The 101,838-nt window shown below is 41.4% G+C and overlaps 2 protein-coding genes across 9 annotated transcripts in view; one reads left to right on the top strand and one right to left on the bottom strand.

Annotated features, from left to right (window-relative positions):
* Window positions 1–5,409: 5,409 nt before the first annotated feature.
* On the bottom strand, window positions 5,410–71,471 carry TAF4 (TATA-box binding protein associated factor 4). 3 transcript variants are annotated; one of them, XM_073309179.2, is made up of 16 exons: window positions 71,114–71,471; window positions 67,994–69,082; window positions 42,117–42,283; window positions 41,421–41,540; window positions 39,336–39,452; window positions 38,129–38,251; window positions 36,925–37,014; window positions 33,654–33,896; window positions 29,900–30,047; window positions 28,087–28,201; window positions 25,727–25,896; window positions 24,917–25,047; window positions 21,832–21,957; window positions 20,447–20,503; window positions 20,229–20,348; window positions 5,410–6,854 (listed from the first exon to the last, which is right to left on the bottom strand). In XM_073309179.2, the coding sequence occupies exons 1-16, from the start codon at window positions 71,430–71,432 to the stop codon at window positions 6,687–6,689; spliced, it is 3,303 nt and encodes a 1,100-aa protein (XP_073165280.1). In that variant the 5' UTR covers window positions 71,433–71,471; the 3' UTR covers window positions 5,410–6,686. The 3 variants fall into 3 exon arrangements, with proteins under 3 accessions (XP_073165280.1, XP_073165281.1, XP_073165282.2); XM_073309180.2 differs by lacking the exon at window positions 39,336–39,452; XM_073309181.2 differs by lacking the exons at window positions 5,410–6,854; window positions 20,229–20,348; window positions 20,447–20,503; window positions 21,832–21,957 and adding an exon at window positions 23,925–24,711.
* A 24,017-nt stretch (window positions 71,472–95,488) lies between these two features.
* Window positions 95,489–101,838, top strand: part of LSM14B (LSM family member 14B) — a 16,300-nt gene continuing 9,950 nt past the window's right edge. For 2 of the 6 annotated variants that reach the window (XM_073309163.2, XM_073309159.2), the window contains exon 1: window positions 95,490–95,828. In XM_073309163.2, the coding sequence (XP_073165264.1) occupies window positions 95,708–95,828 (121 nt within the window). In that variant the 5' untranslated portion in view covers window positions 95,490–95,707. Of the gene's footprint in view, window positions 95,829–101,838 lie in introns of all 6 variants that reach the window. The other 4 variants (XM_073309164.2, XM_073309162.2, XM_073309160.2 and 1 more) reach the window with 3 other exon arrangements.

The following is a 101,838-nucleotide window of genomic DNA, read 5'->3' as shown; positions in this document are numbered from 1 at the left end:
CCCTCCCCTCCCCTCCCACAAATGAGACAGCAGATATCAGCTACTGGCCACAGGGTCACAAAATCATAGAAGATTAGGGTTAGAAGAGACCTCAGAAGGTCATCTAGTCCAATCCCCTGCTCAAAGCAGGACCAAACCCAACTAAATCATCCCAGCTTGGGCTTTGTCAAGCTGGGCCTTAAAAACCCCTAAGGGGGGAGATTCCACTACTTCCCTAGTTAACTATTTCACTAGAGGGTGGGTAATTTCAATGCTTCACCACCCTCCTAGTGAAAAAGTTTTTTCTAATATCCAACCTAGACCTCCCCCACTGCAATTTGAGACCATTGCTCCTTGTTCGGTCATCTGCCACCACTGAGAACAGCCTAGCTCCATCGTCTTTAAAACCCCCTTCAGGTAGTTGGAAGCTACTATCAAATCCCCCCTCATTCTTCTCTTCTGCAGACTAAACAAGTCCAGTTCCCTCAGCCTCTCCTCATAAGTCATGTGTTTCAGCCTCCTAATCATTTTCATTGCCCTCCGCTGGACTCTCTCCAATTTGTCCACAGCGTTTCTGTAGTGGGGGGCCCAAAACTGGATGCAATACTCCAGATATGGCCTCACCCGTGCCGAATACAGGGGAATAATCACTTCCCTCCATCTGCTGGCAGTGCTCCTACTAATGCAGCCCAATATGTCATTAGCCTTCCGAGCAACAAGGACACACTGTTGATTCATATCCAGCTTCTCATCCACTGTAATCTCCAGGTCCTTTTCTGCAGAACTGCTGCTTGGTCAGTCAGTCCCCAGCCTGTAGCAGTGCATGGGATTCTTCCATCCTAACTGCAATTGTCCTTGTTAAACCTCATCAGATTTCTTTTGGCCCAATCCTCCCTATCCCTACCCTCCAGCCTACATACCTCTTTGTTTAACAAAACTGGCCCCAGGACTAACCCCTGGAGCGCTCCACTTGATACTGGCTGCCAACTAGACATTGAGCCACTGATCACTACCCATTGAGCCTGACATTCTAGCCAACTTTCTATCCACTTTATAGTCCATTCATCCAATCCATACTTTTGCTGACATGAACACTCTGGGAGATCATATCAAAAGCTTTCCTAAAGTCAAGGTCCACTGCTTTCCCGCTATTCACAGAGCCAGTTATATCATAGAAGGCAATCAGGTTAGTCAGGCATGACTTGTCCTTGGTGAATCTAATTTTTTTTTTTTTTGGCACAGAATGCCCTCAGGAGTATTATATGCACATTACAGCCTCTTTGCCATGCCAAGGTGGTGTAAAATGTCCTTAGAGTAAAAGAATCAGGTGGTGTGTGTGGGGATGATGACATGTTATTTTGAAAACCATGTTCTCCCATAAAGACAGGGGCCAAACTTCTAATTGTTGTGGAGTGTTGGTCTCCTTGAAATATTGAAGGTATTTGTTCTCAGCAGCTTAGCCTACAAGCCAAGGGCAATGTTTCGGTTTGTCCTAGAAATCACACTGCTCCGTGCATGCTGAAATAAGTTAGAGAAAATTTACTAAGGTTGCTCTCAATAGCTTAATTTTGCTATTGGATGGAATAGCACATAGACCAAATGCTGTGAAAATAAATTTTACTGTCTAATTGCTCACTTCCTCCTACAGAGTACAGTGCATATAGGGGTGTCAACGAGTAGACTCAGTGCTGGAGCATCCCCTTGTCACTAGGCATGGCGTTGCAGGCACTTCTCCTCTAGCAACAAGTGGTCCACCTCTTCTTTTGACTCAGCCCTCCAGCCAGGTCACATTTAGTGCCACCCCTTCTAGGTAAATAAGGAGTCCAATAAACTAAACGCAAACATAACTTGACCCCATACCTAGGCTCACTCACTGCTCCACAGACTCTCCACCCCATCCCAGGCTCTGCAGGGTCATCCTGCCATTTTTGGGTAGAGCTATGCCCCTCAGGGCTTTCTCCCTAGAGGCCTAGCTCCAAACTCAATAGTCCTTCTCCCTCTTGCATGAGAAGGTTTCTGCATTCCCTTTTCCAGTTAACCAGAGAGCCCAGGCCCTCCCTCTCTTCTAGGTTCCACACCAGTGTTCTATCAATGCAACCACACTGCCTCCCTTAACTGAAAAACAAGATACTCACAAAAATGTAGGTCTGTGCTATATTTTCAAAAGTCAGAGGGATTAGGTTGAACTCTTTTCCATTTAAAATTTGTTCTGCACCTTATAACTAATTTTAATATTGAAGCTTGGCACATAGTTGCCTCCATCTTCACATTAAAAAACCCATGCTTGATTGTGCTGAACTTTGGGCCTTTATATATACTGGAACTTGAATAGCAAATAACCAAGTCATAGTACCTTATACCACACACCCCAGAAAAGTAGGGCTTTACTCTCTGGGCAGATATTTGAATATGGAAACAGTCATATTACAATCATTGTATTACTCAGTAGCTCAGCCAAGTGTCTAACTTAGGGTATGTCTACACTACCCGCCAGATCAGCAGGCAGCGATCGATCCACTGGGGATCGATTTATTGCAACTAGTCTAGACGTGATAAATCAACCCCCAAGCGCTCTCCCTTCGACTCCACCACCCTGAGAGGCGCAGGCGGAGTCGATGGGGGAGCAGCAGCAGTCGACTCACCACAGTGAAGACACCACGGTAAGTCCATCTAAGTATGTCAATTTCAGCTACGTTATTCATGTAGCTGAATTTGCTTAACTTAGATCAATCCTCCCCCCCTCCTCCCCTGTGTAGAGCAGGGCTTAGACACAAACTTTCTGGATCATATTAAAAAGCCTAATAAAATGATTACTGCAAATTTTATGGACATTATCAAAGTTTCACACGTCTCATTCTGAGAGGTTTGTTCATGGGACCCTTATTTTATTATACAGGTGCAAAATAGAAAAACAGGTTGAATTCAGAGCACCTTATTATATTCTAATTGTTTTGCTGACTTTTCATGCCAGATGAATAATATCAATAGTTCAGGTCCATTACAGCTACATACTGCCTTCTGAAACATAATCACAGAGTATCAGAGTGCTGCTTGGGCTAACAAAATAAAGTCAGTCATTCTATAATTTCTTTATTGCATTACAGATCTCTCTATAGCAGTTACTTGAACTCAAACTTCCCTAGTTTATTTTTTCCTACATCTCCATCACATGACACCTAGAGACCTAAGGAGGAATTGCAAAATATTTATTTGCATCATTCCTTTGTTAAGATTGTAGAGGCCATCCATAGGGGCAAAGATGACTTATCTTTATTTAGATTGTGTCTGGAATCCCTACGCAGGAGCAGAAAATCTTCTAAAAAGACATTCAACCAAGTGATCCCCAAAATATGCATATGCACGCACACATGTGCCACATACATGGGGCAATAGCCATATGCTAAATTGTGGGTCCCTGAGCTAAAGTCACATTCATTAGGCAACTCGGACAACTTTGTCTGCTTGCTTCTCCATTAATCCCTCTCAAGCAGGACTTTTCCCCTAATATTCCAAATTTCTGAGCAACTTCATACAGTTGCCACTTATTTAAATAAAGTAATCAACATACTAAAAAACATTTCCTCCCAATTCTGAAAACCCCCGCAACCCCTCTTCTTCCTATTCCCCCCCCCCCCAAAAAAAAAAAAAGACTAATAACCCAACATCCTGATTAGGTAGTGTTCAGTTCTGCACTCGTGACAGGCTTAAGGTCCGGTACCTCAGTTACAAGAGTTCACAGATCCCAGGGCTAGCTTTGCACTATTGGAAAGGGGAGATTGTGCCATTTATCCCGCTGGCATTTACTAGCCCTGAGAAGTCCTAAGATATTTACTTTTGATATATAGAAAAAGGATTTTTGTTATTTCAAAAGATGGTTTTAAAATTTCTTTTCAGAAGTCTGTATAAGTGGACTTATGCTACTTAGGGAGCAAAATGGATGGAGAGAGATAAAGTAACTTCTTTTCCCTCCCCAATACAATTTAAGTCTCTCCAGAATATTTCTACAACACTTTCTCTGCTAAATATGGCATATAAAAATAAGCTACGGCATTGGTATAGGCACGTTTGTGATGACTTTCATTACTCAAATATGGATTTGCCACTTGCCACATGGCCATGTCAGACCCCTACCAGTAAAACTTTGGGCCAAGTCTTACCATCCCATACTGTGTTTTAAGAATTAAACATGGAAACTAACTTTTAAATATCACTTCTCCACTTACCTGCCAAGACGTAAATTCCAGCTTCTATGTTTTTCCTTGCTACTCTGAATGGCATCTAACATTTAGAAGAAGCGTTTTTATGTGTAAAGGAATGTTTCAATAATGCTTTGGCTCTAAAACCAAGTTTCAAAGCTTTTAAAAACTAATTTAAAAAAATTGCAATGAAAGCAGATGTCTGGATTGGTTTGATTTCCCACCAGTATTTGTGAACTCAGCATTACAACAGAGCACAAGAACCAAGAGGTACCGCGTTAGCCCCAATCCGACAGACACTTGCTCAGGGGAGAAATTTACTCCTGGGAGTCATCCCATCGAGTTCAATGGCACTACACTCATGCGCAAATAGTTTCTCACAGGCTTAAGTTACTGCAGGGTTGTGTCCTAATTTGATATTAGCCAATAGTGAGTTTGGGACAGTAGCCAGCAATCCTATCTGCACTGGCAGTTCCATCCACCTGCAAGGATACCTGCTGAAATGAACAGGACTCTGTATGGGTCTGATGGCAGAACTTGGGCCTCACTAATGGAAACAAAAGGGAATGTGTGAGCAATCTTTTTGCAGTCCAATCTGAATAAAATCCAAAAAGTGAATGGACAGCATTAATAGTGAAAAATACAATAGATTTTAATGACCTACAGCACAGAAAAACACTTAAAGAAACTGAGCTATTTAAAAAAAATTCCCTGACACTGTCCCTTTACAATTTAGCACCAAATTCTCTTTTGAGATACACACATGCCTCTTATTGATGTCAAAGACAGTAGCACATGTGCATTTGAGGGCAGAGTCTGGCCCTCAGTGTGAACACAGTATTTTATGAAGAATTTTATTAAGTCAAAATAAAATGTCACACACTCTATAGGAGACGTCCCTGCTACAGATATTCTACCCTTGATCTTTATACAGAACGCCTTAGGCGGACAGTGAAATTTCTGTATTCATAGCAAGGGTAGCTGTATGCCTTCAAAATATTGGTTAAAGCAAGCAAGCTTAAAAGAAATAAAGTGCATCATTGGAAGGTAGCATCCCCTCACAGAGAAGGATCTTATTACTGTGCTAAGAAAAATAAATCCAGGAGGAGGAAAGATGTAGAGAGTGAAAATGCATTAGCAAATACAGATAAATTTGTTTTTAATAAAGGAGTTAATTTTCTTTCAATCCTATATAAAACAATAGCAATTAAAAACTTCATTTTTGAAAGTAAAATATTTACATATGAACAAGTAACTGTGCAAAATTTACATGAAAAAAATGGAAAGACAGGATTTCCTAAAAGACAAAATAAAAGGTGTAACAGTTGTCAGGTGTTGATAAAAAATACTGATCAGCATTCAGTTTACACGCAAGAGAGTTAAATTCTAACATGAGAGTTCACACGAAGAAAGCCAAAGTATTTACAGTCATAAAAGTACTATCAATAGACAATTTAATACAATAACCTCTGAAAATATAAAGAACCAATTAGTATATTTGTAATAAAAAAATAGGTACAAAGAAGGGACTTTGCTCTGGACATCTTTAAAGTAGGCCCACAGCTTGCATACAGTCTTTTAGCAAAATAATTATAGTTTACATAGCCATTTTTTATGTTATGTGCCAAAAATTATGTACAATTACTGACAAAATACACCAACCATTTTTCAACACTTGATTCACACTGAGAAAGAGTCTTTTTGATGATTCCTCTCAACTTTGATTTTATTTAATCTAAGCTTTCACTTTAGCTAAAAACACAGTGCAAGTAAAATATATTTATGCTGAAAAGGTTTCTCTTTCTTTTTTTTCCTTTTTTCTTTTTTCAAACTTTACAGCTTTACAAACTATAGCAAATAAAATGCATTTTTACAGATGCTGATAAAAACATTCAGAAGTAACCCTCCTTTATGGGATTTCAGGGCCTCTAATAAGCAATAATGTGATTAAAAATTGAGGTTATGTTTCAATTAATTGTATATCCCTCTAGAATTTGAACATGTTGGGGAAAGATAAATATTCTTAAAAATCAGTTTGCTTTGCTAACTGACTGTTTAAAAAAAGCTAAAATGAAATGAGGTCATCTGCTGTAGACATATACCTATATAATCAATTTAGTTAAGTAAAACTGAACTAAAATGCACAATTAATGTTGAAACTGCTACAGGTATGACAAAGGGTAGCTAGTTATTTGCTAAACGATTCCATCAGTCTTTATATATGGCTTGTTTGGCAAGAAGGCCACTCAATCAAGAGATGAGTTAAGTTTAATTGTCCATTTATAGTATCCACAGGCCTTGTAAGTATCCTCACTGTTACAGAAATGTATTTCTCTTGTACTGAAGAGTTTGTTTTTTTTATAAACAAGAATAAAAAACTGTTCCATGTAAAGAGGTGGTTGTTTTTGAAACAATATCCCATTTGCTTGTTACAAAAAGGCGTAATCTGCAAATCTATAAAAAAATGTCCTCAGGCGTCTCTCTGTCAAAAATACCTTGATCTTTTCCATTTTACTTAAGGAATGCTTTGTATAGCAATAGTGAATGGCTTGTCTCTCGCTCATTTTCTAAACAAAATATGAGGTCCCTGAGGTTCACCCGCGTTATCCTTTGTCGCGTAAATGGTCTGGTTGTTCCAACTCCAGAGCTGCCTGGGACTGGTGTATTTGTACTGGACCCCTGGAGGTGAGAAGAAAAGCTAGAGTCAGAATGTTTAAACATCCACAGAGAATATTTGTGACAAGAACTTGTGACAGTTCTACAAACAGGTGTAATATAAAACAAGGGACTTCTCATAGAAAGTACTGTATGCTATGTCACCCAAGGTTTTCAGAACCTAAAGCAGTGGTAACTTTACTGTTTCTCTCCAGGCGTCATCAGGAATAAATTAATGGGGGCACAGCTCATCCATCTGACAGATAATTGATACAAGCCAGAGTGTTTTTACCTAAAACTGCTTTATTAGATATTAAGCACACACACACACACAGTTGCAGTAGGTATAGAGAATTTCAAAACATCTGTATTTATCTAAAGTTCGATGATTTTGAGGGATCAGCAGCCAGGCTTCAGGGGGCCCTCCTTCCATTTAACTGCTGGGGAACTTAGTTGTCAGATCCTTGCCCAAAGAAAGCTTCTTCAGATTGCTCCAAAGCAAATTCTTTCATCTAATCTTTTATAGCTAACTTCAAACAAAGCATATAGGAGTCACTATAGGTTAATTTCAGCAAAGCTATTCATCGCTTATCAAAAACAATAAAAAAAACCTTATGTATCAGAAGTGTCAGAGGTGCCTAAGACGAACGTTGGCCACCCAAACATTCCTTCTATTCTCACAATACATTCACTTTTTATCCCATACTCCCATTCTGATAGCAAAACTGCAAACATGCAGCTATTTGGCCTGGCCTCTCAGGGCCTAAGATTTTCCCAACTATGTGATGTTTGGTTTTCAGCTGGTAGCTGGCTAAACATACAAAGTTGCTGACTGCAGTACTTTCAAATTCTGGGGTACATGTAGGAATGTCAAATTTGGGATAACAATTAGACATGGGAGATATTTTATTTTCAAACAGCAGCATCGCTCAGTTAGACTGAAGCACCCATTGTTCTACTATACAACCTGCAAAAATCTAGTTTTTATTGTCCACATCATCTGTTGGGAAAAACTGTTCAAATCATGTCCCTTAACACTCTTTAGTGGATACTGGTACTGCACAGAGGTAGCTCTAAAGTAAAGTTTTCAGAAGTGCCTGAGGGACTTAGGCTCCTCAGTCCCAATTTAAAAATTGACTTAGGATGAGATCCTGACCCCCACTCCAACACCTTTACACAGAGTAAAAGGACTTTTATGGTAAAGGGTCCCTAAAGACTTGTGTCTGGCAGGGGGAGAATTCCCCCAATGCAGGGACTGTGGAAGTTTGCCATAAAAGCTGCCTTCTGAGGACCCCTTCACAAGCCTTGGTGAAGGCAGGGTGTGTCAGGGGCAGGCCCTGGCCCACAACTGCCATAACTTAGAAATGTCCCCAGGGACACGAGAACAGCCCATGATCAGGAAGGCACAAATGTGCTTTAAAACCACCTTAGCCCACTGCTGCTGCCACCCTCCTCCCCTGAGGTGCAGCACAGAATCTCACCCGTAGGACATTAATTCCTACTGAATTTCAATGGGATTTAGGCTCGAATCACGCAGGTGCTTTTGGTTTTTAGATCAACTTTTCTTGAAAGTGCACTGTCAGGTTAGCTTCGACTCTTCCCACCAAATAGCACAACCTGTTTGGTCTCCTGTGTGCAGATTAGTCAGGTGGAATTTACTTAAAACACAAAAGTGGGGAACAGAAGACAGAATTAACTCAAGAACAGTTACTTACCTCACAGCACCTGTGGTTCGTCAAGATGCGGTAGTCAGTAGGGCTCCCCCTGCTGGAGTGCATGTATCACAGGTGCATGAGATTGGATTTTTTTTTTTTTTTAAACATGATCCAGCAGGGCACCCATGCATCTGGTGCTATCCCTACTCCCATGTGAGGACATAAAGAGCAAAGTGACCATGACCCTACCCCAGTTCCCTTTCAGTTAGATGCCCATGGTAGCCAAGGACTCCAAGAAGTGGGGATGGAGGGCAGGTTGTAGGATCCACACTGACTACAAACATCTCAAAGAACCACAGTTACTGTAGGGTAACAGTTCGAGTATGTGTCAGTGTGGATCCCACTGAAAGTGGGTGATATGAGAGCATTACGTATGCCCTCAGGATGGTGGTAGTGAGGAGCTCCAGCTGCATCAGTTGAACAATGAGTGTAGTACTGTTCTCCCAATGTTGGCATCTGACCTACAAGTCCAAGGCACAGTATTTGACAAACTGTCAGTGAGTTACTCCATGTTGCTGCTTTACAGATCTCCAATACTGGCACATTCCAGAAGCAAGCAGACAGTGTTGCTGGTGCTCTGGTGGAGTGGTCTTGTACTTTTCCTACTAAACGTCACCAGCCAGCTGCTAACAGTGAGATACATTGTGATATCCCCGGTGAAGAGATGGCTTGACCTTTAGAATGTCTGGCTACATCCTGGCAGTTTATTGCCCCCAGTCTAAATGATCTGGTCCTGTTAATATAATAAAGTGAAGTCCTGGAAACATCAAGTGCATGTAGTTTTTCCTCCTGGTGTCAAGTGTGGTTTCAGGTAGAAGGCAAATAAACTTACCTGACTGGTTTAGATCAGGTTTCAAGACCACCTTCCAAATAAATTTTGGAGAAGGTCTCAGCACTACTTTGTCCCTACGGAACATGTTATAGCGGTGGGTTCAGCCATAAGTACCTGAACCTCACTCACTCTCCTGCCTGAAACAATATCCAGCAGGAATCAGACATGTAGAACCCAAAGGGATCTTGAGAGGTCATTAAGTCCATCCCCCAGCACTGAGGCTGGACCAAGTAAACTAGACTATCCCTGACAGGTGTTTTGTCCCTCTTATTCTTTAACACCTCTAGCCTTTTATACTGCCTTCTTCTCCCAGCTACCCAGGTGGTGAGCTAATTACCTCACAAGCTTATCAGGTTCTCTACAGGTGCAAATGATCACTTCTGTTCTTCCAATCCTGCTCAAACTACTTAACTCCCTCCCACTCTAACCACATCTGATGCCTTTAATGAGCTAAGTGACCTGGGTGCTGGCTTCCAAATGGCTCTATTTGTAGTTGCTAATCACCCCGTCACACACACACAATTTCCCACAAGGTCCAGGCCACTTTCCCAATGGCTAATGTGGCGAGGGGGGGGGGGGGACGCGGAAGAGGACCCAGGCTCACCAACTACTCCAGGTCCCAGCCCAAGGGCCCTCTACATAGCAGTCGTCTACCACAACCCTTTAACTAAACTGCATAGTGGCTACACTTCCCTGGGCCACTTCCCCACGGCCCCAGCACATTCTTCACCCTTACTTCAGAGCCTTGTTCTGGATGAGTCCCAGCAGCCAGCCTGGAGGTCCTTCTCGCTTCCTGGATCCCTGCCAGCACCATGCTGTCCAAGGTCCTGTAGCTTCCTCAGCCAGCCAGGCACACCATCTACACTCCTCCAGCTCCAGCCAGGAACTGACTGACTGACCCTACAGCTCCTTTTATATGAGGCTGCTGGACCCTGATTGGCTGCTCCCTGTGGCCTCCCTCATTGGCTGCTTCCCCACAACCACTCTAGGCCACTTGGAGGACTTCTTTTCTCTTCCTCTCTGGGACATGGTATGGCAGGACCACAGGGCCTTCAAGGGTCTGGTACACCCCATTACATGGCTCTATGAGGGATCTGTGTAGGGACCATTTGTGGTTGGTCAAAGATTGTCTGCTCAGGAAGTCCGCCAGATCGTTGCTGACTCCTGGGATAAGAAAGATCACGGGTCAACCCACTCTGATGAACCTGATAGCCTCCAGACACAAAAGGCAGGTGTCCTTTTGTTTGCTTATGTAGTGCATAATTAATTATTGTGTTGTCTGAAGATCAGCACGAACAAATTTCAGAAGACTGGTAGGAGCACCCTATGCAGGCCAGTCCAATAGCTCTGAGCTCCAGGATGTTCATATGCAACTTCACATTGTTCACTGGTGCAGCTGCAGCTGGTCAGCCCAACGTCATTTGTCTTGTTTGTGGCCGTGCTAGGAGAGGATCTCTAGTACCTGGTCTAGAGTTGCTCTCAGACTGTAATGGGGAGACATCCCAGCTCAACAATGGGGAGAAAGGGCAGTCTGGTGATGAGAAATGGTATTCCTCAAATAGCTGTGCTGAGGAGTGATATCCAGCTTCAGTTGTGAGCTCGACACCGCACTGATACCATCGATGTCTCGGGGGGGGGGATCTTGAAGGGTAGTACCTCAATCCATAATCCTTGCAGCTGCTGGTGCTTTCATCAGTGCTGATGCCTACAGTGCCAGCTTACTCACTGCCACTCCCTTGGCAGATTACTTAGGTGCCTTTATCTCAGAGAGGAAATGATGCATCACTCCTTAATGTTTGGCATAGTGTGTGGTCTCCACTCAGCCCTTCCTTTCGGTCTCATCCTTATACTGAGCACCAGTGCCAGATCCGATGAGGTCGTGAGTCCCAGAAGGGCCAATGCCAACTCTGACGGTACTAGTGTGGAAGTGATAGCCTGCTTCGGTATTGAAACAGCAGTGCCTGATGCTGACAGCCCTGGTACTAGTGTGATCGTCATGGATGCGGCTGGTATCAGTTTTGCCAGAATTGTCCTGCCTACCTTCCTTTCATCGCTAGATCATGCAGTGGTGTGTGTCTGCTTGCAGGAGCACTTGCTGAGTATAACCCTTTGGGTTCCTTGAAACTGGGTCTAAGGTGACGTCCATCAATTGATCAAGCAAGTGTAGTTTCAGCCACGTGTCCCTTGACAAGAAAGATTTACACACCAAGCTCTTCAAGCAGGTGGTTCTCTCCCAGACAGAAAAGGCATTGGCTACACGCTTTAATCAGAGGAATGAGTCCACTGTATGTCAGATAGGGCTTAAATCCTGATGGTTTAGAGACTACCTTGGCAGTTGGCATGAGATGCCTTACCCCACTGTCCAGGGAAGTAAATTTTTGTGTGTGTGTGGAAAACATCCAAATTAGTGAATAAATCAAAGAGGATGGTCAAGTAGTATTTCCTCAACCTCATTTCCTAGATTCCGTTTGAAGCTAAGAAAGGTAGCAGGTTGGACACTCACCAGATACCGCCTGTGGCAGTGCAATGGGAAAAGGGAAACGCAGGAGGGTTGTGGCTGCTCTGTCCCTTAAGCCCTTGAATCGACACAGAGGGCTGCACTGGATGCGTATCAGGCTCCAATTGACACTGCTATTCAAAAAAAATACAATCTCACATGCATGACGCGCACGCACACCTACCCTGGGATCCATATAACACATATTCAAAGAAGAACATCAGTTTATTTTACAGACAAGTCTCCAGAGAGGAGAGAGAGGCTGTTGCACTAACTCTCTGCAAGAGAGTTTCTGTGTGATTAAATACTGGTTTGGCTGCAGTGGGAAGAGCATGCTTCTTAGACCTAAGACAACATGAAGACATATACATATATAGTAATAAGAATAGGAAAAAGGGGCAAGAAGAAGTAAGGTAAAAATTAAGGACCCCATTGGAGAAAGCCTGGGAATGGCAGAGAAAGTGCCAATGCTACAATGTAAAGAGGCTTTAAAGGCAAAATTACATTAACTACAGAAGTAGAGAAGAAATTAGGGGGAAACGTTATGCTATAATTAAATATAATACTGAGACCAGAGTAGTCACGTGTTTAAAATGTTACAGCAAGCCACAGTAAAATGCAATACATCATTTTAAAGCTCACTGATTTACATTATGCTGACAGCATAAATATGAACAGCAAAAGCAAACAATTTTCCATAAAATGCCTTATTAAGAAATTTGTCAAATTAATTTAATATTACCAGTTTTATAGAAATAAAATACTGGAGCTTGTTTGAATAACTAGACTGGAAAAACAGGCTGGTGCACATGGATGGCTGTCAAGTGTTTCCTTGTTACAGGCTAATTCAGATATATGTAGAGAAGTGCTATGACCAGCAGATGGCATTCACAGGCCAAGAAGTCTGCTTGTGCCTTAATTTTAAAAAGGCTTTATTGTCTTGACTGGTACTGCTGCTTTATAATAAATGCTTTTAAAAGACGTCAAAATAACCTTGCAGGTGGGATGGAAATGCACTCCACTTTTAGACGTCTGTTTTGCTAAGAATTTTAAAAAAACGCAGAGAGCTGATTTTCATTTTCTATGTTGTTACCATTTCATTTTACTTTATTTGAAAGGCAGCACTGTTTTATTGGAATACTGCAAACAGCACATTCTGTTTAGAACATGCTCATAGGTAAATAGTCATATTTTTCCATATCACTTTAACACCAAATGACACATCACAAAGGTCTCAAGTATTTCCACTGGTGAGCTCAAACATCAGCTATACCTTTTTTTAAAAAAATGAAACTATAGGGTATGTTCTGGAGAAAAAGTAGTACAATAAAGATTCAAGAAAAATTACAGTAATTTAACGCCATGTGAATGAGATACTGAGAAATGGACTGTAATACAATCCTCTAGACTGCAAAGCAATATATTCATGCTCAGACTACATTATTGATTAAGAAAGTAATGTGGTTGAGATTAGTGTTCCCTAGCAGGTACTTTATACTGTTCAGTGCAGCTCTTCCCAGTTCCATACAGTTCTAATCATGAAATCAGACTTGTGCTTTTCAAGCAGGTTAAGCATGTTCATTGGCTCACCAGATAAATAATTATCCTAATTACAGGACTAAAGGGTCGGATTTTCAGAGGTGTTTAGGAGCCTTAAGATGCAGATAGGCACCTAGTGCAGGTTGGACACTTCTGAAGTTCCTAGTAGGTGCCTACCTGCATCTTTAGACTCTTAAATACTTAGGACCACATTTTAAAAGGTAAGGAAAGTGACACCTGTATTACATAATATATAGAGATTAACACTGTAAAAGGTGTGGCCACAAATGTTTGAGTTGTGGCATACAAGGCATTAAGAGCATTTTTTGCTAACTTTTAATTAAATGAACTAGTCAGGTATGAAATACCTAAACCGACTGCAATCTGTATTATTGAATTCTGAACCACCACAGTTACTACATAGAGATGACTTTACATGTAATTAAGATTCAGAAGTCCTTTGACATCAAAAGCTCACATTTACAAATCTGTGTCTAAGTAGTGACAAACCTTATTTTCCACACTTCTTGTAATATGCCTTAACTACAAATTGTATAAAAATGGTGACAAGTGGAACTCAATTTAAAAATGTCAAGTGAAACACAGCAAAGGCACAGCTGGGAATCTATCACATAAAAAGCAGCTGGTTCTTAATTAATCAGACAAAAGATTAGATTTCTAAGGGAACCTGTTTCTAATTGGTTAACCAGTAACTGATTAATCTGAGACAACTAAATTAGCCAGATTTAGTCAGAATACATCAGGCATTCCCAGTGAATGTAAAATAGATCCCATAGCCTAGATGGCACTAAGAGAATAAGGTTGCACAGTCAAGCATGTAGAAATAGGTAGTGCCTATATTGTAACCTGCATGTGCCAGTGACTCTTTTCCTGCATATCATGACAATCAGGCTTTAATTCCATATTTCTCAGAGCACATGAATTTTTATAGTCTTAGATAAGAATGTAGCATCTTGCAATTTTTACTGTTGTGTTTATACTGTTATAATTGACCCATATCTCTTTACCGGCTTCGATTTTTTATATAAATTCTTTTCTCCCTCATGTATTTTAATAATCCTGAACACTAATATACTTCTGTCAACAGGCTAGACAGGCAACTTTTATTTGTACGCTTTCATGGGTCAAAATGTCATTTACTACTATCATATATTTGTTGCATAACCAATTCCATGTTATAACATAGCATGTCATAGAATTATTACTTCAAGAGCTGAATAAAATACATAAGATGAACTATTCTGAAACAAAAGATCTCATGCAAATTATCTTACCAATAAAGAATACACGATGCTTAATACAGAAAGTGATATACAGGAAGAACTATTTAACTCTTTCTATGCTGCTATCAGTTTTGCATGAACAGTTAGCGAGCAACCTCTGCCATCCACAAGTCAAAAATTACAGACTAAACCCTTAAAACTCTGCCAACTCCAAGAAGTTGTAATACTTAAAAGAATTACAGAAATTGTACTTTCAACAGGAAACACTGACTCCATTTCCTGTTTATTAACAAGTCTGCAAATGCACCAGAGCATAAAGCACACAGTTACCAAAAATGGAGTACACTGCTGACAAAGTCAAATGTAATTCTCCCCAGCAACTTCTTCCCCCTCCCGCCCCCAAACCTAGTAACTGTGCCTGGCAGAAAATGCAATTGAACAGTTAAAGTTTTAACTAAAAAAAAATCTCCACCACTGAATCGATTGTCCTTAAATGTCAGCAAAAACTAGCGTTAGTCCAAAATTGTAAAACTGGCTAGTACATGTTTAGAAACCATACCGATTTTATAGATGTTCCTGCTGCCTAATTCAGTGATGATTTCAAACTACCTTGCTTCAGCATTTTTGCATAGCAGTGGTTCCCAATGCATTAACTGCTCCAAGAGGTAGTTACTCACCTTATAGTAACTGGAGGTTCTTCAAGATGTGTAGTCCCCTAGCTGTACGCATGCACCCCATGCACACACAGCTGGAGAATTTTGAAAGCAGTGTATGTTGGTCTCACCTCATGCCTGACTCAGTAGATGAAGGTGTGGGGTGGGCCAGCCACCACTCCAGTTCCTTCTCTACCACAAACCAGAGAAGATCCAAAACAGATGGGAAAGACAGCAGGTAGTGGAATACAAATCGGGATCGCATATCTCAAAGAACCTCCAGTTACTATAAAGGTAAATAACTTTCTCTTCAAGTTCTAGTCCCTGCATGTATTCCACTGTGGATGACTGACCAGCAGTACTCAAACAGGAGGAGGGTGTGAGGTTGTAAATGGCAGAGTACAAAGGACTGCCATACCTAAAGATATAATCAGCAGAGCAGTCCTGTACTAAGGCACAGTGTCTCAACAAAGGTGCCGATGGAGCACCATGTAGCTGCCTTGCAAATGTCAAGTAGACACACCTCTTGAAACAATGCCACAGAGGTCGCTTTCACTCTTGTGGAATGAGCTCTTACCCCAAGAGGAGGTGGAAGATTAGAGACAGTCGATAGAGCAAAATACAGCTTGCGATGCATTTTAAGATTCCTTGAGAGCATCTAGCCTGACCCTTTCCACTACAGCAACAAATAGTCTAGGAGACTTCCTTATCAATTTTGTTCTCTCCACGTAAAAGGCTAAGGCTTGCTGAACATTGAGGGAACGGAGCCTCCTTTCTTCTGAGGAAGAGAGAGGTCTTTGAAAGAACACAAGTGTGAACTAATGGGTTCACAGACTGCTTTGTGGGTGAATTTAGAGTGTAAAAACAGTATGAGACTTTATCCTTATGGAACGTAGCATAAGGAGAATCTGCCATTAACACTCCAAGCTAATCAATCCCTGTGGCTGAGGTGACAGCTACCAGGAATGAGACCTTCATGGACAGGAGAGACATGGAGCAAAAAGCTGGTTCAAAAGGAAGATAATTGAGGACTGAGAGAATAAGATTCAAGTCCCATTGAGGAACAGGCTTTTTATAGGCAGAAAGGTTCTGATTAGGCCTTTCCACCATGTGAAAGTAGGTATTCCTCATGTTGAGAGCTGTAAACTACAGGTCCTTTTTCAGGGATGAAATTACAGATGCCAGTGTGACCATGCAAAACTTGAGTTTGCAAATAAAAGGGCTGAGATGGCAGAGGTTGAAATGGGCCTCCAGCTACCACCCTTCTTTTTGAGTAATAGGAAGTAAGTTGAGTAAAAACTACTCCCTTAGTACTGAAGAGGAACCCACTCTATCACTCCTTGCTATAAGAGAGAGATTCCACTTCTTGTCTGATAATGTTCTTGTGAGAGCAGCCCCTGAGAGGGGGTGGAGATGAGGGCTTTGGAGGGGGATGATTACTCTATCATATAGCAAAAATGGATGACATTCAACATTGGGAGTGCAATAACAATGGATAGGTGCTGTAAGAGTATTAGATTACCCCCAAAGGGTACATTGGAATCAGGAGGTGTTGTACTTACTGGTTTGCATCTCAAGCTACTGTCAAAAACATTTAGCTGAGAGCTGGGATTGGGATAAGGAACCTGCTGCAGGTGGTGTGGGGAAGGGAGTCTTTTGAACCCTTTGCCTCTTATGGGTTCTCATAAGGTCTCTGATGGAAGAACTGTTAAACCATTAGTCTAGGCTTGTATGATTGCTGGTGGAATTCTCTTTGGGGCAAGTGTAATATTCCTAGGGAGCCAAGAAGTGGTCCTGGAGTCCTTAAAGGTGTGTAAGGACTCATCTGTCTTCTGATTAAATAGATAAGTCTCATTGAAGGGTAGGTCATCAGCAGTGTTCTGGACCTCCCTGCGAAACCCCAAGATATGGAGCCATGACTCCCTGAGCATTACAATGGCAGAAGCTATTGTCCTGGAAGATACATCAGCCATATCTACTGTGATTGTACAGTGGTCCTGGCAACCATTTTGACTTCCTCTTTGAGAGCCTGAAAATGAGCTCTGTCCTGCTGTGGGGGAGTGTCAGTAAAGTACATGAATTTGGAATAGTTAAGGAACTCATACGTAGTTATAAGTGCCTCATAGTCAGTTATCATGAACTGGAGGCTAGAACAAGAAAAGACTTTTCTTCCCAACAAGTCAAGGCACTTGCCCTCCTTGTCAGTCACGGTAGATCAGGGCAATCTTGCCTAGATCTCTCCACTGCAGCCTGGATGACTAAAGAGTTAGGAGCAGTGAGAGAACAGCAATTCCATCCCTTTGGCTGGGACACAATACTGTTTCCCTGCCCTCTTGGAATAGGAGAGCAGTAGCTGAAGTATGCCAGGTCACTCTAGCTAGCTCTATGATGGCTTTGTTAACAGGGAGCGCTATTTGACTGGAGCCGGAGGACTGAAGGACTTCCAGGAGCTTGTGTTGAGGATTCTCAATCTCCTCAAGAGGAACGTGCAGCTCCCCTGCAATTCTGCAAAGTTTTTCCTGGAATTGCTTATAGTGACTCCCTACCAGACCAACTCTGAGGGATGGTACTGATCCCACAACCCCCAGTATGGCCAAAAAAATGGATCAAATGGGCAATGAGGAAATCCCCATGCTATGGGGTACCAATGGCTATGAGGCAGGTGATGAGATGGAGGCTGGTCCCAAACTGGGCTAGGTCTTCTGACTGGGAAGGTGTGTCTTGGAGGAGGGAATAACGGTTCATCAGGCAAGACAATCTCCCAGTGAGGTGACAACCAATTCTGGTTCCAACAGTGGTACTGGCGGGAAATCATAGCTCAAAGATGGAATGGGAGGCAAACTCCTCCCAAAGGCCAGCTCCCCTGGTGGAGTTATAGCCTCTCTCAACAGGGAGAGACCCAGTGGCGCGGGAAACTACAGGTCTGGGAAAGCAAAGACATCCTCAGGAAGAGTGTAGGTCTCCGCTCTTTCCAGAGTGAGAGGGGCCCTGTTCGCCTGAACCACTGGAGATGCAGTAGAGAGAGTCTCTGACACAGCCATTAAAATCAAAGATAGTACCACAAATAAAGGAGGCTCTTGGTGATCAGTCTTCACTGGTGCCCACAGATCCCAGGGTTTGCAGTGTACCGGAGGCTGCCGCTGGATTGTGATCAGGTGTTGATGGTGCCCTAGATATGTGAGCTTTCTTATCATGCCTCTGAGACTTAGTACATCCTAAATTTCCTTGAGCCTGAATTTAAAAGACTTGCTTGATTCAGGCAGGGCTTAATCCAACTTCTTCAAAGTGGATCTGCGGGAAGACTTAGCCTTGTGCTTGTGAGAATACTCCTTGCTCTCCTGGTAAAACTTCATTGAGGAATCTGTGGGGGTAGAATCCCTCACTCCTGAGTTGGACCTGGCGGCAGGAGATGCACTCTTTACTGACTCAAGCTGATGGGCGGGGGTTTTAAGGGTAGCCCAGCCTGGGTCTAAGTGCTTCCTACAGCAAAGTTTCCATCCTTTCCAAGTGGGCAACAAAGGGCAGATATTGCACCTTGCTGCAACGTGGGCTTCCCCAAGGCAGTACGAGCAGCACTGATAGTTGTCAGTGACTGAGAAGGATCATGGACCGGACGCAAAAATTTTGAAGCCTGGAGTTAGGGGCATAGTCTGATACCCAATGGGTACCAGATCAGGGAGACTGACTAACCGTAAAACACAAACTATCAGATTAAAAAAAACCTTTAAAACTTTAGTACTATAAACACTATTTACAGATATCTAAATAGTCACAGATAAAGGAGAAAGCTGAAGCTTTGGACACTGGGGGTTCTGACCCGGATCCTATGGTGGTGAGAAGGAAATGGAGAGGTGGTCGGTCTGCCCGCTTGGTTCCTTTATCTCTTCAGTCAGACGCATGAGGTGAGCCAGGGTGCATGTGTGGACCAACGGACACTGCTTTCAAAATTCTCCAGCTCCAGACACACGGAGCATATGCATACCCACAGTGGAATACACATAGGGACTCAAAGAAGCAGGGTACATCTACACTGTAGCTGAGAGCATATTTTCCTATGTGGATAGGCAGACACACTCTAGCTCTGCTCCAACTAGCACCCTGAGAGGAACAGTGTAGACAGGACTGGAATGGATGGCACCTTGGGCTAGCCATCCGAATACAAATTCTGGACTGCACTGGTATTTTTAGCATGATAATTCGAGCAGAGCTAACACTCCTGCCTACCTGCACCGGGAAGCACACTTCCAGCTTATGTGTAGACATACCCAAAGAGCTGAGCAGTAAAGAAAGTCTACAGTTTGGCTACTGTTGCAGTTATCTATAGGCTTAAAGACAGCTTCCTATATGGATTACCAAGGTAACTGACTGCATTGTCTCCCCTGGTCTCTTCTCTGCATCATTGGAACATGTATCCTCCTAGAGACTGAACCTCATAGACTTCACTTCTGGAAGATTCCCTTCCCAAATCCCTTTCAGGGGATTCCATCCTACTATGGGAGAGACAAAGTTACAGGATTTTATTTGTTTATTTAACATGCACATGCCTCTTGGTAAAGAGAGAAATGACCACAAAGAAAGGAACCACTACCTCCTCTTCTTGCCAGTTTGCCTCCTCCAACGCTGTGGAGGCTGAACATAGCTGGGATTGGGAGGGAAGCATGCTGCAAGGCCAGCAGTTCCAAAGTTTCCTTTCTTGGGCCTGATCCATTGTGTTCTATTATGTTCTGCTCATGGAAGCAGTGCTAACATTAGCCCTAGTCTTTGGATCAAATGAGTCTCACTGCACTTTAAAATAATTTCTGCTGCTCAGGAAACTTTCAGCAACAAGGGAAGAAAATAATAAAAGGGAAAGTGTTGCAGAGGACAGGGTAACAAAACCATAGCATATTTGCATACAAGAGTTATAATTATACTTTACCTCTGTCCCTGATCCAGATCCTGGAGAATCCACTTTTCTTTTCTTTCTAGGACCAATCGCAGCTAATGCGGTTAAGTTAGCATCCCTCTGTCTCATTTGTGCTAGCTCTTGTTGCTGCATCTATGTTTTTCAGAACAAAAGTTACAATTATTTTTCCCCCCTTCTGATTTTCTGAGAATATTTAGATTGTTTAAGGACATGCTCATCTGAACACATACCTCCTTGGCCTTCTGTTTCAACCTTAGCTGTTCTGGGTCTTCTTGTCTAGACCGAGACTGTATATTGGTAAAGGGTATAGGAGAAAGTAGTACATAAATTAATAAAATCGCAAAAGAAGTGGACACTAAACTATATGTAGTTTCTTGAAATTATTTCGTTGGGTTCAATGGGAGTAGAGGGTGCTCAGCACTTCTGAAAAATCAGACCACTTTGTAGATACCTAAAAATAGCTTTACGTGTCTAACTTAGGGTACCCAAGTTTGGAATTTCTTCTCTTAATGCAAGTCTCTATAAGACTTTATGAATCATTACACACATGGCACCCAGATTCTATGGATTTCTAAGGTACCCATCACAGAAGGTACAGTTATTGATAATATACATTCATTCAGTATTTCACTTAGTAATCCAAAAATCATTGCTACATTCACTGTTCCAGTATTTTACTTTGATACCTGAAAAATCACTGTTCTTTAATTTCTTTATTCAGAGTCAGCATCCAATGAATGCAAAACAGTTCATATTTTGCATTTGACTTAAGTATATAGGTTGCTTCCATAAAAATTCTACTTCACTGTAACCATGCAGCAAGGAAAAAGAGCATCCCTCTTCTAGTGGAAACAAATGGCACCCAAGCATCTGAATATTCATGTCTCTGGCTATCTGTGTAGGGGTCCAAACCACACACACTAGAGCTTGTGATTTATTGTATTCACAAACACGGATTAAATCTATGCATGCAAAAAGGAACTAGACCTTGACCTTTGTGAAATGTTACCCCTTTGGCATACAATTGCCCACCTAATTATGAACATAGGTACCACAACTGCCCATGCAAATCAGGTAACTGCTTGAACAAATGACCAGTTAAATGGCTAACTGCACATTTGCACTAGCAGTTACTATAGTTGCCTACACAAATTGGGGAATTGCTCGGTTAAAGAAACAGAAAAACCAGGTTCTAAGAGTCAGCAAATCCCTTCCTCTATCCACTAACTATAAATATTCATTTTCCAATTCAAATATTGCCTCATGCAGATTTATTCTCTTGGTTTCTTCTTTTCTCAAAGCAAGTGTGGAGATTAGTCCACAATGGAGGACCAATGACTATAAAAATATTGTAGAAGTCTCTCTTGCTCAGAGGAGTGCAAAAAAAAAATTAGATTTTTTTTTTTTTTATTTATGGGAATGAAATGGGGCAGGGAGGGGGCTACATTACGTGATTTACAGTGGAAAACAGAGCTCTAGCTAAAGTATGTGCTCTCCAAGCTGAGATTAGAAACAGAGTCCTCTCTTTCACTGTATGTCGTATAGAATGAAAGGCACCCTGTCCTTTTGACGTCAAAAGTGACTTTGTAAATCTAAGTAAAATCGAAGCACTTGCCTTTGCTGCACGCATTAAAATTTCCCTTTCTTGTTCATCTTTTCTCTGTTTTTCTATTTGATCAAGTTGTTCAAAGAACTTGAGCTGTGCCCGAACATCACTTGCTTGCTCATATCTTTCATCATCCTGAAAATGCAGTAAAAATGCTTTTCATTACAAATCTTAAAAACAAAGCTAGTAGCTTGTCCTGTACAGTTTAAGGAGATCCCATACTTTTAAGTTCAAATGCTCACTTAGTCTTTTTCAAACACCAAGTTTATCTTTAAACCAGTCAAACCAGCTAAAACCCATTTTAAAAAACCAAAACAAGCACTCTGTACTGTTCTGTGATTTCATCAGGGTTTGACTTAAGTAATATCATCGCGTAACTTTGGCCTTTTAAACATGTTTCACAGAGGTGTTTTTTTAAATTGTGCTCTGTGAGGCACAGTGTTCTATCAGTGCTTACATGAATCATATATGGAATTCACATTTATCTGATAGTCTCTTATGGAGAATTACAGACTGACTGCTATCTCCACTCCCAACCCCATCGCAGCAGTGACAGATGAAGGATGTTGATCAGACCAGCAGGGGATGATCACTTGCTTGGAAGGACGATGATGATCATTCAGCCTTCAAGCACCTTCCCACCCAGAATGCATCTGGAGCACAAACATGGGTAGGGGTAGAGGTGGGAGGGAACAAACAGGAATATTCACCTCCCTTGGCTGCTCAGAGTCCAACTGGAGTAAAGCAAAGGAACAGAATGGCTCCATCACAGTCCTTCCAGAGTAGGCCCACCATATTTAGTGCCCCAAGATGCTGCCCCATCTGACTTGCCCTACAGGAAGTTGTAGATGCAAGCGCTAGGCTTCCAGGTTTGCTGGGTATATGTCCAGACAGCTACGTTTTTTTATTTGGAGGGAGGGGAGACGACAATGGGAGGAGAGGAAGTAGTTTTCCCTCCTGGGCAAAATTAGAAAGGTGTCCAGTGTGGTTTTTCCCCCCATACTCTGCACAGCATCTTGGGGGCCTGGCTGGTTAGAAGAGCAAGGATAAAGGATCATAATTTGAAAAGAAGGGGTAAAAGTTGATAAACTCAGCTATTTTTGCAACATGCAACTAGCATCCAGTGTGGAGAAGAGACTTCTAGAGCACGGGTGGGCAAACTTTTTGGCCTGAGGGCCACATCGGGTTTCCAAAATTATAGGGAGGGCCTGTTAGGGGAGGCTGTGTTCCCCCAAACAGCCAGGCGTGGCCCGGCCCCTGCCTCCTATCCAATGACCTCCCGCTTCTCGCACCCTGAAGGCTCCCCTGGGATTCCTGCCCCATCCAACCCCTCCTTGTTCCCTGATGCGCCCCCTGGAACTCCTACCCCATCCACCACCCCCTGCTCCCTGTCCCCTGATAACCCCCGGGTCCCCACCCCTGACTGCCCCCTGACGCCTCATCCAACCCCTCTCTCATTCCTGACTTGCCCACCAGGACCCCTACCCCATCCAACCCCCCTATTCCCCACCCTCTGATGGCCCCGCCCCTATCCACATCCCTGCCCCCTGACCACCACCCCCAACTCCCCTGCCCTCTATCCAACCCCCCCTGCTCCCTGCCCCCTTACTGCACTGCCTGGAGCACTGGTGGCTGGCAGCGCTAGTTAGAATAGCGAGGATGAAGGATCGTAATTTGAAAGGAAGAGGCAGAAGTTGATAAACTCAGCTATTTTTGGCACCAATGGAGCACTGGTGGCTGGCGGCAATACAGCTGCGCGGGCCAGAGCACCGGGTCAGGCCACCGTTCTGCAACTGCGCTGCCTGGCCACCCAGAGCTGAGGCTGCGGGGGAGGAAGGACAGCGGGGGAGGGGCTCGCAAGCCATAGATGGCCCACCGCTGCTCTAAAGGCTAGCTCCTGGAGTTAACCTGAGCATGGGACCTTGGAGATGACCGGCACAGACCCTGTTAGCCTGTGAGGTGGTGGTGGTGAGATCTTAAATCTTGTACAGATTAGAGCACCTCACCAGCACCATAATTCCCCCTTGTGTTGGGAGGTTCTTGGGATTCAGCAGCTAGACTGAATCTCATGTCCAGGTATGGAGGGTGAGGCTGAGGGAAGGCTTCCCTCCTTTCCTTGTGGCTGTATGGTTTTCGGCCACTTAATCCCATGCTGGACCCTATTAATGTGTGACAGGTGGGAAGGGGACAGTTTCCTCTCATCAGTTCATTTAAAAAGTTTATAAAATTGAAGCCTGCTGCTTTAAAACCACCCACATATATCTTGTTTGGGTCTTCATTCTCCTTTGTTGATGATCTTAAATTTATAAGATCTCTTCATATTAAAAAAAGAAAATATCACTATGTGCATACTCTAGTCCAGTTTATTTAGATTCTCATGAGGAAATCTCAACTCTGACAGGCTTCATATTATACCTCCTACTTTAAAAAAAAATCATAAAGACACAGAACATTCTTTTTAAATTCTATAGAAAGACTATTGCATAGAATAAGTATTTTTGATTGTTTTGAATGGGTACATTAACCAGGGTCTACACAGGGAACACTCAAACTTTATTTTTTTCTAAACTAGTCTAGGTCTAATTAAACTTTTTGTACACTAAAATATATATGATTCTTTCAAAAGGAACTGCAATAAATAACCTTTCTGTAATAAATTTCAGCCACCCAACAGAGCTTTCTATCTTGTCCACTCAAATGATCCATGGCATACGGCCAAGAGAGAACCTCAAATTCTCAAGGCAGTGTCCTCAAAAAACATGGAAGCCTAAGCAAGCTAGTTTGCAATATCACCACCCTGCAGCCTTCCTCCCGACTGTCCTCCGTTCTGTCCTCTTTGTATATTGGGAGCTGCCATCTTACCGCCTCTGATATCAGTTTCCACAAAAGCTGTAATAGTAGACAAGGTTGGGCACTCAAAAATAATATTACTTAGAGCTTTTGTCTAGACCCATTCTTGTTCTAGAGGTTGGAAATGCTCCTTATAAGCAGCCCCAAGTTTCAGTGCAGTCCATGATCAGATCTGAATGCATTTGCCCGGGGCGAAAGCACAATTTGTGGAACACTATCATTTGCACAATTAAAATTTAATTACCTTATAAGAAACATTCTTTTGTTGGGCAGTCTCCGATACTTTTTCTACAAGGTTTTGTAACCTTTGTTGTGTTGCATGTGATACATAGCTAACTACATCAGGATGGATTTCCGTTATTCCATGTTTTTTACCTGTGGTTAAAATTGAAATGAAGTTTTTAGTAACCACTCGGTTGCAAAGACATTTTACAATACAGCTGACTTTTGCTAACCCAACTTCACAAATTTGTAAGTAATTCATGAAGAAAAAATAGAGGCTGTTATGTATTTCTCAGCCAAGATTTAACGTGATGTTGTAGAGAAAGTCTCACTTTACTAAATTTTCATAGACACTGCAAAATATTCCATAGAAGATTTACCAGTATGCTATGAAGTATTAGAGATAAATAAAATTAATGAAGTTTTATGATGTTGTATCATTGCTCTATTTACTCACTAATTTACAAAAGTAAGCAATTTATAATTAGTGTGAATTATTATACAGCTGGTCAAAATGTTTTTCCAGTTCCCCCTCCCCCCAATATTTGTTGCTGGTTATTGATCGGCTTATAGTATAAAAAAATTCAGCAAAAGGGTTTCAATCAGATCTAGCGATATATTTATCTTAATATATAAAATAAGCAACACTTACCCTGGAGCCAGAGTTTTAGGAACTTTTCAAACACGTGTTATTTTTTCTAACATCAAGGTTATAGCAGTTGCAAATGAATATCAGAAAGTGCATAAAACTATTCTGGCATATTTAATTATTTTTAAACCCATTTACTGAAACTAGTGTTTAGAACAATTAAATTAGCAGGTGTCAACATACCTATTTCTAGTATCCTTCTTTGCAAAGATGCTGGAAGTAGGAAGGTTTCATCTTTACAGGACCTTGTTAATGTGCCCACTAACTCAGAATTTGTTGCCAATATCCGTGCACTCTCTTCTGATAGGTTGACTCCAGCCATTGATGCAACATCATTAATATCATCATCATCCCTTGGGAAGAGAAAAATGGTTACAACATACTTAGGGCATGTGTAGACATGCTGCTCAATACAATTGTGTATAACACAAGTTCAACAACTCTGCTGCATAAGAGACTGACTTAAAAGCTCTTCAGTTGTCAATACCTATGCCTAATCAATTCTACTACCTCACAAAATAAAATTAGAATTTTAGAAGACTTCATTTTCTTGCTGCTTAATGAAGTCAAACTTAGAATTAATATATCCTTCAGAATTACTCTCTACCTATCCATCTCACCATACATGTCATGATTCCCCTAGCCTACTACACATCGGTACTACACACCACAGGAAAAACTGCTGTTTCAAAGAAAGGTGGGACACAGAAATGGGTGCTCGTAGGGAAAAATGAGAAGAGAAATTGATTTGTGACAGCACAATATAAATGTACATGCCCTATTGGGCAGTATGATTAGTTTTAGCTTAATTTTTTATCTGTATTAAAAAAAACTTTAAAAAGCTATTAGGAATCTAAAGTGCTCTGTAAGTTCATTAGAAACCTGAGAGCCACTGAGCTCCTGCAGCTTTGCAAAACCTTACTAATCTAAGGAGAATGTGTGTGTGAAGTTGTGGATGCCAAAAGCTAGTGTTGTTGATTCCGCGGACAGAGCTTTGTGTGCGCACTCATATTAACCACACACCCTGTGACCGACAGGGCAATTTCCTGCAATATTCTGGACAAACCTTATTGAATTAAGTTAAATCTTACTGAATTAAGTTCAATTATTTTAGGAGTTCATTGTATTAAAAATGCAAATGTTTATGTAACATCTCAAGGGAGAAGACTTGACTAATGTAAACAGTTTACAGGGAAGTGTTATGAGTTTCAAAAGATTATTTACAATCACGTGAACTTTTAAAGTGGGTTTCCCAGGAAATCTCTAGGGGGAGGTATATGTAAATATAACTCCTTTGGATAGGCAAAAACCCAGCCTTTTGAAGCTATGCCCTGAGGAAAGACCCACTGTCTATGAATTACCTATTCCCAGATCAAAAACCCAAACTGTATAAAGCAGTAACTCTCAAATCCATGGGTATGCTTATTCTGGGCCAAGGCGGTTATGAACTTGTAACCGCAGAAAAACCCCTCGGTGGCATCTGAAGGACTGATCACCTGGCAGAGCCCCTTCTGGATTTGAGGCATGATCACTGGTAAGATTAGCATGCGTGTAGTCTCTTATTGTTTTTAAAATGTTTTCTCCGTAATGCATTCGCTTTAAGAATAAAGGTGCTTGCTTAAGAAAAGCAAGTGTGGTAACTTATACCTATGGGCAACTATGCTGTTTATAGCCTCTGAGGGGCTATAAAAGCAGGTTTCAGCAGTCTGACTGGCTTGGGAATACAGTGTAGGCAGGGAACTGTGCAACCTGGAAAAACCCCAGTCAAGAGGGAGAGAGGCATACATCTCTGCCCAAGACAGGTATTGCTGGGGAGCCTGGGTGTCCTCAGGACCACAGACTCGAGAAATACAGGTGCAGTTGGCCTGAACTGTGACACTGTAGCAACAACTTTCAAAACATATAGAAATAGGTCAAAAGTTATAGCAGTCTTTTCCCCGTGAGTACATACAATGATACACACCACGTTTACTGAAGTAAGAACATTGCAAATGTTCAGTCAATAAAGTAAACCTGTACATTTGTCTTGATCATACAAAAACGAAGTACGCAAAAAAAATTTTTGTTCCTTAAACACTCATTCAGCTTAGCCTTGCCCTGCCCGGCTGCTCTCACAAGTCCTCTCTTCCATCATCCTGGAGGTTTTCACATCTTGTAGAAACCCAGATTACATTGCTTCCACAAGACAGCAACAGAATGAGGTTACTACTATGGAAAAGGCTGGATGGCAGATGTGTTCAGCATAAAGTGGAGTGGAGCAAGCCTGAGCATAGTCGACAGAAGGAGAGGAATACTTTCTATTTGCTGCCCAGACAAAGAACATTTGAGAGAGTTGTTTTAGGTACCAGTAAGCTATGAGGCCAACAACGGGGGGCGGGGGGAGGGACAAACCAGCACTTAGAAGAAGCCTCCTCAAATCCTTTTTTCCCCCTCTGCAAATCTAGACAGCCCTGACCCAATGCACCACCGAAGTCACTGGAAAGCCCCCCAGCGGTTTCAGTGTTCAGGCCCTCTGTACAGAAACAAGGATTTTGGTTCCTTACCTAAAAGAACCTCCCCCAGGTTCTTTCAGTTTATTCTTTTGAGCGGCAGCTGCTTGTGGTGAAACAGTGGACAGAGCTTTGTTTCCAGGTAATACTGTTGGCTTTACCACAGGTACTGCAAGAAAATAAAGTCAATATTTGTTTTCTCCACATCACTTGTGGTGGAGCTTCACATTTTAGCCCAACGTTTTAATTCTTTTGCGGTGGGTTCATTGTCAGCTTTGGCACAAAGCTGTTTTTAAAAACGGCAGCAGTACAAAAGTAAAAAAATAGGGTTGTGACATTTTTAGTTACTCTTCTGTCCCAACCATTTTTGCTGAAGCGTGTCCACCCCGAGCATTAAAGCATCACACATGAAACAGTCTAGAAGCAACAGATATTTCAGTTCAGTCAGAGAATTTAAACTGATGTTCACACAAGAAACTTAATTGCCACAAGCCCTATTTATACTACAGATAATCAGAGATATCTAGCCTATGGCCTGCGGGCCTACATGGCCCACAAGAGCATTTCATAAGGCCTGCAGCCTGCTTTAACACAATATACTAACAGCAGATTCATCAGCCTTTTGTCATCAGGTTTACATCAGTTGAGGCTTTGTCTACACTGGCAAGGGAAAGACAAAACTTTTGTCATTCAGAAGTGTTAAAACACACACACCCACCCCTGAAAGACAAAAGTTTTTGTTGACAACAGTGCCAGTATGAACAGTGCTTTGTCGGCAGGAGTCTCTCCTGCCAACAAACAGCGGCTATTCTGCGCGCCTTTTAGCAACGTGGCTGTAGCTGCACAGCCATGTCACTAAAAGCAGCATAGTGCAGACATAGCTTTAGCTTACACAAGTTTGTAAATAGGCTGTTTATACATACAGTATTGTCTAATACATACAAAACAAGCTGAACTTAAAATATAAAAATCAATACAAGTGACTTTAAATCTTATTAAACTAGGTAAATCTGTTTGGCCCACACAAAGTTGTGCTTAGGTTTATGTGGCCCTCCTGTGTAATAAGATTGGGCAACACTGCTAGAAAAGAAAAGGAGTACTTGAGTCAGCTTTTTAAGGAAAAAAAAAAAGTGTATTTTGTGTAAGAAAGATGGAGACTTATTGGAAACAAAAGCAAACCACTAGCTATAGCAACATGAATTTACTACAGTGCCTTGTGCAAAATTAGGAACCAGGATCTTTGCTGACCTCTAGTTTTATTCTCTAACTAGACAGAGGCTTTAACAAGCAACAACCAAATGCTGACTTTGAATGCATTTATCTAGTGGCTTCCTCTAAACTTGATAAAAGATTCACACATATCTAAGGAAAACATTTGGTTCTGAATGATTTAATGAGACACAGCAGTACTTGGCAGTGTTGCCTAGTGCAGTGTTTCTCAACATTTTTGATACAAGCTTGCTGCCTTCCTAAACCATGTCAGGGAGATCTCAGGGACTGGTGCCAATCCATAGACCAGTCATTGAGAAACACTGGCCTAGTGGATAGGGTACTGCACCGGGACTCAGGAAACCTGGGTTCTACTCCTAAATCTGACACTGGCCTACTGGGTAATCTTCAGAATGTCCTTTCACCTCTGTCTCGCTCAGCATCCCCAGCTTTAAAACCCTCCTTTGTCAAACCCCTCAAGATCTAATGATGCAAAGTGCTACATAATAGCGAAGTATTATTAATAGAAAAGTAAAACCTTTCAGCTATACTCATTCCCGAATAATGTAACAATCCTGTTTTAGAAGTGTATTAAGGGTCATTTTTTAAAAGACCCTTCATATTAAAGAACATCAGAGTATCAAAAATATTTTCTTACCTGTCTGAAGTTGGTTCAGTTGAATTTGTTGAGGAGCTGTAAGCATAATACGATTATGTGGTTGCCGCAATGCTACCATAGGGGTTTGTGTCAACGTTACCTGTGGAGGCCTTATCAATGCCCCTCCTTTTTGAGACTGTTGGATAACCTGCCAATAGATTGAGAGGAAATAATGTTAAACTATTTGAGGAACAATGATGCACAAAATGTTAATCAAATGGATAAACCAAATCCTTATGCCAACCTTTAGACTGGTGAATAGACGTGTTTGAGCAAAAGCAAATTATAATCAATACAATCTTCAAGTATTTATTTTTTAACCCTCTTTAGATATACCCTATTTCATGGAAAATTAACAGTCCAGTTGCTGCAGGTTAAATTTCTTCTCTATAGGCAAAAGTCAAAATTAGCCAACTTCTAAAGATATTTAGGGTCAAATGGTCAGCTAAAGTCTCTAAATCTCCATGTGCATGTTCAGATAAGGGTTAAAGTAGCTGAAAATTTGACCCTTAGATAAAAACTTGACTTTAAGACAGTTATTCATGTCTACCTTTCAGAATCACTGTCTCCTTCTCAAAAATAGATGGGAAAACATTTCAAGTGGTGGATTCATGAACTGAAGACGAGTTTAACAGGAAGCTTCTCTTTTTAGCCCACCTGCTAACTGCAACCTGTCAAATTGTGATTCAATGCTACCACAGATGCTAAAGAAAGTGATTTAGCATGAACGAGCTTTTTTGCCGCAACTAGAATTCTTCAGTTTTCAGTAATCCTTTACTACCAAACTGCCACAAAAAGAGAGTTTACGAACTCCTTCCAGACCCAAGATCATAACTTCCATAATTCTGTGACTCTGGCTTTACCTTTGCCCCATGTGTTTCTTTATAAACAGTTACTGGGCATGTAGTCTGACTTCTTGTAAGTCAGCAACAAGTATTAAGGACTAAATGATAGATTTATAATTCTCTTCGGTAGGCTCCAAATGCCTTAATAGAAAGTCAACACACCCGGTTATACATTAGTCAGACAACCTATCGACTACTAAATATTTCTTTCAAGATGGTATCCTAACACTAGGTTTTTTTACTGGATTGTTACAAGCAACTCCCCTTTAGATTTTTTACTGAAAATTCTGAATAGCAAAGACCTTCTAATGTATCAAGTGAAGGTCTAACCCCTGGGAACGTCCAAGTCTTACCTAGTCCTACCACTAATTTGCTATTACCTTCAACAAGTCATTTAACATCACTGTTCCTCAGTCTTCTGGTGTGTAAAACCAGTTATAGTCAAGTTTACTTCCTTGTCAGTTCTGAGGATTACTTAATTTAAGAAATCTCTTTGAAAATGTGAAGTGCCAGGCATTTAAGTCAGACCTTTCTTGAACAGAGGAAAACCAGTTATTTAAATGGAGAGAGTATAGCAGGATCAAAGATTCTTCTCTCACACAACAAATCTATAGTCCACTGGATAAGCTCTAAGAGTTTACCATTTTCTCCTGCAAGGAAGTTTGGAGTACAGGCTAAGAGAGTTGGAGGCAGATCATTAGTTGAGGGACATATTTGCTGAAAATACTGATTCTGATCAGAGTGCAATACCCTAATTTTGCAATCTGCCTCTTAGGAATCTCAGGAGTTAAGCAGTGAGAAAGCCATCTATCCATTCCAGCCTATTTTTTAATTTTTCCACCTGTCTATGAAAATATTAGTAGAGTCTAAGACATCCACATGGAGTTATGTCCTATTCCCAGAACCACCCATAATCTTTCCTTTTTCCAAGTGTAGATAGTTGACAGCAAGAGATGCTTTTGGTATTCAAACTAACATCTGAAAGAGATAGTTTTCTATTTGTTAAGATGAAGTTGCTATAGCTTCCACCTTCCCAAAAAAGAGCCCAGGGCACAAAAAGCAAAGTGGATTTTAAATCAGAAGGCATCACCATCATCAAATGAAAGTTTTTGAGAATGATGGTCTATCATGGCCCTCTCCAGAGAATTTGGTTAAGTATCAAATCTACTGCCACTGATCTACGGGATAGCTTTTAAAAATTCAATCATATATCTTAATCACTGCAAAGGCATCCCCTGTAGATAATTAGTTCCACATTTCTATTGCTAGATGTGCTCAAGTTCTCCACAAGTTATCCCACACTGCTACATATTGGTGTGAAGACCACACAACTGATATGCACATATATTCTAGTAAACTAGTAATTGTTCCATTCTAGTAAATATGGTCAGTGCCCTGTTAAACAAAAGAAGAAAATAATTCACACATTATGCTTAATTTTCATTATGCTTTCCCAGACTGCCGATAGGTCATAGTGAATCATAGAAATGTAGGCCTAGAAGGGACCTTGAGAAGTCATTAAATCCAGTGCCCTGCACTGAGACCGGATGAATTCATTTGTCTAAAGGAAATAAACAAATAATGCCTTTCTACAAAGATGCTATTAGTATTACAGTTTCTGCCGCCTGCCTTCAATCCCTCAAATTCTGGACAGAAGTAGCTTCTAAGCAGACATGACAATAAATATCAATACTGGCCAATACACTACTAAATATAAATTATCTATATAAATAATCTTCAAACCCATCTGGAAAAACCACCATAAATACAGAACAATACTTTGCTGCCTCAAGGAGAAGGGATTCTACATCATCACATTTGGTTTCTTCCTTTTCTGTTATTACTATTATCTTTATGTGCATTCCAGAAAATTGACCAAAGCAAAAGAGGAAGCACGGCCTTGTCATTAGAGTTAATGTGGACTGGGCCTGGAGACCTCCAGATTCTTGCTCTGCCACAAAGTTTCTTGTGTGACCTTGGGCAAAATATCAATCTCTCTGGCTACATTTACACAGCCTGTGGGAGCAAGCCTCCCAGCCCAGTTTGACAGACTTGAGCTAGTGGGGCTCATGGTAACATTGTAAAAATAGATATGTAGACAGCACTTTGAAGTTGCAGCTTAAAGCCCAAAACCAGCCTAACCCTCAACTTCGAAGTGCTGTCTACACACCTATTTTTAAAGCACTAACATAAGCCCCACAAGCACAGAGTCTGTCAAACCAGAGGAGGCATGCTCCCACGGGCTGTGTAGACGTCCCCTCTGCGCCTCAGTAATACTTCCCTACATCACAGAAGTATTGCAAGGATAATATTTTAATCACTGTAACCATATTATGGTGATAAGTGCCACGTTAGTACTCAAAATAGATGTGAATACTTTTGTATTTTCTCTGGACAATTCAAAGTTTAACATGAGCACGTGGTAGACTGGTCTATTACAATATGTTGATCAAGTCCCTTAGAATGATATCAAAATTGTGTTATAACGGGCTTTTGTTAAATGGAATATTAATATTCTTTCCCATCTCTGATTAATACAAGCTACCAAATGATCTACATTCCTAAAAAAGCCACAAATCGTGTAACCTAGATTTAAAAAAAAAAAAAAAAATCCTACAATACTTTATCATTACACAGGCCTAAAATCTGCATCAGTTTTTATTTAAAACAATTCTAAGAATTTACGACCTGGCTCTGCATTGACTGAAAGAATTTGCTGATTTTTTATTTTTAATAATTAGGAAATGATAGAGGACTTTGATCATTGCTGTATTTAAAATAATACATTATTTTCTTCTTAGCAGTTACCTTCTTTAAATGTTCACAGAAAGGTCTCTGGCTGAGCTAAACTGTGAAGAATAGTCATTACACTTCAAAAGCCAATACATGATGCACTTCGGTTTACGTACCAGTGGTGTAGGTTGCCCTTGTTTGCCAACCCCAACTTGCGTAGGCTGAGTTAGACTAATTACAGGCTGTTGGAGAGTACTTGTTACAGTGGCAGTGGCCTTCCCCGCTGTGCGCTGAACTGAGCTGCTCAGCATCACAGCTGTCAGCGCAGTTGTTGCTTGCGTTGTGGGCTGCTGCTGTTGACTTTGCTGAATGAAAGCGGCCGAGTCTGGGGTTAACTGTCTCAAGGCAGGTAAACTCCTCTGAAGAAAAAAAGAGAATGAAAGAATTTACTTTCACATAACTATGGTGAATTCTGGTTCAGTTAAAATTTTTCTGAGCACAGAAATCCTAGACCACCATGGAGCTCTAACAGGAACTATGCAGCTATTATCTAAAAAAATAAAAAAAGAATCAGTGCATTTAATCTCAAACAGTCAAAAATGTGTCTGGTTTTACAGTTAAAACATCATACGTGTGACCCAAGGACCTCTGGATACCATCTAACAGAAGACACGGGTATAAGGATCCCCTGGGTTCATCAAGAAAATGTAATGTAAGGTCTAATAAAAGCCTGTATCATACTGGTCATCATAATCATTGTAAGATGTATATATGGAGAATGTGAGAAGTTACATACATATATACATACACATACACACACACGCACACTTTATATATATATAAAAAACACACACACACACACACACAGAAAATTATGTTCTCTAGGCATTGAAGTTAAAATGCTGACCATTCAACAGTAGCCTACCTTGAGACAAAATTCTCCAGATAGGAAGTGGGACACATCTCCTTGGTGGACCACTGTATGTCTCACAATGGAAGTCTATTAGCATACTGAGTCAAATGCTAACAGAGAGCTTGCAGAAACTTCAGAAAGAAATTAACAGGAAGAGTAAAACACGGAGTGTGGGAAATCCTGTTTTTCAGATGAAGATCAAAGGGCTTATAAAGTGTATCTTGGGATGCAAAAAGACACTTCCACTGGTGAAGACAAACTGCCTGCAGGCTTGATCTGACTAAAGGGGCAACCTCAACCATCCTGGTTGAAAATGCTGGGAAAAGGACTTGGGGTATCTTGTAGAAGACAGGAGATTGTCTTGAGTTAAGTTTAGGTTATAGAAAGTTAGGCTTTTGTTTTATATATAACCATTTGTTTCCAGTATTCTTTCTGTCATTTACATCACTGTTCTTTGATAAGTTTATTCTTGCTTTCACTATAAATATAGATCCAGAGTTGAATCTTGCAAGCTAGTCCGTACTATTTCTTTGGGAGGAGAGGATCTGAGAGTTCTGTGAGTATTCAGTGGAATAGGGGCTGAGCATGCCAAAGGGATGCTCTGAGGACTTAGGAGTCCTGGCGTGCCTAATCACTATCTGATACAGAGATAGCGAGGCCTGGAAGGTGGAGCATGTGTTGCCAGAGGCTGATGGAGTCAGCAAGAGGAAGTCTTATCTGTGTTAAGGGCAGGTAGTAGCAAAGTACTGCCAACCTGGATTAACAGGGTGACTTGCCCCAGGAGCTGGTGAGCCTGGAGCTAAACCAATCTGGTTGAAGAATGGCTCCACCCAAGAGGAATGAAGTGATTCCTGTGTAAAAAGGAGCCAGGATTAAAGTAGTAATAAAGAGCAGATAGGGAAAGAGATGGACAGAAAGTCAGAGCAGGATAGGAAGCTCAGAGTAGGGAGGAAAGCGCTCGAGCAAGGAGGGAACCTGACTAGACAGGAAAGAGACTGGGAGACCCAGACGGAAAGCAAAAAGCCTCAAGGTAGGAAATGGCCCAGGAAAAACTGCAACACAGGTAAAGGAGCAGATGTCACTGTTCAGTACAGGGCCCTGGGCCCAGGGCAAAGGTGGGACAGGGTTCCCCTACCAGCCCCAGTGAAAGGGGTTGCAGGCTGGACCTCAGACAGACTAAGAAACAGCCCCAGAGAGGGCAGAAGGATCTGTTTTGTGTTAAGACTTTGAGATTTTGTTTTTAGTTTGGACAGTTCTGACTTAAGAGGGTGACCCAGCCAGAGGGCTAGGTCACTGGAAGAGGAATTACTATAGCACCAGAGCAACAGTTGCCAGGGTGCACTAGCCCAGTGAGAGAGCTGCGACACCATGCCTGGCCACAGGGGGGCATCTAGTGCTGAGTGGACTGATACATCTCGGTATCCCCTCCTCCAGCAGTGAAGCATCACAGTATGGTAACGCTGCTCGAAGATTTTAGAATCCTAAACCACAATTTTCCATTTGCTACATAGGTCAGAGATTTCCTTATATATCAAAGGCAGGAAAAGGCAATAACAATGTTAAGTGCTTAGCTATGCAGCCTTAAGAGACAGGAAATGCCAAAGTGCAGGCTGCACATGCAACCTTAACTCTGCCCCCCTTAAACATTTATACAGTCAAACATTGTTATTGTGTGCTCCTTGTCCTCCCAAGCCTCCTCTCTTTGTAGTTTTCCTTGTTGCACTTTGTGTAATTTTAGCTTGCAAGTTCCTTTGGGGCAAGTATAGTGACGTTCTACTTGTTCTGTGAGGTGCCTACCACACTTTTGGGTTCCAGAGACAATAATCATGATTACATAAGTATTTATGAAAAGTACCAGCTAGACAGCCCTGGAAAGTATATTTTCTGGTTTATCCATAAAACACAACAGCAGAGGCACCAACAGTGCAAGTTTCCCCATACTGCTCCATCAGAGTGCTTCAAGCTTGTTCCTCTGAGATCACTTCTACGAATGAGAGAATACATCAGTCTCCATGCTATTCAATCCTTGGGTCTACCTGCCAAGGCTGCACTAGGGTGACCAGACAACAAATGTGAAAAATCGGGGTGGGGGGTAATAGGAGCCTATATAAGAAAGAGACCCAAAAACTGGGACTGTCCCTATAAAATTGGGACATCTGGTCACGCTGGGCTGCACACTAAGGTGCAAACTGCTTGAAGGGTTTTGCACCGTGCAGAGATAAATGGCTTTGATCATTGAAAAGAATAATTACGTTCCAGATTTCTCACAAAAATAACTTAGCCATTACAGTGGAACCTGTGTTCATTTAGTACAGTTAAAATATTGGAGGGGTGCGGGGGGCAGAAATCTCAGGAGACTGGGAAGCAAAACATGTATTTGTGTATTTTAAAGGATCTTTTTAAAAATCTGATCAGGTAACATTTAAAACATGCACGCATATTGTTCTAGAAGAGCATCTTTCTCATTAAATTGATGTGCTCCTGCTCAGATAAGCACGGAAAGATAATAAAAGAATATGGAACTTATGAATTACCTTCAGGAAAGGCACAAGGTAAGGTTGAGGTGAAGAATTAAGTTCTCGGTACAGCCTGCTGGTAAAATCTTCTGCTTCAATTTTTCCATCCTATGAAACAAAATAGATATTCAAATTCACCAAATAAATGAACTTTGGACATTAAGGCCCACACCTATTTCTAAAGGTCAACTAATTTTTTAAAAGTAAGTTGTCATTTCCATCGTGGCTGGCTATTTTTATCTATCAGGAGTATTATGGTCATATACATTTTGTAGAGTGCAACTCTGAAATACAAGTTACACCAGTCTCAGACAATTAACCAACCTAGACCAGATCAAAAATTCCACAGCCCTGATTGATTTAGAGAGTGGAAACTGAATTGCAACATTACTTGAAAGTTTTAATATTATGAATAGATCCTAACACACAACTTTCCTTTTGGTCCACAAAAAGCACATTCAGTTTTAAAAATTCATAGGCTATACAATTTTGCCAGGTATTCTACAAATACTAAAAATTTCATCTTTTTTAATATTGGTATGTAATGTTATTGTCCAAAAATACAGCTATAAATAAGAAATTATGAATTTTCATACTCAGAGCATAATAATGGGCCTTTAATTAAAAAATCCTTATACTCGTTAATACCACCTTAGATCAGTAAAACGTTTAGAATTTGAAACTCTAATTTAAATATTCACCATTCATACTGCATTCTTTTTGCATTCCACTTATCTCATATCATGACAGTAGGCTAATCAGTTGCACATTCTAGTACAGTGGTTCTCAAACTTTTTTTTTTTTTTTTTTTTTTTACACTAGTGACCCCTTTCAAATAGCAAGCCTCTGAGTGCGACCCCCCTCCCTTATAAATTAAACACACTTTTTTATATATTTAACACCATTATAAATGCAAAGCGGGTTTGGGGTGCAGGCTGACAGCTCATGACCCCCCATGTAATAACCTCACAACCCCGAGGGGTTCCGATCTCCAGATTGAGAACCCCATTCTAGTACAATGGTAGGATATCTGCATTGCAAATGTTACAGGAAACTTTTGGGTTTAAAAAAGTCCATTTTAATTAACAAGGGAAACCATATGCAGAATATCTACTTATCTTAGGTTTTATAAAACCCTGTTTTTCGTAAAACTTAATTTAGTGAATTAAAAATTTAGCCAGCATCTCTTGATTTCTCAGTAGTTTTAATGAGCTTTTCTTACCAACAAGTTTTGTACTAGCTCTTTCACGTTAGCTGTAGTCTCTGAAGACTGTTTTCCAGATGAAGCCAGTTTTATTAATGTGGATAGAAAATTCTTGCATTTCTTCACATTCTCCATAGTTTCCTATTGGGGAGGGAAAAGAAAGTTAGGCAGAATAAGAGGAAGGCAAGATGTGCCTCTTCAGTTGGAAGTTTACCGGACATGCTTTTTTACATGATGGTATAAAAAAAATAAGCAGCAAATATTTTATTCCTACCAAAAAGTTTGTCATATGGGAAGCACTGGTTTCAAAGTGACCTGGGGACTTCCAGTTCCCGCTACCCTGAAATATGAAAGCACCACACAGGTGATACTCTCAAAGGCCGGGTGCTTCCAAAGTGGTTGCGTGCTCTAATGGTTGCTTACAAAGAAAGAACTCCTTTGGCTTACGACCTGGTTGTGGTCTGTGAGGTGCAAGGTCCTCTGACCCCTTAGATCTTTCTGCTGTAGCCCCACAACACACAGAATATTAGCTAAGATTTTACATATCAGATAGTGTGACGTGTATAATAAAATTGACAGAATGTTTGCAGGTGTGATGCAATGAAACATTTTATATTTCAATTATGAAAACATAGTAATTTACAATTATGTTTGAAGTTGGTGTGCATATAAGATATTTAGAGAATGGAAGTCAAGACCACACCATGTAACCTCATGCTTAAATAGTGTATTATAATAGGAGAAGCAAGTAGGTATTGATGCTTATCTCCTTATAGAACAAAGGGCACTCCAGCTTGATTCTGTCTCTTATGCCATCACTCACTGCCTATCTTGAAGATATTTGATATATATCTTGAACCAGGAATTCTTGAGTTCTAATCCTATTCGGACACTAAATAAATCATAGTAATTTGCCCATGTCCCAGAGGGCAGTCAAAGTGCTTTGAAGAGTTCTATATAAATGCTACATTACCAACCATAAAGAAAGGTTGTTATAAATCAAAATTCAGCTCATTCTTGCTTACAAGTATCCTAAATTATATTTTTTCTGCTAAATTTCATTATTTGCTGTAAGATCAATAACTCAAGGGAACTCAGTCTTGATTTGCTCCTTACTCTGATAATGTTACATTTACTTACGTGTATGTACACCAGGTGTATAATGAGAACAGTAGCACAGAATTTTAAACATATGTATAGTTTGAGCTGGTAACCATGATCTTACTGTGGCAGCAGTAGAGGTTGCTGTTGCTCCTTGCACAGTTCTCTGAGTTCCAGTCTGTACAGCTGTGGCTGTACCTAATGCAGTTGTTTGTGCGGTACCACCCAGAACAATCTGAGGCTGTAGAGAATACAGACATGGGTTATCCCTTTTGGAGTGTGTGAAAATCTGTCTTTGTACCACATAACCGAAGGAGAAGGAATAACCAAACTATGGAACATCCTTCACAGCTGCTATAAAAAACCAAAACTGGTACTGATAGTATCAGCCATCTGTCGCAGTTCAAAGAAAGAACCACCAGATGGCAGAACACACTACATATTTAAAACTGAAAATACTGAAAGTTGATTAAAGAATACATGAGTTTTGGTTACAGGATAAAAGAAAGTATAACACTGAGCATGAAAACATGCTCAAATCCCAAAGCATTATTAAGCTAGTGCTATATTTCTGCTACCTAGACATCCAAAGTTGTTTACCTGTTTCCCTCACCTGCCATTCCTCCCGAAAGGAGGATTTGGTTTTTTTAGAAGGCATAATGGGTAAAGACTTCACTCTCAGTTGTTTCTATTACCTTTTGGTTGAATAGCTGGAGAGAATAATTTTCTTCATAAAGTTATACAAAACTCATTGAATATTAATCTAACGCACAGAAAAATCCAAGTTTTTTTGTATAATATTATTTTTAATTTGAATATTCCTTTAAAAAAATGGCTGTAGTGGTAGAACCCTTCAGCCAGATTCTGAAATTTAGGGAGAACATGCAGAAGAGGGAGACGAGCTCTTTCAAACAATTTAGTAGTTCCAAGCATGTTTTAAACAGACAAAACAGCGAACGATGCAGAAATAACGTCTTTAAAGAACTAAAATTATAACTAGATCCTTCTTTCGTCTATACTACTTGCCTGTTGGCTTTCAAGGTGTATTTCTAAACTACTGATGACAATGCCTTTGCATCAAGAAAATAATTGCACATTAGGACTAGTTTTCAGCATTTGTATTAATAGCCCATTTATCAAAAGTTACTCTTCTGTACTATACAAGGTACCCAAGAGAAGGCACTCTAGATTTTTCAAAGCAATGTTTTATTGTGTTTTGGGAGGAGGGGAAGGAGAAGATTACCCAACTTACACCGCTGTTAGGAAAATAGAAGAACGAAGTGAAAACCATTGTGTGTTCACTCCAAAAGGCAATGAAGACAGAGTGAATTTGCTCATCCAGCACAAGAGTTGTGAAAATGAGGGAGGCACTATTGCATAAAAGAAGGCTCAAATCTGGAAAGGCCACTGCAGATTCTTCCCCCTCAGTATAGGCTAAAATTAGGTTAAAGGGGAACAAGAACTGTGCACTTGGTGCTCAGTGTAAAGGAGGGGAACGTTTAAGAAAACCCTTAATTGATTCATCTGTTGTCAGGTTAAAGGGGAAAGAAAGCATGAAAAAATGAAGGTTAGGATGTAGGAATCAGATGGTATCAGTACTGCATATAACATTCCATCCCTACTTTCAGATTTTCTTGGTGGTGTGGTTAGAAAGTGTGAGTCACCCTATCAGTCAGGCTGAACTTAGGACAGAGTCCCCCAAGTTGAGGAGGCACCATGAGACATCCTTGAGGCATACTGAATCCCTGTGGATACATAAAAACCAAAAGCAGAAGAGCTGGAGGCGGGAGACGATAAAGCAATGGTATGAAAAGGTAAAAGAAGAATTACAGGGGAGGAGGAAGTTTAGAATAAGAACCCTTTAAAAAGCTTAAGCAGAGACAATAATGGAACTATAGTCCTGTAGCATCAAAGAGTGTTTCAAATCCAAAGAGAAACGTGTGTCTGTTCCTTTGGAGGAAAGCACAGAAGGTATTTTAAACAAACACAGGACTTTCAAAAAGAAAGTTGACTTTGAAAGGAATGTTGCTGAGTAGCTGAAGTCCAAAATCTGACATAGTTGAAGATTATCAGACATTTTAGGGAGTGGAGAAAAGTGTCCTATGTACTCTAAGTGCTCACCCAGAGATATTCCCAAACAGAATTTTACTCCAAGTTATTTTTGCAATTCATAACTTCATTGTTCATATGTATGTTTCTACAAACTCACCTGCACTACAGGAGGACGCTGTAACGTTGTTGTGGGCTGTACAGTTGTCTGAGCCTGAGACACCTGCTTGATTATAGTAGTTGGTGTCACCTGCCGTGCAATTATAGGCGTTCCAGGAGCCTACAAAAGAATCCAAACTATGTTAGAGTTTGAACATAAGAACTGCAATACAAGACCAGAGGAATGGTTCATCTAGTCCAGTACCCTGCCTCTGACAGCAGCCAGTAGAAGATACTTCAGAGGAAGGTGCAAGAAACCCCATAGTGGGCTATTATGGAACAACCTGCCAATAGGATTTTTTTTTACCCTATTTAATGTAACCATGGTGGTCTCAGACATAGAAATACCTAATCCTTGAAACAAAAAAATCATGCTAAGCGCTTGGCCTCAATGTCTTATTATGGCAATGAGCTCCATGGGTTAATTATGCATGGTCTAAAAGTATTTCTTTTAATTAGTTTTAAATTTACTGCCAGCCAACTGCAGTGAAGATCAGTTTCAGTGAAAACCAGCCGAAGTGTAACACACTAGGGTTGGGGCGCTGTGGCGGTGCTGTTTGGGGAAGCTTGTACAGCACTGCCTTGACTTATTACTGCCTAGAACCAGCATTATTAGTCCCTCGCTTTCCTAAGGACTACATTCACAGACATATTTAAGGAAAATGATTTTCTTACTTATGTAAAGTGAGAAACTCACCGGCACCGTTGATATCTGTACTGGTGGTGCATTGGTAGGCGTTGCAGGACGAGGAGTCATGGTATTCTGGGGCTGGGACTGGGCATGTGCCTGTGCCTGCATTTGTGCCAAGGCTTGTTGAGGGATCATCAGTAACTGTCCATTTTCGCTACGCACAAGGACCATGCCTGCGAAAAAAGAAAGAGGTCAAGAAATATTCTGCACACGCAAATGGCTACAGAACAAAAAGGGAACAGCTCTAAATATCTTTAAAAAGCCCAACACATTTGAAATTAGCAGGTACACTGGAATGTATATCCAACTGCGAATAGTCTGGATTCGCACAAAACTGGTTTATAAAGTTTTATATAAAGAAAAATTAACTATCCCAACGCTCATCATAAAATCCCGATTAAAACTAAAGAACATTTCTGTCGTCAGTCTATCAAGTTATGGTACAATACTACATGCGCATAACATACAATACCATAAACATTCCACATGGCTAAGAGGTTAAAACGAGTAATCCTGAAAATATCTTACTTATTCTTTTCTGACTTTAAGGCATTCACTTTTATGAAGTGCTTCAATTGAAAGAAAATCCTGCCATTAAACCAGATTCCCATTAGCCTGGCTTAAAAAAAGTTATCAGAAACAGCAACACATTTCTCTAACTTCTAAATTAATTTTCCATAACAATTTTAGCAATGAAAATGGTTATAAAATCATAATCCCTCTCAAGAGCATCTGTAACAGATGGTACTGTGCTGCATTACACCCCAAAAGATAAATAAAATAGAGAGGGCAATGAGGCAGTCATTCCCTGTTCAGTCACATATCCAAACACTTAACTCAACTGGATAGTTGTGGAGAACCAGACTAAGTGTTCGATTTTCAGATGGTAGCTGCTATGTTTGTTTTTGTAACCAGGGCCTGGGATATCTAACCAAAACATTTCCCCAGTGCTTATTAATTTTGTGTGCTACAGTCAGGCCAACAGGAGCAGTCAGTCCTCAGCACCTCTGAAGAAGCCCAAGGAGTCAAGTTGGGGACCCAAAAATAGTGGCAAATAAACAACACCAGTTAACATTTCTAAAAGTTTTGGCTTAAGTGAAAAACTGCACCTACATTTATTTGCACGCACACAAAAAATAGAGGTGTTATTAAGATCAGAAAACTAAATCTTAGGCCTCGTCCAAAGTTGGGTTGACATAAGCTGCCTTACATCAACCTAACTAAGCACCTACACTAAAATGTAGCTCCCTACCAATAAATCGCTCCCTACACCAACGTAATAACTCTACCTCTGTGAAAGGTGTAGCACTTAGGTTGATTTAGTTAGGTCAATCCAGTGTCCATATAGACACCATATTGCTTACATCACACTGCTCCCTTTCAGACTATTCTGGCTGTCAGCACCCCACAATGGCGGGGTTCAGACTGTCAGCACCTCACACTGACAGTGAAATCAGTGCAAGAGCTCCTGGTGAGGATACGCACTGCCGATAGAAGCGTAGTGTGGACATGCAAAAACAATTTAATTACTATGGTGGCTGTACGTTGACGTAACTTAAGTCAACTTTATTTTGTAGTGTAGACTCAGCCTTACGTGTCACTCAGCAAATAAGTTAGAGCATTCTAGATCTCCATCTATAGCTGAAGATCTGTTCTAAGGCACTTTTAGAAGATGAGACTCTGAAATGGTCATGCTCTAGGTTGCTTTTCTAAACAATTCAACACATCTGTATATGGACAAAGATGTCACACCATTTTCTTGGCATGTTTTCAATCTAGTGCTCTCAAACTAAACACACTTGTTTAATTTCTCCACCAGAGGACTTCAAAAGATAAAGATGACATATTGAATTCAGACTGGTTTTCCCCTATATATCCTCACACTGCAATTTAAAAAACACTGATCTCCAAGATTTCAGAGTAGCAGCCGTGTTAGTCTGTATTCACAAAAAGAAAAAGAGTACTTGTGGCACCTCAGAGACTAACACATTTATTTGAGCATAAGCTTTCGTGAGCTACAGCTCACTTCATCGGATGCATCTTTGATCTCCAAGAGTTATGCAGTTACCTCTCTTCACAGAAGCAAATCAATACAAAAAGAATTTAAGATAGTTTTCATCAACAAGGGGCCAATTTAAATGACGTCCCTCAACTAGTGTCCAATTATGACCACTGCACACAATGAGAGTTATACCACAAAACATGAATATTTTAAGTGTATTTTTCCTGAGGAAAAGTTACTCGTTTTTTCAACGAATATAATCTTGCATATCATGGATTTTAATTGGATTTAGTTTCTACATCAGATTACAAAGAAAAACATTTTCTAGCTAATCAATTAAAAGCAGCATAAAACCTTTCACTTGTGTCATTACTTAGATTTTATCCTGCTATGTTTATGCTTGCGGAGCTTAGAGACATGGTAAAACAACCGCTAAACTTTCATGCGAGTAATATCTTATAAAGCAACATTACTTCAGTACAGAAAATTTTGAATACTCAACCGGGTCAAATTCTCTGTTCACTTTTAACTGCTGTCAGAACCTCCATTGAATTTTTCCTCTCTATCACCCTTTATATACTATACTGATCACTGCAAAAATGGACAATTTCAGAATGTTTTTGAATGAGTAGAAAATGATAAAATACAAACTTGTTCACATCCTCAATGAGTATTATATATAAAATATTTATATATAAATATTATATTTAATGTGTCACTACACAAACTGAACTTGACATTTTATTCCAGTGTGTAAATGTGAAATATTGGGCAACAAATCCATTTCACCCATTGCTTGGTCACATCTTACACTAATCAGATCTGGAGAGAAACATTGAATCAGTAGAATTGAATAAGATTATTTTCAGTTTTAATCAAACTCCTGCTATACTTATAAACACACCAAGTGCCACGTTCAAAACAAATGCAGTTTATTGTGACAAATTAGGAAATTTCATCCGGCCTTATCAATTGGTAAAAATTAAACTACAAATCCTTCAGTGACAAAGGCCATTACCTTGCATGTGCATGTGATGGACTTAGTTCTTACAATTCACAACTTTTGAATTCATCCAAAAAAATATAAAATTAACTTAAACTTCTGTTCCCCTCCCCCCAGAAAGAGAAACCGTGAGTGATTCCACCCTATAATGGATTCCACCTATATAATGCCATAACTCTTGGCATTGCCCTACTAGTGCAAAGAGGGTTTAAAACAGTCCTAAAGGGGTGGGTTGGGGATGGTGCCCTTGCATGGGGGGGCTCTCCAGACAGTACAGAGCCAACATAGCCAGCTCTATCCCACTTGTTCTAGGCCCCACCTTGGTATAGGGGCCACGCTCATTGCATGGCTGGAGTGTGCTGTACTTTTATGGTCCTAGGCTGGCAGAACTGCACCTAGGACACATTACTGTCAATTAGGGCTATCAGGCGATTAATTTTTTTAATCACAATTAATCGCACTGTTAATAGAACACCATTTATTTAAATATTTTGGAGGTTTTCTACAACACAGGATACGAAGTTTACAGTACTCACTTTATATTTATTTTTATTACAAATATTTGAACTGTAAAAAAACAAAAGAAATAGTATTTTCAATTCACTTAAGTACTGTAGTGCAATCTGTCGTGAAAGTTAAACTTACAAATGTAGAATTACGTACAAAAAACTGCATTCAAAAATAAAACAATGTAAAATATTAGAGCCTAAGTCCACTCAGTCCTACTTCTTGTTCAGCCAATCGCTCAGATAAACAAGTTTGTTTACACTTGCAGGAGATGATGCTGCCTGCTTCTTGTTCACAATGTCACCTGAAAGCGAGAACAGGCATTCGCACAGAACCGTTGGTAGCCGACGTCACAAGATATTTACATGCCAGATGCGCTAAAGATTCATATGTCCCTTCATGCTTCAACCACCATTCCAGGGGACATGTGTCCACAATGAGGATGGGTTCTGCTCAATAACAATCCAAAGCAGTGCGGACTGACGCACGCTGATGTTCATCATCTGAGTCGGATGCCACTAGCAGAAGGTTGATTTTCTTTTTGGTGGTTCAGGTTCTGTAGTTTCCGCATTGGAGTGTTTTAAGATTTCTGAAAGCATGCTCCACACCTGGTCCCTCAGATTTGGGAAGGCACTTCAGATTCTTAAACCCTGGGGTGAGTGCTGTAGCTATCTTTAGAAATCTCACATTGGTACCTTCTTTGCATTTTGTCAAATCTGCAGTGAAAGTGTTCTTAAAACGAACAACATATGCCAAGTCATCATCTGAAACTACTAGATCATGAAATACATGGCAGAATGTGGGTAAAACAGAGCTGGAGACATACAATTCTCCCCCAAGGAGTTAAATCAGAAATTTAATTAACGCATTTTTTTTTAACAAGCATCAACAGCACATCGTCTGGAATGGTGGCCGAAGCATGAAGGGGCATATGAACGTTTAGCATATCTTGTAGCCAGCATTGCAAGGTATTTATTTGGCAAAGTTCCATGCAAACACCTGTTGTCACTGTCTGGGGACTTTGTAAATAAGAAGTGGGCAACATCATCTCCCATAAATGTAAACAAACTTGTCTGTCTTAGTGATTGGCTGAACAAGAAGTAGGACTGAGTGGACTTGTAGGCTCTGAAGTTTTACACTGTTTTGTTTTTGAATGCAGTTATGTAATGAAAAAAACTACATTTGTAAATTGCATTACAGCAGAAGTTCTCAAACTGGGGGTCGGGACCCCTCAGGGGTTGCAAGGTTATTAAATGGGGGTCGCGAGCTGTCTGCCTCCAACCCAAACTATGCTTTGCCTCCAGCATTTATAATGGTGTTAAATATATAAGCAAGTGTTTTTAATTTATAAGGGGGGATGGTCACACTCAGAGGCTTGCTATGTGAAAGAGGTCGCCAGTACAACAGTTTGAGAAGCACTGCACTACAGTACTTGTGTGAGGTGAACTGAAAAATACTATTTTGTTCATCATTTTTACAGTGCAAATATTTGTAATCAAAAATAATATAAAGTGAGCAGTGTACACTTTGTATTCTGTTGTAATTTAAATCAATATTTGAAAATGTAGAAAAATATCCAAAAATATTTAATACATTTCAATTGGTATTCTATTAAAACTGCAATTCATTTTTTTAATCGCTATTATTTTTTTTAATCGTTAATCGCGTGAATTAGCTGCGATTAATCGACAGACCTACTGTCAAACTAAGTCAGAACCACCTTAAGGCTTCTCTATTTCACACTCACAGGACAGAAAATGGGTGAAAGAAGGGAGGGAGAAACAGACACCAAATGGAGCTGTGGTCCACCTGAAGATCAAGCCCATTAAAGTATAATTCCTTGTTCTGAGAGCTAACAAGCAGAATTGGAACATGCATATGCATTATATAGAATAACTATACTAACTACCTGAAACCTACAGTTGTGAAACATACTGCAAACAGGCAATAGAATACATACCAAGTAAGTTTGACCTCTGGAATGATGGAGGCAAAAATAAATTTTAGGCACAATTTGTACAAAAGGCTAGAAATTCACATTTGGCAATTAAAACCTTGAACCTGAAAAATGGAGAAGCACTATCTCTTCTATTACATTCCACCCTACCTAGCTATTGAAAGCTTGATCCTCAACTGCAAATTCAAAGGGCTTGTTTAAGTAACAATATAAATTATTTTAATATAGTTTTTGTATTAGTTTAATATAGTTTATCTTTTTAAAGTAATTCAAATAAACTTACTGATCTAAAGTTAGTCTGTTGATCTAGTTGGTAGATAGTTACTCTGGAGAGACATATACTGTGGTATTGATACAAGTTAATCCTCCTTGTATTTGGGTTATAACAGGATTATTTATAAATTGTCCTGTTCACTTATGGTGCTATAAAAATTAATAATGTTAATAATAAATTACAGAAACAGCCAGTGTCAACATAAGACTAGAAAAATACTGTAAGATTAATCAGGTTGTAACCTTGCTACAATCCTATACTAAAATCTAAGTGTCTGGAATTGCTCAATTTAAAAATTGTTAGTATTTTGATAATTTATGAAGAAGATGTACAAAATTATTCAAAGACGTTTCAAAGAAAAAACTTTTAGTGTGGAAATCTTAGCCTCCAAATAAAGTTAATCAGTAATACAATGCTAGCATACCTTACGTTGATATGGAGTCTTGGCTAAGAGAGAAGTGTGGGTTTTGTTTTGTTTTTTAATTGAACTAGCTTAACTCATCAAAACAGGACCCTAGTTGTTATAACTTGCTAAAAATCAAGCTGAAGGTGTAAAACTGTCTACATAAGTGTGGCGTGGGGTTTTCAATCAAGTTAAACTGGCTCAACAGAGCAAACTTAATTGGAAAAAAACCCAACTTTTTCTAGTCTAGACAGAGCCCGTTAGTCTAAACTACAGACAAGTCTACGCTACATCGCTGCAGCTGTGCCACTGTAGTACCATAGTGTATGTGCTTCCAATCAACACCAACGGAAGGGCTTTTTCCATCAATGTAGTTAATCCATACCTCCTGTCAGAGACAACTATGTCAATAAAAGAATGCCATCTATATTTGAAGTTAAGTCGATCTAACTACAGTGCCCAGGGAGCAAAATTTTTCACACCCTGAGTGACATAGCTGTTCGGTCTAATTTTTAAGTGTAGACCAGGTTTAAGAAAAACTACTTTATAAGCAATCACCACAAAGGGCTAAAAGCCATATGCATGTGAGAACAAAGCAGAGGTAGGGAACAGCAGCATTCTGAATTACACAAGGAATATAAACAAAGTCATCATCAATCCATAATGTTCAGGAACTGAGATGAACACATCCCTAAATGAATAAATTAATGGAGAAGGCAAAAGATAAGTTACCGGGGGGTGGGGGGGTGTGAGTTCAGAAATGACGGACTGAAGAATGACTGAATTAACTTGAGCCAATAATGGCGTGGTGTCCAATTTTTACTTGCAAAGCCAAGGTGTTTCACTAAGTTCTCTTCTATAGCATGACTTGACAGCACTACATAGAGTTGCACAATGGATGAACATTCAATGTAGTGAATCAGAGAAAGGACAGAGTTAATAGAGAGCTTCCCAGAGAAACTGTGGCAGGGGCAGTAGGGGCCTGCCACTGGGCCAATACAAGTTGTCCCACAGAACCCTCCTTTCTTCGCCCTACGACTGACCAGCCTGTGTTGGTGGCCATGATGTTTGTTTGCAACTTTTTCCCCCGCTGAGCTTTTTTCGTTCAAGACCTTGGCTCAACATTTGCCAAAAAGCCAGGCACCTATATTGTATGACAAGCTAAGTTGTACACAGTAGGCGTGCCCTTTGAAGTTGCTGTTGGAACAATTTACCCACTGCCAGTGTTGATCAGGGGCCTAATCCCAAACCCTGTCCTAGGTGCATGTGTAAAGACTGTCCTCCTATCAGAGGTAAGCCAACCTAGTCGGAGGAAGAAAAAAAAAATGAAAGTCTGTCTTGTAAGGAAGAAGCCTGAGGGAAGTTCAGAGGAATCTCCGCTTCTGATCATAGAGGCAGAAAATCGGAAATATGACAGCAGTTCCATAGGTACACTACTAGAGAGCACTGTCAAACAAGGTACAAGGCTAACCTGCCGCTCTGCCCACAACACTTGGAACCCAACAGTTTTCCAAGCCTGATAAAGCAGTGGATTTCCATAAAAGAGAACCTTCCCACATACACTAAGGTCAATAGGTATTTTGGGCTCTCCAAAAAGGATTGAGCCTACAGTTTGTAAGGTGCTTGGGATTCTTTTCAACAAGAGACACCAAACCATTTATAATAGTATTTATACTAATCAGATGCACTCAATCCAACTCTGAAATCCATAACATTAAGGAGCAAGTACGACAACTTTCTAGTATCCTGATATTATAACCACCACCCTTATTGGCATTATTGACAAAATCAGAAAGGTCCCTTGCTAGCCATAACTCATTTTGTGCCTTAGCCTAAGAGACTATAAGAGGTTCTTTAGATACCTTAGGTATAAGACTAGATTCACTCGTGGCCTAGAAGAACTGCCATCACTTGGCCAGATGACTATGCACACATTAAATAAACAGGTACAAGAGAAAGATGAAGGAAAGTATACGTCACTATATTTAGTGGGGGGGAAGAACTAATAACTGATGATGTCAAGAAAGCTAAGGAGTTTGACTATTTTGCTTCAGTCTGTACTAAAAAGGTTAATGGTGACCACATACTCAACACAATTAACATTAACAAGAGGCAAGGAACTCAAGCCACAATAGAGAAAGAACAGATTAAAGAATATTTAGATAAGGTAGATGAATTCAAGTCATCAGAGTCAGATGAAATTAATCCTAGAATACTTAAAGAGCTAGCTGAAACAATCTTGGAATGCTTAGCAGCCACCTGCAAGAACTCTTGGAGAATGGGTGAGGTCCCAGAGGACTGGAGAAGGGAAAATATAGTACCTATCTTTAAAAAGGGAAATAAAGAGGACCCAGGGAATTACAGACCACTCAGCCTAATTTCAACACCTGGAAAGATACTGGAACAAATTATTACACAATAAATTTGTAAGCACCTTGAGGATCATAGGGTTATAAGGGGCAGCCAGCATTGATTTGCAAAGAACAAATCATTCCATGTAAACCTAATTTCCTTGTTGACATGGTTATTGACCTAATGGAAAGTGGGGGAAGCAGCAGACATGATATCCTGAAATTTAGTAAGACTTGACAATCACACATGACATTCTCAAACAACCTAGATGAAATTACTGTAAGGTTGGTGCATTACTAGTTGAAAGACCATACTCAAAAGAATAGTTAATCAATGGCTTGCTGTCAAATTGGGAGGGCATATCTAGTGGGATCCCACATGGGTCAGTCCTGAGACTGGTACTACTCAATAATTTTGATTAATGACTTGAGAATTGAGTGGAGAATATGCTTTTAAAACTTGGAGACCACCAAGCTGGGAGGGATTACAAGCACTTTGGAGGACAAGATTAGAATTCAGAATGACCTTGACAAATAAGGAGAATTAGACTGAATTCAACCAAATGAAATTCAACAGGGACAAGTGAAAGTACTACACTTAGGAAGTAAAAAAATCAAATGCATAACTATAAAATGAGGAATAACTGGCCACATGAAAGTATTGCTGAAGACTATCTAGGAGTTATAATGGATCACAAATTGAATGAGCCAATAATGTTATGCAGTTGTGAAAAAGGCTAATGGCATTCTGTGGTGTATTAACAGGAATGTTGTAAGACACAGGAGATAACTCAGTACTGGTGAAGCCTCAGCTGAACAGTGTGTCCAATTGTGGGCACCACCCTTTAGGAAAGATGTGGAAAAATTGGAGAGTCCAGTGGACAGCTACAAAAGTGATAAAAGGTTTAGAAAACTTGACCTATGAGAAAAGGTTAAAAAACTGTGCATGTGTAGTCTTGAGAAAAGGTGACTGAGGTAGGGGACCTGATAATAGTCTTCAAATATGTAAAGGGTTGTTATAAAAAGAGGACAGGGATCAATTGTTCTCCATGCCAACCAAAGGTAGGACAGGAGGTGATGGGTTTGATCTGCTGTAAAGGAGAGTGAAGTTAGATATTAGGAAATCTTTCTAACTATAAAGGTAGTTAACTCTAGAATAGGCTTCCAAGCAAGGCTGTAAAATTCCCACCATTGGAGGACTTTAAGAACGGGTTTGACAAACACCTGTCAGGGATAGCTTAGGTTTAACTTGATCCTGCCTCAGTGCAGGGAGCTGGACGCATTGACCTTTGAGGCCCCTTCCAACCCTACATTTCTATTTTAAAATGGAAGAGTACCATGACTTTTAAACATCTTAAATGAATAACTGCCTTTGATTTCTATTCACAGAGGAACAGACGGGGAAAAAAATAGTTTTTAAAGCTACTTCTCCAGCCAATCTTAAAAAAAAAGTCAGAAGGACAAGATAGTGTAGAGAACCCATAAAAATTTCATATTAAAAAAGAAAGTCTTGCTCTCAAGCACTAATTATGACATAAAACTGTATCCATTATATTACCAAAGCCTCACAAAATAAACATCTGACCACTAGACTGTTACTGCAAAAAAACCACCACTGAATTAGTTAAACATATAGTCTACAAATCATATTCTCCTGCCATGAAACCTATCCAGCTACACACATCAGAGTAAAGCTAACAGGTACCTGGAATTAGATCAGGGTCCTGCAAAGGAGTCATATGGAATGGGGCAGTTTAATGTTAAAATAACTATTCATACACAATACACTTAGTGTGCCAGTCCTATCATTCCTTTAGGGCTATATGTCTTCCACAGAGGAGGATTCTCCTTTTTAAAAAAAAATTAAGACTTTTGTAGAACTTACACTAGTCCCCTGGTTGAAATTTTGGGCAAAGGACTTCAAAGTCCTGTGTGCTTTGCTGCAAAAAAGCATGGAGTCTTCCACAATTTATGGGGTGCAAAAACAGTAACAAAGTTTTCATGAAGTTTTATGGGGAGGGTCTTGTCCCCACTTCACCCAGCTCCAGTCAAAATAAGAAGTTACTTTCAGAGTTCAGAAATGGTCTGACACCTGTGCAAAGTGGCTAAAAAGGAGATTTCATCAGGTCTCAGAGGACCAAGTTAAGATTCCACTGGTTTGTTTTCTTAGTCATCTGATGAGTACTGAAAGGAGCAAAGCCTGGCTACTTCTGTAAAGAATTCATGAAATACAAGGATAAACAGCAAAGATGTCACTTAATTTGATGTGGCCAAGACTGTGCACAGGAACTTGAAAACAGCTGAAACAACTGTTTTCTAAACATGAAAAGAGCATGTTCTATATTTGACATGGAGGTCTACAAAATAATTTGTTCATCCCTATTGCACCACCACCACACAAAAAAATTACTCTGGTACTACTATTTCTGAAATCCAGGAAGGATAAAAGTCAGTTGGCTCTCATGAGTAACCATGCTCTTGGAGCCTTTGCCTCAAGTTCTAGGCCAACAAGTTGAGCTTCTGGAGGCACGGAACAAGTGGGCTTTTCCTTCAGCAGATCCTTATAAGCAGCAAGTGTCCATGGGCCATAAATTGACACAATCAGCAAATGAGGGAACTGGGGACTATGGTCTTGTCTTCCTTGATTCGCCAAGCTACTCTTGCTGGAAGGCAAAGTCCATAGACTTTTTTTTGGGGGGGGGGGGGGCGGGGGAGAGAGACCACAAGATACAATATTTGTTCTCCACATTTGGCTCTACAATAGCCTCAGGCCAGGTGACCCTGGGAAGCATTGTGGAAGGAACCATACATCTTTGATACATGAATGAACATTTTCTGGTCAAGTTCCCAATCTCCAGTTGAACGTGTCTTTTGCTTAGCCAGTCAGCTCTGGGGTTGAACTTCCTCTTGAATTGCTTGGATAAATAAGGTCTTGCTCTCTAAGAATGAATTTTCTAATGTACCAGATCAATGAGAGGCTTTCAAGGACCCTTCAGGACCTAGTTTGCCATCACATTGGCATAAAATGGCAACTGGACTACAGTGGGCATGTTGAAGTAGCTTGGGAAGAACTTGAAAACGCTACATAGGTTGAGGCTCTCCATGCATGGCACAATGGACCAAATTTTTCAACAACTCCTAAATTATGCTGCAATATTAATCTATCGTACTGCTCAAAATACCCCCAACCCATGCAAACATACACAACTGTGACTCATAATTGAAAAAATATTCATTGTTATAAAAAAATTTTCAACAGTGATTTCTGAGGATATGTTTTTCCAGTATGCTCTCCAAACAGCCTGGCTTCTCTCCCTATCCCCCCAGGGAATGAGGAAACTCATAGCTGACTTCTGCAGCTTATCTCCCCAGTCCCTAAGCCTTGACTATTCAGCTATTTTCCAGGCAGCCCAGCTCCCCTTAACCTCTTTCTGCCTGGTTAGGTAAAACAGTGCAGTGAGCATGTACTAGAATCTAACTCCCTCTTGTGGGGAAACCTGGAAAGCAAAAGGAAGCTGCAAGCTGGTCCCAGAAAGATAGTGACACCGAAAAATATATATAAAAACAGGATACCAGGTGTCCGGCTACAGCAAAATGGAAAAAATCTATGGCAAACTAGAGACTGACTGACAAATGAATGGGGCCGTTCACACCCCTACGAACTATTGTTTCAGGTGCTATGCAAACCCAGGAAGATACAACCACATCAGTTTACACTCAGTTTAGATTTCACAACTGTGAAGGTTAGAAACACTGCTCTTTAAAAATGAAAGCTGGGATTCTGGTGCACAATTCTGTGGCATTAGTAGGACTTCTGTGGCAAGTTCTATGGCCACAGAATGAGAGATTACATAGGGCCCCAATTATAGTTCACTCATGGTCTAATTTTTGTAAATTAAATAAAGACAAGTTTGGATAATGCAAAAGTAATTTTCATAAGTGTGTTTTTCCTAATTGCTCGATATATAAAAGGTAAGACTAATTTCATGCCAAAGGCTTTTTCTCACTAACCCTACACAAGAACTTCATTGCAGCCATACAGCTTAAATTACTATATTGATTACCAATTCAACAGGTGAAGCAAGTATGAACTGCTAATGAAAATATTTTAAGAATTAACAGTTAAAGCAAATGTCAATGTCAAAGTGCCAAAAAATGACCACACTTGATGGTGGACTCATTTGAAAAGTCTTAAGATGTGGGAGCAGTGTTGGTAGCCATTGCAAAATTAAATAATAAAGTAACAAATGCCCCAACTGCAGTCAGCTTTGAAACTATGTTAACACCTCTCTAGAAAGCTATGTTACCTGCAAAGGTGTAAACATGCTTTCAAGTCTGTATGTGAAGAGCCAAAACATCAAACACCTTTCTGTCAAGCTATAAACAAACTGACGCAGGTTCGGTTTTAGTCTGAAATTCACAGAGCAGGTTTTTCATGCTTAACATGGCCTAGTTGTACATTATTAGCAAAGTCCAAGAAGGCAAGAACTTAGAAGGAAAACCAACATCAAGTTCTTGTCAACTGCTGGAAATGGCCCAGCTTGATTATCACTACAAAAGATTTTTTTTCTCTCCTGCTGGTAATAGCTCACCTTACCTGATCACTCTTGTTACAGTGTGTATGGTAACATCCATTGTTTCATGTTCTCTGTGTATATAAAATCTCCCCACTGTATTTTCCACTGCATGCATCTGATGAAGTGAGCTGTAGCTCATGAAAGCTTATGCTCTAATAAATTGGTTAGTCTCTAAGGTGCCACAAGTACTCCTTTTCTTTTTGCAACATCAAGTAGTAAACCAAATTTTTCTTCAATAATTTTGATCTCAATAAACAAAGTGGATTAAATTTATCCCTGGTGTAATGCCACTAACTTCAAAAGAGTTACATGAGGGAATATGGCCCAGTGGTATATGAATCTAATTTTTTTTGAGGAAGGAAGAATTAAGTTCACAAGTGGGTCACCAATTTTTTTAATATGTTAAATTGCACTTGTGGTTTTGCAAACCAGCTAGTTTTCATTCCATGCTGAAGTCTTGTCTACATTAGAGAGTCTTAGGAAAAATTTCCACTAGTGCTACTTGTTCCGTTGCAGTGGCAGGAGCCATAATGCAGAAAGATTCCTCTGACTTGTGGCACTTTTACCACCGTGCCAATACATAGCTGAACCAGTGGTGGCACCACTGAGGTTTTTTTCCCGCCTCGAGTTCCCTAGGTAGGCACAGAATTTCCTATTTTAGAGATTTACAGCACTATACTGCTCCTGGAAGTTCAGATACAAGAGAAACCAAAAGGCCCTCTGCAATTAGAAGTAAAATTAAACTAGCACATGGACATGATACAAACATGTCTTTTTCATAACAGCAACATTATTCAGTACCATCTCTTTTTCAAACAGCACTAATTTTAATAAAGGAAAAAAAACCCTCACCAAAAACATAAAATCTCTCCACTTCTGTAAATGTTTCTCATTCTAACAACTCATCAGTTAAGAAACCTTAAAAAGTTTTTTTTTAAACCTAGATTTAACAAGGGAACAATGTGGGGTAACAAGTAATAAGACTTAGTTTTTTCTTTTTTTTAAAAGGGACCATGGAAAAAGAGAAGTAGCTGCGTACTAGAAAGAGAGGAACAAGACAAAATACTTGAGAATGACACATATTGCATGGACAGGATCCCTTTTTGGTTCTGTGCTAGGACCTATGTGTGTGTCAGTGTATATCTTTATTAGAAAGTAACCACCACTGCACCAAATTTGAGCTCCTAGTACTTCTACAATGTGCTGCGCAACTTCTCCTTCCTCTGGGGTTTTATTTTTATCACTTCATCCTTTTTTCTAAAACACTCTACTAATCACCCTCTTTAGATTTTCCTCTTCCCTGTCACTGCGATTTGTTCCGTTCTGCTCCTTATGACTGGAACACCCTCTTTGATCACGTCCACCATGACCCACCCTCATTTCTTTCAAGTCCTCCCTGAAAATATATTTCCTCTAAGAGGTTCACCGGTCCTAGCTTTTCTTCACGGAAATACATACACTGGATTATTAATAGTTACTTTTCAAATGTTAAATGTTGTTGTTCAGTCATCTGCTTTTTGTTTGTGACACCTTAGAGACTAACATGGCTGCTACTCTGAAACCTGCTTTTTGTTTGTGTCCCATCACCTAGCCTTTCTTTCTACACTGATATTTAGATGGTATGCCCTATGGCTGTGATTCCCAAACATTTTACTAAGGTGACCCACCAATTGTATTTTCTCTCTTTTTGCAACCCACCATTACATATGTGCACCTTTCATCCCAGAACCAAAACCCTAATCCCAGCCCAGTGTAAAGGAAAGGCCCCCAGGGCAGGGTGGGGGCAGAGAGGGAGCCCACCCTCCACTCAACCTGCAGCGATGGCTCCCGTCCCATGAGGCTGGCTGCCCACTCCTGGGCATATGAGGTCATCTCTGTGTGATAGAGGGGCAGCCAGTACAAACCTGACTGGTTACGCAACTCTGTGCCACAGATCTCAACGCCCAGAGTGCCCAATGGCACTGAAGCTGCTGCTGTGGGGTAAGCTTGCTCTCCAACCACTCCACCCCCATCCCCAATCACCTTTCCAGGCCTCATCAAGAGAAGTGGATGTTTGCCTAGGGCCTAGTGATAGGTTAATCCAGCCCTACACATGGCAACCCACCTAGAACCTTCCTACGACCCACTGGTAGGTCAGGTCCCACCATTTAGGAAACATTGCACTATGGGACAAGGATAATATTATTTTAGCTGTCTGTACAGTACCTAGCATACTTTTAATTCTATATAATAAACTGATGCTATGTGTTTCATAATTCAGCAACTCACAAGGGCGTATATTAGGACAGTAATGTTTAAAAGTTATATAGACTGCTCTTACTAGAAGAATAAACTACACCTCTACCCAGATATAACATGACCCAATATAACAAGAATTTGGATATAATGCGGTAAAGCCGTGCTCTGGGGGGTGGAGCTGTGCGCTTCGGCGGATCAGCATGTCAGGCTCCGAGACGCTGCTCTAAGCTGCATGTTAAAGGTGCCGGGCCGTGGCTGAGGGGTTGGATAAGGGGCAGAGGGTCTCAGGGGGTGGTCAGGGGACAGGGAGCATGGGGGCGGCTGGATGTTCGGAGGTTCTGGGGGCGGGGCAGTCAGGGGACGGAGACATTGTAAAAGGCGTGGGAGTCCCGGGGGGCCTGTCAGGGGGCGGGGGTGTGGATAGGGGTCGGGGTAGTCAGGGGACAGGGAGAGGTGGCGGGGGAGTTGGATAGGTCAGGGGTTCTGAGGGGTCAGTCAGGGAGCGGGAAGGGACTATTAACGGAAATGCTCGAGGCCAAAGCACGTTCGATATAAAGCAGTTTCACCTATAAACGCAGAAAGATTTTTTCGCTCCCGAGGACAGCCTTATATCTATGAATCCATATGAACTCTTCCATACAAAGCATGACAGTGTTTTAAAATAATACAAACTTCTTACATAATACAAATTCAAGAGAGAGCTTGTTTTGTTCGGTACAATGTATCACTGAAAATGTTTCTCAGCAACACTTTGTCAAGAACCAATGCTGTAAAGTTAAAAGGGAGATTGCCAGGTAGATGATGTTCAAAATATACATTTTTGGTTCTTTATTTGAAAAAATTACCTAGTGTCACTGATATAATTTTCTACCTTTGGTTATTTGCTTGGATTTACTTGTGGTTCAGAACTACATAAAGACCCAAATCAGGATCCCAGCCTCATTGTGCTAGATACTCCACAAAGAGTAAATACAGTCTCGCCCAGAAGAACTTTATTTGAACACATCCCTACAGCGTTAACCTATTGCAGAACTATGCTAATGCCAGCTTACCAGAAAGTGAAAGAACAGAAACAAAAAGTGACACTGACTTGTTTGCCCAAGATGATCAAAATCCAATAAATTAATAATAAAGACACCCTTTACATTCAAATGTAAATAATCTACTAGTCATCTGTAATACAGATAAGGAGGCTGATCTTTTAAAATTATGATTTTAACCTGACAGCATTACATAGGCAGGAACAGTCTTTTACTCTATATTTGTACACTGCCTTCAGAGGGGCTGTGGGAGAGTACAGGGAGCATTCTGTGCAAATCTCTTTGCAGGATTGGGATCTATAGATTTCAATCCCTTGCAGGTTTGGGATCTATATGTTTCAATCCCATCTGAGTTCAAATCAATTAGTATTTTCCAGTAAAAAAACATTTAGCATATAGAGCTAGTCAAAGAAAGAATTTGTATACACATGAGAAAATTTTACCAGTTTAGCTAAGTGTGTCATTTTAAACATATTTAGTTAAACCAGTGTGAAAGGCTGTGTGAACAGTTATTTCAATTTATTCCAGCGTAGGTTAAGTCTTAACCAAAATAAATATGTCCACACAGCATCTTGCACTGATTTTGCTAAAGCCTGGTTTGCAGAGTTTTCATACTGGTATAATCAAACTATTTAAGTGTGTGATTTAAAAAATAAATAAAAAACAAGAATAGTTATACTGGTACAATCCCTACTGTGGATATAGTTATACCATAAAATGTATCTTACCAATAGTATAGATAATAGGTCCCATCACGTTCCCTTACGGGAATTAGGTTTACAGTGCCCCTCACTAGGGAGGCTGTACTACTTTACTGTACTGGTATAAAGTACAACTTTTGATATTTAGAAAAGATCTAAATCAGTTTAAAAAAAATTAATTAAACCCATGTACATATCATGTAGAGCATTAGCACTCTAAAGGTTCAGTAACAGGGGTCAGATACAGTATTCCCTCTAATTTTACACACCCATGTGCGGAATGAATTTTGTTATGTGCACCAATATGGAGGTGATGTGTGACTGAGGGTGGGGCTGAGGCGTTCTGAGTGTGGGAGGGGGCTCAGGGCTGGGGCAGAGGGTTGGGGTATGGGAGGTGCAGACTCTGGAGTGGGACCGGAGATGAGGGGTTGGGGTGCAGGCTGCTCCGGTGGGAAGAGATGACTCCCCCCAGCCCTCTCACACTGCAGTAGCTTGGGGCTGGGGGAAAGGCACCTCTTCCCTGCTGCGAAAGCTCCAGCAGAGCTGGGCTGGGCCAAGGGAGCTGGGCTCCTCTCCCTCAGCCACACCAAGTCCAGGGCTAGTCCATGCAGGCACCTCTCCCCACCACGGCAGGTCTGTGCTGGGGGAGAGGCATCTCTCCCCACTACAGCCTTGAGCGGGGCTTAATAGGCAGCTGCGCAGCCACACAGCTTAGAGGGAACTTAGGTCAGATATTAGAACGGATTCCTAGTTTTGATTTAAGACGTGCATCAGGGAAGGAAATTATTCAGAAGAAGGGAGGCTATTTCAACTGCATCCTCATTTCACCAGTGTTCACTGAGGTCCTCATTCCACAAGTGACTGGCACAAGGGTACCCATGTGGCCACAGGTAAACACTATTGACACCGCAGAGGTTCCATCAGGAGCAGGGGTACACACCTGACCATACACAGAATCTTTACAGTTGATAATATCAGGTGTTTTAGCTGATAAAGACTGTCAAAAGATATTTTCTCCACTACTAAGGTCAGTAGTAAAAAATGTTTTCCTATATTTATTTTCAAGTGACCAACTGTTTCTAGAATGTTATATCTTCAGTTAGTTTATATTTTGTTCTTGAAAAAGTAATTAGCATGACTGACAAATAACTTTGTAACTGAGTGTCTCAATATCAAACAATATTGATCAAATTCAGACATGGGCAAATAGAGATATGCCTACCCACCCAAGGCTGAGTTTGACCCCTGGTGACTAACACTGCCAAGAGTATTTTAACCTAACCCCTTTTCACATTAAAATATTTTTAATAAAAACGTCAAGTAGTGTAAAGAGGCATTCTGGGTCTTTATTTGAAATGAATTCTATATATAGCCCAGGCAACCAAAAAAAACCTCCTTTAAAATTTTATTTACAAGCATCGAAAGCAGCACTTTTTGGTAATTATAACTGAAGGTGATCAAAATACTCAAAAAAGCAAAGCAATCTCAAGGGTGTTTTGTAATAACTGACTTGTCTTATCACCATGTTGGTTGACCAATGCACATTTTTTCCGATTAATATGAAGTGCTGACATTTACATTTTCCATTGCCAGCTTAGCTAAAATAGAGTACTGCAGCTAAGTTGTGAACTCAAGTTGAGAGAAGCATCCAAAATTTTGGTCCCCAGGCCAAAATAATTTCAGTGCCTTTCAGAAGTGGCCCACTTAGATTCATGGAAATAGAAAATTATGGTGACTCATTGAGTAAACACACTGTGTTGGACAGTTCCTGTACTAGCAGTGGTGTGCAGAATACCTCAGAAGCAGCAACTAACCCATATCCACAGCTTTTGGGCCACTGCCTTGATCATACGCATCTGCATGGCCCTTAAACTGAAGGGGTAAGTAATCCCCAAAACACCAAACCTCAACCAAAATTAAGCATTTTAAAAAAAAAAAATCTGAATTTGTTATGAAGACTGGCATGAATACAAATTTTTGCATAACTACTCTAACCCTAAAATGGAACTGTATACAGCTCAAGATAACAAAATGCTTTCAACAAGTGAGTTTTGAAGAATCACAATTATACTCCCTATAAAGCCTGGTCACTGAAAGTGTCAATTTGTATTTTACTGGCCATGTAAAACAATTTATTGCTCTGCCTCATCATATGCTGTTTTAAAATAAATAATCACCCTCTCAACCTTAAGTTCTTATTGGGCAAAACTTAAAATATAATAAAATTATGATAACCTTATCACATTTTAACAAGTCTATAAAGTTCTTTTTCCCCCCTTAGTCTTGAAATATATGGTAAACCTGATGGATCTACATATAAAAAGACATTTCAAATCAAGCAAAATGTTCCTTTTGCTGAGAAAATAATTTGAGCCGTTTTCCCCCAACCCTTTTAAATGTAGAACAGAGGAAATCCATAATTTTCTCTTTTGGAAACAGATATCATCCAGTGATCTGAGCACAGAACTTCCAAGTTTTAATTTTGGCTTTGACATTGACATCGCCGACCCCCGCTCCCACCCCCAGCCATGGGAAAGTCACAACTTTTCTCCCTCAGTTTCCCCAGCTTTCAAGTTGAGGTAATACACTTACTTTCCAACCACACAGGGGTTGTGAAAGGATTAACATTTGTAATATGCTTTGAAAGTGAAAAGTACTACAGTAAGCTGCTTTTATCCTTGCTTGTTAGACACCTTTTTTTAAAAAAAAACCCACACACAAAAAATATGGCCATGCTAACAGTTAGCAGGCATAACACTGGTAGGCTGTAGTGTAGTAGACAAAAGCTGCAAGCAGGTGAAAACATTTGGACTTGCTCACAAGTTGGTGGGAATTAGAACTGGAGATATATTTCAATATTTAGCATTCTTCCCTCAGATACTTTGCATGTATCTTTCCACCTGAAAGTCAGCAAGTTTTCACATGTGTATTCACATTCACAGAAACTTAAATATACAATTAAGCATTTCAGAGATGCCTACTTGAAAAAAGGAGAATGGACCCAAAAAGCAATAACAAATATCAGCTATAACAAATATCAGAGCTTTACAATGGAAAAAACTATTTAAATTGTTTTATTCAAAATCTGTTAGCTTTCCCTTTTTTCTTTCCACCCTCTTATGCTTACTAGTCTAGGATGCCAATCCTGGAAAAGCATTAGTAGATACATATCTTTACTGAAGTCAGTGGGACCATTCATCTGAGTACGATTACATGTACATAAACTGTTTGCAGGATTGGGACCAAAGTCTATCTCTGTGCCTTCATGCCAATTTTATGACTTAATTATTGTGACATTCCTAGCTGATTTTTGGTGACAAACGTTTGGATTTTTAAATACACAGAAGACTGTTTGTCAAAAAAAAAAATACACACTACAGGTGTGCAAACTGTTTTTAAATGGCTCCAATTCAGGAAAGCATCACCATTCAAGTCAATGAGACTTGAGTATATGCTTAAGGTGAGGCATAAAGTACTTTTCTAAATGGGACCACAATAAGCAGAGTTTGGAAAAAACAACAAAACAAAAAACAAGAAGAGTAAGAATCCTCCTCCAGCAAGTGACAGAGCCAAAACCCATACATTTCTGTAGAATTTAAACCTCCATTTAAAACAAATTAAGTATCCAGCCTCTATGGTCGTGAAGAAAACCGTCCAAATGTGAGACAAATATAAATGGATAATGTTGTCCTCTTCAGTATACAGATTACATAGGTGCCAGTGGAAGCACTGGAGCTATAGTTCTACCTAGTAGCAGCAGCATGAAATTAACATTGGTCATTTTTACTACTGCTGCTCAGAACCCCACAACAATGAAACTCTTCAAATCACGTCAGTTTCATGCTGCTATTGCTTGGGAAAGCTATGAGAGGTGGCAGCCACTGGAGTTATTCATAGCGTATGAGGACCCCAAAAAACCCAGAAGCTAGGTGCTAGAATACAATACACTTGTGTCCCCATTTCCCACACCCAACTACTAGCAGATGCTAGGAAATACTGAGGGAGGAGTAAAGCAGTAGAGACCCTCTACCATTACCATCTGATGGTTGTTCTATGACCCATATAAAAATTAATTTGTGGCATCAGTTCAGTGACTAGTGGACAACTGTGATATCCTTGTTGGCAGTCTCAGCCAGAAGTACAGAGGATTAAACGGGCACAGAGAATGATCTACCCCTCCTCCATCACCTAGAGGCGATCCCTCCAGATTGGTGTGTAGGGAAGCTTTAACGATCACTACATTTTGCTGTACTATTCTGTGGACAAGGAGGAAAGTCCTCAGCAATTGTCATAAGTACTAAAACTTACTCAAAAGAAAAAAAAAGGGGGGGTGTCTATATTTCACTTTTGCCTAGGCTGGGGGGGGGAGACAGGGGGAAAACTCCCCAGATCTACCAGCTCTTTACTGTTTAATTCAATATATGCATATAGTACTTTCCCCCTCCACTACGCTGCGTACCTTTTAGCAGACTTCTTCGGTTCGGTCTACACTACAAGCGAGGCTGTGATTCCCAGCTCATCTAGACATACTCATGGTAGCTCAATGAGAGCTAGCTGAAATATAAATAGTAGCGTAGCCGTGGCAGAATGGGCAGCAGGAGCACGGCTTAGCTGTGCTGTGCACAGACCTGTCTGAACCCTCCGAATACATACTCAGCATGGCTAAACTGTGCCATCGCTGCTACTGCCCATGCTACCGCAGCTACACTTCCATTTATTACACCAGTGCCAGCTGTCACTGAGCTACTGCGCCTATGTACGTGTGAGCTGGGAACCACACCCCCTAGCTCATACTGTAGACTTAGCCTAAGACAATTCATTAGAATGCCTTTTCATAAGAAAATAGCAGAACAGAGTAACGGTATAATATACCTGTGATCAGAGAAACCTGTTTCGTCTTTTGTTAAATTCTCGAGGCTGACAATACAGTTATGGTAAGTAGATTGCAGATTTCAGTTGTGGCTCGTTTTGAGAACCTGTTATATATCACTGCAATTGAAAATACTGCTTTGCTAATCCAAAAACTAACTTTTTCGGGGGGAAAAATCAAATGTACAGAAGTGTGAAAATCATTAAAAAAACATTTGCAGCACATGCCAATTATGACTTCTGGTCACTTTTTACTATCTCATGTATGCTGCATAGTTCTCTTCTACTTGCAAACTTCTGTTCCATCTATGAGAAACCAAGATACTTTTCTGTGTATCTGAAACAACTGCCAAATGTCATGTTTTAATATCAATTGTCCCAGCTATTACCAGATGAGTGCATAAAAGATCTCCTCACACTATTTACTTCAGAACAATGCAAGTAGTTAAAAACCTAACACAACTTCATAAAATGCACTATAAATCAAAATAAGTCATCTTTAAATAAACTCCTTGCATATTTGACAGAATCATCCTTGCTAAAGTCAATTCAAGAGTATTTCCAGCATCTCTGCTAAAGCCAAAAAGATGGTCTTTTATGCAATTTTTGGAATTTTATAGCACTGCTCCAAATGTTCAGGCGACAAGTTCTAAATCTGGGCTGCTACATAAAAGACAAAGTGCAGATACACACACACTTCTCCCACCCTCCTAAGATTTTGGTAAAACAGAAATGAAGCCATTATTAACCAAAACAAATGTTGATAACCTTTTTTCTCTGGGGAGGAGGAAAACAATTAAGAATGTGGCAGAATCCAATAGCACCGCAACAATTAATCTCCCTGCTTTCACACATTTCTAATTTGGCCATTTAAATTCTAGCTAGCTAAAAATTGATACAGCATACACCATTAAGGTGACACTCTAAAAGCAATATATTTTAAGTGGAAATCAACTAAACTGTTTTAAAAGGTAAAGGTAGACTACCTCAAAAACACTTTTTTTTTTTTTTTTTTTTTAAAAAGACAAGCATTGTGAAAACCCAGGTTAATAAAAACAACAAGGAGTCTGGTAGCACCTTAAAGTCTTTAAGGTGCCATCGGACTCCTTGTTGTTTTTGTGGATACAGACTAACAGGGCTACCTTCTGATACTTGACACCAGGTTAATAAAAATATTGACATTTTTATATTCAGTGTCATTTATGTGGAATAGTAATTGGACATGTGGGGGTGGAGCCTGGAAATTAAACAACTAGTTTATTTTTGTTTGGAAAATAAATACGGAACATATGCTATACCAGTGGTTCTCAGCCAGGGGTATGTGTGCCCCGGGGGTACGTAGAGGTCTTCCAGGGGGTACATCAACTCATCTACCTATTTGCTTGGTTTTACAAAAGCCTACATAAAAAGCACTAGTGAAGTGAGTAAAAACTAAAATTTCATACAATAACTTGTTTATATTGCTATATATAGTATACACTGAAATGTAAGTACAATATTTATATTCCAGTTGATTTTATAATTATATAGTAAAAAGAAGAAAAGAAGCAATTTTTCAGTCATAGTGTGCTGTAACACGTTAGTATTTTTGTATCTGATTTTGTTGGCAAATAGTTTAAGTGAGGTGAAACTATGGGGTACGCAAAACAAATTAGACTCCTGAAAGGGGTACAGTAGTCTGGAAAGGTTGAGAGCCACTGTGCTACACAATAGGCAATTCTTTCAGAAGTGGATGCTAAATTGTTGTTACTCTGTGCACACAGTTTGCACATGCAGTTTTTGTTCTCTAGTTATATCATGCATAAATTCCTCAGATTTGCATGAGCAAACTGTATTAGCATACAGCTCTCCAATTTTTACATGCAAATATTGCTTGCAGAGACTTATTTGAGGTTTTGTACATGCAAAAACTTGGATGTACAAACTTTGCTGGTGCAACTTTAGAGATGGGGAAAACTTCCTTTGAAAATTTGGTCACTGTGTTGTACTTTGAAATGCAATTAATTCATTATGTTTTTGTATAGTAGCCTACTCTCCCCTCATACATGAATGTAAACCGTATTAAAGTTAATGGCACTTATAAGTATAAATGGAGGAAGAGAGGGAGAAGCCTAAACATCTAGGGCTAGATTTTCTGAAGTACTCCGCATCCGTAACAGCGACCAGATTTTCAAAACAGTATCCAGCAGCAGCATCTAGCAGTTCCCACCGTGCTCTATAGAAGCTGCTGAGCACTGAGCTCTTGTGAAAATGTGGCCATTTCATTTAAGTGCTTAAGTGGGAACTGAGTTCTGTTGAAACTTTATACCTAAAAATATAATTGCCTCACCTCTCAATAGTCTCTAATATCACAACCATTTAAAAAAAATTTTAGATCTTTTTTAAATTTAAAGGACTTAGTCCTAAAAATGAAAGGTTAGATCCTGCAAAGCCCTACTTTGTTTCACTGGGACCATGCATAGGAGTAAGTTAGGCATGCTCAAGCCCTAATGATTGGGGCCCTTGTTGATAAACGGGGCATATTTTAGTAAGTTGATAAAGTGTTTTTAAACCACTAATATTTTTATTAGAAACTGGCTGATCATGTCCAGTCAATATCTTCCATAATTAGTTATACTATGTAGTATTGCCATATTGCCACTATGGAGCGATATACCTAAATTTTACTAACATCAACTGCAAACCATAAGGGCAATTTGATTAATATTGGAGCAAGAGAACATCTTAAAATCCTGGAAAGTATGACATTTTTAGTTTAGTGGTTTTTTTGTTTTTTAAACAGGCTCCAACTTAAAAACAGGGATTTCAGGATTAAAATTTTGATAAATTTAAAAACAGTTTTGAAACTTCAGCATATGCATTATTCTTGCCAGGCAATATCTTTCTATGCAAGAAAAAAATGTAGATTTTTAATATCCCAATTGTGATTTAAATATACAGAATGTTTGACAGACTTCACGGAACCATGCAGTGTCACATATTGTAAATGAAGTATTATACATAAATATAGTGTACAGTAAGATATGGTTGCTGGTATCTTATGGGATAATGCATCAGTCTAAGGTTGGGTAGTAGTTTCAACAGATATCATTTTTACTGTTCTAAGACCTATTGAAATGAATTGCATATGCACACCATTGATTTCATTAGGTAGTAATAAAATTTAATTGGCTGTTCTTTGTATAGTAAGATCACCTACCAAAATGACAAAAAAAAATAATAATCAAGGATATTTGACAGAGCATAGACCAGTTCTCAGAACATAAGGGTTTTTTATTCTGCCTTTAACTCACTCCCTACTGGTCTAGGGCTTGGTTCCCTGACTAAGCGTGATGTTAGTTACTACAGGAGCTGCAACCCTACACACAACAGGGTAAGGTAAGGACAGAGTATGATTGCCTCTGTACTGTAGTCCAGTGATAAAAGATCATCATGAGCTTCAAATTTGAAAGCATAACTCAGATTTCTAATATTATTTTAATGTATTTATGGTAAAAGAAGGCAGCTTCTCTCCTTATGCTGTACCTGCTGCTGCACTACCAAGCAATGATCCTTGTATGGTACAGGGGGGCATGCAGGGACAGGGAAAAGAGCAGCATGCTAGATTATATGAATTACTGACAAAAATGCTTTAAAGTCAAAATGCATCATGTGAAAATGAAACCGCACGGTGCATTACAATAGCATTTGTGTAGGTTTGCACCTTTGTTCACACCTGCACTTTAGTAAAAAGGAAAATCTAAACAATAGTAAGATTTCTAAAATAATTCTGTCAACATGCCTTTGTCACCTGAAATAGGATAAAAATCATGAAACATCCCATGCCACTGTCCAAAACACAAGTGATATCTGGAATAAGAACTTCCCCATGATTTACAACTAAATCTAGATATATTAGTCATTCATCTTCCTCTCAACAACATATACAGCCACAAATTAAAAATCTCTAGTCTTTACTTACCTGGTGGTAACTGAAAGTTCTGAATATTAGTTGGATTCTGAGGTGCCTGAGGCAGACGAGGTGCTAAAACTGTAGGAGTCAAAGTTGCTCTGATACCACTTGTAGTTGCTGTTGGAGTCCTTGGCAGACTTTGTGCCACTGTACTGGTAGTGCCCTTAGCCATTCCTGTAGGGGTACCAGGAGCTGCAGGAGGTATCCCACCGGGATTGGGGGCCACATTGGAAAGCCCAGCTTGCATAGTTTGCCCAATTATCATGTTACCCCCTGTAGTACTGGGCTGGCCACTAGCAACTAGTGTCTGCTGCTGGGATACTGCATGCCCTATAGTTTTAGGAGACTCTGATTTGATGACCTGTGTGGTGGGTGCTGCCGGCACACTGGAACCAGGCTGGCTGTTCACAAGTGATGTTTGGAGGGAAACTCCAGAACCCACAGTGACTGCAGCAACAGCAGGAAAACTCCCCACACCAATGGCTGAATTGATCACAGTATTGCTCCCGTTCTGGGTGGCTGCAGCAGCTGCAGCAACCGTGGGTCCTGCTGTGTGAATTGGTGGCCTCACCAGTGCTACAGTAGGCCCCCCACCTACAATGCTTGGTGGCGGTTGCGAAGAGATTACTGTGGGTGATGGGGATGAGGCAGAGGACACAGCAGTGCTGAGGAAAGAAGTCTGGATGACAGTGTTAGAAGCTGATGGCAAAACAGCATTAACTGTATTTCCTTTCCCCACAGATCCAGGTCCATTGTTAACTAGAGGGGCAACAGCAGGTGCAGCAGCAGGATTAGCAGTTGCAGGAGTCCCAGAGAAAGCAGCACTTCCCGAATGATGAGAGTTCATCACGACGTTACTCCCATTCAAAGTTTGCACCGTTGTGGTCCCAATTTTGCCATTCCTGGTGGATAAGGCAGTTGCCATGGTACTGATAACCACTGATTTGCCTTGACTGAGGGTCCCTGGAGCAGCAGCAGCTTCAGATCCGCCTGCTGCTGTTGTGGTGGTGGTGGTGCTAGCTGTAGTGACTCCATCCAGAGCTGAACTCTGGGACCTGGTGTTATGATTAATAACGCCCCCTTGCACTCCTCCAGCTCCTGAAACAACAACAACAAGGTTCAAAGGAGAGAATGTGCAGGAGGGGAAAACAAATGTAGAGGGAATGTGCTCCTCTGCCCTCCAAATCCTTCTTCACCCCCTTCCCCCCACATACACACACCCCATACTGCCTGCAATGAGGCAAGAAAAAAGGGGTTGAAAATACAAATCCTCTTCCTCTGTGTAGAGAGATTACCCTGAGGCCCATTTATCCCCCATACTGACACCTGGCAGCAGTGATATTAATTTTAGCACCCCCTTGAACCCACTAAAACAAGAGAAAAAAGGAAGATAGACACACAACAAGATAAGATCTGGACACTAAAGGGGGTTTAAGGTGCTTCTTTTCCCTACACTTCCTTCTCTCCCCCATTCCAGGCCTGACATTATGTTTAACAACATCTTTTGCATTCCAGTTCCTGCAACTAGACAGGGGGGTGAGGGGGGGTGGAGGAGGAAAAAAAAAAAGAGTGGGGAAGACATCAATAAAGAGTTCTCCCTGTACCCTCTATACCTTGCACACTCTACCCCCAATCCTTTCATCTCCTATAACAGGACCTAGTAGTACCATGCAGTTCAACTAGTACAACAACAATGTAAAAAGCAGGGGATGAGAGCTGTCAATCTGACAAAGAAAAAGTTGCCATAAGAGGACTTTGTCCATACCGGGGCCTGCTGTTGTGATTCTGTGCCTCAAGCTCCCACAACCATAAAGAAAAATATGAGGAGAAAACAGACTTGGGCATTGAGGAAACTACAATGTGGCCTCCTGCCCTGAGACCTCCTCATTCTGCTTTAATGAGGCCTGGTATCATGATTAACACCAGCCTTGGCAGTCCAGGTCCTGAATTAAGGAGAGAGAAATGAGAAGGGAGCTGTCACAGATAACCCTTATAATGTGTGTCTCGGTAGCTAAGAGGACCCTCCTGTAAGATTCTCCTTACAGACCTACTATTATTAAGGTCAGCATCCTCTTACATTTCAGCAACAAGAAGCAGAGAAAAGTGGGGTGGTGGGGGGGAACAGAGCCACAGATAGATACTGGGCAGATCAGGATATTTGTCCCTTCCCTAAAAACAACCTCCCACCCATTCTCAACGTGAGATCTAATATTATGATTAACATAATTCCCTTTTAACCCAGCTCCTCCATCAAGGGGGCAAACATTCACAGATCAATATGGAGAAGACTTTCTAAGGAGGATGATAGGGGTTGTGCCCTGAATTCCCCCCCTCCCTCCCCCCAATACTAGGGCCTTGTATTGCCACAACACCCCCTTGAGGGAGAAAGAGGAATGAAAGGTGTTGAATGCCCCCTCCAAGCTCCTGTTACAAGAGGGGCAAGGGGAAATATCCAGACAGATATGGAGGGAGGCATTTTTAGGGGTTTCTTTCCCATGAAATCCCTCCTCACTTCCTCCTATACAGGAAACGGGTGTCATGATTAATAACACCCCTTTGCACTTGAGCAACAGAGAAGGGGGAGGGGAAGGAGCACTCAGAGATTGGAAGGGATTATTAAGTGGGAATCCCCCCAATAAACCCCACCATCCAATGTACACCAGCAACAGGGAAGGCAGAGGAACATTCAAACAAACTGAGGGAAAGCCATTATCAAAGGGATACTTACCCCCCACTAGTTCCCCCCCACCCTTATGATTAATAGTACCCTTTTACACTCCAGCAACAAGGGAAGAAAAAAAGAGGGACTGATAACCCATCAGTGTCTGTATATGGCTCTATCATGGAGGGCAGTACCCCCATATGACAAGAAACACCTCATCTACACCCCAGGAGCAAGGGGGGGGGGAAGAGGAGCACAGTCAGACATATACTAAAGGGCCTGGTGTGGGGGGGGCGCTCCCCAATATGATTTATACCACCCTTGCACTCCAGTTCTTGCCACAACAACAAGGAGGAGGAGAGAGGGAAAAGGGGGGAAAGCAGTAAGGGAGAGAGGCAATCAGAGCTTGGGAGTGGGGGGAGGGGAGGCCCCTTTCCCAGAGAGCCCCCCACCCCTGTCCAGGTTACCTGCTTTTGTGATCTCTGGGGCACTGAGTCCCATCTTGCTGCTGCTGCTGCTGCTCTCTGTTTGGACATTAGCATTGCCTCCTACTACTACTCCTCCAGGGCTAGGGCTAGGGCTGCTGCTGCTGCTACTGCTGCTCACAACATGGTTCCCCAGCAGCCCCCCAGCGGCCCTGAGGGGCTCCTGCGCCTTGTGGTGCTGGTGGTGATGACCGGAGGCCGCCAGCTGGGACTCCAGGGAGCCCACCAGGTCGCTCACCACCTTCTCATCCACCTCCGTGTTCAGGAAAACCTCATCCAGCAGATCCGAGCCCGCCGCCATCTTTTTTTTGGAGGGTTCCTGTGAGCTGCTCCCTCCTCCCCCTCCTCCCCTTTCACTCCTCCCTCCCACCCCCCCACACACGCTGCCCTCTCACTGCGCAGGCGCACAGGCCTAGGCTCACATCACCGGCCGGAGAGGGATTCCGCTCGCCGATGATTGGACGCCAGCCGCCTATAAAAGCCTGGGCAAATGGCTGCGAAGGCTTAGTTGGGAGTCGGGCTGCGGCGGCCCGGACGCGACGCTGCAGGAGCAGCGGGGGCAGAAGGTGGGGGGTGGCTGGCCAGGGAGGGTGACGAGGCTAGTTCGTGCCGCGGGGGGGAGACGGGGGGCGCCCGCGGGGAGGGGACGGGAGGTGGAGAAGGCAGCTCTTTGTCCGCCTGAGCCCAAGATGGCTGCATGTTTCCCTGCTGCTCCCTGCGTCTGGCCCTTGTCGCTGGAGCGAGTCTGAAGGGCGCCCCACACCTGTGCCAGCTGCGTGTAACTGATCCACCGGGAGGGCGGGGGAGGAGACGCGGCCTCAGGCCCCACGCCCAGCCGCGGGAGGGGGCAGCGAGCAGCAGCCGTGGGGGGGCCGGGGGCAAAGAGCCCCCGGAGAGGCAGCGTAGCCCAGGCGGGCGCTGAAGGGGCAGGGCGGGTAGCCGCGACCCTGCGCCCCTCTCCTCTGGGCTGGGGCAGGCGCTTTCCCGCGCCTGTGCCGCCTGCCTCCGCTCGCGGCGGAGCGGCCCTGGGGAGAGGGCGAGCCTGGCTGCAGGCGCGGGGCTCTGCGGCGGCTTCTGCCCTGGGCGCCACAGGAAACCAACCACCCCTTGTCTTTTCCCTTCGCGGATTTCAAACGCCTCCCGTCGGCTCCCAACCACAGCTAACTGCCCCGCTGGCTGGGCCGGCTGCGCTCCCGGAGCTGGGAGTGGGACGCAGCGAAGGACGGCGTCTTAGGAAGGCAAGGGCGCCACAAATCGATGTGCAACGGCCAGGTGCTGTCGCGCTTCCCTGACAGTGAATTTAGGAAACTGACTCAGCAGACTGGGGGCCTCGGGGTGGGCAGTCCCTTCAACCAGACAGGCTAGAATAAATGAGCGCCGCGAATGCGTATATCGGGGGAAGGGAGTGGGGTGCTTGGATTTAAATCCTGGAAAAAGAAACTGGGAGGTGGCTGTGCTGAAAGCTCAACAGCAAAGTGGGGGGGGGGGGGCTTAGTCAAATACCTCAGCTGTTAAACATCTTATCCACAACTTCAGCCTTTCAGAGGAAACTCTGAATCCGGAGCAGCTACAGTTTCACAAAGAATGCACTGTTGTGACAATCAAACTTTAAATGCTATTCCAAATTACAGCCCGAGAAATGCATTGAACTTAAGTTCCATTTTGAACTGTACTGCAGAGGATTGTACCCATTTAGTTTATAAACTCTTCCCACAAGTGCTTGAGGGGACAGCAGTCTTTAGCCATGCTGAATAGTAGTAGATATGCTTCTTAGTGATCACTAATCTTACAGAGATACTAGAAATTGCATTTGAACATTGTGTATCATCAGAAGCAAGGAGGCTCAGTGAAGGTAAAAATGTAGCCTGTCCTTTAACAGTGATGAATTATTTACTGAACACTACCTTCACTGTCCAGAGTAACAAATATTAAGTGCAAGATAAAATTCCTGCTATAGTGTCCAGTCACTTTTATGCTGCCACTCATTAAAAAGGTATACCGAAGGCAAGTTAAGGTAGTAACAACTTGTTTAAATATTACAGATCATGGTTTGCCTTACCTCTGTTTTGTTGTTCACTTGGAATGGCTAGAACTTAATGTTGAAATTTTTGTTGCAGTAGGATAGGACTCAGATCCTGTGTAGTTCATCAGTGCGTGAATCTTCGTGTCCTAATGAGTCACGATGGGCTGCAAAGATGGAGACATGTCAGTGACACTCAAATGTTCTCCAAGGCTTCTCTACTTCAAATAGGCTAGAGACAAAATATTGTATACTTATAAATCCCTCAGTATTAGGGTATCATTACTTTCTGTATTATACATCTGCTGTGATCCATGTAGCCAGCACTTCTGTTACATGAAGTGAGTCACTTGAGCAATGTTTAGCTGTTAGGAGGCAAGAAGGAAAAAAGTACAGAAAACCCCCTTGTATATCTTAGTCACAAATGCCCCTCCCTAAAATCATCTGGCCAGTCTATAAAATGGTAAAGTCAGCTATCCAAATTCATGTGAAGGAAAGACATTAGATAATTAACTGTCTTACTCCTCAAGTACACATGTTTGCAATTAATACTTGCCTTAAGAGGTACTGGATCTCTCAGGAATACATTGCTTATAGTTGTAAAGTCTTGCTTCTGCTGCTCTTCTACTTCCAAAATTAGTGACACACATTTTTCTCCTGTTAATAGTTGGAGATATGTATTCATATTGTAGAACTCTCTCTATACTGTGGTTCTTATTCTTCCCTCCCAATCAGCCCTATTAGAATTCTAATCTCTTCACAGAGAATTTTTAAAAGTACTGAAAGTGGTTGTCTCACTCCTTCAGACATCTGAATTTATTAATCAGTGTCTAAATTCCCTTAGCCGAACATGTCAGTTAACTAGCCTTTAAAATGAATAATGTATCTTTCTAGCCTTGTTTTTAATGATTTGATATAAACTTGTCATCCACCATTTCAACACCAGCTTGAAAGGAGGAGCAAAGAAAGGACCTGTTTCCTCTTCATACATCTTCCAAGCTTTATTTTCTAATCCATATTGGTTGAACTAATCAATACTGGTTGAACTAAACAGCTGTAGTATTCTAAAGACAAGTGTTATCTTAGGGCTTGTTGCTCAATTCCAGCAATAAAAACATAAGAATGGCCATACTGGGTCAGACCAAAGGTCCATCTAACCCAGTATCCCGTCTTCAAACAATGGCCCATGCCAGGTGCCCCAGAGGAAATGAGCAGAACAGGTGATCCATCCCCTATCAAAGCAAACAGGCTAGGGACACCATCCCTGTCCATCCATGAACTAGTCTAGTTCTTTTCTGAACCCTGTTATAGTCTTGGCCTTCACAACATCCTCTGGCAAGGAGTTCCACAGGTTGACTGTACATTGTGTGAAAAAAATACTTCCTTTTGTTTTAAACCTGCTACCTAATTTCATTTGTGTCATGAGGAGTAAATAACACTTCCTTCTTTACTTTCTCTGCACCAGTCATGATTTCATAGACCTCTATCAAATCCTCCCCCTTAGTAGTCTCTTTTCCAAGCTGAAAAGTCCCAGTCTTATTAATCTCTCCTCCTACAGCAGCCTTTCCAGACTCCTAATAATTTTGGTTGCCCTTTTCTGCACCTTTTCCAATTCCAATATATCTTTTTTCAGATGGGGACAAGAACATTTGCACACAGCATGGATTTATATAGAGGCAATATGATATTTTCTGTCTTATCTATCCCTTTCTTAATGATTCCTCACATTCTGTTTGCTCTTTTGACTGCCGCTGCACATTGAATGGATGTTTGGAAGAGAACTATCCACAACAGAGGTGGGCAAACTATGGCTCGCAGGTCACATCCACCCCACGGGACCCTCCTGCCCAGCCCCTGAGCTCCTGGCCTGGGAGGCTAGTCCTCGGCCCCTCTCCTGCTGTTCCCCCTCTCCCACAGCCTCAGCTAACTGCGCCACTGGCCGCAATGCTCTGGGCGGTGGGACTGAGAGCTCTTGCCAGGCAGCGCAGCTGCAGAGCCGCAGCCTGACCCGATACTCTGTGCTGCGTGGTGGCGTGGCTGGCTCCAGCTGGGTGGCACTCCAGGCAACGCAGTAAAGGGGCAGGGAGCATTGGACAGAGGGCAGGGGAGTTCAGGGTGGTGGTCAGGGGGCAGGGGTGTGGATAGGGGTTGGAGCAGACCCCATCATTTTATATGTATAGATGGGATTATGTTTTCCAATGTGCATTACGTGGCATTTATCAACAGCAATGCAGTGGCAGGGCTGGTCTCCTTTTAAGTGCCTCTTTTACAAGCGAATGGTACCTTCCCATGCTGCTGCCTTAGGTAGGCATACCTCCATTTAGGCATTACTCACAAAGCTCTTTCCAATTCCGTTAATCAAAAAGGAGCAGGAAATCTTGAGGAGAGGTCCAAGTACATCCCAGAAGTGGGATAGTGATTAGTAGCTTACAGCAGCTGCCAGAATGGGTCCAAGGACAAAGGAAGCAGATGAAAACTGTAGCAGCCCTGATCACGTCAGGATGACAAAGGTAGCCAAAAGCCATCCTTTCTTCCCCTTTGCCCACCTGGGCCGAGTAGAGCCCCAGGTTGTCGCCATAATGGAAAAAGGTGAAAATGAGCAATGGAGGGGAGAAGTGGGGTAAGAGGGAAGAGCTTAAGTAAAGGCAGAATTAAAATAGCAATAGGGACATATGGAATCACTAAATGGCAGTATTGTGGTCAGCAACCAGGGAGGAACAGATGACATCTGATTTAAGGACATTGAGAGCTAGCAGGACTCTACATTCTTCTACTGCCAGTGTTTTTAGGGCAGTTAGACCCTATCTTATGGTCACATAGGCCCAGATCCACAAAAGGTACATAGGTGCCTAAGTTCCTGTTTTGACTCCACAAAACTACTGTCAAACCACGTAGGCACTTAAGTTTTCAAAGTAAAAGTTCCCTAGGCATCTGTGTTTCAGTCTCTGGACGTACACACATGTGCCTTCTTCTAAACATCTGGCTGCCTGTCTCTTCCCTAAACCCCAGAAGGATTCATGAACCAGGGGAAGATAGGAACTTGACTGCCTAACTTGCAGGCAGGGCCCAATCCAGTAGGCATGCTCAGAGGCTGCTTACCAGAGTGGATCCTATTCAAAATCTGACCATAGAAGGAAGTGCTGCTCACCAGTGTTCCCTCTAATTTTTGACAGGCCATGTGTGCAAAAAATTTCTGTGCAAGTTTTTGTGTTGTGCAAATTTTTGTGAGCATGGTGTTTCGACGTGTGTGCGGGGTTTAGGGTCTGTATGCGTGCGCACACGCACACAGCTTAGAGGGAACAGTTCTGCTCACCTTAACTTTTAGCCCAGTGGTGAGAGCACTGGACCTCCTCTGGAGGAAAGGGGGGAATTGAATTGAACCTGGGTCTCGAACATACTATTTAAGTGTTCTAACTACTGGGCTAAAAGTTAAGGTGGGAAGCACACACTCCTCTCAAGAAACAGCTTAGGAACCTAAGCCACTTTATTCTAGCCAGCAGGTTCCCATTTGTGGATTGCTAAGTAGAACCAGATGCCTCCCCTGCAGTCTAGACTTAGATGCCTATCTCAGAGAGGAGCAGGGCTTAGCACATACCCACTCTGGTCAGCATCTCCCATTGGCTAGCTTAGACAGTTCCCCACCAAATGGAATGGCTTTTGTGGATCACATTCTTAGGTGCCTGTGCACCTAAACTCAGGCTTTGTAGATTGCAGTATTGCAACCCGTAAATCCCTTTGTGGATCCCACCCATAGTGAATTAGAAATAAAAATCCAGAAGTCTTCATTCTCAGAGGCTTGTTTTAAACACTGGACAAGGCTCCTATCATATGGTAATAACTACCCTATTTAGGTCCATTAATGGCTATTAGGCAGGATGGGCAGGAATGGTGTCCCTAGCCCTTTTTGCCAGAAGATGGGATTGAGTGACAGGGCATGGATCACTTTATGATAACCTGTCTGTTCATTCCCTTTGGGGGACCAGCCATTGGCCACTATCAGAGGACAGGATACTGGACTTAATAGACCTTTGGTCTGACCCAGTATAGCCATTCTTATGTTCTTAAGTAACGGCAGTACAAAATTTCTATAGAAACTCATTTAACTTGTATATTACTCTATAAGCAATCCTACAAGCTCCTATCCTTTCACTCTCCCTGCATGGTTTTTCAGTGGAAGCCACTTATTACATCGTGTGTTTAGAGTATGAGCCCTTCAGTGTAGGGAACCATGCCTTCTTTAAGTTCTGTGATGTGCCTTCTGCTCTTTTGGATGCTGTAAAACAATAAACAGACTTTAAAATCAGTATCACAGTGGGCATTTCCTTGTAATACATTACTCATTTTTGGTGTCACTGCCTAAAGTCCAAAATTCTACATACAGTAAGAACTACACTGTCCACCTCACAATTACAAAGGAAAGGTCTTCACCTTAGTCTGCAAGGGTCAATCATACAGGTGAACCATGGAAATTGTTGATGGGAAGGACTGGAATATCAGTCCTGCATCTTTGACTGAAAGTCTTGTTTTGTGCTCACAAAAGTGTACCTTTATAATGTAATCCCCCTCTTAATTGCAGCTATAGCACAGGATGGTAGATAGACTGATGCTTTTAGTATTTAAAACTTTAAATAACATAGGAAGTTCCCTTCAGACAGCCTGCAAAGATCATGGCACATAGGCGTTACCATATGAGGCTGAAGGTGTTGGAGTTGTTTAAGAGCCCTTAACTTGGGCCTAAAGCTCATTATAACGATCTATCTTATAACACAGTGATCAGTTAGTGGAGTGAGAACATCTCTGAGCGTAAGATGCAATTTTCAAGTGTTTCAATGGAGGGGGAGTAGTTTCTGATCATAAACATATTGAATATCTGTTAATGCCTAGTGAAAAATGACCCACATTACTCACATGATCAATCATAGCTGTAGCATAAGTCCCCATCAATAAATGGGTGAGTTGTGGAACAGCCAACCTACTACTGATGGGTTTTCTTTGTTTTACATGCACGGACCCACACACTCACTCCCCCAACCCACCCATTGGTGCTTCCAACATACACAAGTTGGGTTTTAACCATTGACACATTCAGTCCATAAATGCAGTTGAAGTTGACAGAGTCTTACCCTAATTAGATCATACTAACCTACCTGGATCAGCGTAACAACTCAAACTACGCTATAAAATACACACTGAGCACTAAGGGTGATATGCCAAACCCTTGGAAAAAACTTTGTTCGTTCTGATGACTAGTTACTCATTAATACCAACTGACATCTACTGGAAAGGATCTGAGCCACTCCAAGGTACTTTATATATTGTGTAATTATTCTAGTAAGATATTCTATTTAAAAATTATGAGCTCTGTATACTAATATTGACATTGATTGACATCATGAAGTCAGACTTTGCACTTCAAATCTGATTACCTGTATCTTAAAGTGCTCTGTATAAATAAGTACTATGAAACACACTCAAGTGATTTGGCCAGGGTTGCACACTGAGATAGCAAAAGAACTGAAAACAGAATGGGGGGGGTCTCCTGCCTCAGTCCTCTATTTTGACTATTAGACTATACAGCTTCTCACTGATTGAGACATGTTGCGCCTGTGATGTGTGTACTGGTTTATGGAATTCTTTAGAAGCTATATTATACTAAATGGAATGGGTGCCAACTAAGAATTCCTGATAACCTAGCCGGAATTTACTGCTACATATTCATGTGAAAAGAAAAGGAGGACTTGTGGCACCTTAGAGATTAACCAATTTATTTGAGCATAAGCTTTTGTGAGCTACAGTTCACTTCATCGGATGCAAGATGCCTTTTCTTTTTGTGAATACAGACCAACACGGCTGCTACTCTGAAAAATATTCATGTGAAGAAGTTCAGCACATCAATCCAGGTAACAACATTCTCTTAAACTGGGCTAGTATAACTATTTCACAATTTACAGCAAAACAAATACTTCAATAAGTACAAAGAGGAAAACTCACTAGTTGCAGGCAGCACAGAAGTGGGTTTTAGTCATTTAAAAAACTGTCATAGAATTAAGGTCTCCTGTTTTCAAAATAAATGTTTGCTTTACTTCAGCATGTTTGTGCTATAAAAGCCTCTGTATTTTACCTAGCAACAAAAGACTATGACTGTATGAGAATATTCTGTCCTATTGATTTCAGTGTCCCAGTTTTTTTATGCTGTTCAGCTGTTACAGAATTAGGGATCTACTTTTGCAGAAATACTTCTTTTCCACCACCTTTATTCTTAACACTTTGTTCACGTCTTCATGTAAGAGAGAGAGGATCTAGTAACAAATTTAGGTGTGCTATGCCAAGCAAGAGGGACATAAAGCTCCTGTTGAAGATGATGCAGCTGTACATCAATATGCCCACACGTTGGCCAACCTGAAAATCCACATGCTGATTTTTTCTGCACATGAGTCAAGTGGCATAGTCTCTGTACAAATAAGTGTACGGTGCGTCCAGATCAGTTCCATACAAACACCAAGAATATTGTTATACATATATTAGAAATAAAACCCTATACTGAAAAAAGAAAAGGAGTACTTGTAGCACCTTAGAGACTAACCAATTTATTTGAGCATAAGCTTTCGTGAGCTACAGTGCAGCTACAGAGCTCAAGTGAGCTGTAGCTCACGAAAGCTTATGCTCAAATAAATTGGTTAGTCTCTAAGGTGCCACAAGTACTCCTTTTCTTTTTGCAAATACAGACTAACAAGGCTGTTACTCTGAACCCTATACTGATACACAGAAGGAAGAATTAGAGGAAAAGAGTTATTTTACTTTCAATTTAGGAATAAATGCACACACTACAGATATGCCCATCAAGATCAAACAAGCAACTGTTTAATTATAAAGATATAATGCCTCTGGAGGCTCTCTCATGACCTTCAACCACATGAGCAGAGCTTGATTGGATAGCAAAATCAAATCTTTAATGGTGGTTGGGTTTCTTGTTTCTCTGTACCAGCTTATGTAAATTCAATTGAGTGTCGAATTTTTGTTTTACAATGTCTTTTGGCTAGTCTTTTTTTTTTTCTACCCCCTTTAAAAGTAATTTGATTAAATTATCGCTCTTAACAATAAGGGATTAATAAATAGAAATGGTTAGAGCTATATATGATCCAGGCAAGTGTGGTGAAAGCTTCTCTACGCACTGTCCTAGGTCAGACAGATTTTCCAGTCTTGCCATATTTTATGATATGACAAATCATTCCTAATCATTGAGGTGCTAAATTTTTATCTGTGAAATAAACAGCATATGAACATACAGAAGATTCCTGGAAGTGAACTATGCAATCCCTTTCTATTGTAATCTTACCCCACCCACTCAATCCCCATTTGCCATTTAGAGACAACATTTATCTTGACACTTGCCTACTTTACTAGCTATAGAACCACTAACCCTGGGGTTCTCAAACGGGGGGTCGGGGCCTCACAGGGGGTCGTGAGGTTATTACATGGGGGGTCATGAGCTGTCAGCCTCCACCCCAAACCTCGCTTTGCCTCCAACATTTATAATGGTGTTAAATATATTTAAAAGTGTTTTTAATTTATAAGGGGGGGGTCACACTTAGAGGCTTGCTATGTGAAAGGGGTCACCAGAAGAAAAGTTTGAGAACCACTGCCTTAACCCTTAGATTGCAACTGAATGTGTCAGGTACAACAGATATAGCATAATGCTATGATGTAGCAAGTACATCATAATCATTCATGCACACCAGTAGAGCATACATACCAGTGACAGAAGGTTCAGTGGAACTCCAGCAATGGCATTAAAAGAACCATCCTCCATATACATTAAGGCTATTTAGATGCAGTGATATAAGATGTGATGTGGTTTAACAGAACAACCTAACTGTTTTTCTTGAAAGTATGGGAAGAACCTTTTTCTTCAGAAAACTCAAATTCTCTAACAAAGGCCTCTTGACTAATTGAGAAACAAATAAAGCATGGAGGCTGTAACTATCTGCTGGAAAGAGTCCTTCTGACAATTTAGGGAAGATTTTTCAAAGGCAAAAAGGGCAGCTAGGCACCCAACTCCCCTTTACTTGTTAGGGGACATATTCAATCCATTTTACTTTGTCATATGCTTGCTCTTCAAACGGAAAATATCATGGCAGGCAATTCATTTAGAGAGCAGTCCTTTATCATGTTGTTCCTAAAGGCCTTCAGGGATTTATAGTTCACACAAATGTCTGGGGGTCTTCTCTTTTCTAACAGCTCTTAATTTAACTCCTCACTCTACTCTCTTATTGCTTGCCAAGGGAGGAGGTATCAAGATCTGGAGTCATCTGCAAGGGAGGGGCCCGGGAATATTACTGATAGAAGCAGAGTGCCAGCTTGAGAAGATTCCAAGGATTCCAACTACACATTCAAACTGCCATTAGGTTTTTTGTTTGTTTCAGAAGTCTCAACAATTCCGGAATGTAGGCTACTAGAAATGTGCAACATTCTATCTGTGCCATTGAAGATTTGAGTTTTATAGTGTACTTGAAAGTCCTCTATCCACCATTAATTTCTTAAGTCAAGATGTTTCATGGAAGTGATTAGAGTATTATCCAGGTAAGTATGCCAGGATTTTATAGTCCTCAAGCTCACCAAAACTGATTTCAACAATTTCAGATATTGGTGGTTATGACAAGTTACAGTATTAGACAAACTGAAAATAATTTGCCTCTGAACTAATTCATATAATTTCTGGTAACTTTAAAGTAATCAGTCTTGCCAAACTGTGATCCTTTAACCATGTTGTCTTGACTGATAAAGTCTTACAAGAAGTGAATTCACTCACCCATATGCAACTGGGTCTCACTTTATTATTGGAGGGAGTCATCCAATTTGCACTCTTTATTATAAGGGCCAAAAAGGGATCCCTATTTTCTGTTAGAATAACATTTAATCATTATGGTTACCTTGCTGGAAGTCTGAGTGTCAAGAAAATGACTGACAGCAAAAAAAGTGAACTCTAGCTGGAATGTGGTCACTTTTTATTACAAAGTGGTCAGTCCACAACAGAAATCCCACTCCACCCCACCCCCAAGCAGAGTATTTACACCAAAAAGGAAAACAGCTAGAGATTCCATGAAGTCCACTAAGGATTTCACTATTGCTCAGTTATGAGCAACAGTGTGAAACCCTAGGATAGATATATTCCCATTACTTTTGTGCTAAAGAGCGTCAGCATATTAGAAAACGTGTCTCCAAATACTCACACAAACTGGAACTTCCTACATGACGCCATACCAATTAAAACTATCAAAGTGGTTCAGTGCAGAAATTCAGTAATTTCCCCTTCCTATGCCCTGCACCTCCCAGAATGTGTAATACAGAAATGTGGGAGTTGTCAGGCTAAAATGCTGGAAAAACAAAGTTACTACCTAAAACTGATAACTTTAATGATGCCATCAACTTGCTATTGGTAGACATCCAAACTTTGATGCACCCAGATAGAAAGGTTTAATTGGTGCCTGATGACATCGAGGCACCATCTTAAGCAACCTTAAGCATGCAGTTGTGTACAGCTTCTGCATGTCCCCTCCCCCAGCCTCTTCTGTGGTTCTACTCATGCTCACTGCCACAGAAAAAAAGTTCTCAGGACAGAATGATACAATTCCTTACCCAGCTCAATCTTAACCTTTCTACATTTCTTCCCTAAAAAGGGCAGAATATGTCCTTAAAATTTAAACTTTCAATAATTGACAAGACACTTGAACTTTGTCTATAGATGCATAGGTACAACAGAGAGGGAATTAGGGAAGTATTATCCCCATTTTACAGATGGGGAACTGGGATACAGAGGGTATGTTTACGCAGCTGCTGGGAGCAAGTCTCACAGCCCAGGTGGACAGACTGGTGCTGGTGGGGCTCAGAGCAGTGTACAAAAATAGCTGCGGAGGCATTTGCTTTGATGTTTGGGCTCAGAAGTCCATGCTCCCTCCCCTAGGCTTCAGTGCCCAAACATCCATATTGCTATTTTTAAGCCTGTTATAGTAAGTCTGTCAACCCAGGCTGCAGTTCCCAGCAGCCACGTAGACATACCCAGAAAAGCTAAGCGGCACAAGGTCACACAGGAAGTCTGTGATAGAGCACAAATTCAAGGTAGGTTTCCCAAGTCCTAGGCTAGTACCTAAACCACTGGACCAATCTCCCCCTCTAGAAAAGCTTGGACTCAACATGCATGCCTACCTCTCCGCGACAGTGACTGATTTTGCCAGTTCTAGATCAGGGTCATCCTTTTATTCCATTTGCTTGCTACCATACTATTCCATTTCCTCCCACATATCTCCCAACCGAAAAAAAAAGGAGGAGGAAAATTAGGAAACACTGAAGGTAAAGAGTTGACTTGCTTTTCCTAGGTCAGCATCTAAGAACAGGTATAGCTTCATAACTGACACAGCATCAACAATAGTTGCTGTAGATGAATACATTCATTCAGCAGAACCTGATATTTTATTATTTGTATTACAGTAGCATCTAGGAGCCTTAATCAAGATTAGGACACTTACGGAGGCATTGCACAAACATAAAATAAGAGACATTCTCTGTCCTTAAGATCTTATAATTAAATTGAGCAATAGGTGGCAGTGTATGCAGGACTGAGTCTCGTACCTGAAAATACACATTATGGCTTACTGTTGAAAGGTTCTGATGGGTATCTAATGGCCCAAAGAGCTTTTGTCAAAGCTTTCAGCATGTCTACAATGCTTAGGTCAAAATCCAGACTCCATTAGTTTTTTGAGCTGGAAGAACTGGCAGATTGTGTGAGCAGGCCTTTCACCCTTTATTAGACAGTGACAGAGATGGTTAAATCATCAATCTGCTATGTTCAAGACCCAAACTATAAGCCTAGCAAAAGGTTTTATCAAGCACTATGGGCCACTACAGAATCTTTCATGGCAGCACCAGACTGATTTCAGTGACCTTAAGAAGAGAAGTGGATGCAAGAGGTATTGAACCATATAGCTAAGGTAAAGAGTGTAGTGTGTATCACTTTACTCAATTCTAGAAGATGAAAGCAAGGGGGAGAGAACGGTATTTGCTGATTTTCTATGCAGATTGTATCTAATAATTTTATAAATTTGGAACCCCAAAAGTCAATGGCAACATTATACCAATTTTCTTGAGACTCTGCCTTTTTTTCCTGCCTTCTCTTTATAAATGTGATTATGACATGAAATTGATTAAAATAATAGTGTCATAGCTCCTTCACAGAGCTGGCTCACGCAATGAAAACATCATAGTGTAAGAGGGCTTTTAAACAGGTGTTTTTCTGAACTTTGCAACAGTCTAAAATGTTTGTGGACTTAACCTATAGTAGTTGGAATAATTTTCTTAAAAAAAAAAAAGCAAAAAAACGAACAACTCATACTTTCAGGCTGGCCGAATCTGACTGTTGGAGAATAATCAGTGGGCCAACTTGCAGAGTAAGGTGCTATTCATTGTGAGTAACAGTTGCTGAATCTGGCCCCAAGTAAATTATAACAAAACAGGTCAGACTTAGAACACTCTAAGCCGATCTCTACTGAAGTTTGCATATTTAGGCATACATGTCTCCTTCACCCCATCTTTCTAAGAGATCATCTCCTTTTCTGATGGAGTTTGAGGATCTTCCTATGTTTCCTTCCCCCATTTTTCATGCTTTAGCACACCTACGCTTTCAAAACTCCAGAAGGAAGGACTGACCGAAATATAGAATAAAATACAATAGGCAGCAAAAGAAGAAACTAGCGTAAGTTTAAAAAGGAGTCAAATATTTTACCCCTCAAAATACATAATGGGGTACAAACGCCAATTCAAAGGAGATGATGCACCCAGGTGGACATTTAGATTCTTATGTTCTAAATTGTCCCTTTATAGTAGTGCTTTTCTTCATGAGGCTGCTCATGATATCCCTTTCATTATTGCAGAGACACAACAATACCTGCACTAACTATTAGTTAATTTTTCAGAGAGGACAGCCAACCCATGTGTTTGTGTAAACAGTCTATGTATGTATTACCAGATAGGAGGTAATTTGCATACAACACTATTTTAAAAAGAATACTAATGGAGGTAGCAATAAAGAATGTGTACGTATATCCCTCAGTCTTCTGTCAGAAAGTCAAGTTGGTTTTGAGACTATAAAACTTGTTTCCCTTAATTATTGTCCACAGAGCAAAACAGACATCCAGTTCTCCTGCAATAATCAGTTCAGTGAACCAATAAGTTTATTGTTCCTTTAGTATTCCTTGAACTGAATATTCAGCAAGTGAAGTACAATTTTACTACTTGGTAGCCTGGCACAGCTGAAGTACGAACGCACAGTACCCAAAGAACAATAAAGTTATAAATCAGAAGTTAATGTCAAGTCTACCATGGCATCGTACTGCAACATGAGAATATAAAATAGTCTTAATACTACAGAACACTTACATACAATTAAAATTCATTAGTAAAACAGAGTTTGGTAAGCAGAGCGAGGCTTCCAAGACCAGTGTCTTAAGTTTTCAAAACATGTAAAAGACGAAGTAAACAAAGGGGATTTTAAGCTTAGTTTGAATTACTTATTGTATTATATAGTGACTGAATTACCTGTGACAGCGTCACACCCCTCCTAGGTAACTTCAAATAACTTTCTAGAAAACCATTTTGCTTATATCACTGGGAAGACTGGCATAAAAACAAAACTTCTTGAATTCATCTACTCTTGCTACTTATCCCCTATCTGTTCAGCCTAACACAACAACTCTGGAAGGACCACTTTAAAGGGTTAGAGAATAAATCTCTCTCCATTCTTGGCCTCCCTCTGAGCTTCCCAACAATTATGCTAAATTGTGATGTGGACCACAAGTCCACTAGAAACTGAAGTCACTATATACCACCATCAACTTTGGAATGTTAGTTCCACAAAAACCTTGACAGGCTACATCAACCTCCCTTCATCATTACTTTTCTTCTGATAATACAGAGATTGTCAGTGTTTCTGAGCAGGTAAACATAAGTTGTATAGAATCAAAAATTCACCCGCTTCCTGAGGTTTGGCTATATTAAAGAAATTAATAAAGTTCATCTCAAGGCTTCTTCCTATGCTCTATTTCTTCTGAGGTTTCTATCTCAGGATTACTCAACCTGCATCATATCTTCTCTTTTTGTAGAGCCACACCCACCTCTATTTTACCTGGGTGGAGTAATTCAATGAGACAATAGAATCAATGTAACCTTTTGACTGTAAACATCAGCAAGGAACACTACCTACATCAGTGACTTTAATGGGTTCATAGAATATCAGGGTTGGAAGGGACCTCAGGAGGTCATCTAGTCCAACCCCCTGCTCAAAGCAGGACCAGTCCCTAATTTTTGCCCCAGATCCCTAAATGGCCCCCTCAAGGATTGAACTCACAATCCCAGGTTTAGCAGGCCAATGCTCAAACCACTGAGCTATCCCTCCCCTCCATCCTATTACAGGATTGTTCTAGCCTGATCAGTGATTCTATACATCATCATTATGGGGTTCCAATTCACTGTTTCTCACTGATTTTTCCTTTCAGTTTACAAAAAAAAAAAAAGATTTTTTGTCTAACTCACATTACCACCCTGGGCGCCAAAGCCAAATTGGGTTCTTTCTAGATCATGCATCATCAGTAATTACGATTATTCAGGTCAATTAATGCTCTCAGTTACACCTGTGCAAAAGTGTCTTCCTATGATGCTTCAGTGACAACTGTGAATCCAAATTAGCTTTCAGTAGGTTGGCGCAGGTAGTATTACGGGCATAGTAAATTACTGATGATGATTATGAGTGAGATGGAAAGAACCCAGGATACATCTGTGTGGGTGGCAATTAGGGGGAAAAAACCCCTCCTTTTACTTGTAAACTAAGGAAATTTGATATGGAAAGCAGTGAAAAAATATGAATACTAAATCTCATATGTTATTAGAGCCACTTTTCAGGGCAGAACTGCACTTTAATGGTCATTAACCACAAGACCCTTGTCCAGCTGTAAGAGTAAAGCGAGGTATTAACAAGTGCAATAATACAAAACACTTTGAAGTAGTAAAGGTCACAACTTACAAATGCACATGCAAACTATAAGGTACCACTACAACAGCCACAGCTGACAATTCAGAAAAACAGTGCAGGGATACAATTCTAATCAGAGACTGATCTAGAGTAGTTTGGCTTCTGAAAGGTAAGAATTAAATAAAATAAACAATCTGCCTCCTGAAACTTCACTAAAACCCTCCTGTTATTACGGTTTTTGTGTTGGGGAGCTACTGCTATTCCCAGCACCTTGTAACAGAGAAACAATTTGAATCCACGTCCCATTTAGAGATAAGCTGCATTTTTTTAGTAAGTATAAAATACCAAAAAAACCCAACACCCGGGCAGAAAAACAGTGAGAATTTATTGACATCCTCAAAGGTGTTTTTGAAACTTACCTTTTACAACACATCCAAGACCTACTGCAGAGAAAAGTCAAGCTATAGATCTTGCAGCAGGTGTTATGCGTGGAAAGAATGAGCATGCCACCTCGTTCCGCATAAGATGGTCTGCTCCCCCCTTGAATAGAAAGGAAGAGAATCTACTAGTGACTTGCAGGTGAGGTGAGAGAGATTAATATCTCTGGCTCCAGCACTGAGTCTAGTGTAGAGAATTAGTGCTATTCAGGTCTCTACACTGAAACATTTAACAAAAGAACTCTCTTTCCCTTATGTCCTCTCCTTACTCACACTTATTGTATATACTGCTTTCTTCTAACAAGAGGAATGGTGGCACAATCCTACTTCATCCTCTATTTAAAACTTGGTGCCAAGGAACTAGTGTTCAATGCAACTGTGACTGATCCTGCTCAAAAAATTGGTCTAATGTAGAAAGAGAAGTAGCCATATTGTTTTTAAGAGATCTTTGAAAGGTTTTTGAGTTTTCAGATAAAATTATAAGTTTTTCAGAATTTAGTATTTATATAGAATACTAAAGCTTTCTATTCTGTTGATGTTCCAGAGAGATTAATATATATGTGCTCACTAACATGTCTTTGACTTGTTCTGTAGGGAGTGAGTTTTCATTCTCCACTCCCCTCCCCTCCATTCCCTAGTCTCTATACTGAGGCTTCTTGAGAAGGTCACTAGTTAGCAGCAAATGCAGTGTTTAAATGGGTCTGAAAAGGGGTGAGGCATCCTATCATAATCAGGATGTAGCACTTTTGGTAAGACAGTGCATACCTCAGCAACCCACTTTGCTTTTTCATTTTTGCCAGCTCTGTGACCCCTTGTGACACACCATTCCCTCCCCACACACAGTTTAAATGCTGGTCCAGTGTGATGATGGGTTTGTAGTCTGGACACAATGAATTTGATTTAGAGCATTAGTTATCACTGTTACAAACTGTATATATCTTAACTAAAGAGTGGAGCTATTGGAAACTGGCTATAGGGCAAAGTTCATGGACTCCTGCCATCCCAGTTAATGCAGATCTTAACCTCAAACTTTATTTACAGACTAATCTTCTGAAGTATTGTATTTCCCACAGATGAGTTCATGGCCACCCCATCTCTATTTTATCATCTTGTAAATTCTCAGTATTCAACCTTAGGTACCATATCTTTCTCTCACTCTTGTCTCTTTTCTCACTTTCTGCCTGAAAGCTTCACGAAATCCTGCCTCCATTCTATCTTCTTTTAAGTCAGCAAAGCTGTGAGAGTAGAACAGATGTACTAAGGTTTCTGAATAGCAGCCGTGTTAGTCTGTATTCACAAAAAGAAAAGGAGTACTTGGGGCACCTTAGAGACTAACAAGTTTACTTGAGCATAAGCTTTCGTGAGCTACAGCTCACTGTACCAAGACTCACACCAGAAATGCTATGCAGCCTAAGATCATAAGAGCAAAGCAACACAAACTATGTAGCAAAACACACAACTGCAAGTTTTTCCACCTTGTACTCAGGTGCTTTAGGCCTAGACACAGCACTCCCCACTGTTCTTGAAAGGCTATCTCTGTATCCTAATTATTTCCAGCCTCAGGTTCTTTGTCTTCAGTTTGTATCACCATAACAGCAATGTTCAGCTGAGTCAGTCGTTTATATCCCATTCATTTTACCAATTAACCCACCTTCTTGAAAGGATCTCTTTTAAACTAACAGCCTCCAGTCCTGTGAACAATCATCATCCAAATATCCAAAATCGTTTAGTCAATCCTGCCTCACCTGATTCAGAACAACTTCAGCATAAAAGATGCTCATGCAGCTCAGGCTGCTATATTTTTGCCTGCCTTTAATAACAGGTATGGTTCAGTGTTTAGAGACTTTGGACTGAGCATCAGAATGCCTAGGTTCTGTTCTTGGCTTTGCTACTGAGTTGAAGGTGGGTATGTCACTCTGTACCTTATCTGCCCGTATGCAATATAAATATAAACACTTTAGAGAGGTGTGTTAGAATGAATTATTGTAAAGCACTGTGAGATCATCTGACAAAAGGTGTCATGTATGTCCAAAAAGTGTTGTTTTTGTTAAATAACGTAAATGTATGGTCCCTCCTTTCTCCATTCCATTAGGGGACCATAGTTAACTTGAAATCTCTACAGTTTCAAAGAACAAGTTATAAGTAGTTCTACTTTGAATGGTCTCTGTATATTCCTTTGCATAAGATGCACCAACAGTGCAGCCTGAACCAGTCTAGGATGTACCATTGGCATACCCTGTGAATGTGAAACGTCCATCACAAAACCCACCAGTTTCAGGTGAGAAACCTCCATTTTCAGACATTATTATTTAATATCTATAGCACCATAGCGTGTAAAGGCCACATTTGGAATTGGGACTCCATTGTGCTAGGTACTGTACAAATACAAAGTCAGAAAAGATCACTGTATCAAAAATCAAGTCCCTCTGCCAATGTTTGTAGTTGTACAAACACATTTTCTATTTTAATAAAAGCTTTTTCTCTCACCTCCTTGATGTGTGAAAGACTCCTATACACTGGCACCAAAACCACAAATTAAACAAACTAGAAAATAAATATTTTCTCTCTAATCTCTGGGTTTATTTGTAATAATAGTCGGTTTAAAAAAATAAATTGACTGTGTCCCAAAATTCCCTGACCATGTTTTCATCATTTCCATCTCTCCTCAACATAAACTATCTTGTGGGGCAGCTGCTGTCCTATTTATAGATAATCACTCTTAGACAAGATTCCACCATCTTCATAGCTATCTAAATTTATCTTATCTTTAAGGTAGGTATTAAACTTATCACTGTTATCTCACTGCTTTACAAGCAAACTAGTCTAGAACCAGTAGTTCTTTGCTGATTGGTTCTCTCAATCCCCTCTGCCCTATGAAAGAGAGGGATAGTTTCATAGTCCTTTGAGGGGTTTTTTTTTAAAAAAAGTTGTGGGAAAGCTATAGTGAAAAATTGGGTTCTTATTAGCGCAAATCTCTTATTTGCTCCTATTGTCAGGAACCTGAAATTTGACTCACCCTGAATTCATAAATAAAATCAAGCTGGACAATGAAAATGCACACAGTAAGACTTCAGTAAGCTTAGCAAAACCAGCCTCTTCTGGGCCCAGTTTTGCACTGAAAAAAATTGCTAGCATGTTACATAAACTGTGGCTGTACAAATAAAATGACGAAGGTGTTGGGGCTATTTAAGGTTAGCTAATGTACCCAGTTTGGCAGTTTTTGTTTACCAAGTTTTCTTAGTATGTCATGTATGGATAGTAATCTGGTTTAATGCTCCTATTTTTTTAATTATTTTTTTGAGCTGGGTTAGGGTTTGTACAATTACAAATTGTACCTGCTGTAGATTTGTTTTTCTTGAGAGGTGCTCAGATACTACAATGATGAGCACAGTACAAGAACCTAATAGAATTTTGGAATCCTATACTACTGTTCTAGAGGTAAAATGTAATCCCCGCCCCCAGTCGAAGACCTACTGCCCGGTGACTGTACCTATGACTTCATTTACTGTGTTATCAGCCTATATGAAATAAAAGTTTTCACCTTCCTAAATACATTATTATTCCGAGTGGTTTGAGTACTCAGATATGACCCTGGCTCTGACACTGTGATAGCCTCTGTGGTGTGAGGCTTTTCTTTTCCTTTTTTCCATTTCTTTATTTACTTTTCTATTTCCTTCCTTTAATCTCCTTCTTCCAGTGTTGTCTTCTCCCTCCACTTTCTTTCTTCCATATTACTACTATTCTCTCTGTATATCTACATTTTATTTATTCCATCTTTGCCCCCTGCATTTCTTTTTTTGAAAAAAAAAGATCCTCAGTTTTATACAGACTGACAGAGCATATTTTTTCTTCTCATGTTTCCTATCTCTTTTCATTCCCCTTCACTTCTCTCCCTCACTCCTATACTTTGTTATCCATTCCCTACTCCATAGCTAACTATTGAACATTGTTTCTCCATCCTTGCTCTCCTTCCCTCCTGGCACGTTCATTTCTTTCAACCCATTACTCAATTCCCCCACTTTTCTACTTCTTAGGCTCACACATCTCTTTACTCCTTTATATGTTATCTGTCCCCTTTTCCCCTCACCCACTCTAGAGAAAGTTCTTCCTCTCACTTTCAACTGCCCCTTCCTACCCCCCCTTGAACCACCAGCCTTTCCTGGGCCATTTCTACAATTACTCCCAGCCACCTCCCAATAACTATGTAGCAGCCCTGAGGAAATTAGGGCCTCCTTTCTCTCACCCCCATACTGCAGCAGTGGAAAGAGACTGGCTCTATGATATATGGCCTTCCTCTCTCTTCCAACTGCCACAACTGTCCCTCTATTGCTACTTCTCCACTGTATAAGACCTAGGTATTATTATTATATACTACTAACCCCACATGTGACCTTCCAGTTATATCAGCTGCCACAGCTGTCCTGCCAAACTGCCTGTAACTGTTACCAGTTGCCACAGATTTCCCTCCAATTGCCACAGATTTCCCTTCAGCGTCTGCTATCACCAGCTTCCATGGTCACCAGTTGCCATATGTTTTCCTCCAACTGTCTTCAGGTTCCACAAGTATCTCTCCAGCAGACAGTCAACAGCTGCCCGCACTTGTGTTCCTTCAGCTGGCACTGTTAGAGATCGTTTTCCAATTGACGTTCTGTCAGCAATTCCCATGTCCAAACAACTCACACTGCCACAGCCTTCCTCCTAAATGCCACTGTCATCAACTACCGTATGTCCCTCCAACTGCCACTGGTTGCTTCCAACTGCCACTAACACCAGTGGCCGTAGGTGTCCTACATACTTCCACTGTCACCAGCTGCCACCGGTTTCACTCCAACTGCCATTAACGTCATCCGCTACCACACGTGTCCCTTCAACTGACGCTGTTATCAACTACTGTTAGGGACCCACGCAGTCACCAGCTTCCACTTCCTGTCACCAAATGCCACAGAAGTCCTTTCAACTCTGCCACCAATTGCCACTTATATCCAACTTCCACTGTCTCTAACTGCTTCTGTCATCAACTTCTACTGGTTGTTTTCCTACTGTCCCAAATGCCAGCCTGTCAAACTCACATCTGCCACAACTGTCCCTCCACTGTCATCAAATGCCACTATCATGGGTTTCCCTGCAACTCCTCTTAACAGACACAAACTTCCACACAGATATATTCCGTCAACACACGCTGAGAGGTTTCAGAGTAGCAGCCGTGTTAGTCTGTATTCACAAAAAGAAAAGGAGTACTAGTGGCACCTTAGAGACTAACAAATTTATTTGAGCATAAGCTTTCGTGAGCTACAGCATCCGATGAAGTGAGCTGTAGCTCACGAAAGCTTATGCGCAAATAAATTGATTAGTCTCTAAGGTGCCACTAGTACTCCTTTTCTTTTTACGCACTGAGAGGGAGCTTTATCCAATCTTCTGACACTTAAGGGGCCAATGGCTACACTATAGATCCCCCTGAGCAACATAACTTATGCCGTCTTAAGTGCTGGGGGAGAGCTCTCTCCTGTCGGCTTAAAGCGGCTACACTAGAGAGTTTACAGCTGAGCCAGTGCAGCTGCGCTGCTGTAAGCTCTCTAAGGTAGCCATAGCCTTAACTAAGCCTACAGGGGCATTACAAGTGAAAGCTGTCATATTTCTTTTCACTGATCTTCTATGATATCTGTCTTTTGTCATCCAGAAGATGCAACCATGCATAATTTAGGGCCATGCTGTGCATGAGTTTATTATTGTGTATCTCCCTTCCTGTGTGAAGTTTATGCCACTGTGTTCCATTCCTTTTTACCTTAATTATTGCCCCCGCATGACAATTCCTGTTCTAACAGGGAATGGTGGTCTTTTCCTCTCTATTGCTTTAAAATAGGGAGTTTAAAACTACTGTGATCACTTTTTCTGGTACAGGATGGAACACTGGAATCACAAGTTTCCATGAAGTCTGGAATCACAATGGCAGAAGTCTTCTGGTGTGTGTCTGCATGTTCATGAGAAACAAAAGGAGGTGGATTGAAAATACTGGAGGCCCATAAGCCATCATCACACTTCTAAAAATATGTAAGATTGGAAATGAGGACTATTAGATCAACAGTATTGTGAAGATTTGGGGACACAGAGTGAAAGAGGAAATACTTGTTCTCCAGACTTGGCTACATTTTCTCCACTATCTCGTACAGAATAATTAGCCCTGATGCCTCTGAACTGACTTCATTATTAAATTTTCTTTATTTCTGCTTGCCTTATTTTTTGCAGTTTTAACTTTTCCACAGACCTCAGTTAGATGCACCTTAAACAGGCAGTTAAATGAATTTCCTCATGGAGGGAAGTTTCTAATTGGTAGCTTTCAGGGATATAGGTATTTAAAATCAGCCTTGTTGTGCTTCAGTATAGTTATATCTTCTATTTAGAGCCAGGTTATGGACATCTAATCAAAATGTCAATAGAAAGGTTATTAATACCAGAAAACAATGATCAAATTTAAAAGTAACTTTTATTTTCAAGTATGTTTTTTTTTAATTCACATTTCAGATTCAGGTTTTTTATTTTGTACATTTTAACATTTAATTACAGGGCTTCATTAGTGAAAAGGGTGTGTGTGTGGGTGTGTGTGTACATGCACACACATACATGTGTATTCCAGGGTCAGAAAAGAGATGTCTGTGCTTTTCATGCTATATCAACCATAAAGCACTATGGTAAAGGGGGAGAACTGCTCTCCAAGCCATGGAGCACAGCTCTGCAGTGCCTTGGGGAAAGGGAAGAAATCTGTGCATGCTATTTAATGTGATCCTACAGGTCCCCTCCTTGTTGTAGAGCTTGTGGAAGGCAGGGTCCCACATAGATCTTTCAGGGATCTGTGTACTCTATACTGTAGGTCACTCCATATTACAGGGCACTGGAGGGCACCACAGTCCCTGAGGGAAAGGTTCTTCCTGGTGGAGGGCTCTGGGGGAGGCCTCTGCTTACTGAGGCATTGAAGGTAGTATGGGAGTCACTACAGGGCCTTGGCTAGGGAGGTGAGGTCTATGCTCTCTTTGTTATAGAGCCCTGGGATCTCTGCTTACTGGAATCCTGAAGGACTAATCAAAGAGGTGCTCCAGGGCCTTGAGAAGTCTCGGTCTTCCCATCATGGCCCTGCAGCTCTCTGGGAGAGGCTTCAGTTTTGTCTCTACTGCAGAGCTCCCGGGGGCCTTGCTATGCTGTAGAACTGGAGGGGGACACTGTGGGGCCCTGGGTGGGAAGCGGAGTGGTCTGTACTCCCAGCAGCAGAGTGCACTGCTGGTATGGTAGGGGGGTCCAGCTACCTACAGTCCATGTTGCTATCTCTGGTGATCTGATAGCGTGTCTTGTGGCATCCTTAATGCAGCTTCTGGAGCGATGGCAAAAGATGAGAATTTAAATTTCCAGGAGGAAGTTTCTAGCCCTTGCGGTTGTAGAGACAAGCTGGAGGGCGTGACCCAAGGGTCACCAAAAAAGCTTAACCACCAGAAGGCAAACAAACAGAGCCCCAAACTTATCCTCTTAAGAATCTCACGAGCGGGGTGGGGGGGGCCTGACCAGCAACGGTTTTAACGCTTGTGGGGGACGGCTGGGTGGGTGGGCTTCTCACCCTGCGGTCCTGGAGCACGGGAGGAGCGCGGAGGGTCCCAAAGGGGGTGGGGGGGAGTACTCGCCTCTGGAGTGCATGCTGACAGTGGGATCCTGCACAGCCCTACGCTTTGCCCTGTGCCGGCACCGCAGCGGGGTCAGGCGCGGGGTCCCGGCACGCGCCCTCCGCCCCGCGGCGCACGTGGCACGCACAGCCGGCTGGATCACGTGACTGCCGTCTGACCCGGTTTCTCCCGTCCGGTCAGTGATGGAGAGAGGCGCATGCGCGATCTCGCACCAGACCCCCCCCCACCCCCAGTCTCCCTCCGCCCTATATAAGGCGCCGACGGCCGCGGCGGGGCTCCCGACTCCGCAGTGCGTGAGGGGGCGAGGCTGGGCGGGCAGCGCAGCTACCTGAGCGGCCTCACCCCCGCGTCTCGCCAGGGCCTATACCACTGAGCGGAGCCTCCTGCCGCTTTCTCCTCAGCCCCTAGCCAGGCCGCGCGGCTGGCCCCGGCGGAGCCATGAGCTCGGGCACCCCCTACATCGGGAGCAAGATCAGTCTCATTTCCAAGGCGCAGATCCGCTACGAGGGCATCCTCTACACCATCGACACCGAGAACTCCACCGTGGCGCTGGCCAAAGGTGAGGGCGGCCGGGCCAGGCATCCTCCGCACGGCGGGGGCGGCTTCTCCCCACGGAGCAGACCGCGGGGCCGGCCCTGGGAGGGACGGGGGAGTCGGGCCTAGGCGTCCGTCCGGCTGCGCGGGGGAGAACCGGGGGGCGGTGGGACCCCTGGTGCGGGATAGCGGAGGCGCCGAGAGTCGCCTCCCGCCTCGACGACGGCAGCGATGCGGGGGCGGCGGGGGGGCTGCGGAGTCGACGTGCCCGGGCTCATTTACGGGGAGACGGCTGAGCAGGGGCCGGGGAACCTGCCGTGGCTGGCTGGCCGCCCCCGGCCTCGGGGGCTGTGGGCCCCGGCAGCGCCTCCCTGCCGTGGCTCCGAGGCGGCTCCCTCCCGATGTTGCCTGGACCGCGGCTTCACTCCGTGTTCACTCCCTCTCCCGGGGTCTGGGAGGCTCTTTCAGCCCCCACCCGCCTGAACAATGAGCCTGGCGAGGGAGGTGTAAACAGGCAGCAGCTGGAGCCAAGCTGCTTTGCCGCGGTGGTCTGGCGAAAGCCCCAGGGACCCCGCCTCTTGTTTCAGTCTGGGGATGGCTGACTCGGACTCCAGCTCTGAAATACCAACCTGCCCAAGCTCAAGTGTGGGGGCCGAGTGAGGCGCAAAGCCTTAATTACAGCCGGGGCTGGTTCATTTCGCTGTGGCCCCTTTCGTGATTCAGCATTTGATTAATTACTTTGCAGTGTCAGAGCTACAGCGTGCAGCATAGTGAGCCTGGCCTGTAGTGCAAATGGTCCAATGCAAGAAAGTCAAATAGTCACAAGAGAGCTAACTGCTGGATATACTACACCTTACTTAGAGGCTGGTGGGAATATTACAAGGCCTTTTTTGGACACTTGTTTAATTTCTCAAGCATAGTGCAGCAATTCAGCTTTTTTGTGAAGAAAATATGTGAAAGAGCTGCTAGTATCTGAAGTTTCCCTGTTAGTCTTAAACAACCACACTTCCTTCTCTTAGAACAGAATTTTATGACTAAATTGTTGTAACAGTATAATTTCTATTACTTGGATGATAGCATTATTCTGCAATGTTTGGATTGGGTGAGTAACCGATCAGAGTGTTTGTGGAAATGGAAGAATCTTAAATTCTGTTAATTTTTTTAGTAAAATAAGGTACAAAACCTAAATCTTGATTCCTCATTTTAATACTTGTGATCAAGAATTGGACTACATTCAAACTGTATAATATTCTGGAATAGTAATCTCTTGTGCAGTGCCCTTAAATCCTGTGTATACTCTTCAGTCTGTTTACCTGGGTTTTTGACACTCCATGCTTTTCTGGTTCTCCTATCTTGCAGACTGCTTCTTCACTTACTCCTTATTTTGCTATTTGTCCTTGGGCATACTGATCTTGATTCTCTCCTAGACTTTCGCTGTCTCTTATTTTCATCTACCACCTACACAAGTGACTCTCAAACTTGCTTCTGACTAGAATCTTAAGTCTGTTTGCCATCTCATAAGTCTCTCAAACCAGATTTGTTCCATGATGCTTTTCTAACCATCACCTCCACTATCCTCCTTTTATTCCCAGCCTGCTATCTCAGTGTAAGCTTTTTCTTCCTTCGTCTCTGCCTTGTATCTTTAGTTTTGTTGCTTTCTCTCTCTTCGCATTTTACCCTCTCCTCATTTCCCTAATAGGGGAAAAGATTTTGTGCCCTTTGTCATGTCTAACTTTCCTTGCTATCACTTCTTCCTCTCCAGTCTGTTGAAAATATTACTTCTAAAATCATTGAACTCCTCCTGTCTCTCAAACTTTAATCCTTCCACTAGCAATGTCTTACTGCATCAGATTCAAGGACCTCATCTTACCATACTGGGAAGTATTCAGGGGATCCAGGCAGTCTTTCCTGGTCCACAGTTCCTATGTGCCGAATTGCAGATAAAGAAAATCTAATTTGGACATTTGAAACCTACTTAAAATGAGTTTTTTGAATTTCCGATATCGGACTAATTTCAAATAATGAGATGTAGCTGATCAGGATTTGCCTCCCCAAAAGCATGCATGTGTCTAACACTATGTACTTCATCACATGCTTTACAAAGCCTGAGTAACATATTGTATGTAAGGAAGCTAGGAGAAGAGAATGGAATTCATTTGGATGCCAACAAGGCTGTCTGTCAACTGGAACAGCAGGGCTATGGCTGCAGCTGCTTTTCCCTTTAAGCGCGGGTCCTAGCATCCATATATATATACACACACAAATGCAATTTCTTTACCTATGTCCTATCTACACTGCTGATTCAGAGCCTCCTTTGTAATGAGTGGGATGCAGCAGTCTCCTCTGTAGCCTTTGTTTTCCACCTAGCATTCACTACTTCAGTGCTTAAGTGGAGTGAGTGCCTTTCACAGGACCTCTACCAGAAGAATGTCTTCATATGTATTAAATTAGTGGGGGGAAAATACATGCTGTTTGCCTTAGAAGTCTATAAGTCTTAAAAGTATTTTGGATGTTGGTCACTTTTTAATTTGGTGCACTGCCTGCAGCATATTGGCATCTGTGTTGTAACTTAATTTCTTAACTGGGAAATTGGCAGATTCATATTCCATTGTTAAAATGCTACTTTATAAGTTTTTCAGATCACATTTTGCCTTTGAGCTGAGACTAAGATTTCTTAAACTACAGGATTTATGTCAAAAGTGTTTTCTGATGCCTGACCACAATAATAGTGCTGCAGTCATACTTAGACCCATGCCATTGTGACAGAAGTGTAGCTCATAAATAAGACATTGATTTGTTTGGAGAAGTAGAGAAGCATTTTGAACTCTTTACAGATTCTCTCAAATTGCAGATAACTAGCAAATGTAGCAATGTCAATTTAAAAGACTTGCAATAACAGACTTCTGTCCAATGTTCTAGGTGTCCTAACATCATTTTAGAGCAGTAAGATCTCAGCAGTACAGAAATCATGTTAGCAGGAACTAATCCAGACATCTATAGAAACTCTTTTGCGCCCCCTTATCGTTTTGGGATGTATCTCCTCAATTTTCTCTAAAACTGACATTTCTTTTGCAGTGTGTCTGGAAGGTCACCACATTCAGGCTATTTCAGACCAAGGGAGGAGCAAGTTAGAGTTTTGAGGCTATCGCAGCACACGCTGCAAGCTGCTACCTCTCTGAGGTGATCCAGCTTGGGTAGCCCCTGCTGACTGCACATATAATAGTATGGCATGGGGTGAGAGGCAGTCCCTCGGTTAGGCTGGTCTCAGACCCTTTCAGCTTTTAAACTTCAAAACACGTTAAACTCCACCTGGAGACTGATGGGAAGCCAGTGCAGATCTCAGAGCTCTTGTACCATATGCTCCCAGTGAGATGCCCCACTTAGTAAGCAAGCTGCTGTGTTCTGCACCAGCTACAGGCCCTGATAAGTATAGCCCCATGTAGAATGCACTGCAGTAGTCTGATCTGGAGGTAACAAATGCATGGAGAACAGTGGCAAAGTACAAATCTGAAAGGAAGGGTTGCAGCCTTCTAGTTAGCTGTAGATGGTAAGCTGCCTGGGTTACTGCGTTACTCAGAAAGATTGATGTTCCCTCTGGCTGCTTCCCCAGTCCATCATCACCTCTTATGTGCATTGAGCATCAGTCAGTTTACTCTCATCCATGCTCCAGTTTCAGCTAAACACCAGATTAAGTACAGAATCACGTGAGCAGAGTTGGACAAGACAGATGTACAGGTGAGTCTCATCAGTCTATTGAAAGTTCTGCTCCCTGTTCCAAATATGGCTCCATATACGCATTGGACAAGAAGGTGACAAATGACAACCTGCAGCACTCCTCACTGCTTCTGAGGAGGAGGAGCAGTTTCCTACAACTAGCTCTTGAGAGCCATCTGAGAAAGGAATAAAGCCACTGACAAGCAGCACTGTCTATTCTGCTAGGGTTAGCTGGTGAGAACAATTCAGGCTGTAATCGGCTGTATCAGAGGCAGCTGATCTAATGCCTGATGGGACACCTAGTCTTCATCCATCACAAGTCTTACTGTACCAGTCTAGAGCCCTGTTGATTGAGGGTTAAGGTGATAATTCATTATCTAGATGCCTTTATCTTCCCTTTTTTAGGAAAGGCTGTGGAGAGGTGATGCTGGTTGATAATTAGCTAGATTGTCAGCATCAAGCTGCAGTATTATCACCACTTTGTTTAGCATGGTTTCTGGCTTTTACATTTAGAAAAGGTGGATGACATACCTTACTTGTTAGTTTCTAAACATAAACAAGAGTTCAGTTATATGCTGGGATTAAGTTGAAAACACTTATGTTTGAGACTGTTTCTCTGGAAGTGGACAAGCAGTCAGTTTTTATAAGCTGTTAGATGGGATGAGATAAGAGGTCTCAGTTGCTCTTCCTGAGTATGAAAAATACAAAATCTCTAGCTTGTGCTAATCTTTTGAAGATCCGTTTTATGTAGCAAAATTTTGCTACATAACAAGTGTCCAAATTGCATGAATAGTGCATGAGAGAAGTATAAAGTAGAATCTTGCTATTCCGCCCTTTGGGTGGGGGGACATGTTCAAACTGAAGCTATGTCCACACTACAGACTAGAGGTGTGATTCCCTCCACGTATGTGCACATGCTTGCACTAACATTCACTGGGCTAGCGTGAGTATTAATAGCATAGCTGCAGTAGCTCTGGTAATGGCAGTGGACACCGCTGAGCTGTGCCAAATATGAACCTGCCTGGAACAGGTGGGGATATACTTGGCATGACTGAGCTGTGCATCCTCTTCCCATGCTACTGTGGCTACACTGCTATTTGTACTTGTGCCAGCTCACTGAGAACTAGCATGAGCATGTATACTCAATCAGGAGAATCGCACCTCTAGCTTATGGTGTTTGAAGTAGCTTAAAAGGCTTTTGCAGACTCAGCAGTGCTGGAACAGAGGAGCATTAATCAGTTACTAGTGTCCTAGCCCTGTTCCAAGGATGTGCCAGGTAATGTAGTACTCTGCATTGACCTGTAAGGAGAATATGATTGACGCTAGTCCTGCTCAAATACGAGCAACATCTTAGTCTGTGCTTCAAGAAACTGCAAATCTAGAAGTCCATTCAGTGCAACTTTGCAGTTTAGTGATAGCTCAGTGTTCACAAAATGAAGTTCAATTGTGTTTGAGTTCTTTGCTTAAGGTGTAAGGTAGGCAGTATATGTATTAATCATGAAACGAATGGCATTCCGCTCTGGGAGTGGAGAGAGGTGAATAATGTGCGTTAACTTGTGTTTTACCTGTAGCTACCACACTCTTTCTTGAAAAACTAAATTAAATATAAGGTCATGGTTTGAACTCTAAAGCTTTAAATGGAGTGGGACTAGAGCTAGGTGAAATCTTTTTATGGAAAACAATTTTGGATTGACCACAAATATTAATGAATTTGTGCTGAGTTCATCAAATAGTTTTGACCAAGTAATAAAAAAAATCTTTAAAAACCTCTATCTTGATGATGTCAACAAAATGTTTTGTTTCAGCTATACTTGACTTTTTTGTGGGGGAGGCATTTTGCCAAAAGCAAAGGAAAACTAGTGTCACAAAATACTTGTAGGAGTAGGAGGAGAGATTTTAATTTGTCTTCCACATCACAGGCCAGTACCCTTGCCACTGGTCTATGACAGATTCTGATATGAGGCTTTCTCAGTCTGTATCTGCAAAAAGAACAGCAGGACTTGTGGCACCTTAGAGACTAACACATTTATTTGAGCATAAGCTTTCGTGAGCTACGGCTCACATCGCATGCATGCCACGAAAGCTTATGCTGAAATAAATGTTAGTCTCTAAGGTGCCGCAAGTCCTCCTTTTCTTTTTGCGGATACAGACGAACAGGGCTGCTCCTCTGAAACCTGTCCGTCTCCTGTGTTGCAGCTGTTCACTCTCTCAATAAAGAAACTGGTCATTGGCGTAGGAACTAGAACTTGAATATCCCTCGTTCTAGGTGGGTGCATAAGCCACCAGACGAGAGTTGTCCTCGCTTTTTCCCTATCCCAGTG

This window comes from Lepidochelys kempii, chromosome 13, assembly GCF_965140285.1.
Source record: "Lepidochelys kempii isolate rLepKem1 chromosome 13, rLepKem1.hap1, whole genome shotgun sequence".
NCBI lineage: Eukaryota > Metazoa > Chordata > Testudines > Cheloniidae > Lepidochelys > Lepidochelys kempii.
This window is presented reverse-complemented; position numbering and strand designations above follow the sequence as displayed.

What these genes read in the sequence shown, in the direction of transcription:
- TAF4 (XM_073309179.2), bottom strand. Translation starts at nt 71,432, where the DNA reads ATGGCGGCGGGCTCGGATCTGCTGGATGAGGTTTTCCTGAACACGGAG. An exon ending in AGCGTCCTCCTGTAGTGCAG is followed by an intron (nt 39,453 to 41,420) that starts GTGAGTTTGTAG and finishes TATTCTCTACAG; the next exon opens with CCTCAGATTGTTCTGGGTGG. An exon ending in AGCTAGTACAAAACTTGTTG is followed by an intron (nt 37,015 to 38,128) that starts GTAAGAAAAGCT and finishes TTTGTTTCATAG; the next exon opens with GATGGAAAAATTGAAGCAGA.